Source organism: Rana temporaria, chromosome 3 (assembly GCF_905171775.1).
Source record: "Rana temporaria chromosome 3, aRanTem1.1, whole genome shotgun sequence".
Classification (NCBI taxonomy): domain Eukaryota; kingdom Metazoa; phylum Chordata; class Amphibia; order Anura; family Ranidae; genus Rana; species Rana temporaria.
The window spans coordinates 364,567,030-364,674,897 of record NC_053491.1 but is presented as its reverse complement, the minus strand read 5'-3'; the positions used below and the strand labels follow the sequence as shown (position 1 = coordinate 364,674,897).

General features: G+C 45.0%; 1 protein-coding gene across 1 annotated transcript; it reads left to right on the top strand.

Moving 5' to 3' along the window:
* Positions 1-8,890: 8,890 nt before the first annotated feature.
* LOC120930495 lies at positions 8,891-106,363 on the top strand. Its single transcript, XM_040341673.1, has 27 exons — positions 8,891-9,377; positions 17,027-17,162; positions 26,547-26,928; positions 31,004-32,128; positions 36,119-36,181; positions 36,891-37,014; positions 37,940-38,102; positions 38,637-38,757; positions 40,322-40,418; positions 41,163-41,274; positions 41,530-41,660; positions 42,766-42,917; positions 43,869-44,154; positions 53,194-53,740; positions 78,132-78,454; positions 79,331-79,466; positions 82,954-83,344; positions 89,402-90,865; positions 95,279-95,341; positions 95,511-95,634; positions 96,416-96,578; positions 97,355-97,475; positions 100,378-100,474; positions 100,996-101,098; positions 101,907-102,037; positions 105,699-105,853; positions 106,014-106,363. The coding sequence occupies exons 1-27, from the start codon at positions 9,085-9,087 to the stop codon at positions 106,301-106,303; spliced, it is 7,293 nt and encodes a 2,430-aa protein (XP_040197607.1). The 5' UTR covers positions 8,891-9,084; the 3' UTR covers positions 106,304-106,363.
* Positions 106,364-107,868: the final 1,505 nt, after the last annotated feature.

Here is a 107,868-nt window from a genome sequence, read left to right as displayed (position 1 = left end):
CTAGTATGCATAGCATACTAGCTCATTATGAGGCACTTACCTGAGATCGAAGCCCCTGCAGCGGCCCTCGTTCGCCTCCTCCGTCGCCGCCATTACACCCGAAGTGACTTCCTTGTATCGCAGGCTCCGGCGCTGTGATTGGCCAGAGCCGCGATGACATCATTCCCCCCACAGTTAGCGATCACTCCTAGGGACGCCATTTAACCCTTTGATCACCCCTGATGTTAATCCCTTTCCTGCCATTGTCATTAGTACAGAAAGAGTCGGTTCACACTTAGGCGGCACAACTTCGGGGGTGACTCCGCAAGGCGTCCTGAAGACGACTTCAGAGGCGATTAGCAAAATTACTTCTGTATAGAAGTCAATGCAAATCGCCCCGAGCCACCCCCGAAGTCGTACAAGAACCTTTTTCCAAGTCGGAGTGACTTGCGTCGCTCCTATTAGAACGGTTCTATTGCATAGAATGGGACGCGACTCGTCAGTCGCCCCAGTGTGAACCGGCTCTAACAGTGCATATTGTTTCGCACTGATCACTGTATTAGTGCCACTAGTCCCCAAAAAGTGTCAGTTAGGTGTCCGATTTGTCCACAGCAATATCGCAGTCGCTGATCGCCACCATTACTAGTAAAAAAATTTAATAAAAACATTCCATAGTTTGTAGAGGCTGTAACTTTTGTGCAAACCAATCAATATACACGTATTGGGATTTTTTTATTTATTTTTTACGAACAATATGTAGCAGAATACATATTGGCCTAAATTTATGAAGATTTTTTTTTTTCGGGAATGTTTTATAGCAGAAAGTAATCCAATTTTTTTTTTTTTCAAAATTGTCGGTATTTTTTTGTTTATAGCGCAAAAAATAAAAACCGCAGAGGTGAACAAATGCCACCAAAAGAAAGCTCTATTTGTGGGTAAAAAAGGACATACATATTTTTGGGTGCAGCGCCACACGCCATCGCAATTGTCAGTTAAAGTAACACAGTGCCGTATTGCAAAGAATGGCCTGGTCATGAAGGGGGGTAAACCTTCGGAGCTAAAGTGGTTAATCAGGGTATAAAAAAGAATCAAATATGTCTCACCACAAGTAACAAAACATTAAGGCCCAGATTCTCGTAGGAGATACGACGGCGTATCTCCAGATACGCCGTCGTATCTCTGAGTCAGAGCCGTCGTATCTTGGCGCCTGATTTAAAGAATCAGATATGCCAAAATTTCACTAAAATACGACCAGCCTAAGTCTCCTACGCCGTCGTATCTTAACTGCATATTTACGCTGGCCGCTAGGGGCGTGTACGCTGATTTACTCCTTGAAATATGTAAATGAGCTAGATACGCCAATTCACGAACGTACGCCCGGCTGACACAGTACAGATATGCCGTTTACGTTAGGCTTTTCCCGGCGTAAAGTTACCCCTGCTATATGAGGCGTAGATGAGGCGTACCAATGTTAAGTATGGACATCGGAACAGCGTCAAATTTTTCACGTTTTACGTAGTTTGCGTAAGTCGTTCGCAAATAGGGCTGTGCGTCATTTACATTCACGTCGAAAGCATTGGATTCTTGCGGGTTAATTTGGAGCATGCGCACTGGGATACTTTCACGGACGGCGAATGCGCCGTTCGTAAAAAGCATCATATACGTGGGGTCACATTAAATTTACATAACACACGCCCACATCTTCCACATTTGAATTAGGCGGGCTTACGCCGGCCTATTTAAGCTACGCCGCCGCAACTTTGGTTTGAGAATACTGCACTTGCCTGTCAAAGTTGCGGAGGCGTAACGTAAATAGGATACGTTACGCCCGCACAAAGATGCACGCTTCTACGTGAATCTGGGCCTAACAGCGCTGAAATGGAACATTAATTCACTAGAACAAAAAGTTCATGATCTGCTATGATGAATGGTCAGAAATATAAATCAAAACCCCATTCAAGTGACTCCTCTGAGTCTCTAAAAAGATGTATGTGGCAGCTTTAAAGTTCACTTCACTGATGTCAATGCTGGACAATAGTATGAACCATCCTAGGTGAAATCAGAGAATCCCGTCACTTGTGTGCCCCTTAGGTTATTCTACTTACCAGACCTCTGCTCAATATAGCAGTGAACACTCCTCTTGTCCAAAAGATCATCAGCCACTCGCCTCCAGATCCCTGCCCAATGCAGTGTAGATATTCCTTTTATTTAAAGGTCATCAGCCACTCTCCTCCCAATGTCTACCAGTTGAAAACAGTGGGTGCATGCATGCATCTTAGCAGTCATGGAAGTGAACAGAGAAACTCTATATATTGTAAAACACTTTTATTGTAAAACACACTCCCCCACATTCCACATATGCTTACAAGATATAAGACAAACAAGAGCGCATCACATGTAGAGATATCAGCTCACTCAGATAAGTGTTCCTCCGAACAGACTAGCAGTTGAGTGAGTCCCGAGTTGAAGCTCCCTCCTGTGTGCACGATACGTCACGTAGCCACGCCCTGGCGCGTTTCGTGATTGGTTCACGTCTTCAGAGGGCGTGTTAATCAGGGTAGTTGTATGCATTGGCTCAGGGCGGTTTAGGTTTCCCATTGATAAGTAACATTTACGTTTTTTACATTTTAGACTGGGGTGTCTCAATTTTTTGCATGCTTGTAAAGGGTTCTGTAACTGAGAAAACATTGAGAAACACTGCTCTAAAATGGTGCTAAGAGTTTCTAACACACCATATTTTACCCATTATAAAGGGCACAAACAGGACCATCACAAATTTTGGGGCCCCTTACACAGCTTTAGGCAGGGCCCCCCTGGAGCAGAGAACCGGGGGGGGGGGTCCTCCTCTCTCCTGCCATGAGATGATAAGTGGGGGGGGGTTGTGGTAACGAAAGTGTCATCTCTTCTCTTCTCTCTCCTGCCGCGAGATAAGCGGGACGGGGGGGGGGGGGGGGTTGGTGCTGACGAACACGAGTTGCTAATGGTGGTGGGGGTCAGAAAAAAAACAAAATAAAAATGTCATTAAAAAAAACAAACAGGGGGGGGTGGTCCCCTGCCCCGAGTTTATATAGATGGGGGGTGAAACGAAAAAAAAATTGGGTGGGGGGGCAGGCCCCTGGTATCCCCCTGATGGCGGCCCTGGCCACAAATACAGTCACAATTCTGCGCTGAAAACGTTTTCCCGCGCAATCAAAATCTCTTGTTACCAAGTTAAATTTTTTTAAATCTTCACAAGGTCACAGTTGAGAATCCAACATGTGGTGTACTTTGGTTATGAGTAAAATGTTAGCATGGGCTGTAGAACATCTTCATTACAGATATTCATCACTGAACTGCCTCATATTTATAAGACAGCTTTTACCGACCATTGAAAGTTAGTAGCTGGTGGTGATTCACTGGTGGTGCATTAAAGGGGTTGTAAACCATCATTTTTATTTTTTTTAAATAACAAACATGTTATACTTACCTCCACTGTGCAGTTCGTTTTGCACAGAGTGGACCCGATCACCGTCTTCTGGAGTCCCCCAACAGCGATCGCGGCTTCTCCCCGCATCGATAAACCCCCTAGGAGAAGCACTCTCCCTGAAGGTTACCTTGCGGGCGCGCTCCCGAGTCTGGAACCTTCCGACCGGCGCATACAGCGCGTCACGAGTTGCCGAAAGAAGCCGGACTGCAAGTCGGCTCTATACGGCGCCTGCGCACCGATGTCCGGCTTCTTTCGGCAACTCGTGATGCGCTGTATGCGCCAATCGGAAGGATATCAATAAATTAGGAACGCCCAGTGCCGCAGATTACATACCCGGAAGGGAAAATACGGTATGTACGGCACTGAAAAAAAACAAAACAGCCGATTGTCATTCTGACAACTCGGCTAAATGTAATGCTAAAAAAATTTTTTTCGGTGAACCCCCGCTTTAATTACCACGCTATAGCTGAAAGATGGCTACAGTACAGCGCTCTCATTCTGAGAGGGCATCCATGGATGTCCTCCCAGAACCCCCCACACTCTGTGATTGCTGTGTCCTTCGGACAGCTAATCACAGATTGTTGTAAAGGACCAATAACAGCTGCTCTTTATCATGTGATCAGCTATGTCCAGTCACAGCTGATCACATGTAAACAGACTTGCCACTTATCGGCATTCCTTTCCTCGAGCCAGTAATCAGCAAGTGTGATGGGATATTCACAGGGGCGGACTGACAACTCATGGGGCCCCCGGGCAATAGGAGATTATGGGGCCCCCGGGCAATAGGAGATTATGGGGCCCCCAGGCAACAGATTATGGGGCCACACAGTAAACACACACATACAGTATACATACACAGTATACACACACACACTATACACACACAGTATACATACACACAGAATACACATACACACACTGAAAAGGTACTGGAGAGGCGGGGCAGCTATAATCTTCAGATTTTTTTTTAAAAACACAGATTTTTACATACTGTCCCTGGTTTTACTGGGGCTGGTAACCCTGAAGGGGCCCCCTAGTGGCATGGGGCCTTCGGGCAGTGCCTGAGTGCCTGAATGGTCAGTCCGCCCCTGGATTTTCACACAAATAATCAGGGCATTGATCATCATCCTTGCTGCCTACCAATGCCCATCAGTGCTGCCTCATCAGTGCCCATCAGTGCAGCCTCATCAGTGCCCATCAGTGCAGCCTCATCAGCGCCCATCAGTGAAGGAGAAGAATCACTTAGGCCAGGTTCACACCTATGTGAATTGAGTGCGGCTTAAACCGCATCTAATTCGCAGGACATTTCAAAATACATTGTTTTCAATGAGGCTGGTTCACATATGTGCGATGCATCCGCACTGCGTATTGCCTCCAAACCGTGTGCGGTTTTTATGTCTTGCGGTGCGGCTCAGGTGCGAATTCAGTCCCATTATCTTCTATGGGTACGCAGCTGAATTCGCAGATGTGTTCATTTCTCTTCAGTATTTGTCTCATTCAGTTCAATACACTTCCCCCCTCCCCCTCCCCTCTCCCAGGTCTCCAAATTCGCACCTGATCTGCAGCTAAAACGCAGTTGATCTGCAGAACACCTTATAGAGAAATTCGCAAAGACAACGGAGCTCCAAAACGCAACGCACTAGTGTGATTCAGGCCTTAAAGTGGAGTTCCACCCAGAAATTGAACTTCCACTTATCAGGTTCCTCCCCCCCTCCGGTGTCGCATTTGGCACCTTTCGGGGGGAGGGGGGAGCAGATACCTGTCCAATACAGGCATTTGCTCCCATTTACAGCAAAGGAATGCTGCAGTTTTCGCGGCACATAGGTCCCAGAAGACAGCAGGGACCAGTCAGAATGTGCCATGCGACTCAAGCATGCGCAGTAGGGAAACGGCACCTCCTGGATCCAAGGGAAGGGTCAGCTTTGAGTCCATATATTAAAAGTCAGCAGCTGCAGTATTTGTAGCTGCTGACTTTTACATCTTTTTTTGCAGGCAGAACTCCGCTTTAATTGCAAAATGTTATAACAGAAACTAAGAGAATTTTTTTTTTCCACATTTTTGGTCTTTTTTTGTTTGTTTAGCAAAAAAATAAAAAACTGTGGTGATTAAATACCACGAAAAGAAAACTATTTGTGGGGAAAAAAATTATAAAAATTTCATATGGGAACAGTGTTGCACAACCGCACAATTGTCATTCAAAGTACGACAGCACTGAAAGCTGAAAATTGGCCTGTGCAGGAAGAGAGTGAAAGTACCAATTTTTTAAAGCGGAGCTCCACCAAAAAGAGCTCCTCTTGTTCGCACCCCCACCTAGTTTTGACAGGTACCCACCCCCACTTCAGGATAAGATCGATGCACGGCGGTCTACGATATATCCGGTCCCTCTTCCCTCCCCCAGCTGCCTTCTGGGACCTGTGTTTGTCCCAGAAGACTGCGGGACCATTCAGAAAGCGCAGCGTAATTCACACATGCGCAGTAGGAAACCGGCTGTAAAGCTTGTAGGCTTCACTGTTGGTTTCCCTTACTTAAAATGCCGGCGTCTGCACCCGAAGTCAATGGACGAATTGGGGTGCAGACGCCGGCATCCCTAAACATGTAAGTGTCCTTATATTATTATATTTTTTTATTTTTCAGATGGAGCTCCGCTTTAAATGGTGTAAATTGCATCTGCATGGGAAACTGCAACACATGTTGGTACCCAAAATTATCCATAGGTGACGTTTTAAAAATGATGTATAGCGTGTACAATCCGCGCTTCCCCCCAAAAGTGAAAGGTGCTACAAGTGCAAATACATATATAGATAAATATGTAAAACTATACACTATACACGTATATGAATACACGTGTGTGGATAAGTAGCATATGAGCCTTCAGACTGTCCATCATAGTGAGTGACCCTGACCGCTGGATTGTTAGTGGAGGAGTGAGACCAGCTGCCGCTGTTTGGAGTGATTCTTATATGCTGAGCTTGTTTTGATCTCTGTGATATAGATCCACCTTATCCGGTAAGCGGCCACTTTATACATCTCTAACTGCTTGTCATCTGTCCAGTGGAAATATCTGAGGAAGATTGTACATCTGACGTGCTTTTTCTGGTTACAGTGAAACGCTTGCACCTTACCTTTTTCACGGATACCTGTGCAATATGGACATTTTTGTAGTTTTGTTGTACCACATTCACTTTTGATATCTCAGTTTGTTTCATTTACAGCTGATTTCCATAAATTTTCATTTTATTTTTATTTGCACTTTGTTCTTGCATTTATATTTGGATGCGCACTATCTATTACTTTTTACAGACAATTTAAAAGCCCAGTTTTTAAAAGTCCCTGAGCTTCGTGACCACACCTGTGGGAGCCGCAGACCCGATCGCCGTGTCCCGCGATCGGGTCACAGAGCTGAAGAAAGGGGAGAGGTAAGTGAACAACAAACCTTTCCCCGTTCTTCCTAGTTGTAGTGTCACTCATCCTCTGTTCCCTGTCAGCGGAACAGACGATCAGTGACGTGTCACGCCAGGCCACACCCGCACACAAGAATCACTTCCTAAGAAACACTCAACCAACCCCTTCAGTGCCCCCTAGTGGTTAACCCCTTCACTGCCAGTGTAATTTTCACAGTAATCAGTGCATTTTTATAGCACTAATTACTGTGAAAATGACAATGGTCCCAAAATGGTGTCAAAAGTGTCCGATGTGTCCGCCATAATGTCGCAGTCACGATAAAAATTACTGATCGCCGCTATTACTAGTAAAAAAATATTAATACAAATGCCATAAAACTATCTCCTATTTTGTAGGCGCTATAACTTTTGCGCAAACCGATCAATAAACGCTTTTTACGATTTTTTTTATTGATTTTTTTTACCAAAAATATGTAGAAGAATACGTATCGGCCTAAACTGAGGAAAAAAAACGTTTTTTTAAATATTTTTGGGGGATATTTACTATAGCAACAATTAAAAATATTGCATTTTTAAAAAATTGTCGCTCTATTTTTGTTTATAGCGCAAAAAATGAAAAAAGGCAGAGGTGATCAAATACCACCAAAAGAAAGCTCTATTTGTGGGAAAAAAAGGACGCCAATTTTTGTTTGGGAGCCACGTCGCACGTCCACGCAATTGTCAGTTAAAGCGACGCAGTACCAAATCGCAAAAAGTGGCCTGGCCCTTTAGCTGCATAATGCATAAAGTGGTTAAATAATATGACTAACATTTTTTAACATCTTAAAGTTCAAAAATGTTAGTCATATTATGATTTATTTAAAAATAATTAATTCCACTGCGCCGGACTAATAGATGTCCATTAGCTCCGTCAATTTTTAACAAGCACTTGATTAGAGCCTTATGCCGCGTACACACGGTCGTTTTTCGTCATGAAAAAAAAAAATAGTTTTTCAGCATGTCCAAAAAACGAAGTTTTTCCAACTTCATCGTTAAAAACGATGTTGACCACACACCATTGATTTTGAATAATGATGAACAAAGCGCGGTGACGTACACCACTTAAGACGGTACTCTAAAGGGGAAGTTCTATTCGCCTTTGGGCTGCTTTTAGCTGATTCCTTGTTAGTAAAAGACGATTCGCACTTTTTGTCTGTTACAGCGTGATGAATGTGCTTACTCCATTATGAATGGTAGTTTTACCTGAACGAGTGCTCCGGTCTCATAACTTGCTTCTGGGAATGCGTGGATTTAAAACTTTGTTTTTGCCCACACACGATCATTTTTAACAACACAACACGTCATTTTAAAAAAAACGACGTAAAAAAATGCAGCATGTTCGAATTTTTTTTTTGGTCGTTTTTCAGAAGCCGAAAAACGATGTGAAGCCCACACACGATCATTTAAATTACGTTTTTAAAAACGTCGGGTTTTTTTCATGCCGAAAAATGACCGTGTGTACGCGGCATGAGGCTCTAATTGGCTTGTTTTACGTTGTCCTCGGGCCACAGAGCACTGCGCCCTAAATTCTCACACTTATGATTTTAGCGAATCAAAATTCGCCATTGATTCACTTCCTATTTATGGCTTCTCGTCCCGGCCAATCAGAAGGCTGAAGATTTGAAACACAGAAGCCACCCGGGTATCAGGGGAGCCGTGACAGCCCAGGCTGGAGGCTCCATTTGCAGGTAAGAACCCGGAGGGGTTTGTTTGCGCCCCTACCCTAAAAATGTTTCTCACCAGCTGCCATCACCATGTCGGTGGAAGCAAAGGGGTTAAAACACATGCATCAGAAAGATTTACTTGCAGTGAATGTAAGATTCATTGGGAAGAACATAGAGGAGATAAACGCAGTATTACTAATGGAAGGTGTACATTCCGCAGTCTGTTTGAGTCACCAGTGAAACTGTTGTGCAATGCTATGCTGGAGGTTGTCTCTGTGTCCCAGTTGTCAACACTGTTCAGTTTTCTCTGGGTGTCAGTCCACATCCACAATGTCAATACAGCTCAGATTACTGTGACGCTGTCTTGCTGTGCTGAGCAGTTTTAGTTTCTATTCTCTGTTGTGATGTGGATGAACCGCCCTCTGCTGTTTCCTTACCTCACTACAGAAATCTGAGACATATACAGAGGAGTAGGTCTTGCATCAGGCTATTACAAAGGCCTTAGACTTCAGGCTGTATCAGGAGCCCAGGGACCATGTCGGACCCCGCAGTCACCGCCTACCTGACCAAACTGTTGTGCTCACACGGTGGTCGGCTGGAGAGGGATCAGTTAAGAGAACTCCTTGATCTTCCAGCAGAGCAAATCGAGCAGATCCTGCAGGATGAGGTTCTCAGGTTCCCGCAGAGCTCCCAGATGGTCCTGGCCCAGAGTTCCCTGAGGATCTGTGATCGATACCTGTTTCCAAAGGGGGAAGAGGAGGATGAGAACTGCTCCAAATTGCACCTGTGCCGCCACTACCTGAGGGGCCAGTGTCCTCCCTACCGGAGGTAGGTAAAGGGAGTGCTAAGAGACAGAGGTGGATAATTGTTGGGGTATTGAGGCTAATTCTGAGGGAACTGGGATTTGAGGTACAGATATGTGGGGGATTGTGACATGAGGAAGATGAGTCTCAAATAATTGGTGAATGAGGAAATTAAGTTTGAAGGTTGTAGGGTTAGAAAATAGCACCCACGGTGCTACTGGCATAGGAGGTGAATGAGTTTTGGGCATATTGGGATAGGAAAAGAAAGGCAAGGTGGACTAGGGTAAGTGGGGGTAAGACGGAGTTATTGGAATAAAAGTATAATACCAAAGGGTACTGGGGTAACAAGGTAAGGTAAGGGAACTGGGGTTAGCGAGGTAAGTTGGAACTATAAGATAAGAAGAGAATGACAATGGGTGTTAAGGTACAAGGGTTGAGTTGGGCTATTGAAATAAGAAGATAATAATAATGGGTACTGGGGCTAGAGGGGTAAGCTAGACATTTTGGGATCAAAAGAGAATGACAAGGGGTGCTAAGGTACAAGGGGATGAGTTGGGGTATTTTGATAAAAAGAAAATGATAAGGGGTACAGGGGTTAGAGGAGTAAGTTGAGCATATTGGGGCAAGAAGAGCATAATAAGGGGTACTGTGGTACAAGTGGTGAGTTGTGATAAGAAGAAAATAATAAGGGCTACTTGGGGTTTCATAGTTAGGTTGGAAAAAACACAAATTCATCTAGTTCAACCAAATGGGTAAGGGGCTTTGAGGGGTAAGCTAGGCATAATGGGGGAAAGGGAGAATGGCGAGGGGTACTAAGGTAGGAGGCTTGAAACAAGTTGTACAAGGATATTGTAAAAGACCATGAACTGAAACACGTCTGAAAGAAGTGTCCACCAGCCTGCTGGAATCTGTCTAAAATAAGATTTCTCTCGTGATTTACTTGTGTTGTCCTGCTGAGTGGCATTAAATAAACACACGGGCCCAGATTCAAGTAGCAATTGCGCCTGTGTAAATTGAGATTTTCCTAGCTTGTGACGGAAAATATTAGTTATATGAAGACAGGAGGCGAGTATCTTATGCATTATCTTCCTTTAATAATGCGCACAGCAGAAATACAACTTTCAGTGAATTTCAATAATAAAAGAACTTTTTATAAACAAACTACAAGTCCCAGCAGTCCTCTGGGTATGCCGACCAATCACACGGCAGACCAGGTAGTATATAAGGGACTGTCTCTTTAAACACCTCCTCTTTCTTGGAGCGAAATCAGTAAGGACTTGAAACCGAACAAAACTTCCACCGCAACTAGTCTTCCGTCCGTCAGGAATCGGATCCGGCGAGTCGAACAGGTAAACGTCCCAACGGGGACAACCACGGAGAACACTCCGGAACTTCTCAGCCCATGGCTCGTGTATTTCGTTCATCAGTAGCCTGGAAAAACATGAGATAAAACCGTGATAGGGTTGGGTCGGGTGGGAAGATACTCGCCTCCTGTCTTCATATAACTAATATTTTCCGTCACAAGCTAGGAAAATCTCAATTTATATATCAGACAGGAGGCTCATATCTTATGCAAGTTCAAAGTCATACATGGATATACATACAGTGTTAAACTTGACTAGTCAAAATAATAATAATAACATCATCACAGAACTGTCATAGATACGTGGTCCTCCGGTCTAAAGTAAAATTGGCGAAAGGTGGTCTCAGAAGACCAGTCTGCCGCCATCAGAAGATCCGAAAGTGAGCCACCCGAGGTGATTACCTTGGTAGCCATGGCACCCCTTGAAGAATGGGCACCGAACAGAGAGACGTCAATCCCGGCCATGTCCATGGTGAATCTCACCCACCGGGCCAGCGTGGCCGATGACACCGGAAGATGTGGGCGTACGTAGGAGATGAGAAGTTGTGACAACGACGGGGATCGTAACGCCGCTGTTTGTAACTCATAAGCCTGTAAACAGCGAACCACACATAAGCGTGGGTGTGATGGAAAAGACGGATAGAAGACCGATTGTATTCTTGTTTTTGTACGACGTACAACCGAGAACTGAACGCCCCGGGGTGAAAATTGGCGCCTAGAAATGTCTAGGGCTTTGACATCAGATACTCGCTTGATGGAGATTAGACATAAAAGAACAGTAAGTTTAAAGGATAGTAGTTTTAGCGAGAGAGCGTCATTGTCCTCCCATGTAGAAAACATGTTCAACACTAATGCCACGTCCCAAGTGTTCTGATATCTGGGATGTGGTGGACGTTGGAACCTAATACCTCGTAAGAGGCGGCACACCAAAGGATGTTTACCAACCGGAAGGGAGTCTACCGGGCAATGGTACGCCGAAATGGCTGATCGATATACGTTGATGGAGCTATACGATCTCCCGGATTCATATGAATCCGCCAGATAGTTAACTACCACTGTTACAGGTGCGTGAACGGGATCAATTTGCCGTTGATCACACCAACGTACCCAGGTTCCCCAGGCTGATCGGTACGCCAATCTAGTCCCGGGGGCCCAGGCCAGGGCGAGGAGGTCCCTAGCCGTTCGTGAAAGGTTGCTACTCGAGTCTGGGACCCCGAGACCAACCAAGCGAGGAGATGAAGATCGTGACCCACTAGCAGGGGATGGGGTTCCCCTGTTGGGTTGGACAGGAGATGTGGAACCCGGGGAAGCAGCCTGGGGAGATCGACAGTCATTCCCAGGAGCAGGGGGAACCACGGTTGTGCTGGCCACCAGGGAGTGATCAACACGACTGAGGCTCCCAGGTTTGCCACATGTAGGAGAACCCTGAGGATCATAGAGAAGGGAGGAAACGCATAATGCGTCCCTTGTGGCCAAATCTGGCGAAGGGCGTCTATCGCTTGGGCCTCGGGGTCCGGTCTCCAGCTGAAAAAGTGCGGGAGTTGCCGGTTGAGGCGTGAGGCAAAGAGGTCCATGGAAAAGGGACCCCACAGTCGAAGCAGGGATAGGAATACCAAACGGTCCAGTCGCCAGTCGCTGGAATCGGTGAGATACCGAGAATTCCAGTCCGCCACCAAATTCGAGGTGCCTGGGATGTATTCTGCTAGGGGAACGATGTTGCGTTCCAGACAGAAGTGCCAAAACTCCTTTGCTAGAATTGCCAGGGTTCTGGATCTGGAGCCGCCTAGGCGGTTGACATATTGGACTGCGGTCACGTTGTCCATGCGTAGTAAGACACAGCAATTGGATACGTTCGGCAGGAGACTCCTGAGGGCGAAAAAGGCCGCCGTGAGTTCCAACGCATTGATGTGTAGTATAGACTCCTCTGCGGACCAGGTCCCTCCTGTGGTGGAAGGTCCGCAGCGAGCACCCCAGCCGTGTCGGCTCGCATCCGATTCTATAATGTAATCCGGATTGGAACTGAAAATGGTTTTCCCATTCCAATCGATGGCGTGTTTTAACCACCAGCGTAACTCTACTACCGCCTCCGCATCCAGTGGTATCTCGTCTGAGTAACGAAGGCCCTGGCGTAGGTGAAGCGCTTTGAGCCTCTGCAGGGCTCGATAATGAAGGGGTGCCGGAAAGATGGCCTGTACAGAGGCAGATAAGAGTCCTACTATTCGTGCTAATCCGCGTAGGGACACTCGTCGTTTGTACAATACGGAACGAATCTCTTTGCGGATAGTGGCCAGTTTGGTCTTGGGCAAGCGAAGGACAGCGTGATTGGTGTCCACTAAGAATCCCAAAAATTCCATCTCTTGAGATGGGGTCAGGATGGACTTTTCGCGGTTTATGACAATGCCTAGTTCCTGGAGTAAACTGACCGTCCAGGAGGCATGTATGTTTGCCAGGTGAATGGACCGAGCCATAATGAGTAGGTCGTCCAGGTAGATAATTAATCGTACACCTCTGCTCCGTAGGGCCGCCACCACTGGTTTCAGCAATTTGGTGAAGCACCATGGGGCGGAGGATAGGCCGAAGGGAAGGCAGGTGAATTGCCATACCTTGTCCCTCCAGGCGAAGCGTAGAAGGTGTTGGGAGGAAGGATGAATGGGGACTGTGAGGTAGGCGTCCTTCAAGTCCACCTTTACCAACCAGTCCCCGGGACGCAGGAGGTCCCTCAGATGATGAATCCCTTCCATTTTGAAGTGTCGATAAACGACGTGTTGGTTGAGGATTTTTAAATTTATAACAGGGCGGAATCCGCCATCCTTTTTCCTGACCAGAAAGAGGTTGCTGAGAAACCCTGGGGAGAGAGGGTCCACCTCTATGACGGCCTGTTTGGAATGAAGAGCTAGGAGCTCTTGGTCTATAAGTATCGAGTTTTGGTTTGAGAACCGGATGGGGTGAGGTATCACATTCAGTTCTGGTAGGGAATACAGTTCTATCTGATATCCCGTAACCGTGTTGAGTATCCAGGGGTCTGCCGAAATCGCAGACCAGGCGTGGATAAAATGTCTCAATCTTCCCCCTAGGAGGGTGTGAAAAGAATACTGGTGTATGGCACTCACCGGTAGCAGGTCTTGAGCGGGGGTAGCCTCTCCCTCCGCGTCCCCTCCAGGGACGTCCGCGTGGCGGAAAGAATGGTGCTGGTTGAGCCACCGGGATCGGATATGACTGTGGAGCCTGGCTGTACTGAGCGGGAGCTCTATAGTATTGCCTGTTTGCGGAGTAGCGACCGGCAGAACGGCCCCTGTTTCTGCCGGCCCTAGGAAAAATTTTTGCGGTCCCTGATTTCTTCAGTGAAGATTGGGCCTTGTCTAGACTTGTGTATAGTCCGACCATTTTATTAATATCTTTGATCAGGGAATCTCCAAAGAGCATCCCTTCGGCTGACGGGCCAGGTTCTGAGTCTGCGAGGTGGGATAGTTGAGGATCCAATCTCATTAAAATGGATCGGCGACGCTCCGTGGAGCAAATGGTATTTGCGCTGCCTAACAGGCAAACCGTTCTTTGTGCCCAACCTCTGAGTTGCTCCAAGTCCACCGGATTATCCGAGGAGGAAGCTTGCTCAGCAATGTTCAAAATTTTGGTGACAGGACCAAACAGGTCGAGGATGCGATCCTGGATGGAGCGAAAGGATCGCTCGATACCTTTTTTAGAATATTTGCCCTGCTTAGTAAGGTACCTGAGCAGTACCGGGTCCACCTCGGGGGTGCAAACCGCCTTTTTTGGGATGCATGGGCGAGGACACTCCGCTCTCAATTTGTTGCGGTTGTTTTTATCCACGGACCTGCGGGCCCAGTATTGGATATATTGGGCAACCTCCGGAAGAGGGGCCCATTCTCCAGAGCGTGGGTGAGAAATCCCTTCTGGGTCGAAGAAGGGTTCTCCCCTAGCGTCTAGAATTGTTTCGCCCTGGGTTACAGGGGTGGCGTTGTCAGTGGGCGCCATATGCCCACTACCCTCATAATTAATATCATCAACATCACCATCAGACTCGTAGGCGTCTGCCGCCTCAGATTCCGCGGACGAATCAGACGTGTCCACAAAGGAATCAGGTTTGGACCGTCTTGCGGACCTTTGCCCCTGCGTTTGCTGTTCCCCGAGGCTCAGGGGTCGGTGAGAGTCTGGGAGGGTAGTGGGTCGGCAGACCGGGTTGGGTGCTGCCTGGGGCACATTATTTACTTCCCCTGCCGGGGAGTCGCATGTGGGAACGTGTTTGCGCTTGTGAGTCGCCTTGCCCTTTTTTGTGGGCGGTTCACCACAGCCTGGGGGACCAGGCATGACCGGGGTAGCCCAGTGTGTCATAGGGGCTGAAGCCATGGCTACTTGTACTGATTGATTAATAAGTTCCTGGATCTGGGCAGCAGTCAGGAACATTGGGCTATGAAGAGAATGGTCACCTCCATTAGGGGTGACAGGGGATTCATTATGCTCTTCATCAGCCATGTTAATTCTAACTGAGAGTACAATCTGTTAACAGAGCTAATATAAATTTAGGGCCAAAGGGATAAGCAGGTGGGAAGATATTCTACCTCCTGATCACTGAATACCGTGACACTTGGAGTTTCCCAAAGTATATGTATATATAAATATATGCCCGCTTGATCTGGTCCCTATCTCTTATTAATATATATAGAATATAATTGATAATGCTTAAGGCCCTCAGGGACGTCCTACCCGTACAGCCGCTTCTCCACACTGGAGCAGCGGCGAACGGTAGGCGTGTCCCCGCTCAGGAGAGCGTAATCTCGCGAGATTACGCTTCCTGCGATGTGATAGGACGGCGCCGAGGTTCGCCGAGCCCGCCCCCCGCAGCGTGTGACGTGTTGCTTGGAGGAGCGCGGGAATGCTTCGCGACGCCCCCTCAGAGACGGGACGCTCTGAGGGAGAGCGCGCGGTGACTGAGCAAGTGACAGGAAGGCGCCAAGGTCTGTAAAATGGCGCCGCCTGACAATCGAATCCACCTCAGAGAAACCGAATCCTGTAGGCAGAAAAACGCTGTCGCTAAAGCGGCAGCTACAGGTACCAAATCATGTAACATTACCTGGTACCATCAGACTATAAAATAAGACATGTTATAATCTGCAAAAAAGAATATTATACAAATAATACAAATAATAATACACTGGGAACTATAATGGGAATAAATCCCAAACGAAGTCCCATAACAATATGAAAAGAATCTTTCTCAAATCACAAGACAAATATATCTGAGAATAAAATACTCATCTGATTTCATGCTGTGAGCAGAAAGAAAGAGGAGGTGTTTAAAGAGACAGTCCCTTATATACTACCTGGTCTGCCGTGTGATTGGTCGGCATACCCAGAGGACTGCTGGGACTTGTAGTTTGTTTATAAAAAGTTCTTTTATTATTGAAATTCACTGAAAGTTGTATTTCTGCTGTGCGCATTATTAAAGGAAGATAATGCATAAGATATGAGCCTCCTGTCTGATATATAACCATAGGTTACACAGCGCAATTGCTTACTTGCTCCGGCGTTATGAATGCTCCTGATTCAGGAACATCGTAACGCCGACTGCAGCCTAAAATCTGCGTGGCATAAGGCTCTTATGCCACGCATATTTTAGGCTGCATTCTTGCGATGACCGCTAGGGGGCGCTCCCATTGTGCTCAGTGTATAGCATGCAAATTGCATACTAACACCGATTCACAATGTTGCGCGAGCCCTGCGTACGCAAGTTACGTCGTTTACGTACGGCGTGTTTAGTGTAAGGCTGCCACTTCTAATGGTAGGGGCAGCCAATGCTAAAGGATACCCGTCGTTCCCGTGTCGCGATATTTGAATTTCACGTCGTTTGCGTAAGTGATTTGTGAATGGCGCTGGACGCCATTCACGTTCACTTGGAAGCAAATGACGTCCTTGCGACGTCATTTGCCGCAATGCACGTCGGGAAAGTTTCCCGACGGAGCATGCGCTCGACGCTCGGCGCTGGAGCGCGCCTAATTTAAATGATTCCCGCCCCCTACGGGATCATTTAAATTGCGTGCTCTAGCGCCGGGCAATTTTGCCGGCGCGCCCTCGCAATTTACAGAGCTACTGCTCCGTTAATCGAGGGCAGCAGAGCAAATTTGCGGGGGCGCAGGGCAAAATCGTTGCCCTGCGCCTCTGCAAAAAATGCGCAAATCTCTTTGAATCTGAGCCACTGTATATTTTACTTTTGCAACCCAGAAGTTTCAATTCATAATTGTCTATAAACTCCTTTCCACCCAGAATCTGAATTCACTGCTTTCTTCCCATTTCAGGCCTCGATGCAGATTCTCCCACGACGTCCTGTCTGACCACAACCGCGCCGTGCTAAAAGCCAATGACCTGAGCGGACTGAATGAGGATGAAATCACAGTTCTGCTGCTCCAGAATGACAACCTACTGCTGCCAGAGGTAAATCCAAGGTTATCGTACTGCCATTAATGATCACATGTGTCCCATGAAGTAGAAGAGACGAGTTATCTTGTTTTTCTGGATATACAAGGTCACAAATGATCAAAACATTCAGACAACAGTCAATGACTACATGACTGTGTATGTGTGTACAAAGATCAGGGCATGCTTTTAAAGTAGAACTATAGGCAAAACTTTAGAAGTTTAGAAACCCTGTCAGATTTCAGAGATTTCCCTTCACTTCCTGCCCCATAGTCAAACAGGAAGTGAGAGGAAATCAATGCAAATCAATGGAATTCATTTTGGACCACCAGGTCACTAGAACTAGTGTCCCCATTGGAAGATTTCCCCTCTATTACTTTTCTGGGGACAACCCAAAATTTGTGATTTTCTTTTACTTTCCCTTTCAATGATACAGGTAAACAGGACAAATAAGGCCCCTTTCACACGGGGCGGATCAGTAATGATCCGCCCCGTGAACCTCCGCTTGCTCAGCGGGGATTGCTCCGTTGATCCCCGCTGAGCCGGCGGATGACAGGGCGGTCCCCGCGCACTGTGCAGGGACCGCCCTGTCTTTTCTCCACTCTCCCCTATGGGGTGATCGGATGAACACGGACCGCCTGTCCGTGTTCACCCGATCCGATCCACCAGACGGATGGAAAAGTAGGTTTTTCCTCCGTCACACTTTGGCGGATCGGAGCGGGTCGGATGTCAGCGGGCATGTCACCGCTGACATCCGCGGCTCCATAGAGGAGCACGGAGCGCTCGTTAAGGTCCACCTGCCCATGTGAAAGAGCCCTAAAGAGGGTGAAACACCCTAACAGGGGGCACAGACAGCAATAAAAACCTGACAGGTATGATAATCCCTCTTCATTCTATCCAAAACTAAAAAAAAAAATGTTGCTTTTAGTTATACTTTAAATCAAAAGTTGATATAGTTAGCTAAATTTTATGGTTCATCATCTTTATAGGACATTTAACAGATCAGAAAAGAGGTTATCAAATGTGTCAGTATCTGCAGGTTGCTGGTGACTTGCACATTTTTTGCCTTTTGTGGATGTAGTGTGTAATGCCGCGTACACACGACCGTTTTTCGGGATGTAAAAAATTACGTTTTTTTTATGTCATTAAAAACGATCGTGTGTGGGCTCCAGAGCATTTTTCACAACGTAAAAAAATGGCTATTAAAAATTCAGAACATGCTCTAATTTTTCACGTCGTTTTTAACGTTGACATTTTTAACGTCATAAAAAATGGTCGTGTGTGGACTTTAACGACGTGACTCAGAAGCAAGTTATGAGACGGGAGCGCTCGTTCTGGTAAAACTAGCTTTAGTAATGGAGATAGCACATTCATCACAGACTGAAAAGCGCGAATCGTCTCTCACCAAAGTTTTACTAACACGAAATCAGCAAAAGCAGCCCCAAGGGTGGCGCCATCTGAACTGAACTTCCCCTTTATAGTGCCGTCGTACGTGTTGTATGTCACCGCGCTTTGCTAGAGCATTTTTTTTTCATGAACGTGTGTAGGCAAGGCCAGCTAAACAATAAAAAAAAAAAAAATAAGTTTTTTCCGTGTGTACGCGGCATAAGGGTTAGAACCCACTGGAAACATTGACCCTCTCTCTTTGTCCTGATGATCATTGTCATTGAGATCGAAAGTGATGGGAAGTCCAAAATTTCAGAGTTGTCATAGTAACAGGTGGTGAGGGGAAATCTTCCAATGGGGACACCTGCCCTTTGATATCGATATAAGAGGTGATTTCTCTTCAGAATGATGCCTTTTTACCATCTGTTGTGTCTCTGAAGCAGGAAGTACTTTTTCTCCAACATGACAAAAAAGCTTTGACTTTATATATAGTTTAATAAAAAAAATGCCACTAAAAATGGAATGTATATGAATTCTCTGTCATAATGGATCAGTGAATAGGCCTCTACATCATTAGTAAACTGTACCTGTGCCACCACTCCTCAAGGGACCAGTATACCCTCAACCAGAGTTAAGTAAAAGGAGTGAGAAACTGAGGCTCGGAGTGATAGAGAAGGGTCATTTTGTGGTATTGAGAAGTGAAGATTTTAACTCTAATGCCGCGTACGCACGATCATTTTTCCGCATGTAAAAAACAACGTTTTAAAAAAATGTAATTTAAAAGATCATGTGTGGGCTTCACATAATTTTTCGGGTTCTGAAGAACGAAAAAAAAAATTTGAACATGCTGCATTTTTTAACGACGTTTTAAACTATGTTGTTTTTCGGGTTGTAAAAAATGATCGTGTGTGGACTTAAACGACGTGAAAAACCCGCGCATGCTCAGAAGCAAGATAAGAGACGGGAGCGCTCGTTCTGGTAAAACTACTGTTCGTAATGGAGTAAGCACATTCATCACGCTGTAACAGACAGAAAAGCGTGAATCGTCTTTTACTAACACAAAATAAGCTAAAGCAGCCCAAAGGGTGGCGTCATCCGAATGGAACTTCCCCTTTATAGTGCCGTCATACGTGTTGTACGTCACCGCGCTTTGCTAGAGCATTTTTTTTAATGATCGTGTGTGGGCAACGTCGTTTTAATGATGAAGTTGGAAAAAACATTGTTTTTTCTAGAGGCTGAAAACGTCGTTTTTTTCAAGCTGAAAAATTATCGTGTGTACGCGGCATAAGGCTGCTGGGGTTTGATGTATGGAGAGTAGAAGTGTGGGTGCTTGTGGCAAGAGGAAGATGACTCTAGAGGTATTTGTGACAAAGTAAAATGATTTTGGGAGTTTTAGGACAAGAATTTGGTGAACCGTAGGTGTCTGGGGTAAGGAAAGTGTGAGTCGTGGTATTATAGGGGCAAAATGTGAATGGGCATAGGAGTATTGGGATAAGAAGAGAATGACAAGAGTACTGAAGTATGGGGGATGAGTTGGAGTATTGAAATAAGAAGAGAATGCCTAACGGTGAGAAGTGAGAAGGTGTCAGGAGGCAAGGCTATTGAGATAAGAAGAGAATTACAAGGGTACTAATGTAAGAGGGGTTGAGTTGGGGTATTGAAATAAGAAGAGAATGACTAGGGTACTGGGGTATAAGGGACTAAGTTGAGGTATTGAGATAAGATGAGAATGGCAAGGGTACTATAGGATGAAGGGTGAGTTGAGGAACTGAGATAAGAAGAGAATGATAATGGTACTAAGGTACGAGGGCGTGAGTTGGGGAATTGATATAAGAAGAGAATTACAAGGGTGCTGTTATGATGGGGCCGTTGAATTATTGAGAAATAAAGAGAATGACAAAAATGTAATAATACTAGGGTTACCATTAGAAATCATGGGACCACGTACAGCCTTCCTGATGGGGCCCCTCAACCCTGCCTACACCCCCCCTCTCCCAGGGTGTAGTGGAACAGCAGCACTGACTTTATCCACCTACGCCCCAAAAATGAAAAAAGACCCTCTTCAGTTCCCACCTCCTCAGCCCCTCTGTTGACATGATGGGGCCCAGGGAAAGGTAATTTAAAGGGGTTGTAAAGTTTTGTTTTTTATTTTCTAAATAGTTTCCTTTAACCACTTAATGACCGCCTAACGCCGATATACGTTGGCAGAATGGCAGGGCTGGGCACAGGCACTGTACGTCGCCTTTAAGAGCCCAGCCATGGGTCGCACGCATGCCGCCAGCGGCGCACTCGTGATCCGGTCCAAAGCTGCGGGACATGCGGACCTGATCTCCGCTGCTGTCCTGCAATTGGTCACAGGAGCTGAAGAACGGGGAGAGGTGTGTGTAAACACACCTTCCCCGTTCTTCTGTGTGGCAGTGTCACTGATCGTCTGTTCCCTGTTATAGGTAACGACGATCAGTGACGTCACACCTACAGCCACGCCCCCCTACAGTAAGAATCACTCCCTTAGGGCACACTTAACCCCTTAGCGCCCTCTAGTGGTTAACCCCTTCACTGTCATTGTCATTTTCACAGTAATCAGTGGCCCAGATTCAGGTAGATCCGTGCAATATTTGCGTGGGCACAGGGCAACGAGTTTTGCTCTGCGCCCACGCAAATATTTTGAAATGCCCGCGATTCACGGAGCAGTTGCTCCGTAAATTGCGCGGGCGATATGCTAAACAGCCGGGCGTAAGGCTGCCTAATGTAAATGATCCCGCCGGGGGCGGGAATCATTTAAATTAGGCACGCTCCCGCGCCGAGCGAACAGCGCATGCTCCGTCGGGAAACTTTCCCGACGTGCATTGCGGCAAATGACGTCGCAAGGACGTCATTTGCTTCTAAGTGAACGTGAATGGCGTCCAGCGCCATTCACGAATCACTTACGTAAACAACGTGAAATTCAAATTTCACGAGCGGGAAGCGCAGCTATACTTTAGCATAGGTTGCCCCTGCTATAGCAGGAGCAACCTTGCGCTAAAGTCGCCGTACGGAAACTCCGTACCTTGCTTGCGCAGGGCCCGCGCAACTTTTGTGAATCGGTGGTAGTATGCAATTTGCATACTATACGCCGATCACAATGGCCGCGCCCCCTAGCGGCCAACGCAAGAATGCAGCCTGGGATGTGAAGGCATAAGGAGGCTTATGTCTGTCAGATCCTAGGCTGCATTCGGTGTAACGAGGTTCCTGAATCAGGAGCACCCGTTACACTGGAGCAAGTAAGCACTTGCGCCGCGCAACCTATGGTTGCGCGGGCGCAAGTGCTTCTTGAATCTGGGCCAGTGCATTTTTATAGCACTTTTCGGTGTGAAAATGACAATGGTCCCAAAAATTTGTCAAAATTGTCTGATGTGTCCGGCATTATGACGCAGTCACGAAAAAAAAACGTTGATTGCCGCCATTAGTAATAAAATACAATTATTAATAAAAATGACATAAAACTATGCCCTATTTTGTAAACGCTATACATTTTGTAAACGCTATAAACAAGTTGTAATGCCCTATCAACGGCCCTGACAAGGGAGTGAATCGGGAAACTGAGATAAGAAGAGAATTACAAGAGTACTAATTTATGAGGGGGTGAGTTGGGGTATTGAGATAACTGAATAACAAGGATACTATAGTATAAGGAGTGGGTTGAGGAGTTGAGATAAGAAGACAATGACAAGGTACTAAGGTGCGAGGGGGTGAATTGGGGAGTTGAAACAGGAAGAGAGTTACAAGAGTACTACTGTATGAGGGCCATGACTAAGCGCTGAAGTACAGCGTGAAACGCGTCGGCCATTTCTGTACCTGTTGTTTGCGGTGAATGCATGTGCATTTGAAAATAAAAGACCAACTTTATTTTAAGTTATTTTGGAGTGTGGCTATCCAGAGTTTTTTCGTCCATGTGCTACTGTATGAGGGGTGAGTTGGGTAATTGAGATAAGAAAAGAATGACGTAAACGGAAAAGGGGAGGATCGGCCCCTAGGGGCCGCGGTCAATCTGTAGGGCACGCTTGGGGCTTACACGCCCCATTACGCTCTCAGGAGAACCTTTCCTAGGTGATTGTTTCAGTTACGAGCTGTGATGTACTATTATGTTTGTACTGTGGTCCATGTGGGCCGTTTCCTCTGTTATAAATAAAAAAAATTGAAAAAAAAAAGAAAAGAATGACAAGGGTACTAAGGTACGATGGAGTTATTTTGGGAGTGGAGACAAGAATAGAGTGACAATAATACTAAGGTACGAGGGGGTGAGCAAGGGTATTGAGATAAGACAAGATTGACAAGGGGGACTGAGGTACCAGTGGGTATGGGGTATTGATATAAAAACAGAATATATGGTCAGCTTAAAACCTGACTATGTTTCTGTTAGGGGTGTCTGGAATACAAGACTGGCAGAACAATAAAAAATTTGGTAGTTAAAACAGTTCCCATATATGTATTATACTTGTTTGTGTGTTTATTTGCCTGCCTGGTGTTCAGCCTTTAAGTATATGTAGAACCAAAACTGGTTCAGCAAGTGATAGAATTTTCTGACTTATCAACAGAACTGGAGGTGAGGGAACAGCTGCTCTAGAAACAGCTGTCTAAGAGGGGGATTTCCTGCAGTTTGGAAAAAGATTTCCTCTCACTTCCTGTTGTGTTTTTAGGACAGTAAGTGAAGTGAAATGTGCTCGACCTGGAAACCAAAATGTCACTTTTTATGTACTGTAGGCAGGCTATACTGTATATATTGGGGGCGGCAAACAAACCCTCTTGCCAGGTCCACACTCACCTCATCCACGTTCGCAGCTTCCTCAGCTTCTCCTCTCGGCTAATCCGGTCTTAAGATCCACCTCCTGTCCTGATTGGCGCCCCACATGGAAATTAGGGGGGGGGGGGTGCGCTCTTTATGAACTAACCACCATTGAGTAATCTTTCATTACAAAGGAGAAATGTGGCAGCAATTTGTTATACTAACTATGCAGAATTTACTTTTATATCATGACATTTTAAATTTTTCTATTTACATACTGTATGAGTCAGTGAATGAGAGCTTTTAATTGGAAGGGGCCTTGTTGCTCCCTCATTGCCTTGTCGCAAATGTGACCAATCAAACAGCTAGCTGTTTCTGTTCGGCAGGGCCGCCATCAGGGGGGTACAGGCATTACACCTGTAAGGGGCCCGGAGGTCCCCAGGGGCCCGGATGGCAACCCCCTTAAAAAAAAAAAAAAAAAAAAAAAAAAATGTTTTATTTTTTTTAGGGGCCAATTTTTTTTTTAGAGGTCCGGAGGTCCCCAGGGGCCCGGAGGCCCCAGATGGCAACCCCCCTTTTTTTATTTATTTTTTATAAAAAAAATATTTTATTTATATATTTTTATTTTATTTTTTAATAAAGGGAAATTTTTTTTTTTTTAGAGGTCCGGAGGTCCCCATATATATATAATATTATTATTATTATTATTAAAGGGCCCAGAGGTCCCCAGGGCCCCGGGTGGCAACCTCCCTTTTTTATAAAAAAAATTATATATTTTTTTTATATATATATATATATATATATATTTTTGTGTCTTTTTATATATTTTTTATAGGGCCCCGGATGGCAACCCCCCTTTTTTTATAAAATAAATTATATTTTTTTTATATATATATTTTTTTGTCTTTATATATATATATATATATATATATATATATATATATATATATATATATATATATATATTATTAAAGGGCTCAGAGGTCCCCAGGGCCCCATGTGTGGCAAATCCCCCCTTTTTTTTTATAAATGTTTATTTTTTTATTTTTGTTTATATATATATATATATATATATATATATATATATATTTTTTTTATTAAAGGGCCCTGAGGTCCCCAGATGGCAACCCCCCTTTTTTTTCATAAATGTTTATTTTAATTTTTATATATATATATATATATATATATATATATATATATATATATATATTTTATTATTATTATTAAAGGGCCCAGAGGTTTCTTTTTTTCATTTTTATTAAAGGGCCCCCGGATGGCAACCCCCCTTTTTTGTAATTTCTTTATATATATATATATATATATATATATATATATATACATACATACACACACACACATTTATATATATTATTAAAGGGCCCAGAGGTCCCCAGATGGCAACCCCCTTTTTAAAAAAAATATATATATTTTTTATATATCTTTTTTATTTTTATTAAAGGGCCCAGAGGTCCCCAGATGGCTACACCCTTTTTTTTTTATATATTTTTTTCTTTATTTCTTCTTTTTTGTGTAAAGGGCCCCCCCCGCTTCTCAATCTGCGGACCAGTTTCAGCAGACATGTTTGGCCGTGTGTAGGCCCGAGCGGACCATTTTTTCGGGCGGATCGGACAGGAAACCTGTCCGCCCGGACATGTACGGTCGTCTGTACAGACCTACCGTACATGTCCTGCCGCCCGCCATCCCTCGCATGCGTGGAATGACTTCGACGCATGCGTGGAAGCCTTTTAAAGGCAGGCCGCCCACGTCGCTGCGTCATTGTCGCGGCGACACCGCGTCATCGACGCGGCGACACCGCGGACACGCCCCGCGTATTGTTTACGCGCGGACCTCTGTTCGATGGTGTGTACGGCCATCGAACAGAAGTCCCCGGGCAGACATGTCCGATGAAAACGGTCCGCGGACCGGTTTCATCGGACATGTTTGATCGTGAGTACTCGGCCTTCCACTATTAATGCTGAATTCCAAGCAAAACAGCTAAATACTGAAATGAAATACATATATTGGGGCTGTTTTACCTGTCAAGAGATTTATATTTCTGTCCATCCTGTCAAGAGATTTATATTTCTGTCCATCCTGTCAAGAGATTTATATTTCTGTCCACCCTGTCAAGAGATTTACACAGCTCTGCCACACAGCCCTATGGTGCAGTACGATAGACTTGTTTTTTATCCAGTCTTATAGCCAGATTCAGAGACGCCGCCGCAACTTTAAGGCGGCGTAGCGTATCGTATTTACGCTACGCCGCTTTAAGTCAGACGGGGGCGTAGCGTAAATAGGGCCGGCGTAAGCGCGCCTAATTCAAATTAGGATGAGGGGGCGTGTTTTATGTTAATGGGGGGTGACACGACGTGATTGACGTTTTTTACGAACGGCGCATGCGCCGTCCGTGTACATATCCCAGTGTGCATTGCGCCAAAGTACGCCGCAAGGACGTATTGGTTTCGACGTGAACGTAAATTACGTCCAGCCCTATTCACGGACGACTTACGCAAATGATGTAACATTTTCAAATTTCGACGCGGCAACGACAGCCATACTTAACATTGACTAGTCCAGCTATTTGATGGAATAACTTTACGCCTGAAAACGCCTTACGTAAACGGCGTATCTTTACTGCGACGGGCGCACGTACGTTCGTGAATAGGCGTATCTAGTCATTTACATATTCTACGCCGAACTCAACGGAAGCGCCACCTAGCGGCCAGCCTAAATATTGCACGCTAAGATACGACGGCGCAGGCTGTCGTATCTTAGCTAGGTTTAAGTGTATCTCAGTTTGAGAATACACTTAAACTTAGGACGGCGCAGATTCCGAGTTCCGAGAATCCAGCTATTTGTCTTTGCCCCAACTTGTGACTGAACAGTGAAAGGAGAAGCAGCAGACTGCTTAGCTGATTTTTTTTGTCACTCTGCTGTTTCCTCCCTATCAGCATGTACCATATTAGCACAAGAGCACTGCAGTACAACTGAATATCTGCTTGTGCCGCTTCTTCCTCTCCCACTCTGAGGTCTACTGGACAGGAACTGCACGAGGCTAGTACCAGGTCAGGTACTTACACAGCTTACATTTAATAAAAAAAAAATGTATTGACATATTAAGGAATACAGAGTTACACTAAGTAAGTTGTGTCTTTTATATCTGTGTATTTGGTGTTAATAGAACAGTGACATCTGTCCAATATTTTTTTAACATAATTGCACTGCTTGTTACATTGTGATCCTTTTCCCTGCAGGACTGTTCAAAATACATGCACTTCTGTTGTGACAAAGGAGATGATTGTACGCGCCTCCACACGTGCAGATATTTTAGACTGGGAGAATGCAACTCACGCTTTTGTAAAAGATCGCACAATCTCCTGGAATCGAAAATTATACTCACCTGTGGCTGGCTGAGCCAGAAGACTGTTCAGAACTTTCAGATACTCTGTGACCTGAAGCACAACGAGAGACATCAGCAGCCATGGGAGCAGGCTAATTGTGAGGCCAGGAAGGCTCAATGGCCTGCAAGAGGGAGAGGGAGAGGGAGAGGAAGAGGAAGAGGAAGGCCAACACATAGAAAAAGAGATGGCTCCCTGGACTTGTTGGAGGGAAGGAGCAGAGAAAGAAAATTTGACGGTACCAGTATCCTGTTAATAAATGTTTGAAGTGAACCTGTCACAAACGTGGGCCGCTTAAACTGAGCCTATGTTGGGAAAATACATAAGCAGTCATTTTTTTGTGGAACTCTCCAAAAACCCTGAGATATAGCCAGTTGAATTCATTTCTAGCCTTTTCCTGTTAGGCCCCGTACTCACGACCAAACATGTCTGCTGAAACTGGTCCGCAGACCAGTTTCAGCAGACATGTTTGGCCGTGTGTTGGCCCGAGCGGACCATTTTGGGACGGATCGGACAGGTTTCCAGCGGACAACTGTTTCCCGGACTTGTTTTAAAACAGTCCGCTGGAAACCTGTCCGCCCGGACATGTACGGTCGTCTGTACAGACCTACCGTACATGTCCTGCCGCCCGCATCCCTCGCATGCGTCGAATGACTTCGACGCATGCGTGGAAGCATTTTTAAGGCGGCCCGCCCACGTCGCCGCGTCATTGTCGCGGCGACACCGCGTCATCGACGCGGCGACACCGCGGACACGCCCCGCGTAATGTTTACGCGCGGGCTTCTGTTCGATGGTGTGTATAGCCATCGAACAGAAGTCCCCGGGCAGTCCCCGGCCAGACATGTCCGATGGAAACGGTCTGCAGACCGTTTTCATCGGACATGTCCTGCCGTGAGTACTCGGCCTAAGAGACAGAATTTGCCCCACCCACTTTTGCCCCTCAAGACCCTCTTTTTATTTCCTTTATTATAAAGCCTGAGGCAGAGGGGTTTGGAGCCAAAGTTGACATTTATAGGAAAAGTCAAGATTTGCATGTCTTTGATGTGCAGGTTTTCACTTAGGCCTGGTACACACGATAGGATTGATCCGCGGATAAGGTCCGCCGGACCGTATCCGCGGATAAATCCTCTGGCGGATTTGGATCCGTTGGCATGTACTCACCATCGGATCCAAATCTGAGCGGAATTCAACCGCGGTGACGTGTCGCGCCGTCGCCGCGATGATGACGCGGCGACGTGCGCGACGCTGTCATATAAGGAAATCCACGCATTCGTCGAATCATTACGACGCATGCGAGGGACGGGTTCGGACGGATTGATCCGGTGAGTCTGTACAGACCACCGGACCGATCCGCTAGAGCCGATTCCAGCGGATAGATTTGTTAGCATGCTATCAAATTTTTATCTGCTGGAATTCGTAAATATCCGCTGGGTTGTACACACCAGGGGATCTATCCGCTGAAACCGATCCGCTGAGATTTTTCAGCGGATGGATCCTCTCGTGTGTACGGGGCCTTATGCTTTTGAAAAAAAAATCCTCTGATCCCATGATGCTAAATAAGTAATTGCTTTGCTGTTCAACTGCATGAGTAACTGAAAGGGACAGGGAACAGGCACAATGGGCACAATGGGCCAGATCCACATAGAAATGGATCGGCGCAGCGTATCAGAGATACGCTACGCCGCCGTATCTTACCTGGCTTTAAATCGAATACGCCGGCCGCTCGTACGTTCGTCGGAAATAGCTAATTTGCATACCCGACGCGGAAAACGACGCAAACTCCACCCAGCGGACGCCGAAGTATTGCATCTACGATCCGAAGGCGTACGAAGCCGTATGCCTGTCGGATCAAACCCAGATGCCGTCGTATCTTGGTTTGAGGATTCAAACTAAAGATACGACGCGGGAAATTTGAAAGTACGCCGGCGTATCAGTAGATACGCCGGCGTACTCTCACTGTGGATCTGGCCCAATGTTTTCAGGGTGCTGGGCCCTGGAAGGAGAATCATTCAATGGAGATGAGATAAGTGTGAAATGAGTGACGACCTAATCATTCTGTTGTTGCTCTTTCACTGTCCAATTAGCTGGCTATGGTGAATGGAGCTGAACACTGTATCCCTTATAGCAGAGGTAGGCAACCTCGGCCCTCCAGCTGTGGTGAAACTACAAATCCCATCATGCCTCTGTCTCTATTCTGACAACAGGACTCTGCTGCCAGAATACTGGGATCAGTGTTACAGTGCTAATCGTACAAACTTTTAAAGGGCAGCACTGATGTCATCACTTCAGCGGTTCTCAATCCATCATTGAGGGCTGCCTACAACTGAAAAAAGAGGCAAAGACAACCCTTCATGTCATATGGCCTGCCTTAGCATAAAGTATTTCAAACTTTAAGTGAAAATAAACCCTTATCAAGCAATTACATCACCATAAAGATGCCTCTTGAGTTTCTTGGATATCCCATTCCATAACTATAGGCATTAATATGTCCCCCCCCCCCCCCCCCCTCTCCACCTTTGTGGCTATACCAGCCCCTACTATCCTGGGAGGGTTTTACACAAGATTTTGGATTGTGACTTTGGGAAGTTATGCCCATTTGTGAGGTCAAGTACTGATGTTGAATGAGAAGTTTTGGCTTATAATCAGTGTTCCAATTCATCCCAAAGGTGTTCAGTGGGGTTGAGGATAGGACGTTGTGCAAGTCACTTGAGTTCCTCCACACCAAACTGGTCACACTATGTCTCTGTGGAACTGGATTTGTACATGCCGCACAGTCATGCCGAAACAGAAAAGTGCCTTCCCCAAACAAACGCAAGGTTGGAAGGGAAAAATAGTCTAAAATGGCTTAGTATGGTGTAGTATTAACAGTACAGTGGGAACACCTAATCTGCATCATTGCAAGGGGTATACCCTGTAAATTTGGCCTTATGGAGAGTAATTTAAAAATTAGTTTTTATAACATTCTAAAAGGATAACAAAACCTTATCTGGATAAGCAATGTATGTGTCTCCAGATGGCATGAAATTCTTTCCTTACTTTTAACTCTTTAACTTCTGTTAATTTTCAACTTTCAATTTTAAACAAGAACAATGCACATTAGTAAACCAGAGACAAAATTACTGACGAAACATCCTAACATTTTCTGTGCCCATCATACTATATGATTTTTATCTCTATAACATACTCATTATATATATATATATATATATATATATATATATATATATATATATATATATATATATATATTACCCTGATGAGAGGAACTTCTGTTTTGCAATCTGGCTCTTTTGTCTTTGTGCATACACTGCCCATTACCTGAATTCCTTGTATCTCACTAAACACTTCCTAACATTGGAATGGCAATATTTTTATCAATTTAAGAGTACTTCTCAGTAAATTTACAAGTCTGCAGGAATAAAGTCCTGACATGCCACTATATACAGGCATAATCTTTGCGAGCTCCACATTTGTCATTAAAAAAACGTCCTTCAACTCCAGTCACCTTGCTTATGGCCCGTACACACGACCCGAAAATCGGATGAAAAATACCGCTTTTGATGCGATTGTACGATAATCGGATCGTTAGTACAGAGCTTTCGAGAGCCAATCACGACAATATTATTCGATCGGACATGCACGAAAATTTTCCTCGTACAATACTAGATCGTACGATTTTCGTTTAGTCAGTACAGTTGTCGTCCGAAAATACAATACAAATACACTACAACACATTACATCACTTACGATTTTTTTTTTTTGCCATATGAGAACTTTCAGGACTTTAGTAACCTATTCAATCTCTACTTGCAACTAGTAAGCGAAAAAAGTTTTGGATCGTGTGTACGGGCCATTAGGCTGAGATGATGCCATCAATACAGTGATGCAACTTTGTAGCAAGTCACAAACTGAGAGGTTGCAGCAGGGGCAGTCAGACATTAGTGAACACATCCATGAACTGCAAAGACACCAGGATTCACATGATTGTGACATCTCTGAGTTGGTATCACAGTCTATCACATCCAGAATGATGCACAGACAATGATGGAGCCATCCTTCAGGAGGAAATGTACTATGGTATCTGTGCTTTTTACCTTCCCTCTTATCTAATCCAATACAAACATACCTATTGTCAGCTCAATTTGAATTGTTAGCCAGTGTATAGAGAATGATGGTAATTTAGGATAATAAACAAATTACATGACCCAATGTAAACATACTTTTAGCAATAACTGTGTGTCCTTCTTCCTTTGAAGATGTAAAACCAGATCTATCTCTCCTAACTTTTAAAATGTTTTTCCCACTTTCTTTAGGGGCCCGCTTTCCGTTTCGATCTACCAGTCGCCCATCATCTCAGTGCAGTAATGGTCAACTTTCTGGAGATGAAGTTAATGACAGCTCCAATGATAGTGATCATAGCACACATTCAGAAAAGAGCATTGACAACATAAAAAAACCTTGTCATATCACAATACCTCAGCCAAATCCATTTCGTGGATTTGGTAGACCACCAAGTCCTGCAGTGGCAGAAACCTCCAAAGTTCCAGCAACATCTTTAACAACACCAGTAACCTCTCCTATGGGGGCTTCACTTAAGGCTGAAACAAAACTAAGTACAGATAATGTTCCACCAAAACTTTCCACAGCTTTCAATGTAACAAAGGACTCTTCTCTAAAAAGTTCCTGTGTTCCTGACCAAAAACGTAATACAGAACTTGGTAAGATGGCGGGTTCTTTATTGCCTGGAACAAGCAATATTTCTCTGGCATCCTCATCGACATCAAAAACATCATTGTACTTTCCTGGAGAAATTTCATATGCTGCTCAGCCAAAACAAGTTAGTGTATCTGGTAGATCATTGAATCTGCCAGAAGCAGGAGCATCTAAGGTTCAAACAATACCTTCAACAACATTGAGAACCTCTTCTATGGGGACAGCAACAATGATTGGTACTGATAATTCTTCACTAAAGACTTTGGCAACTTCAAATATAACAGAAACATTGTCAACAAAAAGTTCATCTGTTCCTGACCAACAAATTAATAGGGAATTTGGTAAGATGGCAAGCTCTCCAGTGACTGGTCCAGCTAATGTTTTCAAAACTCCTTCACCAACACTACAAATGCCACCTACTAGAGAAGAGTCATATACTGCTCGACCAAAACCAATGACTTCTCCAGGTATTGTTCAGCTTATTTCACCTTCAAGTCCTTCACATCCTCTCAGTTCCTCTAGTGATTCATTCAGAACTGATACATATTCCAACAAACCGTATGCCAGTGTAGAACCAATGACAAAATCGAATCTATCAAGTGGCAACCAATATACTGTAACTAGTGGTGAAAATAAAGCTTTTAATCTGTCACCAAAATCCACCAACTCTACAGCTTCTCAACCTCAATCAGCCACTACTATTCCTTTGCCCGCTCCTAGTAAAGGTAAGCTGATGGGTTGGTAAATATAGAAAAGCAATTAGCCTTTTATAATGTAAAAGTTGACCCTTGTTAGAGATGGCCCTTTAGAGAAAATGTATGGTGACCTCACCAAGATTTCCTCCTCTTTGCTTGTCAGGAAAAGTCTAATTTGTGGCCTATCAGCAGACACTGTTACCTTGCCCTGATTGATCAAAGTGACAGGCTAAGCCATGGATTCTCAACTTGTGGTTCTCCAGTCCCATCATGCCTCCGCCTTTGGGAGTCTTGCTTGTAGCTGTCAGCCTTGCAATGCCTCATGTAATTTGTAGTTCCTCGACTGCTGGAGGGCCACAGGTTGAGCACCCATGGGTAAGCTAAAGTGACACTAAACAATAGCCTTATTTTTCAAAAATACTCCATACAAATTTAGGGCCAGATTCACAGAGCAAATGCGCCGGAGTATCTACTGATACTCCGGCGTATTTTCAAATTTGCCGCATCGTATCTTTATTTGTAATTCACAAAAAAGATACAACGGCTTTTTGCTAAGATCCGACAGGCATACGGCTTCGTACGCCTTCGGATCCTAGGTGTAATTTTCCGACGGCCGCTGGGTGTAGTTCGCTTCGTTTTCCAGCGTCGGGTATGCAAATTAGCTGATTACGGCGATCCACGAAGATACGCGTGTTCGTCGCAATCTCTTACGTCGTCGCTAGTCGGTTTTTCCCGTCGCAAACTTAGGCCTGCTTTTTCATGGCTTATCTTTAGAACATCCATGTTAAAGTATGGCCGTCGTTCCCGCGTCGAATTTTAAATTTTTTTTTTTTGCGTAAGACGTTCGGGAATACGAAATGACGTAACGCACGTCGCCGTTCAAACAATACGTCGGGGCGCCGTAATTTTCGCACAAAGCACGTCGGGAAATTTCCTAACGGAACATGCGCAGAACGTTCGGCGCGGGAACGCGCCTAATTTAAATGGTAAACGCCCCATTTGAATTAGGCGGGCTTGCGCCGGACGGCTTTACGTTACACCGCCGTAAGTTTACACGCAAGTGTTTGGTGAATCAGGCACTTGCGCTGAAAACTTGCGGCGGTGTAACGTAAAGGGGATACGTTACGCCGCCGCAGATAACTGTGAATCTGGCCCTTACTATTTAATGGCCCTGTTATCTATTTTTCAGCAAATCATTTCTTTCTGTGTTTTTCCGACTCCTTGTAACATAGTCCTTTATGAGCTCCCAAACTTCTTCTCCCTCTCAAGTCTGTTTTGAAACGAGCAGTGCACGTTAGCCATGGTAATGTGCATCGCTCTATTCACAGTACACATTCCATAGTTCATCTCAAAAGCAAGAGAGAAGGTAGCTATGCTCTTACTTTCAGCGGGACCACGGAAAACCAAAGTCATCCTCTAACATGAAGTTGGATCACAGCAACAAAAAAGAGAAGATGGGAGAAAGCGGATTTGAGGGAGGGGAGCAATAGAATGTACTTTTTTTCCAGTTAAGAATACATACTTGAATACAATATTATTTTTTAAATTAGAGTTAATACTAAATGTTGGGTACAGCAGCGTTCAGTAATACATTAAATGTATTTGCAATATATATGGAAAGCAGTAAAAACCTAACTGGGGGTTCTAACTCTTTCCCACTCTATCCCCAAAAAACTAAGTTTCAGCTGGGAATACACTTTACAACCCAACCTTATTAAGCAACAGCAGAGATTGCAGTACTTGTTGCCCAACAACCAACTGTGGCAAGTCCTTCATATGAGGAGCCCACTTAGTAGTTGGGTCATTTCTCATTTTGGCAATATAAAATTAGGGGAAAAATACCCCACCTCAAATGGGTAGGGGTTGAAAGGTGTGAGATCCCATATGTATCAGATGCTCAAATTTAGTTAGAGAATAGTGCAGACAGGGTACAGAACAATTCCTCAAAACCAGCAGCATGAGAAAGAAAAACATGGACTGTGATGCTGATGATTTTTGCCATAAAGGTTAAACCCAACGCCAGGCAAGTTTTATTTTTGAATTTGTGAATAAAAATATATTAGGACAGGAACTGAGTGAGTGAGTGAGAAACTTATATAGCGCAGCACATGCAAACTGAATCGCCTCTGGGCGCTTAGTTTTCATTCCCTGAGTAAACTTTTTTTGCCCTCAGAAGAGAAGAGTTTTGATTTTTCCTCTGAAGGCCAAGTAGTTCACCTCCAGTCGGATGCTGGTTGGTAGAGCGTTCCATAGTCTAGGTCCTTGGACTGCAAATCTACGTTCTCCTTTGGACTTGTATCTGGCTTTGGGTATCTGGAGTAGATTTTGGTTGGTGGATCGCAGAATACGATTGGGGTTGTGAGCTTTTAGTTTTTCGCATAGATATTGGGGGGCATTTCCTTGAACAGACTTATGCGTTAGACAGAGTGCCTTGAAAGTGATTCCGTCTTTTACTGGCAACAAATGAAGGGATCTCAGTGAAGGTGAGATTGATTTCCATGGTTTTTTCCCAGTCACAAGTCGAGCGGCCGTATTTTGAACGACTTGCAGATGAGTAATTTGGTATTTAGGGAGTCCGAGATAGAGGGCATTTGCATAGTCAAGTCTGGAGTAATTGTTCCCACCACGACTGCTATGTCTTCTTTTGGGATAAAGGGAGTGAGTCTACGTAGTAGGCGCAGCAGATGGTGCGATCCGCTGACTACTGACCCTATTTGTGCATCCATTGTCATGTAGGTGTCGAAAAAACTGATGAGCAAATCACCCAAATGGGGCCATGTAAAACAATGCGGCCTTACAGAGGCACTATACCTTCTCTGCTTTGTTCAAAAATAAGTTTTGGCTGGATTTGGATTTAATTTTAACCACTACCCGACCGCCGCACGACAATATACGTCGGCAGAATGGCAGGGGCAGGCAAATATGCGTACCTGTATGTCCCTTTGAATTTGCTGCCATGTGGGCACTCGCGTGCCTCGGGAGTGTGCTTGCGGGTCCCTAGAACTCGATGTTTGCCGGCGGTCCACGATCGTGAGACCGAGAGGCAGAACGGGGAGATGCCTATGTAAACAAGGCATTTCCCTGTTCTGCCTAGTGACATGTCAGGGATCTACTGCTCCCTGTGATCGGTAGCAGTGATCGCTGTCATGTCACTGGTAGCCCATCCCCCCACAGTTAGAACCACTCTCCCTAGGACACACTTAACCCCTTGATCTCCCTCTAGTGTTTAACCCCTTCCCTGCCAGTGAAATTTTTACATATATCAGTGCATTTTTATAGCACTGATCGCTGTATAAATAAATGCCAATGGTCCCAAAAATGTGTCAAAAGTGTCCGATGTGTCCTCCATAATGTCGCAGTACCGATAAAAAACACAGATCGTCGCCAATACTAGTAAAAAAAATAACAATAATATAAATGCTAAAAATCTACCCCTATTTTGCAGACACTATTTTGCGCAAACCAATCAATATACGCTTATTATGTTTTTTTTTTGCCAAAAATATGTAGAAGAATACATATTGACATAAACGGAGGGAAAAAATCTTTTTTTTTTTTTTAAATTGGGATATTTATTATAGCAAAAATACTAAATATTGTGTTTTTTTTATTTCAAAATTGTCACTCTTCTTTTGTTTATAGCGCAAAAAATATAAAACTGCAGAGGTGATCAAATACCACCAAAAGAAAGCTCTATTTGTGGGAAAAAAAGGATGTTAATTTTTTTTGGGTGCAACGTCGCAAAAAATGGCCCAGTCATTGGCCAGCCAATTCTTCTGGGGCTGAAGTGTTTAAAACTGTAACTAGAGGATTCTGTTACCTGTTGTTATGCACATTCAGGTGCTGGGGTACCAGCACAAGGTCAGGCAGTCAACAGGGCAACTAACTGTCAGACCACAGCCCCAAAGTTATCATTAGATACGTTCATTCTAAATGAGTAAAAAACCTGTCATAACTAAAACTACTATAAATTAACACCAGTTCTGCACATTTTTTTTTTTCATTTCTATTTAATTTTAGCATCGGCTGCCAAAACTCCAGAAATTTGTCTGTCGAATATTTGGAAGTTCTGCAAGCTTGGAGGTAAGTGTAATTCTGATTACATTGGGCCAGATTCACAGAGCAAGTACGCCGGCGTATCTACTGATACGCCGGCGTACTTTCAAATTTCCCGCGTCGTATCTTTAGTTTGAATCCTCAAACCAAGATACGACGGCATTTGGGTAAGATCCAACAGGCGCACGGCTTCGTACGCCTTCGGATCTTAGATGCAATACTTCGGCGCCCGCTGGGTGGAGTTTGCGTCGTTTTCCACGTCGGGTATGCAAATTAGTGATTTACGACGATCCACAAACGCGCGGCCATCGCATTTTCTAACGTCGTCTGTAGTCGGCTTTTTCCGGCGTATAGTTAAAGCTGGTATTTTGCGGCGTATAGATAGACTTGCCATGTTAAGTATGGCCGTCGTTCCAGCGTCGAAATTTGAATTTATTTATTTTTTTGCATAAGTCGTCCGTGAATAGGGATGGACGTAACTCACGTCTAAGTTGCGACGTCATTTCGCGCAAAGCACGGCGGGAAATTTCTTGACGACGCATGCGCAGTTCATTCGGCGTGGGGACGCGTTTCATTTAAATGAAACCCGCCCTCTGATCGCCGATTTAAATTCCGCTGCCAGAAATACACTACGCCGCCGTAACTTACGGCACGAAATCGTTGAGGATTCGAAATTCCGCCAGGTAAGGTACGGCGGCCCATTTATTTTAAATTACTGTTTTTTTTTGACTGACAGATAGGTGCTCCAATATGCACTACTACCTACCATACCGTTGGCAGGAATTTAATGGAACAGATTGGATGGACCTGCTAGATATGGAGTCCATAGAGAAGGCATATAGTGATCCAAACATTGTCGGGTAGGTGTTTTTCACGCCGGGGGTAAAAATAGAAACAAATTGCAGAATTTATCAGCTTACTTTAAAACTACAAAAAGTGCAAAACTAAACGGTGTACCACTTTATGTTGTTATACAGTGAAAGCATGACTAAGTTATTGGGAAATATAAATGGAATGATATGACGTTTGTTATTGTGGGCATGAATTGGTCCAGGGTGCTGCATTAGCTTTTCTATAGTTACAAGAGTCACTCATAAATCGGCAAAACAGTTATTGTTATTGCTGGTATATAGAAGACAAATGTATGATCCCTGACAAAAAACTCCAAGGAAACGTCACCATTGTGGGAGGAGCAGAGACACAGACTACTTCAGGGAAATTGTGCCGTTGTGGGGTCAGGGAGACAAACCTACTGCAGGGAAATCCCAACATTGCATGAGGGACAGAGACACAAACTGTTGCATTAAAAGCTCACCATTGTGGAAGTTATTTACAGCACTGGAGAGCTGAAGTTCATATCACACACAGCTGAATACATCAAAGCAGTGACTTTATTCTCCTCACTCCCCTCTCTACTTACAGTTTCAATTCTAGAGAGACAGTCTGAAAGGAAAAAGCATCTCTGTTGAAAAACCCTTTGATGTCATGGGAGCACTTTGTACTTAATTAGTAAAATAAAGAATTTATATAAATTACAAACAAATTAATATTTGAAATCATGTTAAAAATGTGTAAACTAAAAAAAGGAATAAAATAAAATTGACACAAAAGCATTATAGTTTTCCTTTATTGTATCAACTACTGCATTAATCAGTTCATAGTTCTTTACACAATTAATGCTGTCCATATCCAATGCAGCAGTAATTGTGGCAACACAATAATGTCTTTTGAAATTTCATGAACAATATATATTTATATATTTCCACTTCCTGCCTTGTCATTCAGGTACCAGTCGGTTCATTTCCAGACTATGAAAGCGGGAACCAGACGTGTCCGCAGACTCACCACCCTGTCATCTGTCACAAAGCCCTCTGAATACGTACTAACCACTGAGTGGATTTGGTACTGGAAGGATGAGTTTGACGCCTGGATCAAGTATGGCCAAATGGTAAGTGTAGTCTTCAAAATACATTTTATTATTAGATATAAAAGTTCAATTCAACCAAAACTGATATTATAGATATAGGTTGGTTCTGGCATGTGGCGTCGCTTGAAAGTCTACGCTATCTCTTGGAGAATCTTGGGGAGATCTTTGTGCTGAGTTCCCGCATCTTCTATGCATATTATGAGGGGCTCCCATCATCCCTGCTGGACTTTTAATATGCTTTGAATTGTGGCAAAGATTTTGAGTTACCAGAGGCTGTGGGGATCAGAGCCGAGAATTACAGTAGAAAGAGTTGGGCACCGGAGTCCACGTTTAGAAGTTGCTCCGTAACCTGTCTCTTTGTCACCCAACAATATTGCAGTATCATTTTTAAACCAATGTTGTTTGATAAAAAAAAAAAAATGTTTTTAATTAGTTGCAGTTGAATTATCTTGTGTCAGTTCTAGCTCACCTTAAAAAATAGCTACTTCTATGTTATGCTGAATTTAAAGTCATGTGGTAAACGATAATGAAACCCATGATGGCCTGTTGTTCTAGAACACAAAGAAAGTGAGTTCCTCCATTTGCTCATCAGACCTGGAGAACGTCTACCTCTCTGACCCGGCCGGGACCATTCAATTCACTGCTGGGGGGCAGAATTACATCATCAACTGCCAAGGTAAGCACCAACTTCATTTAATGGAAGATCCCTCAAGGTTCCTTTGGGGGGAGATCTCCCTTAACTTCCTACTCCAGAGACACAACAGAATCGAGAAGGTCGATCTCTCCATTTGTGTGCCCATTTCAAGATATCCCCTCTGATATTAATCAAAGGAATGCGCATGGCTTTATGTCATATTAATGCATGTAAATACTTTCTTGAATTGAGGTCTAGTGTTCTTTTTTTTCATGTGCTTTTGGACTTTGCAGTTTGGTGAATCCTGACCAATGTGCCACAGTACTCCTAGTCGTTTTCATAATGCACTCGCCAACTATGTGTTTCTGAACTCCAGCAAAGCTCCCCATACCAGAACCCAAACCTTCACCTCTTTTGCTCATCATAGTTAAAGTATAGCTAAAGGCAAAACATGCCCTTGTTAAGGGGATTCACCCTTTTTATTTGTCCTGTTTACCATTATCATTGAAAGTGAAGTTAAAGTAGAAGTCCACCCTCAGGCTGGGTTCACATTTTTGCGAATTGGATGCAGATTCCCCCGCCTAAAACTAAAATTCCTGCATCTATAGACATCCACGATCTAACACTAACCTATCTAGCCCTGTAAAGAGAAAAATCGGTATATAGACCTTTTTTTAAAGCCGATCCGACCCAATTCCATGCTGAGCTGTCAGACGTGGCTTCGCTGTGTAGGTGGGTGCAGAGGACATGTCCAACAACGGAAGCTCCATAGTAACTCTATGGGTGACGTCACTCCCCATTCATTTCACAGCCGTTGCCAGCTGTGTCCTCTGCAGAGCTTCCGCCGCTGAAGATCGGGTCGAAGCGACTTTAAAAAAGGTATGTATACTGATTTCTTCTTTACAGGGCTATATAGGTTAGTGTTAGATCGTGGATGTCTATGGATGCAGGAATTTTAGTGTGAAAGAGAATCTCATTTTTGGGTTGTTTACCGAAAAGTAGGGGAAATCTTCCCATGGGGACACTAGTTCTAGTGTCCTGGGGGTTCCCTTCATTTGTGGGGATTTGCTCTCACTTTCTGTTTGGATATGGGACAGGAAGTGAAGGGGAAATCTCCAAAATGGGACACAGATGGCGGAAAAAAATTGACAGGGGTTATAAACCTCGCTTTCGCTATCCAAAATGAAAGAAAGTTTTGCCTATAGTTCTACTTTAACCACTTGCTTACTGGGCACATAAACCCCCTTCGTGCCCAGGCGAAATTTCAGCTTCCGGCACTGCGTTGTGTGGTCGTGTGACGTGGCTCCCAAACAAAATTGACGTCCTTTTTTCCCCCACAAATAGAGCTTTCTTTTGGTGGTATTTGATTACCTCTGCGGTTTTTATTTTTTGCGCTATAAACAAAAAAAGAGCGACAATTTAAAAAAATATATATATATTTTTTACTTGTTGCTATAATAAATATCCCATTTTTTTTTTAAACTATTTTTTTGCAGGAAGTCCAGGGACGTCCACCCGACACTTGAGACACGCTGTGGATGTCTTTCGACCATAGCGCGGATCTCAAGTGGTTAAGCTTAGAAGTTTCTTATTTTTTTACCTCCAGAGATGAAGCAGAGAAACATTCATTATCAGACTGAGAAGGAAGTATGCCGCAGACCCAAGTTCCTGGATTTTGAGAAAGTGAAGATGTTGAAAGGAAGGTAATAAGAACTGAAATATCACACTGACTGTATGTAATAAGTGTCAAGATTCAAATTTCCGAAGTTCAATTTTTTTCTAACTTGAATTTTAAATGGCATTAAAGTCATTTTGGAACGCTGGAAAGTTTTTGATGGTCACTCTTGGCCCTTTGAGGGACTGGTAGATATTATGGGGATGATTTACTAAATGCAAATAGACTGTGCACTTTGCAAAGTACATTTGCACTCTGCAAGTGCAGTTACCCCAGAGCTTAGTAAATGAGCAGAAGCTCTGCTGACTTGTTTTTTTTTTTTTTTTGCATGTGATTGGGTATTCTTTGCAAAGTGAAGCTTTACTTCATTTAATAAAGCTCTCGAGCAACTGTAAACTGCACAGTCTATTTGCCTTTAGTAAATCATCCCATATGTCAACCAAATGGCATGAGAAGCCCCCAATGAATGTTCTATTGTTAGTGTTGAGACATTTAAGTCAATAGGTTTGAAAAATGTGTACAAATGGCATCTTGAGAAAGGGACAATGCACTGTGGGGGTTGTGGGGGGTAGTAGCTACCCTACCAGCCCTCAGAAGGGCAAAATACACATGAAAAATGGTCTTTCATTGACTTTATTAGCATTCAAGTTTGGAGATTTATTTTTCTGAATTTGGTCAAACTGAATTTTGCTCATCACCAGTGCTGAGACGATGGAGTAGTTATTGTTGTTGAGTAACCACTAGACTGGAATTTTTTGGTTTTATCTTGTAGCACCAAATCTGCTGCAGACAGTTTAAAGCAGAAGTCATCGAACCCCCTTCTCAAGACGGTAAATTACCCACCGCTTTGGTGCACAAAGTCCATGCCAGAGATCGGGTATCAGGTATGACAGAAAGAAAACTCTACAACTCATTTAACTAAAGACAAACTAATTGTATTATATAGGTTTTCAAATAATACTATAATACCACATTATCATGCCACAGTGATGTCACGTAGTGATAGGCTAAACCTAGTTTATGTCAAATGTTAACATGTTAAAATGTCTGCCACTGTCTACCATTGACAGGTGCTCTTCTGTAACCTCTGTGAAACAAATTAGTCTTACATTAAAAACATCCTCAATTTTGCTTTGCAGAAAGTCTTTGTACTGGAGAATTCTGGAGAGTTCTCAAACATTTTCAAAATGTTTAGCAAAACGGTCTCCGGGCATGTGGTGAAGAAACTGTGGCGTGTTCAGAACCCCTCCCTCTGGCAGGTCTATCAGTGGTATGTTGGCTACTGCTACAAAATAGCAATTTTTTGTCATGAGACTTCCTTCTTAAGTTACTGTTGCGATAATGTCCCTTCTTTTATAATCATGGACATTGCTGAGAAAGGAAAGCAGCAACAATCACTATGCTGTACTCAGTACTACCAAGCAGGAAGTCTTGCATATTTAATGACAAAATATGTCTGTCCCAATGTACATATATTTAAACTGATCACATTCACATAGATGGCTAAAAACAATGGGGTAGATTCGGGTATGTGCGCTTCTTCTTACGGCGGCGCAGCGTATCGTATTTACGCTACACCGCCGTAACTTACAGGAGCAAGTGCAGTATTCACAAAGCACTTGCTCCGTAAGTTGCGGCGGCGTATCGTAAATGGGGCCGGCGTAAGCGCGCGTAATTCAAATGTGTTTTATGTAAATGTATGATGACCTGACGTGTACATATCCCAGTGTACATTGCTTCCAAGTACGGCGCAACGACGTATTGGTTTCGACGTGAACGTAAATTCCGTCCAGCCCTATTCGCGAACAATTTACGCAAACGACGTAAAAAATTAAAATTTCGAAGCGGGAACGATGTCCATACTTAACATCCTAATAGCAGGAACAACCTTACGCCGAAAAAAGCCTAACGTCAACTACGTAAATAAATTGCACCGGGCATACGTACGTTTGTGAATCGGCGTATCTAGGTAATTAGCATATTCTACGCCGACAACAACGGAAGCGCCCCTAGCGGCCAGCGTCAGAATGCACCCTAAGATACAATGGCGTAAGGGACTTATGCCAGTCGTATCTTAGGCTAATGTCGGCGTATCTAGCTTTCTGAATACAGAAAGTATTTATGGATACGCCGGCGTAAATTCTCTCTGAATCCGGGCCAATAACTTTATAAAAACCCTATTTGTTAATCAATTGAGCTCCCTGGGTGTATAGGATACAACCTAAAAAACGTCAACAAAGTAACTTGGGCAGTGTGTATGTGTGTGTGTGTGTATATATATATATATATATATATCGTATATAGAGTTTAAGAATAACAAAAATAGCAATGGTAACACAGACAGGCCTGTTGACCTGTTGCTTATTTTGTCTTAGGCAGAAGGATCAGATGAAAAAGAAGAATTTGGATATCAATGTGGATGAACGGCAGTTGTTCCACGGAACGAACGGGGCCAATAATGAAGCCATTTGCAGGGATAACTTTGATTGGCGTGTCTGCGGCACTAATGGCACCGTGTATGGACAAGGTCAGTCATAAAAAATGCTCTTTCAAAAAGCAAGAACCAGTTCTGTAAAAAAAAAAAAAAAGGGGGGGCATTTATTGGGTCCCTGTAATGAAACCAATAGTTCGGAGGCTCAAACAAAGACAGACTGAGACTTAAAGTGAACTTGTCATCGCCAATTTTTTTTACAGTAAAGTGGTTCTAAAGTCAGAAGGTCTTTTACCCTAATGCATTAAGGTAAAACACAGTCTGTGTGCAGCAGCCCCCCCCCCCCCAATATTTACCCGAGCCCCATGTTGATCCAGCGATGTTGCAGGAGAGTCCCGGCTGGTCGTGACTCTGTGTCTTCATTGGCTGAGACAGCAGCGAAGCTCCATTGGCTTCCGCTGCTGTCAATCAATGTCAGTGAGCCAACGAGGAGAGAGAGGGTATGGGGCCTAGCCGTGGCTCTGTGTCTGAATAGACTAACTAGCTCATTACGAAATACTCATCTTAGATCGGAGCCCCGCACACTGGTCAGGTCAGCAACATTGCTCCTGGAGTTATCTCCGGGTAAACGGGCTCCAGTGCTGTGATTGGCCTGAGACGCAATGACGTCACTCCCGGAGCTGCAATGATGTCACTGAGGAGCCACCGCTAACGGCACGTCAGCTGAGGCAACGGCACGAACAAGCCTTTGCTTCAGTGCGCATGTGTCGATGACGTTGGCACATGCTGATACAGGGGATATCTCCTAAACCGTTTAGGAGATATCCAGGGGAGCTACAGGTAAGCCTTATTATAGGCTTACATGTAGTAAAAAGTGGATTGTAAGGGTTTACAACCACTTTAATTATAAAATGTGGTTCTCATCTTTTCCCACTCCATCAAAAAAAAAAAAAGTTTGCTCTAGATAGGCTTTAATAAGCTTTGTTCTCATAATGCAGTAGGACCCTCTTAATTTTTTTTATCGCAACAAATACTTTTTCCTAACAGGAAGTTATTTTGCAAGAGACGCATCCTACTCCCACAACTACTCAGTGCCCACCCCTACAGGAACACGAATCATGTTTGTAGCTCGTGTGCTGGTTGGTGACTTTGCCGTAGGAGATTCCAAGATGAGACGTCCACCTGAGAAACCCAACAAAACCCAGAGTTATGACTCCTGCGTTGACAACATCCATGCTCCGTCCATCTTCGTGGTGTTTGAGAAATTCCAAATCTACCCAGAGTACATCTTGGAGTATGAGGAAGAGAAGAAGTCTTCCTGTGTCATTAGCTGAGAGGGAGCCGTAACTTCAACTGACTATATAATTTCAAAGGAAAAACAGTCCCATGAGAATCTGTATCTCCATGGCCACCATTTTTTTTTAGCCATCTCTGAGTTACCAGGATCTTCTGTCTTACTTTATGTCTTTGTTAATTGAACTTTAACTTATTTAAGCGTACAAGGTTTTGACTGCTAAGGTGTTCAGGGTTTCATGTTACTTTTCAGCTAAATGAGCCCCCTGTTTGTTTTTTTTTGGCTTCCGGTGCTGGACCAATACATGAGCCTGACAGAATGACAGAACTGTTTAGAGCACAGCCTCCTTAAGCTTTTAAAGAGTTCTTACCATTGCTAGGTAGCAAAGTTACTCCATTCTTTTGGTTAATGGTCTGTGAGCATTCTCTATAGAGCATCTCTTGCTGCTGGACAAAAGAAGAAAATTGTGGCAGATTAAGTAGACAATGTGATCGATGAGTTTCTTGTGTATAATTTGTTATAACCCTTTCATACAGTGTATGGGGTTTTCTTCTATACTGTGAAAACATTTCATTTATGGGATTTCAATTTTTTTGTGTGGTTCTGGATGGAGTCGAGAAGGGTTATAACCTCAGGTTTTTCTTCTTCGCTTCTTGTCTGATCACTGGAAACCAAGAGGAGGTTTCTCCATAAATCAGAACCTGCAAATACTTTATAATGAGAAAATATGGCTGCTCCCATGTACAAATATAAATGACTACTGATTCTTTAAAAAAAAAAAAAAATTCTATTAACTAGTGGAGGACCTAAGTTCTGGTACAATATTTTTATTGACATAAAGAATAAACAATACAAAAAAAGGGAGAAACCAGATAACAAATTCCCACGCAGGGGATATGGGCATGGAGTATAAGACAGAAGATCACAGGTAGAGATATAAAATAAAAGCATAAAGTGTGTTGTAAAGGCATAAATTATAGACTAACACTGACTTGCAGTCCGAGGCTGGGGGCCTGTGCGATATGCCCGAGCATATAGGCCCAGGGGCTCGGGTAGGTAAGGGGGGGAATAGCCGCAATAACGGGGAGAAAATAAAAAAAAGGTCATAAAAAAGGGGAGGAGGGAAGGACACGAAAACAAACTCACACACAAACAATGGGGGGGAGGGAGGCGGGTAGGGGAGGGGAGAACAGAGCGGCGGGCAAGAGGCACAGAAATAGAACGAGTGAATTCGTTTGAGAGTCCCGGACTGGACCGATGCAAAGTGGGGTTTGCATAGGACCACCAAGGGGCCCATATTTTAAGGAATTTGGCACGGGAGTCGTTAAGGATACTGGACATTTTTTCATAAATCATGAGGGTCGTCAAGGTATTCTTAACCTCCAGAAATGAAACAGCCGGCTTTTTCCAGGCCCATGCTATTGTGCATTTAGCTGCGATAAATAGGTATGTGGCTAGTTTCTGTTGGTGAAAGAAGAGGCCTGGGATCGGGCAATGGAGCAATGCAAATTTGGGGTCCTTGCGAAAAGGTACGTGAAAGAGGGAGGATAGGAGACCGAAGACCCTTGACCAGAATCCCACAAGGGGTATGACCACCATATATGTATTGCATCGAGGACCTAAGTTCTGACCTAAATAAACTTCAAGTTCTATGGGTGTACTTCATATGCCCTGTTACTGTTTGATGTGAGCTCTAATGCTCCATTAATTTAGAGCATCTCTTGTTGCTTGACAGACCTGGGGCAGATTAGGAAGGCAGCAGCCAAGGTCTGAATGGGTCCTTGGTGTACTGTTTATGTTATATCCTCTTCATAATATGTTGGGAATTCACTTCCATGATGTCTTTATGAGAATGTGTGGGCAAAAGACAGATTCACAAAAAAAAAAAGCAAGAAAGATATCATGAATGAAGCACTTGGCTAATATGGAATCACTAACTAATTGTAGTGTAAACATTGACCAGGTATATAATAGACAATAGCTTGGGAAGAAGGGGCTTGTCTATAAGAATCTTCTTTGATGGCCATGGACAGTTTCCATTCCCATGATGCTAAGAAATATAAAAATACGTAGAGTGTGTTCAGCAGCACATAACTCACTGAGACTTATTTGAGTCAGTTCTTAAATTTGCTAATGGAGGTCTTGCATTGGCGTGTGCATGGGGTGTGTCGGGTGTGCCTGGGCACAACCTAATCACCCCATGTGCATTAGTGTAGGCGAGTCGGGTGCAACTCTCTGCATCTGGTGTGCAGATTTCTTCCACCCTGCCGCTGGAGCCAATGCATAGGCATGCGCTCAGGGTGTGTTGGGTGTGCCTGGGCACACTCTTTTTACCCCGCGCTTATTAGTGTAGTCAACCTGCCGCTGGAGCTGATGCTCTTCAGAGTGGCTATTGTGGGTTGTGTCAGGGCAGGTTGTGACAGGGGTGGGCCGTACCCCCTGTGGCTGTGTTATTGTTGAGCAGGCTGAGCTACGGTGTCTGCTCTCTCTTGCTCTTACCACTGCATAAGGGACACAGAGCGCAGCATGCATGTCTGCCGTCTCCTTCCATCTCTCTCCCGGCAGTGGCAGTGTTACATAGGGGAGAGAACAGAACATGGCGCTCCTCTCTCCCTCCTGGATGAAGTACTTCAAGGAATTAGGGGTAATGTAGTCCGAAGGAGAGGGATTGCAATGAAAATGAATGGAGCTTGTAATAGTCACAAGGAGGAGGGGAGACAGAACTTTTTGTGAATAATTCCACAAGAATACTAGAGGTAGTCTAAGGCGTTATTCACACTATCACGTAGTAGGAACGAGAGTTCCCATTTCACAATTTTGACAGAATTATTTTCAAAGTATTCTGCATGTTGCATAGGGTAGCCCATTCACTTTGGGGCTTTTCCTTTATTCCTGGTGTTTATGATCAGATTATATTTAAAAAAAAAAAAAAAAATGAAAAGAATTTGTTTTCCACTGGTTGGGTTCCTTTCCTGGTAACTTTATACTTTTAAAGCAAATTGTTCACTAAGTGCCTTATTTTATCAAGTGTATCCATCTAGCAGTGCAATACTGTGAATTCTGATACCTGTAAACCCGTAGGCAAAAATCCAGTTATAGGAGGAGTCCTATGGCCCAAGCTTCCTGCATATATCTCAGTGATGGCCAGGGGCGGACTGACAACTCATGGGGCCCCTGGGCAATAGAAGATTATGGGGCCCCTCTGGCTTACAGATGACCACCACGCCAGGAGGTAGTGCAGAGGCGGGCAGCTAAAATCTTGGTATATTCACATTAAAAGCATGTCATTTTCGGACATATCAGGGACAGATCTAAAAAAAACACAGATTTTTACATACTGTCCCTGGTTTTACTGAGCCTGGCAACCCGGATGGGGCCCCCTAGTGGCATGGGGCCCTCGGGCAGTGCCCGAGTGACTCAATGGTCAGTCCGCCCCTGGTGATGGCAAACCTTGGCACCCCAGATGTTTTGGAACTACATTTCCCATGACGCTCAATTACACTGCTGAGTGCATGAGCATCATGGGAAATGTAGTTCCAAAACATCTGGAGTACTAAGGCTCGCCATCACTGCCTAGGCACTCCAGTGAGATCTCCCTGACATAATTCTCATCTCTTCTGGTAGCCACCTGGGAGTATTGGATGTTCCATCAAATTTGGTGTATTTCAGCTTCTCCTGATACATTCTCCATGCTGAATTAAAATACTATGGAGAAAACGGGAGACCCACAAAATGTTTACAGAAGGGGAGCAAAAGTGTAGAGATTTCATAACAATGTAACTGAGAGATAGATGTGACTGTCAATGGTTTTAAAGAGACTAAATCATAAGTTTCTATGTGCATTTAATATATTTTATGCATGTTATCTAACCGTAAAAGCCTTGCTTGTGTAGACATCAATAAGCCCTGGGTGCCGCCATCTTGAATGTGATGTAAATAGCCCCAGCAGACTCCGAGCTGTTACTCAAGTGACACTCTGTAGTATTCCCCCTCGAGTCTCCCCTAGCAGCTACATAACAGGTAAGTCAGGGGGGTAAAGGGCAGAGGAACTGGGCCAGCACAGGCAACAATTAGACACTCCCAAAAGAGGAGAGAACTATGATATGTCAGGAGGGAGTGCTAAGTAAGTAATTGACCCTTTTTGGAATGGTCAGATTTTTTAGCAATTCAGAGGCGCAATTTTTATGTCTACACAAGCAAGGCTTTTGCTGCAAAATAATTAAATTGTTTATGGAAATAAAAAAAATACATTTAAAATACTTGATTTCTCTGTTATCTTTACTAGTTACATACACATAACAACAAAGAACACAAGGGCATCACTTTACTCTTTGCTTTAATCAGATTAGCATAAACCCCACCTATTCTCTGTGAATTTAGCCCCAACAACCTAGGTAATATGATTTCTATCCATGGGCAGATGCCTAGAGAGTATGCCACCCCACTGAAAGACAGAACAACTTTGTGTTAAGCATGGACATTGGTTATTGCAGAAAACACTCCAGGTTTTGGAACTACTCATCCTTTGAACATTGGCCAACAGCAGTTGTCCTTCTATGAATTGGCTCAATCTGGCTCCAGTGAATGGCCTCCCACTTCCCTACAATAGGGGTCAAACCTAGCTTTCTTATTAAAGTGGGGTTAATATTAACCACTTGAGCCCCGCGCTATTGACAAAAGACATCAACAGCGCGGTTCTCAGGTGCCAAGTGGACGTCTTTGGACGTCATTTGGAATGCATTACCCGCGCCTGCCACTGGGGGGCGCGCGGCGGGTAACCACTGTGCCGCCGCTTCGCTGGGGACCCGATGCGTGTACCTGGCGGCCGCGATGTCCGCCGGGTACACGCGATCGTCGGGAACACAGCCGGTAACAGCAGGGACGTGGAGCTCTGTGTGTAAACACAGAGCTCCACGTGCTGTTAAAGGAGAGGAGACCGATCTGTGTCTCTTGTACATAGAGACATAGCATCGGTCACCTCCCCCAGTCACCCCCCTCCCCCCACACAGTAAGAACACACCCAGGCTACACAGTTAACCCCTTCCTTACCCCCTAGTGTTAACCCCTTCCCTGCCAGTCACATTTATACAGTAATTGGTGCATTTTTATAGCACTGATCGCTGTATAAATGTGAATGGTCCCAAATTTGTGTCGAAAGTGTCTGATACGTCCGTCGCAATATTGCAGTCCCAATAAAAATCGCAGATCGCCGCCATTACTAGTAAAAAAAAAATAATGAAAAAAAATCATAATTCTGTTCCCCATTTTGTAGGCGCTATAACTTTTGCGCAAACCAGTCGCTTATTGCGATTTTTTTTTTTTTTTTTACAAAAATACGTAGAAAAATACGTATCGGCCTTAACTGAGAAAAAAAATTGTTTTTTTTTTTAAAAAATGGGAGATTTATTATAGCAACAAGTAAAAAAAAAATATATATTTTTTAAATTGACGCTTTTTTTTGTTTATAGCGCAAAAAATAAAAACCGCAAAGGTGATCAAATACCATTAAAATAAAGCTCTATTTGTGGGGAAAAAAGGACGTCAATTTTGTTTGGGAGCCACGTCGCACGATCGCGCAAATGTCAGTTAAATCGACGCAGTGCCGGAAGCTGAAATTTCGCCTGGGAACGAAGGGGGTTTATGTGCCCAGTAAGCAAGTGGTTAACTAACGGTTATTTTATTCAGTATATGTGGGTTTTTTTTGTTTTTTAGTATGACATTTGATAATAAAATGGCCAGTTCATCAGTCAAATCTAAAACATTTCTGTCTGCCTTAATTTACAGAACAATCTCCCTACAGTGCAGTATTGGCCTGTGGGGGGAAAAAAAATTATAAAACAACATAAAAAAACATAAAATGAAGGTGCTAAATCTCGCAAAACATAAATATTCACTGCATTTGTTAAATAAGGCATTTTTTTTTAATTGGAAAAATGGAAAGAAACTGCGCTAAAATATCAGAAAAAGAAGAGAGAAAAGAACCTGCAACATAGTCACAGTCTTTTCACTCCGAGAGCTGCGATTACCATGTAAACAATAGATACAAGAAAAAGATGTGAGAAGAATATAAATCGCGCTATCTCTAAAGCAGAAAACACTTATTGAAAACACAAAACTTCCAACACACCATTCAACTCCAGTTTGCCAAAGGAGAGGAGTACCAGAATAGGCCCGGTATGGAAGTGGTTAAAGGAAGATGAAAAAACAGATCTAATGGCAGGTTCAACAGGGTGGGCATTGATGCCAGTGAAATTACTTGTGAATGAGACCCATTAGGACTATATATGTCTGAACTGCGAGACTGGGAGTGACTACCTAATACATGCTGTTTATGATCCCCTGTCATAAGGGATCGTGGAAATCTGGTAAGGAGCCAATCCGTAGTCTGGTGGAGGATACATCACTGTTTTCTTTTGGACACGCTTTTCAACTAATCTGAAATGTGGCACAAATACACAGGTGTTTGACACCTAATCTGTTAAATATTTATGGACTTTTGTCACAATTTCTAAATTTTTATTATTATTATTTTTATTTAATTATATTTCTAACTATATTTTATTTTTAGTTATTGTATATATATGTTTCTTGATCGAAATGTAATATTTTTTTCTTCTTGTATTAGTCACCATTATATCACTTTTCTTCATTACTGAGGGTTTTTTGAGATTGCTGTATAGTGCATCCTAGTGGCCATCAAACTCCAATGTTTTTGAGTTCTATATATATCATCATATATCACCTATTTGTAAATGCATAATTTTGTGTTTTCAATAAGTGTTTTCTGCTTTAGAGGTAGCACAATTTATATTCTTCTCAAATTTTTTTTTTTTAATTGACTACTTTTGAGAAAAATGTAACCTAAATAATTTTAAGGCAAACTATGTTGTATTATTTCTGTAGCGCCTGTGTACTTTATGGTACCGGTGCTAGTTAAATTTAAGGGTAGATCAGAGTGTAGTTAAACTCTGATACAGATTGTTAAGTGCAAAACAGGGTCTCTGTTTCAGCTGGGCTGTGCTGTGGGCTATCCTGTTGCGCTGGGGTGTTATTTCCAGCCCCGGTGCTGCAGGTAGCAGCAGTGGAGTCAAGGTTTGGGTGCTCTTTCCCAGCAGCCAATCAGGAGGGTTTGACCTCGCTGTGCATGCTGGGGAGGGGTATTTATGAGGCAGACGCCATTGGTTCTGGGTCTTTTTCTGCCACCCACCCACCTTCAGGGTGACCACATCACGGCGCCCCGGCGTTATGGCCTACCTGGCCGGGGCGTGCATGCCACGCAGTGTTCCTGGTTTCGGGACCATGTTGGCCCGGAGCATCTGAACAGCGACGGGGACGCAGTGAGTGACTGGTTTCCCATCTTTGAGGGTCCCAAGCTGTATTGCTGTTCGGTGGGGAGTCCGTCTGAGGAGCGCCATTGAATGGCTGGCGATCCAAAAGGGCCTCGACAAACCATCGGGGATCAAGGTAGCCGGACACTGAGGGATTGATCACCTGTCAGTCGGTACCTGGGCGACAAGTTGAAGGAGATCCAGGCGTAATTCATCTAAGAAGGGATACCTCTGTGATTACAATCCAGAGAGGGCCTGTCACGTACCTTGAGGATGAGCCCGACGTGCAGGAAGTGGCAGCTGTTACTCCTCTGATCCCGGGACCCCTGGTAGAGTGGACAGGGGGAACGGGAGTGCAGAGTCGCACGAGCGCCAGGAGGGACGCTGATGCTGGGCCGGATGAAGCCTCTGCGGAGTCTGAGGAAGTCTCTTTAAGGCAGGTACTGGGTTGTAGGTGCAGACCGGATGCAGCAGCGCTGGAGTAGTGGACAACAGCCGGAAGAGCAGGTGTTCAGAGAATCAGGCAGCAAATAGTCCCAGAAGACCGAGCAGAGTCCCAGAAGACAGTGAGGTGCAGCATCAGCCGATCGGGCACAGGCAAAGCCCAGGTGGTAGAGTGGTCGTCAAGCCGGGTCGGCAACAGGCGGACAGCGTAGTACCAGGGTGTAACGGCTACCCAGCTAGGGAGAGGGTCTCAGCCGTTGGAGAAGTCCTTTTCCCTGGCAAGCTGCGATATGCAGGTACCGCCGGTATATCCCATCGAACGCCCTTTCAAGAACCGAGACGGGCTACGTTTGCAGAGTCAAGCAGGACTGACTTTTATTGCACATTTCACCTCACTTTTTATATGGTTACAAGCTTACATGAACAATGACACTCTCCGCCCCCCCCCCCCCCCTTCACACACATACTTTGAAATAATGACATTCCCTTGAATCAATCAGTCTCTAGACCATTTGGCTCCAATCTTATTTAACATGACTTGATCAGACAATAGAATTCAATTAACCTTTAAAACAATTAAACACTCACAGATCATTCCATTAGCATACACCTGGCAGGAGGCTGTTACTACACAAAGGAGAGTCCATTAGCTATGTAAAGGGAATATTAGCATTCAGCAGTGAAAAAGTCCCTTGTATAATTAACCCTTTGAGCTCAGAATACAATGTGGTAAATCCAATTGTAACGAGCCATGCAGTTCTTTGTAGACCTCACTGTAGGAGTATTATAGGATGTCCCGGCAGAATAGTTCATACGTCCGTTACACAGGGATAAGGCAAAGGGATGGTCAGAACAAGCCAAGGTCAGGGCAGGCGGCAGACAGGAACAACGGGAACAAGCCGGAGATCAGGAACTGGATCAGGCAGGGGTAACGGATACAGGTAGTCTCAGGAAACGCTGTAGACCGGACAGCAAGAGGCCAGTGACACAGGACACTCTAAATACCCCGTTTTGGCGCCAGATTGACGCCTGCACGTGCCCGCGCGCCGTTACCGCCGATGCGCGCGCCCGCCGCCGCACCGTGAACGCGCGCGCACGAGCGCCATTGCCGCGATTGCGCGCGCCGATGCGCCGCTAGCGCCATCTGGTGGCCGAGGTAGATTGTGACAGGGCCTGTGGCAGAGGTATCTTTCTGAGGCTCACCAAGGAGGGTCTGTGGCAGAGACTTATCCTACAATTGTCCGAGTGATACTCCAGCTACCAGGTCAGTGAGAGAGGCCTGTCCGGGTACGCTAAACCCACTCAGGCAGGAGCGGCGCGGTGAAGTGTTACGCTTGGAACCACCGACTGAGTCTCCCCGGGAGTACAAGGTGGACTGGATCACTGGGACTGTGACCGCGGAGGAGGAGGCCCCATGGCCGGAATCCTCCCCAACTACAGTAGTCGTTGATCCGGAGGTGGTGACCGTCTCATCCACATTGACCCTGCCATCGGCTGCTACCCCAACCGTGTCACCGGAGGTTAGCGATGTGGATGATAAAGAGTGTGTGCCCAGTGTGGAAGCAGATGCCGTACCGGAGACGGCACTAACCAATGTGGTCTCTGTGTGGCACACTATTGCTAAAATGGGCCCCGTTCAGGCCTCCCGCGGCTGTGGTCAAGGCCTGCCTGTGAGCAAGACTGATACAGCGGCAGCCAATATCTTTGCCGGAGGGCATACATGCCTGCCCGCTGAGGAGTATGACACATCGGACTTGGACTCTTTATCTGATGATGGGGATAATAAATGGTTCGAACCAGAGTTTCCCGAGTCACAGTGGGGTAAAGGCTCCCGAGCCAGCAAGTCCCTAGACGTAAGAAACACTCCAGGGATGCCGCACCACTTAAGGGTGTCCCACAGCTAACATGGGACATTGAAGTGCCAAGCGCTAGTGTCATTAACCCCATGCCTGCTCTTCTATCTGTACTGAATAGAGCTCCCGACGCTATCGTCCTGCAAGGATTTGGGAACCCCCGTACCCTGCCAAAGCTGGCCCACCTGAAGCGCATCTTTATGAGAAAGGTAGCCATGGATTACGGGTGGGAATATCCCTATGTGCCTCCAGCCCTCATGCTCGTAATTGAAGCGAAGAGGGAGGGCTGGTACCAGGACGCAATTAGGGAACGTTTCACTGTGCCCCGGGCTGCCCGTGGCACGGACTATACCTTAATTCACTTGAGCCATCGGTTCGATGACTGCTTGAGAGACTGGAGCCCTGGTCGGTACATTTTCAGTGACAGAGTGGTTCTTAAATGTCCTGGGAAAGTGGATCAAGTTTTCTCTGTTACCACTACAAATCAGCGAGGGGACATTATCACTCTGCCGGATCCAAGGTTTTACAAGTAGGCCCAATGCCTGCATTGTCACCTTTATTTGCTGTTTTAAAGAAGTTACGGACGGGAACTGGTGCCCCTTTCCAGTTTTTGTTTTCATTCCACCAGGTCCACACTTTGTTGTTTGTGCAGAACTTCGGGGGGGTTTGATAAGTTAGTAAGGATAGGGTCTTGCCGGCTTCTTCACAGCACCAGGAAAAAGAAAGAAGAGGAGGGAATAGTTTTTTTATATTTCTCTTTTTCTACTGATTGTTCTAAGTGAGCAATGGACTGCCTTATCCTGGTAGTACCAGCGCACTGGCCACTAGGGGCAGTGTTCTGCAACCTCTACCAGTGCAGAGAAACAAACTATTGTACATAACCATGTTTTCTTCCCTAGCCTTGCAGCAGAGAAAAAATAATAATAATATAAATATGATTATTGTCGTTTTATATACCTCAGCACTTATTGAATGTCTCTTTGGGAGGAAGGGAAATTTTGCCTTCTGACGAGAGGGTGCAGTTTCAGTTCCAACTTTAGTGACTGTATATGTACAGTTGTTTGGATGCGTCTCTCTGGGAGGAAAGGGGGTTTCACCTTAGTTGGCAGAGGTGCATCTCCAGTTCACCCCTCCGGGACCAAAAATGTATAATAGTTAATGTATATGTGTATATGTTTTTTTGGTTCTTCCAATTTTGTTTTTGCAGGTGGAGTGAGGGGCTATCAACAACTGTCGGAGAATGGGGCAGAATAGATAGTCAGGATTGTAAAATTTGCTATGTATCACTTCTTCTTCTACTATTCTTTTCAATTGTTATGCAGATTTAGGTCAGGTATTCAGGAGTGAATACCTTTTCTTAAAGACACTGAGGACAGTGTCTATTCAGGTGGGGGGAGTGTGTAGCGCCTGTGTACTTTATGGTACCGGTGCTAGTTAAATTTAAATCTAGATCAGAGTGTAGTTAAACTCTGATCCAGATTGTTAAGTGCAAAACAGGGTCTCTGTCTCAGCTGGGCTGTGCTGTGGGCTATCCTGTTGCGCTGGGGTGTTCTTCCAGCCCTGGTGCTGCAGGTGGCAGCAGTGAAGTCATGGTTTGGGTGCTCTTTCCCAGCAGCAAATCAGGAGGGTTTGAACTCGCTGTGCATGCTGGGGAAGGCACCCACCTTTAGAGTGACCACATCACGGCGCCCCGGCGTTATGGCCTACGTGGCCGGGACGTGCGTGCCACCCGGTGTTCCTGGTTCCGGGACCATGTTGGCCCGGAGCATCTGAACAGCGATGGGGACCCAGTGAGTGACTGGGTTCCCATCTTTGAGGATCCCAAGCTGTTTTGCTGTGCGGTGGGGAGTCCGTCTGAGGAGCGCCATTGAGAGGCTGGCGATCCGAAAGGGCCTCAACAAACCATGTGCCACCCAAAACAACCAGCAGCTCCTCCGGGGGTAGTGCTACATTTCTTAGTGGATTGACCCCTCGTTGTTCTTGTCATCAAAGCCCTAAGTACGCATGGTCACCTGTCTTAGATACAACAGCTTGGAGCTACTCCGTCTGCGTGTGTGTGGTAAATAGGGTTAAAGCACCTTGCAGTGGGAATGCAGATATGAGGAAGGCCTTTAAAGAGTTGTTGTGAGGAGCTCCTGTGTTGTGGGACAGGAAATTTGCTTTGTTCAAAGCTTAATCCAGTGCACAGAGCATCATGTAAGTGGAAAATGCCATTTAGCCATTTAGCTAGTGGACTTTTGCAAGTGGGACTACTTGCATTTCCCGGCGGAGAGGCAGGGACTCTGGGACACCCCTCTTTGCCTAGGTAGCGAGTCCAACTACATCTCTCATCTCATTAAAGGGTTTGTTAACTCACATGTCTAAAGGCCCGTACACACAATCAGATTTTCCAACGGGAATTGTGTGATGGCAGGGTTTTGTCGGAAAATCTGACCGTTTGTATGCTCCATCGGACAGTTGTCGGATTTTGTTCGATAGCATGCTTTCAAATTTTCCGTCAACAAATGTGTGATGAATCCAAAGTACAGACATGCTCATAAGCAATGCTAACCATAGCACAACATTAGCAGAAGTTGCCCAAAGGGTGGCGCTAAAGAGCTGAAAAACCACATATTTTCTTATTTGTTGGCTGACAAAGTTTTGCCGTCTGTATGCAGAACAAGTTCACGGCCCACGCCCTTTGGAAAAAAGTCCTATGCTTTGTCCCACGGAAATCTGATTATGTGTATGACACTTTACTTTATATAATCCGCTCGGTCTTCTAAGGATATGTCCCCCTGTCTGTGTTGTATAAAAAAAAAACCTGTATATACCTTATTTGTGAGGGCTGATGAGCAGTCACGTGACGCGCCACCTCTCTCCTCTACCCATCTGACAGAAGCAGCAGGAGGGCCCGAGATTTCCCCGCTGAAATCAGTCTGAAGGGGAGGAGGAAGAGAGATGTGACAGCTGATTAGCACTCACAAATAAGGTATATACAGCTTTTTTATATATGTAAGAAGGCTGGCCGCAGGCCAGCCTGTATTTGTGGGAGGAGTCTGAGGCTATTTAAGACTCCCTCCCTGTCAGGGCTGGGTCGCCGTAGATTTCTGGGGAGGAGGGGGGGCGTGTCATGTCAGCATCAGCAGATGCCATTCAGCGTCGGATTTGGAGGGGTCGTCCGCCTGCTCATGGCAGCTCCACGTGTGTGCTGACCCACTAGCTTCTCCCTGGGCGTCTACCAGGCGGTATGGGGGAGCGGGAGCCGCCTTCCACCCTGGGCTTAGGGGTTTTTGAGCGCTGTCATTCACTACACGAGGGGGGCCATCCAACCTCCCTCCCACTCCTCCGGGTTACATTGTTTGTGTGGCATTGTCATGGGGACCGAGCCATTTCCGGTTTCCATGTGAGCTACATGTCGGCAGCTGGGGGCTAATGGAGGTTCCCCTCACGCTGGCAGCATGGAGACCCGACGGCCGGCCGCTATTTCCGTCCGCACATGGTGTTTCAAGGGGAGGGGGGAGCCGCTCACGGTCCGGTTCTCACACCGGGTCCATAGGGGGGGGGCTCGGTGCTCAGATGAGGGGTTCCCGCATGTCTCCTGGTCCTTGCAGGTGTCCCCTCTTCCAACCCCCACTCACTTATCTCCTTCGGGTTCACACCGGCAGCTGCGGCATGGCTGCTCGTTGGTCCTCTCACTCCTCCTCCCGGGGCTCACGCTGGTTCAGGGGGGGGGGGAAGCAGCTTCCATCCATCCACCACGCTGGTTGCATGGGGGGGGGGGGGTCAGCTTCCATCCACTTCTCCCAGCGGCTTAGTTATGTTTCCAAGTGTCCTAATGTGTCTCTAGGCTACTACAATAGAGGTAATACAAACTGTTTGTTTCTCATACGAATATGGGTTCATGCGACTGTTTCTCATGCAACCGTGTTCTCATGCGACTGTTTCTCATGCGACTGTTTCTCATGCGACTGTTTCTCATGCGACTGTTTCTCATGCGACCGTGTTCTCATGCGACTGTTTCTCATGCGACTGTTTCTCATGTGACCGTGTGTCTCATGCGACCGTGTGTCTCATGCGACCGTGTTTCTCATGCGACCATGTTGCTCATGCAACTACGTTTTCTCATGCAATTGTTTCTCATGCGACTACGTGTTCTCATGCGACTGTTGCTCATGCGACTACGTGTTCTCATGCGACTATGTTGCTCATGCGACTATGTTGCTCATGCGACTGTTTCTCATGCGACTATGTTTCTCATGCGACTATGTTGCTCATGCGACTATGTTGCTCATGCGACTGTTTCTCATGCGACTACGTGTTCTCATGCGACTACGTGTTCTCATGCGACTATGTTGCTCATGCGGCTATGTTGTTCATGCGACTATGTTGCTCATGCGACTGTTTCTCATGCGACTATGTTTCTCATGCGAATATGTTTCTCATGCAACTACGTTTTCTCATGCGACTGTTGCTCATGCGACTGTTTTTCTCATGCGATTGTTTCTCATGCGACTATGTTTATGCGACTACGTTTTCTCATGCGATTGGTTCTCATGCGACTATGTTCTCATGCAACTACGTTTTCTCATGCGATTGTTCTCATGCGGCTATGTTCTCATGCGACTGTTGCTCATGCGACTACGTTTTTCTCATGCCACTACGTTTTCTCATGCGACTATGTTTCTCATGCGACATGTTTCTAATGCGACATGTTTCTCATGCGACTATGTTTCTCATGCGACTATGTTTCTCATGCGACTGTTGGTCATGCGACTACGTGTTCTCATGCGACTACGTGTTCTCATGCGACTACGTGTTCTCATGCGACTACGTGTTCTCATGCAACTATGTTTCTCATGCGACTATGTTTCTCATGCGACTGTTGGTCATGCGACTACGTGTTCTCATGCGACTATGTTTCTCATGCGACTATGTTTCTCATACGATTGTTTCTCATGCGACTATGTTCTCATGCGATTAGGTTTTCATGCGAATGTTTCTCATGCGACCATGTTTCACGACTGTTTTCTCATACGACCATGTGGCTCAGGCGACTACGTTGCTCATCATGCGACTACGTTGCTCATACTAGTTATGTTCAAGTGGTTACGTTTCTAGTACCATGCATGTTCTCATGCAATGTCGTTTCTCATGCATGTCGTTTCTCATGCGGTGAAGTGTTTCGGGGTTTTTCTCATGCGATGGCGTTTCTCATGCGATGGCGTTTCTCATGCGATGGCGTTTCTCATGGGTTTTCTCATGCGATGTCGTTTCTCATGGTGGTTGTATCTTGCAATGATGTTTCTCATGCTTTCACGTGGCTCATGGTATTTGTCCGCATACGTTACGTTTCTCATGGTAGTCGCTCAAATGTTACATAGCTATAGTATCATGAGTTTTTGGAGATTTTGCCTCAGCGTTCCAGGCTGGGGTTTCTGTCAGACCATTCTGCCTCAGGTTCTGTCGTTACGTCTGCCCCAGGTTCTCGGTCATAGGGTTTCTGCCCCAGGTTTTCGGTCGTAGGGTTTCTGCCCCAGGTTTTCGGTCATAGGGTTTCTGCCCCAGGTTTTCGGTCATAGGGTTTCTGCCCCAGGTTCTCGGTCATAGGGTTTCTGCCCCAGGTTTTCGGTCATAGGGTTTCTGCCCCAGGTTTTCGGTCATAGGGTTTCTGCCCCAGGTTTTCGGTCAAAGGGTTTCTGCCCCAGGTTTTCGGTCATAGGGTTTCTGCCCCAGGTTTTCGGTCATAGGGTTTCTGCCCCAGGTTTTCGGTCACAGGGTTTCTGCCCCAGGGTTTTTCGGTCATAGGGTTTCCGCCCCAGGTTCTCGGTCATAGGGTTTCTGCCCCAGGTTTTCGGTCGTAGGGTTTCTGCCCCAGGTTTTCGGTCATAGGGTTTCTGCCCCAGGTTTTCGGTCATAGGGTTTCTGCCCCAGGTTCTCGGTCATAGGGTTTCTGCCCCAGGTTTTCGGTCATAGGGTTTCTGCCCCAGGTTTTCGGTCATAGGGTTTCTGCCCCAGGTTTTCGGTCATAGGGTTTCTGCCCCAGGTTTTCGGTCATAGGGTTTCTGCCCCAGGTTTTCGGTCATAGGGTTTCTGCCCCAGGTTTTCGGTCACAGGGTTTCTGCCCTGGGGTTTTTCGGTCATAGGGTTTCCGCCCCAGGGTTCCGGTCATAGGGTTTCTGCCCCAGGATTGCTGTTATGGCGGTTATGCCCCAGGTTTACTATCATAGCGTCCCTGCCCCTGGTTTTCTGTCTTGGCCCTACGGCCCCCACGCTTTCTGTCTGGGCACGGCAGCCCCCCGCGCTGTTTGTTTGGGCACGGCGGCCACACATTTTCTGTTTGGGCACGGCGGCCCTCACGTTTTTCTGTCTGGGCACTACGTCCCCCACGTTTTGTCTTATTTCTGTCTGTCATTGTGTTTTCTGTCTCAGCATTTCAGGCTCAGTGTCGCTCTCATACCAGGTTTGCCCCAGGGTTTTGTTTTTATTTTTGTCCTATATATTTATGATTCAGTATTCAGGTTCAGCGGGTCTCCCGTACCATTTCTGCCCCAGGTTTTGCTAATAAATTTTCAGTCTCAGCATTACCGTTGCCCCCACGATTTCTGTTCCCCTTAATTTCTGTCATAGCATTTCTGCCCCCACGATTTCTGTGTTAGCGTTGCTGCCCCACGATTCCTGTCTGTGTTTGTTTGTCTTGGTGTTGTCATCTCCGTGGTGACCATGTCTCATTGTACGTTGTCCACGTTGCATCTGGGTTGATTAGCTAGTGCTCACATCTCAGGATCTGTCACGTCTTCAGATTCTTACGGGCTGAGGTTTTCGTTTTTAATTGATTGTTGACCACAATCTTCTCGCCTGTATACCATACGTCATACGTGCACGTTCATTCATACACCTATACGATTGCCCACCACCGTCCGTGGGTACACTAGCCTTGAGTGTTCACTTAAATTGCCTGTCTCTGCGCGGCAGGTTACTCAGGCTCACATGCCAGTCACACTGGGTTGGGGTGTCATCGGGTTTATTTATGCGCAGCGGTCTCGATGTTCTGATCATATATAGGTAGGCTCATTGGGTGTTGTGGTTGCATGTCTGTTTTCTGTCTTGTCTAGGTTGTGTCTGCGCACCACCAGTTCCTGCTCTTCCATTTCTGCCGGCCATGTCATCATCCCTTTGGGTCCGGGCTATCAGTCCTTTTAGTTATGTCTGAGCCATGGGTGTTCCTTGTCGGAGGTGGTGGTGGATTCTCTCATCTCAGATTCTCTGACGTCCCTTCGATGGGTACTTGCAGCCAAGTCTATCAGGTAGGAACGGGTTTCGTGTGTCGACATGGTTCCATGTTAGGTTGTGGCTGCGCAGCGCATGGGCCTCGTCCTTCTGCCCCGTCAACTTATCCATCAGGTATCCAGCACTTCCTGTCAGTTGTCAATTTTTGCTACTCACCCGCTCACTTTCCATATCAAGTATGGGTAGGTCAGGGGTTGGGGGGGTTTTCCTCACGGAGCTAAGTCTGGCTTCCGGTTGTAGTATTCATTGTTAGGCATGGTCGCAGGGGCGTCTCGGGCCAGTTCTGGTTCAGTTGCCCCCTAGTATCCTCGTATCATCAACGCTTCAGGCTTTCGGCTGGCTTGTCGCAGGCAGCAGGCTCGAATCAATCTTTCTCGGGGCATTGGTCGAGTTCAGGGGCTGCTTCACGCGTTCGGCAGGGGCTTCCTTCTTTCACAGGTCATGAGGCAGTAGCTTCTCCGGTCACAACGGCTTCTTATCAGGTATGCTTACGGTTGCCATCCGGGTGCGTGCTGCTTTACTTCTTGGTCGCTCATCTACCCCTCTCCACCTAAATATGGGTCTTTTGCCCACTTTCAGGCGTACCTACGGCGGGCCAAATGGGCACAATCCAGGCCATTGGTTATTAGGGTTATCGCATCCCTTACTCGAAGACTTGAAGACTCTGATCACAAGTAAGAAGGCTGGCCGCAGGCCAGCCTGTATTTGTGGGAGGAGTCTGAGGCTATTTAAGACTCCCTCCCTGTCAGGGCTGGGTCGCCGTAGATTTCTGGGTCCCACCCACCCATTCCCTCAGCTTTTTCATATTCTCATTTTACTTTTCTTATTCAGGGTATGCCCACTTTCAGGCGTACCTACGGCGGGCCAAATGGGCACAATCCAGGCCATTGGTTATTAGGGTTATCGCATCCCTTACTCGAAGACTTGAAGACTCTGATCACAAATACAACACACACACAGGGGGACATATCCTTAGAAGAAAGAATGGATTATTTAAAGTAAGACATGTTATTACAGCAGCAGCAGGAGTTGGGGCGGGGGGTGGGCCCTGACACAGGAGCCGACAGGCAGGGAGGGAGGAGGAGAGGCAGCAGGGCAGCGGATGATGGATAAATGTAAACTGACCACAGTGTCAGGGCTCAGAAGCCATGATACACTGTGGTCAGTTTACTGAGGGGAGGGCAGAAACAGCCAGGTTTTTTAGCTGATACAGTTGGTCAAATGACACAGCATAAGCACTTTGCTGTATAAAATGCTTTAAAAGAGCAGAATCCATTTTTTTTGGTTTAACAAACGCTTTAATCTCTCTCTGTTGCTGCACACCCTCTGTGATTTATTTCCAGACCTTAACCCATGTACTGCTGCCCTTTGGGAGGCTGAAGTGTTCTGTTCATCAATTTGAGTAGACGAGTACAAAGGAACTTGTGTGGGCTTTGTGTGGACTGCTTGCTGTTTCTAGTCTCAAGGGATCTTCTCTTGAGACAGCCCTATGCACTGGGGGTCACAGCAGGGTCTGTTGCTAGCAAGGCCAACAGCAGGTTTGAAGACGGCTGTATCCGGAGATCTGCCTGGCCTGATTGGAAATGCTTTATCCAAGCAATGTGTACCCCGCGCTGCCTGTGAGACTGTATCACATTGTGTCGATATTGGGGCTTGTAAGATCCCTCAGTGTGTGACACACACTTATGCATATTGTAACTGCATGCAGAGAGGGAGGAACTGTCAGAATTCAGCAGTGATGTTGGGGGTTGGCGGGACCGAGCAGCTATCGAACACTAGCCAATCAGCCAACCTTTCACCACAAGTTGTATTGTTTTTAACTGGCTGGGTAATAAAGAGCACAGAAAATAGGATTTTTGTACTCACCGTAAAATCCATTTCTCTAAATTCATAGATGGACACAGCAGCCTTTGACCTTAGGGTTATATCTGCTTCCTTCCAGGAGAGTTAGGCAGAAACAAAGCACTTTAAGTGTTAACAACACTTTCCTCAGTGCAGCTCCTCCCAGGTGATGTGGTTCCCCGGGTATAACCCACACCCTGCTCTAGCAGCTCCAGTTTGTAACAAGCAGTACAAACAAAAGGAGGGGTGGGTGCTGTGTCCGTCCATGAACTCAGAGAAATGGATTTTACGGTGAGTACAAAAATCCTATTTTCTCTTCTGTTCATGGACGGACACAGCAGCCTTTGACCTTAGGGACGTCCCCAAGCAGTGTCAAAAAATTCGAGGGGTGGGAAAAACAACACAGCAAACCAAGCTACACCCCAAACAAGGAAAAGTGATTGTCACCGGCGCAAAAATAAGTTCTAAATAATACTATATTGACCTGCTGCAGTGCTGTATAAACCTTCTATGAGGTTTAGGTGAAAAAATTAGAAAGGTGTTGGTACTGCGCTGGTATATTAATGTGATATCAAAAAAATTTATAAGAAAAAATATTTTTTGTTTACCCCAAAAAATTTCTTTTTTTCTATTTGACCCCTATAGTGATATAGTGTTAGATCCAGTATAGTGATGTACGTGATGGGTCACTATAGAAACAGCTCTTGTGAACATATGTACTAGCGTGATGCTATGTGCATATGCTGTGCCATCAAAAATAAATAAAAGAATAAATAAATAAATAAATATGGCTACCCCAAATGATGTGCTTGTGAAACAATATTCCAAAGTGCTATAAGTGAGTCTATAAACTATTATGAATATACATGCCCAAGTGTGCAAACATATAAATAATGAATAATATTATTAATATATACAAATAATAATAAAGTGCGTTGGTGCCAAAAATTAGTTGTTCACAATTCATGTGCATTCATGCTGCAACACGTCCCCAATTATGGGTGAGCGCCAGTTCACAAATTCCAGTCCAAACAGAAAGTGTTGCTGAGTTTAAATCCTGGTGCTATATTTCATGCATACAGGGTGCTGTCACTTCTTCCACCCGACAAAGATAAGTGCTACCACCACCAACTGCTGAAATGCAAACTCACCAGACCCCAGCTGGTAATGTGCCTCAAAAACGTATTCCGTTAAAGTTGGCGAGTCCTCTCAGGATGTTCCTCAATGCCTCAAAGAAACCAAGGGGCTCATCATGGTGAAATACGTTTAAAAATATATTTATTTAAAATTCATAATAAAAAACTACTCACAAGAGAGGTGCTTTAAAACCAGCACCTGGTGTCTTTGGCAGTGTCAGTCTTTTAGACAGCCGCTGACCAGCTTATCGTACGGGTGCGTTCCTGGCTCCTGCTGTACCTGTGGTCTCACTGGTTAAAATTACACTCCCCTTGCGCTGTCCACATAGCTTCTTACGCGTTTCGCAGTTTTGCGTCTTCAGAGCCCAGCTTGAACTGGCGCTCACCCATAATTGGGGACGTGTTGCAGCATGAATGCACATGAATTGTGAACAACTAATTTTTGGCACCAACGCACTTTATTATTATTTGTATATATTAATAATATTATTCATTATTTATATGTTTGCACACTTGGGCATGTATATTCATAATAGTTTATAGACTCACTTATAGCACTTTGGAATATTGTTTCACAAGCACATCATTTGGGGTAGCCATATTTATTTATTTATTTATTCTTTTATTTATTTTTGATGGCACAGCATATGCACATAGCATCACGCTAGTACATATGTTCACAAGAGCTGTTTCTATAGTGACCCATCACGTACATCACTATACTGGATCTAACACTATATCACTATAGGGGTCAAATAGAAAAAAGGAAATTTTTTTGGGTAAACAAAAATTTTTTTTTCTTTTTCTACATTTTTTTGATATCACATTAATATACCAGCACAGTACCAACACCTTTCTAATTTTTACACCCCAAACAAAACCGGAGTTACTCAACGGAGGAACTCCAACTTTAAACTGCCGCCTGTAACACCTTGCGGCCGAAGGAGGCATCAGAAGATGCACTCACATCCACCTTGTAAAACTTTGAAAAAGTGTGGACTGACGACCAGGTCGCTGCCTTACAAACCTGTAACACAGAGGCTTGATACCGGAAAGCCCAAGAGGCACCGATCGCCCTGGTCGAATGCGCCGTAACCCGAAAGGGAGGCGCCCGCCCCTTTAGGGCATAGGCCTGAAGCACAACCTGTCGTATCCACCTAGAAATGGTGGCCGACGAGACTGCAAGATTTTTTCTGGGACCAGCCACCGACACGAACAGTGAGTCCGACTTCCGGAACGGAGCCGTAGCAGATAAGTACACTCGTAGGGCCCGAACCACATCCAGGGAATGTGAAGTGGCCTCCTGTTTTTTCGGCTGAGGACATAAGGATGGAAGAACAATGTCCTCATTAATGTGGAAAGCCGAAACCACTTTCGGGAGAAAAGACGGCTGCGGCCGCAGCACTACCTTATCCTTAATAGGGAGCCTTGCAAGACAAGGCCGCCAGTTCAGATACTCGTCTCATCGAGGTAATTGCTACCAGAAAAACCACCTTTTGTGACAGAGTCAACAAAGGGATCTTTTGGATGTCCTCAAAGGGAGCATCCTTAAGCACCGAAAAGGACTAAATTCAAGTCCCATGGGGATAGTGGATGGCGCACCGGAGGAGCCACATGTCGGACCCCCTGTACAAACGTACGCACCAAGGAGTGCGCCGCCAAGGGTCGCTGAAAGTAAATGGCCAGAGCCGAAATCAAACTCTTAACCGTACTCAAGGCGAGAGCCTGATCCACTCCCCGCTGTAAAAAACAGCAGAATCCTAGACACCACATATGAACGAGGGTGCCACTTCATCTCCTCACACATAGAGATGTAGGCCTTCCACGTATGATAGTAAATCCTACGTGAGTTAGACTTCCGTGCACGCAGCATGGTAGAGACCACCGAGCCTGACAGGCCTCGGTCCTTCAGTACCTGGCTCTCAACAGCCACGCCGTTAAAGCCAGCGACTGTAAAGCAGGGTGGAAGATTGGACCCTGCGACAGAAGATCTTTTCTCAGAGGTAGACGCCAGGGGGCGTCTGCCACCAGACGCACCAGGTCCGCGTACCAGGAGCGGCGCGGCCAGTCTGGGGCGATCAGGATTGTTGGAATCCCTTTGGCTTCCACTCTGCGCAGCAGGCGAGGAAGAAGCTTCAGAGGAGGGAAGGCGTAAATCAGTCGATAGTGACCCCAAGGAGCCACCAACGCATCTGACAAGTCCGCCCATGGGTCCTTCGGCCTGGCCACGAACCGTGGCACCTTCCGGTTGAGACGGGACGCTAGAAAGTCCACTTCTGGAGTGCCCCACTTTTGGCACAGACTCCAAAACACCTCCAGGTGAAGTGACCATTCTCCTGGGTCCAGTGTTTGGCGACTTAGGTAGTCGACTTGCCAATTCTGAACACCCGGGATGTACACGGCCGATAGAGCCGGAACGGACCTTTCGGCCCACCGAAGGATGTGCGCTACTTCCAGTGCTGCAGCGGAGCTTCGTGTGCCTCCCTGATGATTGACGTATGCCACAGCCGTGGCGTTGTCGGACTGGATCCTGACTGGTTGGCCCTGCAGCTCCAGGGACCACCCGGCAAGGCACAGCTTGATTGCTTGGAGCTCCAGAACATTGATCGTCCAGCGCCCCTGGGCTGACTGGGTGCCCCAAATGCCCCCCCAGCCGGAGAGGCTGGCATCCGTCGTGACCACTGTCCAGTGACATGGCAGAAATGACTTCACGGCCTGAAGCACCGGAGACGTCAGCCACCACACCAGGGAAGACCAGTTGACTCAACTGAATATGGGAATCCAGAGAAGATGGGAACCTGTCCCAACGTGACAGAATCTCCTTCTGTAGTTCCCTGGTGTGGAATTGGGCATAAGGAACTGCCTCGAAAGAGGCCACCATCAGACCCAGAACCCTCATGCAGAATCGAAGAGACGACCACTTCTGGGTCAACAACTGCTGCACCGCAGATTGCAGAGTCTGAGGTTTTTCCGTTGGGAGAAAAACTCTCGCCTCTGCGGAAATCCAGGACTAGCCCTAGGTATTCCAGACGCAGAGACGGAACCAACACTGACTTCTGGATATTCAGAAGCCAGCCGAACTCTTGGAGAGTCTGACATGTGATAGACACGTCCTCTTCTAATTCTGAGCCTGAGGAAGCTCTCAGGAGAAAGTCGTCCAGATATCCCACGATAGCGATCCCTCGCTGTCTCAGCAGGGCCAGTATCGGGGCGAGCACCTTGGTGAAAACCCGTGGTGCCGAGGCCAGGCCGAACGGGAGGGCCACAAATTGAAAGTGGTCGTCCCCGATCGCAAAGCGCAGAAATCTCTGGTGCTTTGTGCATATGGGAACATGCAGATATGCGTCCATGATATCCAAGGATGCCATAAAGTCCCCCTGATGGAGCGCTGCTATTACCGAGCGAATCGACTCCATCCTGAATTTTTGCACTTTGACAAAGCAATTGAGGGTCTTGAGGTCCAGGATTGGACGGACCCCTCCTTTTTGGGGACTACAAACAGATTGGAGTAAAACCCCTGAAACCGTTCCATCGAGGGAACTGGCACAATCACTCCCCTGACCAGAAAATTCTGGACAGCCCCTGATAGAGCCTGCTGGCGAACCGGAGGAAACTGGAGGTTGGAAGGAAAAAATCTGTTTGGTGGACAAGAGAGAAACTCTATCTTGTACCCCGAGGAAACTACCTCACAAACCCAACGGTCAGAGAGGAAAGACCTCCACCGAGCTGCGAATTTGCGAACCTGGCCCCCCACCCGAGACCCAGGCGGGGGCAGACCTTCATGCGGAAGCAGGTTTGTCCGCAGGCTTGTTAGGCTTGCGGAACCAGGGGCGCTTCTGCCCTGCAGCGGGCGCCTTAGCACCTTGTAAACTTTTTCCTGCTGCACTTGGGCACACGAAAAAAATGCTTTGGGGTAGTAAAGGAAGGCCCTTACCTACGGCGAGGCTCCTTACCCTTCCCAGACTGTGGAAGCAGTGTGCTCTTACCACCTGTGGCATCCTTAATGATGTCATCCAGGGACGCCCCAAAAAGCCTCTCACCCTTAAAGGGCAAATCCACCAAGGCCTTCTTGGAGGATCGGTCCGCAGACCAGAATTTCAGCCACACAAGGCGGCGTAGTACCGCCACATAGGCGGAGGCTCTGGAAAGCAAGGGAAGCGTATCCAGGGCCGACTCACAGACAAATTTTAGACTCTGAACCAATTGTTCAGCCAGGTCATTGCAGGTCTCAGAAGCATCCAGCTCCTCCAGCTTCTGCAGCAACAACTTTGCCCGTTCAGTCAGTGTCTGCGACACCAGAGACCCGGCCACGACCGGTCTCACAGCCGAACCCACAACTGTGAACATAGAGCGGGCCACAGACTCCACTCTCCTATCAGTGGGGTCCGTAAAAGCAGGAGCCCCTACCACAGGAAATGTGGTGGCCTTACTCAGTCTGGACACAGGAGGGTCCACTGACGGAGGAGAGACCCACTTTTTTAAAAAGTCCTCCTCAAAGGGATAACGGACCACAACGTTTTTAGGAACAGCAAAAACTTTTTGTGGTGTGTCCCATTCCTTACATAGCAAATGCTCCAGATAAGGAATACAGGGAAATACTTTTTGCGGTGCTGGGCGGCTTGCGTAACCCAAAAGGGACCGGCACAACTGGTGCTCCCGCCAAATCCTCAAGTTTATGAGTATCACGCACCGCAGAAATAAGAGCTCCAACAAATTCCCTATCATTTACTGACCCTTAGGCAGAGTCAACCTCACAGTCCGTGTGGGTTAAGCCTGCATCATCTGACATTACAGAAGCAACAGCAGGCAATGAGTCTGTGTCAGAGACATCCCCAGAAGCAGGCTCAGGGAGGGGGTGCTTTTTACCCCCCTACTGGGCACCAGCTGCTTCAAACCTGGCAAGAAATGCCTCAAGTACAGCCGACATTGAGTCAACAGATGCGGCAGGAGCAGGGAGATCAAAGTATAACTCAGGCATTGCTGGGGCAGAAACATCAGGTTCAGGTTCCATATTGTCCCACCACTGTGTACTACAAGACAGAACAACCCACCGGTCACCTCCTGGCTGCAAAAATAGAAGCAGAGGCCTCCCAGAGACTCACCACCCCACCCAGCTGCAGAGAGAGCTGAAAATCTGAGGTGTGCTCTGATGTGCTGGCTGTGCTGTGTCTGTCACCTCAGGGAAGAATCACAGCATTTCACGGCCAAGAGATTTCCAAGATGGCCGTAGAGTGAGGTAAAAATCACCAGCGGGCTACAGGAAAATGGCCGCCGAGCTATGTAAATCGCGACCACGGCAAAATGGCGGCTGTGGCGCAGTTTAAAATCCCCAGTGACGCACCAAACACCTCATACAACACAGCAGCACACAGCAGCACCCCCCAGAGTAACAACACAGTCCCTCAACAACACACGGGCCCCGGTGGTAATAAAGAAAACCCAGGAGGCCCCCCTTCACAGCCGCTACCCAGTGAGGGGAAGGAGGGAGAGGAAGGGGAGAGAGGAAAGCAGGGCAGACCCTCAGTCGACCTCCCCAGGGAAAAACACCAGCCATACCACCTTGCCAGGGCAAGGCGCCACTACTTACCCTATCTGCGACTACCGGCTGGAGGCATCCCGGACAGAACCAACGTCCACTAACGGCATGGCTGTCGGCCAGACACACTGTGACAAGGCCATAGAGACTAGTCATATGTGTGTCCTGGAACATGTAGTTCTCCGGCCGCCCCTGGAGCAATGGGGCCTGTCGTGGACGACCCAGATCTGAGCTGAGGGCCGGCACATGCTCGATGGCCGAACATGGGGGGACTACAAGAGTCAAGACCCAGCCTGTCACCCAGTCGGCTGTTGATAGAAGAATCACAGGATTCAAAAATGCAGAAACAAAATAATAAAAAGCGAGAAAATCGCAAGAAAAAAATCTCCAGAGTACAGGACTCCAGAGTGCCTGTCCTCTCCTGACGTTAGGCAGAAAGAAACTGGAGCTGCTAGAGCAGGGTGGGGGTTATACCCAAGGAACCACGCCCCCTGGGAGGAGCTGCACTGAGGAAAGTGTTGTTAACACTTAAAGTGCTTTATTTCTGCCTAACTATCCAGGAAGTAGGGCTGCAACTAACGATTATTTTCATAGCCGATTAATCGATTAATCGGATAATAGCCTTAAAAAAATAATTTTTTTTTTTTTTGGGCCAATTTGTTGTTGGGCAGATTACAAAACACAAATTGCCGCAAAAACACATTCCATGCTTTTCTGCAGCTTCTCCATTGAAGTATATTGAACCAAAAAAAAAAATAGCACCGTTTTGTGTTAAAAAGTCCTTGCCCTTTCCAAATACGCAGTAGCTGAAAAAAAATCATGGGTGTGAAATTGTGTCCCATAGGAAAACATGTAAATGAACTGTAGTGCGTTTCTTCAAAAAGCACCAAAAAACAGAGGTGTGACCCCAGGCCTGAGATGTTTAGTAACATAATGGGGTTAAAAAATAAATAAAAAATAAGTACAAAAAGAGCAAATAATCGCTACTGTAAGGGGTTCATTTTTTTACTGTGGGTCAGTGAAAGTAATATTTATAGTAGTGATTTGCTTTTTTGTACTATAAAGGGCTAATTTTTTTTTTTTTTTAACTCCATTATGTTACTGGCCGATTAATCGATTATGAAAATTGTAATCGATTAATTTCATAATCGATTAGTTGTCGATTAATCGATTCGTTGTTTCGGCCCTACCTGGAAGGAAGCAGATATAACCCTAAGGTCAAAGGCTGCTGTGTCCGTCCATGAACGGAAGAGAAAAGACACCTGTCGTGGACATTCCGTTACTGCTAATTTCACCATACACCCCTAGACGGCGGAAGGAGCCATGAGGTAACATGCCACCCAAAACAAACCAGCAGCGCCTTCGGGGCTACACATATAAGTCTCTATTATAAGGTACTTCTAATACGTTTTACTATCCGTCAAGAGAAAAATGGGAGCGCGATATTGGTCCTATCTCTGACTATGTCTGGAATAGGATTCTTCAGGCTCTTCCTCTTGTATCTCTTTCACCCTCATTTAGACTAACACAGTTTTATATATTGCATAGGGCATGTAGGACCCCAGAATTTTTGTTCAAAATTTACCTAACAATTGACTTGGCTTGCTGTAGATGTGGCAATCTGGGGTCATTGATGCATGTTTTAATAGCAATGCTCGAAACTCCAGAGGTACTGGGCAGAGGTAGTGGGTATACTTAAAGGAGTTCTCTGACCTAAAAGTTTTAACCCCCGCTGTGCCCGGGCTGTAAAAAAATAGAAAATAAACTGTCACTTACCTGCCTACGATCCCCCGTTGTTCCGATATCGCCGTCCCGTTCTCCGGTCCCGGGCCCCTTCCGCTTCCTGTGTGTCGGTGACTCATAGTGCGCTCAGCCTATCAGCGGCCGCAGCAATGTCCCGTCGCGGCCACTGATAGGCTGAGCGCACTATGAGTCACCGACCCCCAGGAAGTGGAAGAGACCGGGACCGGAGAACAGGACGGCGATATCAGAACAACAGGGGATCGTAGGCAGGTAAGTGACAGTTTATTTTCTATTTTTTTACAGCCCGGGCACAGCGGGGGTTAAAACTTTTAGGTCAGAGAACTCCTTTAATGGGATTTTAGATCTGAATCTTTAAGTGGATCCCTTGATGTGTCTGCTGGGCTATCTTGATATCTTAGTGCTTAAACCACCAATGTGGTTTACTGTTGTAAGAGCGCTTTTTGTGGCACGAAGACAAATTGCCATTAGGTGGAGCTCCCCTCACCCGCCGACTATATCTGATTGAATATTTGATCTGAATAGATAAATTTCCTATGAGAGGCATTTTTTTTAGGAGTAATTTATTTAAGAGGTTTGATACTATCTGGAAACCGTGGCTTGACCACATGGATACGGGACTGAGATAGGAGGTGGGAAGGGGAAGGGGAAGGAAGGGAATACTTTCTTTTTTTTATGTTAAGAATATGTAAATTAGTTAATTTCAATGTTATTCAATTTTTGTTTATTTACTTTTCCTTTTCTCTTTGTTTTTGTTTATTTGTGTATATGTTATTGTGATATAAAAAAAAAAATGGAAAATGAAATCTGATAAAAAAAAAAGAGCTGTTTATCCCATCCTCCAGGTCGTTTATGAATAAATTTAATCGGATTGGTCCCAGGAAAGAACCCTGGGGGACCCAACTTTCCACCCCGGACTATTCCGAGTACTCCCCATGTATCGCTACCCTCTGAACTCGCCCCTGTAGCCAGTTTTCAATCCATGTATTCACCCTATGGTCCATGCCAACGGACCTTACTTTGTACAGTAAACGTTTATGGGGAACTTTATGAAATGCAGCTCACCTCCTCATAGAAGGTTAATAGATTGGTTTGGCAAGAACAATTCTTCATGAATCCATGCTGATTACTGCTAATGATACCGTTGTCATTACTAAAATCTTTTATATAGTCCCTTATCACCCCCCAAGAGCTTGCATACAATTGGTGTTAGGCTAACTGGTCTGTAATTCCCAGGGATGCCCTTTTTTAGAGTCAAATATGTGTTAATTGCTTTTCCACAGATTAATACAACACAGACAATTGTCAGATGTCCATAACATAAAATGATACACTGCAAGTCACGCTGTCCAAAAACTGTATGTAGCATGTCCAACGCAAATCCAAACAATTCGCCGCCTTTACTGGGCAGACAACGAAATGTTATACAGAAAAGCAGTGATGGTCAGTGAAATAAATACTATTAGCACGACATCTGTCTACTAAATGAGAAAAAATAGGTGGAAAGAGAAAAAGAGAAAGGAAGAAAGGGGGAAAGAAGAGTGAGGGGGAAGAGAAAGAGAAAGGTGGACCGAGCAGACCATGACACATCAACCTGAAAAATTGATGTAGGTAGAACCTCAGGGTTGGCGCTGAGGTGTTAGTAACGTCTTCAGGGAATCCGAGGTAGAGTAGTCGATCCATAACAGCCACAAGGTCTTGAATTTATCATAAGTGTCATTATCTAAGGCCAGCATTTCCTCCATGCGCATGATGTCATTGACCACAGAGACCCATAAGGACAGGGGGGAAGTAGTAGTTTTCCAGAATTGGGGGATAAGCTGCCTTGCAGCCGACAGGAAGAAGTGTAACAAGGTGCATTTCTGGAAAGCTATGGAGCCAGGTAGCATGGACAATAAAGCTATTTCCGGAGAGGGCGTCAGGAGCCGATCATAGAGCCTGCTGTAAATGGCAAAAACCTGAGACCAAAGGGGCTGAATGGTCGGACACTTGCACCAAATATGGAGGTAGCCACCGTTTGCCGAGCCGCACCTCCAACACAAGGGAGGTACAGACGGAAACATTTTATGTAAAGATTGAGGATCCCCCTTTTTTAAATATTGGTGCAACATTGGTTTTTCTCTAATCAGCTGGTACCATTCCAGTCAGTAGACTGTTTATAAAAATTAGGAACAATGGACTGACAATTACTTGACTGCCTTCCTTAACCACTTCCATACCAGGCACTTACGCACCTTCCTGCCCAAGCCAATTTTCAGCTTTCAGCGATGTTGCACTTTGAATGACAATTGCGCGGTCATGCTACACTGTACCCAAACATTTTTTTTATCATTTTGTTCCCACAAATAGAGCTTTCTTTTGGTCGTATTTTATCACCTCTGCAATTTTTATTTTTTACGAAACAACTAAAAAAAGACAGATTTTTTTTAAAAAAAAAAAAGTTTTTTTTTTCTGTAAATTTTTTGTAAATAAGTAAGTTTTCTTCAATTACGGGCACTGATATGGTGGCACTGATGGGCACCGATGAGGTGGCACTGATGGGCATTTATGGGAACTGATGAGGTGGCACTGATGGGCACTGATGAGGCGGCACTGATGGGCACTCATAGGCGGTGCTGGTATGTGGCACCGATGGGCACTCATAGGCAGCACTGATGGGCACTCATAGGCGGCACTGATGGGCAATCATAGGCGGCACTGGGCACTCAATGTCGGCACTGATGGGCACTCATAGGCGGCACTGATGGGCACTGATGGGTGGCACTGATGGGTAATTATGGTTGGCACAGATAGGCACTGATAGGTGGGCACTGGGAATGGATGGGCACTGAGAGGTGGCACTGATGGACACTGATTGGCATCTATTGTGCTCATTTTATTTTATTGTTTTTTTTAATTGTTGCCTATTATTGCGTCCTGGCGGCTTCCCTGGTAGTCCAGTGTGGGCATCCGAGGGGGGGCTGCGTTGATAAACAATCAGCGCAACCCCCCCTGTCAGGAGAGCCGGCGATCGGCTCTCCTCTACTCGCATCTGTCAGACGCGAGTGAGGAAGAGCCGTTCAATGGCTCTTCCTGTTTACAACGTGATCAGCCGTGATTGGACATGGCTGATCACTTGGTAAAGAGCCTCCGCCAGAGATGAAGCGTGTCAGACTGACACCCCGCATCACCGATCACCGATCACCGCGCTACGCCCCCCCACGGGCGTGCGCCGGCATGTTATCCTGCTGGACGTCAATAGACATCCAGTCAGGATAACACAACCACTTCCCGGACGTCAATATACTATTGACTGGGCGGGAAGTGGTTAAGGACCCTCGGGTGCAAGCCATCGGTCCTGGTGACTTGTTAATGTTAAGTTCTTCAGGTGTAATTCTATCTCTGTCCTCTGTTAGCGATGAGGATGCTTCCTGTGACATTTCATGAGGATAAACATTGCAGTTTTGGTTACTGAAGCCCCCTGATTCCCTCGTGAAGACTGAGGAGAAGAATAAATTCAATACCTTTGCCATCCTTAGTAACCAGATTCCCTTCATCATTCTTTATGGTACCAATATGATCTGACTTTCCTTTCTTACTATTTATGTACTTAAAGAATTTTTGGGGATTTTTTTTAACTCTTGTGCGCTATGTGCCTTTAGTGTTCTTTCTTAGCCACTCTGATTGCACCCTTACATTTCTTGTTGCATTCTTTGTAAAGTTGGAATGCTGATGATGATCCTTCAGCCTTGTATTTTTTGAATGCCTTCTCCTTTGCTTTAATATGCACTTATTTACGTTAAGTCACCCAGGACTTTTATTAGCTCTTTTAAATGTATTTCCCATTGGGATGCACTGGCTAATTTAATATGCTCTTAAAGCATGTCCATTTTTCCTCCATGTTCTTTGTTCCTAAGATTTTATCCCAATTATTATCTTCTAGCAAGGATCGTAGTTTAGGGAATTTGGCTCTTTTCAAATTCAGTGTCTTTGTATTCCCCTTATGTTTACTATTTGTGTGAATTGTACTAAAACGATTTGACCTGTGATCACTGTTTCCTAAATTGCCCTGTATTTCCACATCCGTGATCAGGTCTGTATTGTTGGTAATCAGTAGGTCTACTAACATTTTGTTTCTAGTTGGTGCATTTACCATCTGACCCATGAAATTGTCCTGCAAGACATTTAGGAACTGGGCCTTAGATGAATGCATGGTTCCTTCCACCCAGTCTATGTCTGGAAAATTAAGATCCCCCATTATAATGACACTTCCCATTCTTGCCACTAATCCAAATTATGATAGGAGGTCTGCCTCCGCCTCCTTCCTCTGGTTAGACTCTCCCAGTATTTCTTTCCCCTTAGTTTCCTCCCTTTGTAGCTCTACCTATAAGGATTCCACCTCCTCCCTTGCTCCCTTAGTGATGTCTTCTCTCACATTCACTTGTGCATAATTTTTGTTCTACAGGCATACCCCTCCCCCATTTTTACCCTCTCTATCCCTCAGATATAGGGAATACCCTTGAATGGCTGCCAGCCAATCACGAGAGCTGTCAAACCAAGTCTCTGTGATTCCTACAAAATCTAAATCATCTTTTATATTTTTCCAAAAATTGGGTATTATATTGTGTGACAAATATTGTGTGACATAAAAATATGTCCCAGAGTCACCCCTTTACATCAGGGTCCCCAGAGCCACCCTCCCTTACATCAGGGTCCCCAGAGCCCTTCCCCTTACATCAGTGTAACTGGAGCCACCTCCTTACCTCAGGGTCCGCAGAGTCACCCCCTTGCATCAGGATCCCCAGAGCCACCCCTCCATACATCAGAATCCCCAGACCCCCCTTACATAAGGGTCCCAAAAAAGTAACCCCTCTTGCATCAGGGTTCCCAGAGCTCCCCTCCTTACATCATGGTCCTAAGAGTCACCCCTTTTGAATCAGGGTTCCCAGAGCCGCAAGTTACCCCTTTTCATCAGGGACCCCAGTCTCCCCCAACTTCAGGGTCCCTAGAATCTCTCCCCTTACATCCGGGGCCCCAGGATTCCTCCTCTTTACTTCGGGGTCCCCACAGCCCTCAGCCTTTCACCAGAGTCTTCAGAGACACCCTCGTACATTAGGGTCCCTACAGTCACTCCCATAGAACAGGGACCCCCTTGTCCTCCCCAACATCAGGGTTCCCAAAGTAACCTTGGAAGAAAAATAAATCACGCTAACCTTGACACTAATTATAGTGACATATAATGTATAACACCAATAATCCGTTGATGAGAGTTAACCCATACATGATTTGATGAAAATTATTAAAAAATAAATATGATAGTGAGTCCACAAAATTGTTAAAAGTGCAAAAATTATTAAAAATCAAAAAAAAAAAACACATATGGATTATTACAATCAAAAATTATTGTCCATATATTTCTAAAACAAAAACCTAATGAATATGGTGAATGGGTCCACCACCAGCAGAAATAAACTCTTACCGACTAGCAATGATCCTCCATGACAGAGGATCAGAGAATGCGTATAATGAGCCACAGCTTGGCTCCAGGAAACAGCAGGCACAATCATGAATTCCCAGCAATCACCTCCAAATCAATCAAATCCACATGGTACAGAAAAAATAAAACGCTCCATATGGTGTAAAACCCTTTTCGATTTAAATAATAAAATGCACTATATTACACTTACAACTTCGCAGTTTAAAGATAGCCTGTAGTCTAATGTACCGGCTGGTACACAAAACAAACAACCCGTCCTTCTGGGTGTAGGGATGGAACACGGGGTGACGTCAGCGCATCGCTCCGCCCGACATACGTTTTATAATAACTCCCAGAGTAACCCCCTTATGCCAGGTTCCCCAGATTAACCCCCCTGGCATCAAGAACTCTAGAGCAACCCCCATTCTACATCCATGATCCCCCTTACATCAGGATTCCAAGAGTCTCCCCCTTTACATCAGTGTTCCTGGATCACCCCTTCTTACATCAAGGACCCCAGAGTCACCCCTTACATCAGGGTCCCCAGAGCTACCCCTTTTACATCAGGGTCCCCGGAGTCACCCCTCTTGCATCAGGGTTCTTAGAGCCCCCTTCTTACATCAGGATGCAAAGGGCCACTCCTCTTATATTAGGATTACCAGAGCCCCCCTCCTTACATCAGTGTTCTAATAGCCCCTTTCTTACATCAGGGTCCCCAGAGCTACCCCCTTACATCAGGGTCCCCAGAGCCACCCCCTTTATATCAGAGTTCCAAAAGATACCCCTCTTACACCTGGGTTCCCAGAGCCACCCCCCCTTTTACATTAGTGAATTCCCTTACATCAGGGTCCCCAAAGTCACTTTCCTTTTCGTCAGGGTTCCCAGAGTAACCCCCTTTTACATCAGGGCAACAAAGGATATTCCTTGGCTTTGGAGGGGCACAACTGAAATCGGGGGGGGGGGGGGGGGGATCTGGATCCGGCTATGCAACAAAGCGGTTAAAACACATGCACCAGGAAGATTCACATGCAGTGAAAGTTTGGTGAATGTCAGGATTATTGAAAACGACATACAGGAGATAAATGCAATATTACTGATAAAAGTTTTACAGTCTGTATGAGTCATCAGTAAAAGTGCTGTGCAATTTCTGTCCACACCCTCTTTGCTGAAGGTTGTCGCTATGTCCCAGTTGTCAATAATACACAGTTCTCTGAGTTTCAGTCCCCAAGGCCAGTACAGTACAAATCTCTGACTCTGCCTTTCTGTGCTGAGCAGTTAGTTTCTATTCTCAGTTATGATGTGGATGAACCACCCTCTGTTGCTTGCTTACCTCACTTCAGTAAACTTGGACATATAGTAGGACTTGGCATCAGACTATTACAAGGACCTTAGACTTCAAGCTGTATCAGGGGCCCAGGGACCATGTCGGACCCCGCAGTCACTGCCTACCTGACCAAACTGTTGTGCTCACATGGTGGTCGGCTGGAGAGGAATCAGTTGAGAGAACTCCTGGATCTTCCAGAGGAACAAATCGAGCAGATCCTGCAGGAAGAGGTTCTTAGGTTCCCGCAGAGCTCCCAGATAGTCCTAGCCCAGAGCCCCCTGAGGATCTGTGATCGATACCTGCTGCCAAATGACCCAGATGGGGAAAAGGAGGAGGAAGAGAAGTGCCCCAGATTGCACCTGTGCCGCTACTACCTGAGAGGACAGTGTAGGTAGGTAAAGGGGGTGGGTAAAGGGAGTTCTAAGATACAGGAGGGTAATTTTTGGGGTAGTAAGGCTAATTCTAAGGGGAACTGGGATCTGAGGTAGGAAAATGTGGGGGATGGTGGCAAAATATTGGTAAAAGAGGAAACTGAGTTTTTTAAACCGCAGTTTTCCTGTCGGGAAAACTGCTAAGGAGCATACACACGGTCGGTTTTCCCGGCCAAAGGAAAACACGGCAGTTTTCCCGACGGGAAAACCGATCGTGTGTACGAGGCATTATGCCTCGTACTCACGATCGAAATTTCCGATAGAATAAGTCAGATGGAATTTTTTCATTGGATATTCTGACCGTGTGTATGCCCCATCAGACTTTTTTCGTCTGAAATTCCGACGGAGTTAGAAAGGGGACATGTTCTCTTTTTTTCAGACGGAAAAAAATTATATCGGAAATTCCGTTCGTCTGTATGGAACTCCAACGAAGAAAAAAACACGTATGCTCGGAAACAATTCAACGCATGCTCGGAAGCATTGAACCTCATTTTTCTAGGCTTGTCGTAGTGTTGTACAACACCGCGTTTTTGACGGTCGGAATTTGGTGTGTCCGTGTGTATGCAAGACAGCTTGAACGGAATTCCGACGGAAACTCCGATCCTGTATACAGGGCATTAGATTGTAAAAGACCATGAATCAAGTGTCTAATGGCCTGCTGAAATCTATCCAAAATTAGATTTCTCTGTGTGAATGACAGTGCAGGTCAGGATGTGTTTCCTCACTGGATGGCACTTCCTGCATATTTTACTATTGCTACCCAGAAATTTAATTTCATAATTTTCTATAAACTCATCTCCTCCAGAATCAGAAATGACTGCTTTTTCTTATTCCAGGTTTCACTGCAGATTCTCCCATGATGTCTTTTCTGACCACAACCGTGCCGTGTTAAAAGCCAACGAGCTGAGTGGACTGGGTGAGGATGAGATCAAAGTACTGCTGTTACAGAATGACAACCAACTGCTGCCGGAGGTGAGTCTGAGGTTCACTTACTGCCACCAATGTCCAAATGGGTAAAGTCATCTTGTCATCTTGTCTGTCTGAGTAAATAGGTCACAAAGGATCATAAGATACAGATAATGAAAGCCAATGACTACATGACTGTGTGTGTGTGTGTGTGTGCGTGTGTGTGTGTGTGTGTGTGTGTGCAACAACCAGAGCCTTATTTTAAATCAAAGGTTAATACAATTGTAGAGGGCGCTATTCTAAATTAGGCCCAGACCTGTTGATTAACACAAATTTCCCTCTTTTCTGGCTGTGGTACTACTTGGTAGTTTCCCTTGTTGCCTGTGGGTGGCGTTACCATCTCGGCCTTATGTTGGAACGCAGGTGTACCATGGTGTATTGGGTGTCCTTTCTCGGCAGCGGTACAGTGGGAGTGGTGACCCCACTGTGCATGTTGGGGAGGGGTACTTAAGGGGCAGACACCATTTATCGGGGTCCTTCGCCTCGTGGCCCTCCTGGCGCGAGGTGCGTGTGTGTGAGCCCGACTTTGGTGCCACGTTGGCCGGGAGTTGTTTCGCTGTCTAGTAGGCATAGCTGGGGCCTGCAATTCTAAAAGGGGATCCCCAAGGTGTCTGTCCATAAGGGAGCAAGCTGTCTTGAGGTTATGATTGCGCAAGTGTAAGTGGAAAAATGAAAAACAAAAATCATGAAGAAACAAGCTGCTGGCAATTACACAACAGAACAAATTGTGTCAAAATACATATAAGTAATAATTGCCACGCTAAATACAAAAATAATAATATAACCTGTGAAATGAAAAAAAGTGACAGTAGTCAGTCCATAAGATTTCCATATAGGTCCATACAGAAATAAAGTGATATATTGTTGCAACACGTGTCCAAATGATAGTGAGTGACCGTACACCCAAGTGTGCCTTCCACCATATATATACAAGATGTGCCCTTACAAAATAGCTAAACTCTACATTATAGGGGGCAGATCCACAGAGATCTGCACCCGCGCAGCATATCAGAGATACGCTACGCCGCCGTACCTTACCTGGCTTTAAATCGAATCCTTAAAGATTTTGTGCCGTAAGTTACAGCGGCGTAGTCTATCTCTGGTGGCGGAATTCAAATCGGCGATTAGGGGGCGTGTTTCATTTAAATGAAGCGCGTCCCCGCGCCGAATGAACTGCGCATGCGCCGTCCCTAAATTTTCCACCGTGCATTGCGCTAAATGACGTCGCTAGGACGAAATTTTTTTTAACATAGACGTGAATTACGTCCATCTCGATTCACGGACGACTTCCGCAAAAAAAAAATCAAATTAAACGCGGGAACGACGGCCATACTTAACATGGCAAGTCTAACTACACGCCGCAAAACACCAGCTTTAACTATACGCCGGAAAAAGCCGACTAGAGACGACGTAAAAGAATGCGACGGCCGCGCGTTCGTTCGTGGATCATCGGAAATAGCTAATTTGCATACCCGACGCGGAAAACTACGCAAACTCCACCCAGCGGACGCCAAAGTATTGCATCTAAGATCCGAAGGCGTACGAAGCCGTACGCCTGTCGGATCTAACCCAGATGCCGTTGTATCTTGGTTTGAGGATTCAAACTAAAGATACAACGCAGGAAATTTGAAAGTACGCCGGCGTATCAGTAGATACGCCGGCGTACTCTCTCTGTGGATCTGCCCCTAGGAGTCTAATCACGCATGGAATCACACATCATAAAGGATCCATCCACTGGAAGTAGAGAAAGGTAGCGTCAAGGCCTTTGGTGCTGGTTAATCACTTTTTCTCATGGAGATTTATGTAGAAAAGGCAAAAACTCGCCACATATCGCAAAACCAAGGAGGTTTTATTGAAAAAATGCCATTAAAAATGACTACAGGTCCAATACAATATAACAAATGGATAAAAAGGTTCTCACATAAAAATCAGCAGATCAGAGTAGCGTAGGGTGACCACATTTCCAAACAGCATTCAGGGACACCCCTCAGCATGCACCTGTCGGTGTCACCAAAAGGGGGCGGTGCAACCATGTGACATCGCTGGGTGGCCCCGCCCCTTATCTATTTAAAGGGGTGGTTCCCCCTTAAAAACAACTTTTTTTTATTCCACTGGCCCCCCACATTACAATCGAATTAAGGCTATTATTTTTTTTTTGCTGCTGTACATACCTTGATACAGCATCTTCACCCGTGCATCCGGGTTGCGAGTCCCGCGGGAGTGGGCGTTCCTCACATGTGTTTGATTGACGTTTTTCGGAAAAACGAGCTCCCCCCTGTCGCGTAAGCCGCGTCACGGTTGGCGAAAGGAGCCGAACGGCGAGTCGGCGCTATACTGCGCATGCGCATCGCCGTTCGGCTCCTTTCGCCAATCGTGACGCGGCTTACGCGACGGGGGGAGAGCTCGTTTTTGGGAAAAACGTCAATCAAACACATGTGAGGAACGCCCACTCCCGCGGGACTCGCAACCCGGATGCACGGGTGAAGATGCTGTATCAAGGTATGTACAGCAGCAAAAAAAAAATAATAGCCTTAATTCGATTGTAATGTGGGGGGCCAGTGGAATAAAAAAAAGTTGTTTTTAAGGGGGAACCACCGCTTTAAGCATTTGTTTCATGTATGTTAGCCAAACATTGCAGGTGACCACTGAGAGTCACAGAGTGTAATTGTTCTTACAATGTTGGGCTAACATACATGAATCAAATGCTTTTTATATCCAAGGCACTAAGATTGTTTTTAAAACCCTGTACTTTACTTACGAAGGGAATACAAATAACCTGAGTTATCTGGAGTAAAAACTGGACATACACTGACCTACCTGTCCACTACACTGACCTACCTGATCCCTAGACTGGCCTACCTGATCCCTACACTGACCACTACACTAACCTACCTGATACCTACACTGACCAACCGGGGGCTTGTCACATCCTCAGCTCTGAGGGGCTCATGCTGGGACCTGTAGTCCTTCATTAGGAGGATGAGGTCAGTGGCAATGTTGGGGGTGGGGGGTTTATGAGTGGCAGTGCTTGAGGAGGGATCGGATAACTAACTTGGTGGGGGGGGGGGGTGTGAGGTTGAGAGAGATGGGGGAGGGGAGAGAGGGGTGGTGGTGGGGCGGTGTAAGAGAGCGAGTGTTTGATAGTTGTCCGATGGAGCATAAACACGGTCGGAATATCCGACCAAAAGCTCACATCGAACATTTGTTGTCGGAAATTCCGATTGTGTGTACGCGGCAATAGGCACATCCTGTTTGTGTTTTTCATGCAGTTCTACAACGTGTGTACTGCTTATACCCCCTGTGTGGGAATATTATGGTTGTAATTTCTCTTATATCTCAATAAAAAACATTTTATCAGAAAAAAAAAATGCCATTACATATTTATGAATACAGAGTTGCATTAAGTTGTGTCTGTTAATAGAAGAGTGTGACCTGTCCAATATTTTTTAACGCAATTGTACTGCTTGTTCTAATGTGATCCTTTTTCTTGCAGGATTGTTCAAGTTACAAGCAAGGCAGCTGTGACAAAGGAGATGATTGTACGCACCTCCACATGTGCAGATTTTTTACACGAGGAGCATGCAAATTCCGCTTATGTAAAAGATCGCACAATCTCCTGGAATCGAAAATAATACTCACCTGTGGCTGGCTGAACCAGACGACTGTTCAGAACTTCCAGATGCTCTGTGTACTGAAACACAATGAAAGACATCAGCAGCTACCAGAGGAGACTAATTGTGAAGAGGCCAGAAAGGCTCAATGCCCAGCAAAAGGCAGAGGAAGAGGAAGAGGGAGAGGAAGAGGGAGAGGAAGACCAAGACATAGAAAAAGAGATGGCTCCCAGGACTTGTTGGAGGGAAAGAACAGAGAAAGACATTTTGAGGGTACCTGTATCCTGTTAATAAGTGTTTGAAGTAAACCTGTCACAAACTTAGGCAGTTTAAACTGAGCCAGGGGTGGACTGACCATTGAGTCACTCGGGCACTGCCCGAGTGCCTCATGCCACTAGGGGACTCCATCAGGGATGCCAGGCTCAGTAAAACCAGGGACAGTATGTAAAAATCTATGTTTTTTTACATCTGTCCCTGATATGTCCGAAACCGACATGCTTTTGATGTGAAAATCCCACGATTTTAGCTGCCCCGCCTCTGCACTGCCTCCTGGCGTGGAGGCCATCTGTAAGCTCAGGGGCCCCATAATCTTCTATTGCCCGGGGGCCCCATGAGTTGTCAGTTTGCCCCTGAACTGAGCCTATAATGGAAAAATACATAAGCAAAGATCATCTTCATTGGAAACTACCAAAAATCCAGCTGAATTTATTTTTAGCCTTTACCTGTTAGGGCCCTTTCACACAGGGCCGTCTGTGTGCGGGCTCTGCTTTGCTCAGCGGGGATCGCTCTGTCGATCCCTGCTAAGCAGGCAGATGACAGGTCTGTCTCTGCACTTTGTGAGGCCTCGTACACACGACCGGATCTATCCGCTGGGATTGATCTGCGGATCAGTTCCAGCGGACAAATCCGGTCGTCTGTACGGCCTAGCGGATATTTATCCGCGGAGATTCGTCCGGCCGATCGATTTCAAGCGGATAGAAATTTCTTAGCATGCTAAGAAATCTAACCGCTTGAATCGTGTCCAGCGGATTGATCCGGTCGTCTGTACAGACTCACCGGATCAATCCGTCCGCTCCCCTCCCTCGCATGCGTCGTAATGATTCGATGCATGCGTGGAAGTACTTACCTTCCAGCGTCGCGCACGTCGCCGCGTCATCGTCCCGGCGACGACGCGACACGTCACCGCGGATGTATTCCGCGCGGATTTTGATCCGATGGTGTGTACAAGCCATCGGATCAAAATCCGGAGGAGGAATCTCCGCTGGAAACGCTCCGGCGGACCGTTTCCAGCAGAGATCCCCTCGTCTGTACGAGGCCTGAGGCCTCGTACACACGACCGAGTTTCTCGGCAAAAACCAGCAAGAAACTTGCTGGGAGATATTTTTTTGCAGAGGAAACCGGTCGTGTGTACATTTTCGTCGAGGAAACTGTCGAGAAACTCGACGAGAACAATATAACCTTTGAGGTTAACGGGCCATACCTCACAAACACCTAGGTAGTCTTGCATAAGATTAACACATCTAAGGGTCTTCTGTACCTTTGATATGTTAGAATTCAGCTGGCTTGGACAGTTTAACTGAATTCCTGGTCAATACGGTAATGCAATACAATATATTGTGCCATACATACCTACACATATATATTCAAATTACAACAAGGTCCTGCCATCAAATCAGAATTCCCCCACCATGTCGGAGTCACCCCTTCATGACAGAGGCCCCCCATCAAATCAGAAGTCTTCCATCAAGTCGGAGGTCTCGCATCATCTCAGGAGGTCCCCCATCACACCAAAGAGAGAGAAAGTTCTTTATTTCCTTGACGGGAATGGAGAAAATTGGCTTGTCGAGTTCCTCGACAGCCTAACAAGAAACTTGACGAGGAAAACGATGTGTTTCGCCCATCGAGCTCCTCGGTCGTGTGTACGAGGCTTCAGCGGGCCGCTCTCCCCTATGGGGAAAAGGATGACGACGGACCATAAAGTCACCCGATCCAATCCGCCAGACGGAAGGAAAAATAGGGTTTTTCTCCGTCACACTTTGGCGGATCAGAGCGGGCATCCGTGGTGCCATAGAAAGAGCACAGAGCGCCCGTTTAGGTCCACCTAAAAAACTGGCAGGCGTATCTAAACGGTCTGCCCATGTGAAAGGGCCCTAAGAGTCAGAATTTTCCCCCACCACTTCTACCTCTCAAGACTCCCTGTTGGTCCCTAATGACACCCATTATATTACAGTATAAAGCCAATACTCCAATTATAAGGCAGATGGGGGAGGAGCCAAAATTGACATTTATAGGAAAAGTCATAATTTGCATGTCTTTGATGTACCAGTTTTCACTGAGGATTATCTCTTCTTATGTATATGAAAAATCCTCTGATCCCATGATGCAATTGAAGTTATGTTTTCTATAAGCTGTGCTGTTCAACTGCATGAGTAAAGGACAGGGAACAGACACAACATTTTCATTGCGCTGGGTCCTGAAAGGCAAATCATTGAATACAGATAAGATAAAAGTGTAAACTGTGGGCCAAATCCTCAAAAGAGATACGACGGAGTAACTGCTGTTACTCCGTCGTATCCCTGGTCCTAACTATGGAACTGATCCACAGAATCAGTTTTCCATAGTTAGGGAGAAGATCCGGCATGTGTAAGGGACTTACACTGCCGGATCTTAGGATGCAGTACCGCAGCCGCCGCTGGGGGCATTTTGTGTCGAAATGCCGCCTCGGGTATGCAAATTAGCACTTACGGAGATCCACGAAGCTTTTCTGCTTCGTTTTTTCTCTGTAAGTATTAAGTTGCATACGCAAAATTAGGGCTGCTTTTACATGGTGTAAAGTTAGTACACCATGTAAAAGCAGACCCTTCTGTCTAGCGACGCGTTTTTTTTTCTAATTTGAATTTTTTTTCGCGCCGTATCTTTTTTTTTCCCGACGCAACTTTATTGACCCGTCGCAATCCACAAAGCCCGACGTAACGTAATTTCGCGCTATGCACGTCGGGAAAATTACATCACGAGCATGCGCAGTACGGCCGGTGCGGGAGCGCGCCTCATTTAAATGGGAATCGCCCCCATGAAATGAGGAACGCCTTGCGCCGGCGGAATTTAAGTTACACGCCCAGAAATTTCTAGGTAAGTGCTTTGTGGATCGGGCACTTAGGTAGAAATTTTAAGGCAGTGTAACTTAAATTAGAATTTCGCCGTTACGCCGGGTCTTTGTGGATTTGGCCCTGTGATCTTTGTGATAACCTAATCGTTTTTTTGTTTCTCTTTAACTGATCTGATCAGGTTCACCTGTCAGTTGGACCTGATCGGATGGTCCATGCATCCCTATGGACAGGCAGGTGTAATGGACCAGTCTGATCCGCTATAAAAAAATGAATGGTATTCGTCTTCTTCTGCGAGCTGATCCTCTGCTGATCAGAACAGAATCTGCTGCGCCTGAAAAGGGCCTTATAGTCTAAAGTTGGGCATTCAGTACATGGGTCCGTTTTTTTTCAATCAGCCAGGGGGCCGATTGAAACAACTTAATGGCTTCCTCCATCCACACAAAGAGGTGGATGGAGGAATTCTACCCATCATGTCATTGTATTCTGTCAGCAGGGACTCCTCTGTCAGAATACATGGATCAGTGTCTCAGCTGATTGGCTGCAGCGCAAATTGAACAATTATTTTCTAACAAGTCAGTTTGTGTGAAGTCGATCATTCTCAAAAGTTGGCTGGTGCCAGTTGAATTGCAGTCTATCTATGGCTAGCTTTATTCTGGTCTCTTAAAAAGTTTGAAAATAAAACTAACATCTAACTTCAATAGTGAACTATTTTGTCACTGTCCCTCACAGTATCTATTTTCCACCACTAGATGTCCTCAATCTTCTGTCTGTTTTGAATGGCCAGCATCATTCATTCTGGAAGACTCATGCCGCGTAGACACGGTCGTTTTTTGTCTTGTAAAAAAATGTTGTTTTTTCTCATGAAAAAATACATAGTTTTTCAAACTTCATTTTAAAAAACGACGTTGCCTACACACCATCGTTTTTTCAAAATGCTCTAGCAAAGCGCACTTACGTTCAGCACGTACGGCGGCACTCTGTTCCATTCAAGCTCGCGTCATAACTTGCTTCTGAGCATGCGCGGGTTTAAAAACGTTGTTTTAAACGTCGTTTTAGCCCACACACGATCATTTTTTATGACACAAAAAACGACGTTTTGAAAAACGACATACAAAATTTAAGCATGTTCGAATTTTTTTTTGTCGTTTTTCAGAAGACATAAAACAATGTTTTCCCCACACACGGTCATTTTAAATGACGTTTTTAAAAATGTTTTTTTTTTCATCACAAAAAACGACCATGTGTACGCGGCATAAGGCCTCGTACACACGATAGGTTAACCAGAGGACAACGGTCTGATGGACCGTTTTCATCTGTCAAAACCGATCGTGTGTGGGCCCCATAGGTTATTTAACCATCGGTTAAAAAAAAGCCAACTTGCTTTAAATTTAACCGATGGATTCCTAACCGATGGGAAAAAAACGATCGTTAGTAGGCACAACCATCGGTTAAAGATCCACGCATGCTCAGAATCAAGTCGACGCATGCTTGGAAGCATTGAACTTCGTTTTTTTCAGCACGTCGTTGTGTTTTACGTCATTGCGTTCTGACACGATCAGTTTTTTAACCGATGGTGTGTAGGCGCGACGGACCATCAGTCAGCTTCATCGGTTAACCGATGAAAACGGTCCATCGGTCCGTTCTCATCGGATGGACTGATTGTGTGTACGAGGCTTAAGAAGATCTTGTGAATGCAGCAGAATGGACCTGCCCGCTGCGGGGAGAAAGAAAATCCCCTCACATATGGGACTTTAAAGGCTCTAAGAAATGTACAAAACACTGAAATAATATAGAATGTTTATGCCTTGGAGGAGGCGGGATGAGCGCCATACACACACACAGAATTTCCTGTTTACGGGTGGCTGCTGTAATAGGAAGTCCCGTCTCCGGAGCTGTCATTGGATGACTGTTCTGTCCATCAAAGGAGGCAGGACTTTCTATTAAAGAGGCCGCTGTGTAAACAGGAGATTCTCCTGTATGTAATTTTTTGCCCTCATGAGTGCATTCCTGTCAATGGTGGGTGCTGCATTCCTGGCAATAGTGGGTGCTGCATTCCTGGCAATGGTGGGTGCTGCATTTCTGGCAATGGTGGGTGCTGTATTCCTGGCAATGGTGGGTGCTGTATTCCTGGCAATGTTGAGGCTACATTCATGGCAATGGTGGGTCTGCAGGTGGGCACTTGTGAGGCTTTTGGGCACTGACCCTTATTTTGCTTCACAGTTCTTTATTTAAAATTACATTTATTTTCCTGACACTTCGCTCTTAAAGTGAAGTTACGTGTTATACGCCAATAAATACGGTATATCCAAGAAATATGCCCAAGCTCGTCTCTTTACTCACACTAAGCCATAAAGGCAAGAGAATTATTGTTGGGCAGTCTATTAGTTGCTCAAACGAACCCACTTAGACCGAATTTTAATGGTTCAAAGAATGTCAGGCAAAATGGTCGGCCCTCACGCATGTTCACTTCATCAAATCTGGCCCTCTTTGAAAAAAGTTTGGACACCGCTGCTCTAAGTGCAGTAAGACAGTGTATTTTTTTTAGACCCCTACAACAGAGCTACTTACAAATGACTGAGCAAGCATCCTAACATTTTCTGTGTCAATTATACTTATGTTATGATTTTAAATAAATTACATGACCCAATATAAACATGAGTTTAGCAATAACTGCGTGTATTTTAGGCCTCATACACACTGGATGTTTTTTCTACTGCTTTTAAGAGGCATCTAGCCTTTTTTTTTTTTCTCTAAACACCCCTGTACCTGTGTCCATTCACACACAGGCTTTTAGAGGAGTTCATAGGCAGAGACTTTTAGAGGCAGAAAAAACCCCACTGCCAGTGTATCCAGGAGCAGTGGCATTTTGGCAGAAAAAATGTTTGACGTGCCTAAACGCAGGTACACGTGTCTGAACATGTGTTAATTCTAGGCGTGTTCAACGCTTGAGCCTTAAATAATTTCAATGGCCAGAGTAAATTATTATTCCGGGTAATTAAATGAATCACTGCCCAATCGCTTGACACAGCTAGTTGTGGCTAAATACATTAAACATGTTTTCAAGTGTCAAGCATGCCAAAAACACTTCTGACAGTAGGAAATGCGTCTAGGAGAGTTATAAAAATATCCAGTGTGCATGAGGCCTTACTATGTCTTTGTAGATGTAAAACCAGGTCTGCCCTCCCTATTTTTAAAATGTATATGTTTTTTCCATTTTTTTTAGGGCCCCGCTTACCATTTCAATCTACCAGTCGCCCATCCTCTCAGTGCAGTAATGGTCAACTTTCTGGAGATGAAGATAATGATGACAGCTCCAGTGATAGTGATCATGTCACACATTCAGAAAAGAGCAATGACAACATAAAAAAAACTAAAAAAAGGCATTCGAGGCCAACTAGTAAAAAGACATGCCCAACAACCACTCAAATAAGGCCTCAGCCAAAACCAGTTATTGGATCTGGTAGACAACCGAGTCCTTCAGTGGCAGGACCATCCAACGTTCCAGGAACAACTTCAACAACACCTGTAACCTCACCTATGGGGGCTTCACTTAAGGCTGAAACAACACTTAGTACAGATAATGTGCCACCAAAACTTTCAGCAGCCTCCAACGTAACAGAGAACTCTTCTGTAAAAAGTTCAATAATCCCTGACCAAAATCGTAATATGGAACTTGGTAAGATGACAAGTCCTTTATTGCCTGGACCAGGCAATGCTTCTCCAGGTTATTTATCAATATCAAAAACATCATTGTATTTTACTGGAGAAATTTCATATGCTGCTCAACCAAAACAAGTTAGTGTATCTGGCAGACCATTTAACCCTCCAGAGGCAGGAGGATCCAAGGTTGCATCAACACCTTCAATAACACCAGTAACCTCAACTATGGGGACTTCACTTAGGGCTGAAACAAGGCTTAGTACAGATAATGTTTCACCAAAACTTTCAACAGCTTCCAACGTGACAGGGAACTCTTCTGTAAAAAGTTCATTTATTCCTTACCAAAAATTGGTAACGTCTCCTATGGGGGCCTCACCTAAGGCTGAAACAAGTACTATTAGTACTGATAATGCTTCACCAAAACTTTCAGCAGCTTCCAACGTGACAGGGAACTCTTCTGTAAAAAGTTCATTTATTCCTTACCAAAAATTGGTAACCTCTCCTATGGGGGCCTCACCTAAGGCTGAAACAAGTACTATTAGTACTGATAATGCTTCACCAAAAACCTCAGCATCTTCCAATATGACAGAGAATTCATCAACAAAAAGTTCATCTATTCCTGACCAAAAACTGATTATAGAATTTGGTAAAATGACAAGCTCTTCAATGACTGGCCCAAGTAAAGTTTTCCAAACATCTTCACCAACACTACAAACATCACCTACTAGAGAAGATTTATATACTGCTCGACCAAAACCAGTTAGTTCTACAGTTACTGTTCAGCGTAATTCACCTTCAAGTCCATCAAATCCTCCCAGTTCCTCTAGTGGCTCTTTCAGAACTGATGCATCTTCCAACAAACCGTATGCCAGTGTAGAACCAATGACAAAATCTACTCTACCAAGTCGCAACCAATATACCATAATTAGTAGTGAAAATAAAGCTTTTAACCTGCCAAAGTCCACCAACTCTACAACTTCTCAACCTCCAACAGCCACCACTTTCTCTTTGCCAGCGCCTAGGAAAGGTAAGCAGAGGGGACTGGTAACTATAAAAAAGCAATTGTCATTTTTAAAGTGGTTGTAAACCCTTGTCCAGTAAAGTGACTGGCCTTAAAGTAATGCCCAGAGATTAAACAAATCCTCCTACATAAGTTGTACCTGTTAATTTGCAACCATTTGTCCTGTATGTCTTTAAAAAACATAGCGATGAAAACGATTTTTCACAGCCTTACAAAGCAGGGGGCGTTGAGCTGCAATTATACACTGTACAAGAGCAATGAGAGCTGAGTGGAGGACACACCGCCAACACATATTTACAAAGCCAAGGGCTGTCAATCACAGTCTGTGTACTGGAGCCCTTTGAATCATAATGAACTATGAACTAGACAGCATAGATAAATCACACATAGTGCTTTAAAGAGAAGAAAGTAAACATTATAAAAAATATATGCTTTGTTCAGATTTCATGTTTGGGGTATACAACTATGTTAATGTAAAAGTGGACAGTTAATGGAGATGGTGCTATAGATAAAATGTATGGTGACCTCAGCAAGATTTCTTTCTCTATATTTGTCAGGAAGAGTCTGCGTTGTGGCCTAGCATTGAGGCTGCATTTACACCTGAGCATTTTGTTTTCAGGCAGAAAGTCACGTGATTTTATCACAATTTTGCTGCTGTTTTTACCGTGTTTTTCGCCACAATTTTGATCAGGTCAAAAGGTCAACAATGTAAAAAGCAGAAAAATGCCCTAATCTGCCTGAATTGAGCTACAAGAAAAGCTCCAGAACTTTTTTGAGCTTCAGTTGTGAACCATCTCTATAGAGAATAATAGATTTTTTCTCCTCCAGCGTTTTGGAGCTTCAGGCTTCAAGCTAGAAAACGGTGTGAATGGGGCCTAAGACTAAAAGGTGGGTACAGTAGCTGTCAGTAATGCATTGGGGTTGATTTACTAAAACTAGAGAAGTCAAAATCTGTTGCAGCTGTGCATTTTAACCAATCAGCTTTTAACTTCAGCTTGTTCAATTAAGCTTTGACAAAACACAAACCTGAGGCCGGGTTCACACTATACTACACGACTTTCATCCTTCTTTGCTCTGCTCCTACACTGATACTACATTGGTCCTACATTTATCCTATATTGGTCCTACATCCATCCGACTTTCATGAACAAGATACTACTTTGATCCGACTTTGCCCTGGACTTGAAGTCCGACTTTCAATGAGCGGGGATCCGACTTGGATCCCTGCCAATATCAGGCACTGTTTGATATGAATCTTGAGGGGGAACTCCACGCCAAATTTTAACAACAAAACCAGCATGGGTTCCCCTCCAAGAGCATACCAGGCCCATGGGTCTGGTGCGGATTTAAAGGGGAACCCCCTACGCCGAAAAAACGGCGTGGGGGTCCCCCCAAAATCCATACCAGACCCGTATCCGAGCAGCAGCCCGGCCGGTCAGGAAGGGGGGTGGGGACGAGCGAGCGCCCCCCTCCTTAACCGTGCCAGGCCGCATGCCCTCAACATGGGGAGGTAGGTGCTATGGGGCAGGGGGGCACACTGCGGCCCCACCACCCCACAGCACCCTGCCCCCATGTTGATGAGGACAGGGCCTCTTCTCGACAACCCTGGCCGTTGGTTGTCGGGGTCTGCAGGCGGGGGGCTTATCGGAATCTGGAAGCCCCCTTTAACAAGGGGGCCCCCAGATACCCTCCCCCTGCCCACCATAGGTGAATGAGTATGGGGTACATCGTACCCCTACCCATTCACCTGGAAGTAAAGTGTTAAAAGAAAATAAACACGCTACACAGGTTTTTAAAATATTTCATTAGTCAGCTCCGGGGCCCCCCTCTGTTCTATAGCTCTTTTACGAGGGGGGGCTTGCTTCTTCCGACGTCTTCTGGGGGGTCCCAGTCTTCACCGCCATCTGGTTCTTTTCCGTTGGGTGGGGGCCGCTTTCTTCTTTAGCTCTTTCACAGCGCCCCCCTCCCGGTCTTCCTCCGATGTCTTCGGCAGGGGGGGGATGGTGCCCGGGCTTCTGTCGCCTTCTGCCTTCTCCTTCTGCCTTCTGCCTTCTTCTTCTTCTTCGCTGTTGACACAACGCTTCCTCCCGCTGTAATGCAGTGTGCGGCGGCTCGCACCGACTTATATAGGTCTCTTATGACGTCACAGTCCCATCATGCTCCGGGTGCACGGAGCATGATGGGACTGTGACGTCATAAGAGACCTATATAAGTCGGTGCGAGCCGCTGCACACTGCATTACAGCGGGAGGAAGCGACGTGTCAACAGCGAATTAGAAGGCAGAAGAAGAAGGAGAAGGGAGAATGCAGAAGGAGAAGGCAGAAGGCGACAGAAGCCCGGGCACCCCCCCCCCCCGCCGAAGACATCGGAGGAAGACCGGGAGGGGGCCGCTGTGAAAGAGCTAAAGAAGAAAGCGGCCCCCACCTGGCGGATGAGAACCATACCCCATACTCATTCACCTAGGGTGGGGGGCCGGTATCTGGGGGCCCCCTTGTTAAAGGGGGCTCCCAGATTCCGATAAGCTCATCGACCCCGCCCGCAGACCCCGACAACCAACGGCCAGGGTTGTCGGGAAGAGGCCCTGTCCTCATCAACATGGGGGCAGGGTGCTGTGGGGTGGGGGAGCACGTCATGCTACATGAGCTCCCAATGTCGGAACCCGTGTGAACCCGGCCAAGCTGATTGGTTTCTATGAAGAGCTGCACCAGATTTTGTACTCTGCAGTTTTAGTAAATTAACCTCATTGGATACATTTAAAATATATATGGAAAGCAATATAAACCTGACAGGGGGTTCTAGCTTTTTCCACTCTATTCAAATCTAGAAAAAAAAAAAAAAAAAAGTTTCAGCTGGGAATACACTTTTAAACTTTTAAATCTAAACATGCAATAGCAGAGACTTTCAGCACTCTGCCTAACAACCAACCACAGCAAGACCTATATGAGAGGAGGCCACTAACAGTTGAGTCATTTCTATCCCTACCTCAAATTGTGATAGGTGGTAAGAGACAGTTACAGCAGAACTAAACCTTCCTCTCTTATAAGATGGCCATACATGGATCAAAATTCAGCCGGTTCAGTAATGATCCATGTATGGGCTTGGTGGTTGTACACAAGTCGATCTATTGATCGACTTGTGTACAACTAGCCTGTTGGGTTTTTCTGAATGATCGGTGCTGTCAGCTATAGCCAGCAACACTGATCATAGTGTTCTGGCAGTGTCGAAGGCTCCCCACCAGGCAGAATACAATAGCGCAGTGGCAGTCGCAGTCAAAGGTGTGGATGGGGGCAATAGGTTCATTATTTTTCATTCAACCTGCTTGTTGAACGAAAAAAGGGAATCATGTATGGCCAGTATATATTATCAGTTATGATACCAATCGTTTGATTGTTTCACAGTTCGGTCGTGGGCGTAAAGCCACTGACAGTTAAAATTCATGGCATGCCTTGAATGTAACTGTTGTGGAAAACCATTAAATCATTGGGTTTAGTCTCGCTTTAATGATGGATGAAGGGCTGCTTCCATGGTTGTGTGGTAGAGGATAATCACATCAGGCCTCGTACACACGACCGAGTTTCTCGGCAAAAACCAGCAAGCATTTTTTTGCCGAGGAAACCGGTCGTGTGTACATTTTCGTCTAGGAAACTGTTAAGAAACTCGACGAGCCAAAAAGAAAGCATGTTCTCTATTTCCTTGACGGGAATGGAGAAAATTGGCTTGTCGAGTTTCTCAACGGCTTCACAAGGAACTCGACGAGCAAAACGATGTGTTTCGCTTGTCGAGTTTCTCGGGCGTGTGTACGAGGCCTCAGAGATACTTTCACTGTTAAAGGTGTGAGATCCCATGATGGATCAGACCGGGCCAACTGGTTGCAAAAAAATTCTTCAGAATCAGCAGCATGATGAGGAGATAGAGAAGAGTGTGGAATGTGTGACTTTGATGACTTTTGCCAAGACAGAATTAAAAAAACAATGACCAACCTTTTTTTTTTTAGGATAAAAATATATCAGTACATGAACTGATGGGTAAGTCCCCTTAGGGGCACAGAAAGCACGACATCCTTACAGAGGTTCTAACCATTTTCTGCTTTGTTCAAAATTAAGCTTGGCCAGATTTGGGCTTTACGCTAATACAGTAACTGGGGAAATCTATTATCTGCAATTGTTATGCACATTCAGGCACTGGGGTACAGCTTATGTCACCAGCACAAGGTCAGGAAATTAACAGGGCAATTAACTTGTCAGACCTCAGCTCCAAAGTTATCCTTAGATACAGTCATTCTAAATTAGGTACAAAACGTGTCATAACTAAACCTACTATAAGTTAATACCAGTCATCTTAATACTTAGTTAAAATAATTAATAGTGGAAAACCACAAGTTCTGCACATGATTTTTTTTTCTGTTCCCTTTCAATTTAGCATCGGTGGACATAACACCAGAAATTTGCCTGTCTAATATTTGGAAGTTCTGCAGGCTTGGAGGTAAATGTGCACCACATTCTGATGAGATTTATTTTAAACTCCTTAGTTAATTCAGAGACATAACATTTTCATTTATTTTTACTAACAGGTAGGTGCACAAAATGAATCTAATAAGATGAGATTTGAGAATATTATTGCACCAAACATAAGTTTTTTTCTTGACTGACAGGTTTATGCCCCAAAATGCACTTCTACCTACCATACCGCTGGCAGGAGTTCAATAGAACAGATTGGGAGGACCTGCCAAATATGGAATTAATAGAGAAGGCATATTGTGATCCAAACATGCTCAGGTAGGTGCCTCTCACCATAACAAAAACAAATTGCAGAATATGCCATTTTACTTTGAAACTGTACAAAACTACAGGATGTAACATTTTATATTGTATACAGTGAGAAATGGGAATATTAAATAAACAAAAAAAAAACATACTCACCTAGATGGCTACAGCTCTGATCCCAGCTGCAGCTGTCCCCTACCAGCTGTCCCCAAGAACTGAGCAATTTAACACCACCAATTGCTCACTTCTCCTCTCCGCTCTGGCTCTAAGCAGAGAGTAGTGACTTTCAGTCACCGGCTCTCTGCTCCTCCAGTGCTCACTGGAGTGCTGGGCTGTGGAGGTGGCCAGAGGGCCTGGCCCAAGCTTTCAGAGGCATGCTGAGAGGCTGAGCCAGCTGCCAGTCTGGACATCTGGCAAGCCGACCTGATGTTGGCTAAAAATGGGTCACAGGAGTGCAGAACAAACTGCACTCCTGTGATCCATAAAAGAAGTGTAGCAAAAATAGCTTTCAATATACTTCTCCTTAAATTTTGATATAAAGAAGTTATATAAAATAACAAACAAAATTATATGCAACATTGGTTTAAAAAGTTGTAAACTAAAAAAAATAATTATTCTAGTTTTCCTTTAATATATCAACTACTGCATTATTCAGTTCATAGCTCTTTACACGGTTAACGCTTTCCATAACCATTTCAGTAGTAATTGTAGTAATACAATGATGTCCTTGAAATTTAAGGCTGGTATCCTGAAAAATAAATGATGTATTTCCACCTCCTGCCTTGTACTGCAGGTACCAGTCAGTTGATTTCCAAACTATGAAAGCAGGTACCAAACGTGTCCGCAGACTCACCACCCCGTCATCTGTCACAAAACCCTCTGAGTACGTACTAACCACTGAGTGGATTTGGTACTGGAAGGATGAGTTTGGCACCTGGACCAAGTATGGCCAAATGGTAAGTGAAGGCTCCAGAATGAATTGTATTATTAGATATAAAGGTTCAGTTGAACCAAAACTGATATTTCAGACAAAGGTTTGTTCTGGCATGCTGCATTCCTTAACAATCTCTCAGGCCTCGTACACACGACCGAGTTTCTCGGCAAAAAACAGCAAGAAACTTGCTGGGAGATATTTTTTTGCCGAGGAAACCAGTTGTGTGTACATTTTCGTTGAGGAAACTGTCGAGAAACTCGACGAGCCAAAAAGAGAGCATGTTCTCTATTTCCTTGACGGGAATGGAGAAAATTGGCTTGTCGAGTTCCTCGACAGCCTAACAAGGAACTCGACGAGGAAAACTATGTGTTTCGCCCGTCGAGTTCCTCAGTCGTGTGTACGAGGCTTCAGGGACTGTGTTGGTGAGATCTTTGTGCTGAGTTCCCACATCTTCTATGCATATTATGAAGGGCTCCCTCCCTACTCAACTTTTCATATACTTTGAATTGTGGCAAAGGTTTCTGAGATACCAGAGGCTGTAGGGACCAGAGCAGAAAACTACAGTAGAAAAATTTGGACACCAGAGTCCCTGTTCAACATAAGAGGTTGCTGGATGACCTAACTCTTCATAACCCACCATTATTGCAGTATCATTTTTGAGCCAATGTTTAATTAGTTGCAGCTGAATTATCTTATGTCAGTTCTAGCTCACCTTACAAAATAAATACTTCTACGTTATACTAAATTTGAGGTCATGCAATAAAACATAATAAAAACCATGATGGTCTGTTGTTCTAGAACATAAAGAAAGTGAGTTCCTCCATTTGCTCATCAAACCTGGAGATCGTCTACCTCTCTGACCCGGCCGGGACCATTCAGTTCACTGCTGGAGGCCAGAATTATATCATCAACTGCCAAGGTAAGCACCAACTTCATTAGACCAGAGCAACAACAATAGAAAGAAAGGCCCATATTCTCTCTAAAAATCCGCGGGCTGCGCTTAAGGCACTTACACTCCGCTGTCCCAACTTACAGGAGCAAGTGTTGTATTCCCCAAACACTTGCTCCGTAAGTTGGGATGGCGGAGTGTAAATGCCCCGACGTAGCCTGGCGGATCTCCAAGGGGGCGGCTTGTATTCAAATTAAGCGCGTCCCCGATTCTAATGAACTGCGCATGCGCCGGGCTTCAAAAAGCCCAGTGCGCATGCTCCAGTTCTCGGCGGAAAATGACGCCGACGTGTGCGTCATTGACGTAAAGTCGTATTCAAGAACGACTTACGGAAACGACGTACCCGACGAAAAAACACGACGCGGACCCGACGCCATCCGTAACATGGCCTACGTGGGACTTGCGGAAACTTACTCCTCATATAGCAGGAGTAAGTTTCCGCTTACACAAACGATGTTAGCGACGGTTACGCTACGCGAACTCGTTCGGGAATCGGCGTAGAAGGATCATTTGCATACGCAAATGAGTCCTTCACGTAAATGCCATCTAGCGGCGGCCGGCGTCATTACATTTAGGATCCGCCAGTGTAAGTGACTTACACATGGCGGATCTTAAGTGTATCTATGCGAAAATGATTCTAAGAATCAGTCGCATAGATACACGGGCCAAAAAAGGGAGATACGATGGAGTATCCTGAGATACTCCATCGTAACTTCTATGAGAATATGGCCCAAAGAACCGCCGCTCCAGATGATGTACCTCAGTGGTGAATAGAATAGCCCAAAATCCAGTGGGTGCAGGCAATGCACAGAGCATAAATGGGAGAAAATAAATTTTGGACAGCCGCACTCCAATAAAAGGTAAAAAGGTAGTGCCTTTTATTCTGGTAAAAAAATACTACCAAAGCAAGAAAAAAACAGCAAACAGTGGGGTAATAGAGCTAATAGTAGCTATGACTAAGCATTGGTTATCAATGTGAAACTAGTTAGCTCTATTACCCCACTGTTTGCTTTTTTTTTTCTTGCTTTTGTAGTATTTTTTTACCAGAATAAAAGGCACTACCTTTTTACCTTTTATTGGAGTGCGGCTGTCCAAAATGTATTTTCTCCCAGAGCAACAACAATGTACCCATGTGTTGAACAGAAAATAATATCTTAGGGACATTAATTAAATTGTGTGGTCACCTAGAGACTGCTGAATTAAAACCTCATAGCTATAGATTAATAGAGCCATTCATATTCACAGGTCCATTGATGTAGACCAAATTTTGTTTATTTGTCTTAAAGGGGTTGTAAAGGTTCGTCTTTTATTTTCTAGATTGGTTCCTTTAAGCTAGTGCATTGTTGGTTCACTTACCTTTTGCTTCGATTTCCCTTCTAAATATTTGCTTTCTTTGTTTGAATTTCTCACTTCCTGTTTCTTCTTTCCACCATCATTCGAGCGGTGGAAAGTCATTTTGAACAGCTTACTGAACACCTTACTGAGGAGGAACAGAACGTGAGAAATTCACACAAAGAAAACCAAGAAAAAAACATTTAGAAGGGAAATCGAAGGAAAAGGTAAGTGAACCAACAATGCACTAGCTTAAAGTGGAGGTTCACCCGGGAAATAACATTTTTTAACCTTAGATTCCTGCTCATTTTGTCTAGGGGAATCGGCTAGTTGTTTTAAAATCGAAGCTGTACTTACCATTGTAGAGATCGATCTTCTCCGCCGCTTCCGGGTATGGGCTGCGGGACTGGGCGTTCCTATTTTGATTGACAGTCTTCCAACGGTCGCATCCATCACGTCACGATTTTCCGAAAGTAGCCAAACGTCAGTGCGCAGGCGCAGTATAGAGCCGCACCGACGTTCGGCTTCTTTCGGCTACTCGTGACGCGATGGATGCGACCGTCGGAAGCCTGTCGGAAGATTGTCAATCAAAATAGGAACGCCCAGTCCCGAAGGCCATACCCGGAAGCGGCGGAGAAGATCGCTCGCTACAACGGTAAGTACAGCTTCGATTTTAAAACAACTAGCCGATTCCCCTAGACAAAATGAGCATCAATCTAAGGGTAACAATTTTTTTATGGGTGAACTCCCGCTTTAAGATAACCTATTTAGAAAATAATAAAACAAACCTTTACAACCCCTTTAATACCAGGTCTTTTTTGACCTGTTTTCGCATGCTAACTTTTTTCAGGAAACTTTCAGCACTCTGAAGACATTATTGGTGAATTTGGGGTTGCGGGCATGGTCACGGAGCATGCGGCAGGGGCACACACGGCGGCTAATTCAAAGCAACGTACCGTAAGTTGCTTTGCACAGCCGTGCCATTCTGCCGACGTATATCTACAGGAGGCGGTCGGCAAGCAGTTAAAATGTATGTAAAGCCAAAATAAAATGTTATCTTTTAGTTAAGGAAATGGTAAAGACCCTGTCATTTTTTTTTCTTTTCTTTTTTTATTGTCTGTGTCACTGAAGGGTGATATCTCCCTTCACTTCCTGATACAGAGACACAACAAAAGTAAAGGAGATCTCTCCAAAGTAAGGGGCTATCCCTATAAAGACATTTATTACCAGAACATTTCCCCTTACCCCTGCATGGGAAAATATTCATCAGAGGAACATGCATGACTTTATGTCATACCATCTCATGTACAAACTTTCTTAAATTAATGTTTAGCAATTTTTTTCAATGTGCAAACTTTTGGAATTTGCAATTTGGTGTATCAAGGTCAATGTGCCACAGTATTCCTCTTCCTGTTCCTCTTCATAGTGCACTTCACCACTAATGTGTTGCTGAGCTTTAGCAAAGCTTCCCCTATCAGTCTCCAAACCTCATTTCCTTTATTGTAATTGAGCTTAGAAGTTTCTTATTTTTTACTTCCAGAGATGAGGCAAAGGAATGTTCATTATCAGACTGAGAAGGAAGTGTGCCGCAGACCCAAGTTTCTGGATTTTGAGAAAGTCAAGATGTTGAAAGGAAGGTAATAGGACCAAAGACGTGTTCAAAGTGTGTACAAAGAAGTGTTCAAATTTACATTTCCAGAGATCAAAATTTTCTTACTGGAATTTTGAACAGAAAAATGTTTAATGGTCACTCTTGGCCCTTTGAAGGGCCAATAGACATTCTGTAACCTGCTGGCATGGGGAGCCCGCAATGAATGTTCAAGTGTTAGGTATAGTTTTTATTTACTTTTAGGTAATACGTTTTTTCAGCCAATAAGTTTGAAATGGTATTAAAATAGCACTTTGAGAAAGAGAGTGTGTGTGTTTTCCATTCCATTGGGCTGATAATAGCTTTCCTAGCAGCCCACCAAATGGCATAAGAAGCATGAACATGAAAAATTATCTTTAGTTTTATTTGATTTAGGAAATTTAAATAATACATTTAAAGAATTTGGTTAAACTAAAATTTGTTAATCACCAGTGCTGAGATGATATAGTGAGTAGTTATTGTTGTTGCGTAACCAAACGGTCAGTTTTTTCTTTGGTTTTTATATTGTAGCACCAAATCTGCTGCAGACAATTTAATACAGAACCCCCTTCTCAAGACGGTAAATTACCCAACGCATTGGTGCATGAAGTCCTTGCCAGAGGTCGGGTATCAGGTATGACAGAAAAAAATTCTACAACTCATTTAACCGCTTAAGGACCGCCCACTGTATATATACGTCGGCAGAATGGCACAGACAGGCTTAATCACGTACCTGTACGTGGCCCTTTAAATGGCTGCCATGTGGTCGCGAGTGTGCCCCGGCGGCGCGTTTGCGACCCTACCGCCTTTCCGGTGATTCGGACCGCAGGTCCCGGAGGTATAGAGCAGGCAGATGCTTGTGTAAAAAAAAATGTAGAAAAAGCAAATATATGTAGAAGAATACGTATCGGCCTAAACTGAGGAAAACATTTTTTTTATATATTTTTTGGGGATATTTATTATGGTAAAAGGTTAAAAATATTGCATTTTTTTTCAAAATTTTCGCTCTATTTTTGTTAGTGCAAAAAATAAAATAAAAAAATAAAAAACCACAAGGGTGATCAAATACCACCAAAAGAAATCTCTATTTGTGGGGGGGGGAAAAAAGGACGTAAATTTTGTTTGGGAGCCACGTCGCATGACCGCGCAATTGTCAGTTAAAGCGACGCAGTGCCAAATCTCAAAAAATGGCCTGGTCTTTGACCACCCAAATGGTCTGGGGCTGAAGTGGTTACTAAAGACACGCTATATGTATGTAACATTTTTCAGATAATACTGTGTAACCACATTATCATGCTACAGTGATGTCAGATAGTAGTAGGCTAAACCTAGTTTATGTTTACAAAATGTCTGACACTATTTACCAATGACAGGTACACTTCTGTAACTTCTGTAAAGTATGTTTGCCTTACATTAAAAGCATCCTCATTTTTGCTTTGCAGAAAGTCCTTGTACTGGAGAACTCTGGAGAGTTCTCAAACATTGTCAAAATGTTTACCACAACAGTCTCCGGGCATGTGGTGAAGAAACTGTGGCGTGTTCAGAACCCCTCTCTCTGGCAGGTCTATCAGTGGTACGTTGGCTACTGCTACAAAATAGTGAAACAAAGACTTAAAAGTTTTACATTTATCGATTGGCTGCATTTTTTAGATGTTATAAGCATCTCACACTGTTGAAATAATGTCTCTGCCTTATAATGTCTCTGTGTGCTGTTTTCAGTAAGTTACACTTGACTCACAGTCATTGCTGAGAGAGAGGAGCAATAATAATAATCACTGTGTTGTACTCAGCACTACCAGGGGTACCTTTACTGGATTAATTATGCATAGAAAGTTACAGCGTTGGTAAAGGAAACATAAAAAAAATAAAATAACATGTTATATTTACCTGGCCACAGAGTGGCTACAAACCTCCTCTTCTGTGGTCCCCCGCAGGCGCTCTTGGCTCCTCCTTTTCTTTGTGTGCCCCAATGGCAAGCCATCTGCTATGGGGGCATACCTGTTGGCTCGCTCCAAAGTGGGGCTGATCCCTCCTCACAGGCTTTGATTGCCAATGGCCATCTGCTAACACTGCAGCCTCTGAGGAGAGGAACACAGACAAGAACCACTGCAGATGGCCACATCACTGGATCAAGATAGGAAAGCATAAGGGGGATGAGGGCTGATAAAACTACTAGGACTTTTTTGTCTTAATGCAGAGAATGCATTAGAGTAAAACATGATTAGCCTTTAGAACAGCTTTAAACTGTTTTAAAGCCACAGAGAAAACCAGTAATGCTCCTGAAATGTTTTAAGTAAAGTTCTTGAACAGTTCTTTAGGTTGGTCTGAAGATATTCAAGGGGTGCATGGTAGTATATGGCGTATCGGAAGAACAGGGACTGTAAAGCACATAGGGTATGAAAGCAAGGCCACTACAAAGGTTAACTCAGCAGGAGAGTTGGAGGATGAGAGCCGTTGCCATGAGTAACCAAGAACTGGTGGGAAGCAAAAAAAAAGCCGGTCAATAAGGGTGGTACCTGGCAAAAGTGACAGGTCTTCCGTTAGTGAGGGGGTCGGTATTCTGTATCTCTCCCTACCAGTCGGCTCCCCCAAGAGTAACTGAGACCAAATCTGCAGTACAGAGACCCCATGTATCCAGTCACATGGTGCGGAAGAGAGAAGGAGTTAAAGTGGAGTTCCACCCATTTTTTTATGTTTGTCTGTGCTGCATGCCCTAATCTCATAGTGTTCAGAATGGACAATTTTTATTTATTTTGTTGCTTGTAAATACCTTTATTTTGTAGTCCTTTATTACTTCCTCCTCCTTATTAGCCTAGGCTATTAAGTCACAAGGCTATTCGCAAGGGTTTCTGGGATAGGCATCATGTATCCCAGTAGTCCTTGCAAATAGCCTATTTGCATGGAGAAGGGGCGGCAACTTCCTCTGACACTCCCGTTGCTATGGAAACCTGACTGAAACCTATTACATTGCTTGTGCAGCATTGAGCATGTACGAAATCTGCAAGGCTGAAATCCTGGAAGTCATACAGTCTGGCTTCATGACGCCCACACTTAAGATGGCCACAGTCTATTTCTAGATTATAAACTAACTAAATGCTCTAACAACCTAACAAAACGGACCTTAGTTTACAGCAGTGGTCTCAAAGTACCGGCCCGCGGGCCATTTGCGGCCCGCGGACCAGTTATAAATGGCCCGCAGGCAGGGTGGAAGTGAGGGGAGCAAAAAAAAAAAAAAATTTTTTTTTTTTTTTTTAGCTGGCGCCATCTGGTGGTGAGCCGTTGGTATTACAAGTTATTACCACCAGATGTGAGCTGGCGCCATCTGGTGGTGGCCGTTGGTATTACAAGTTAAGCATTACAAGTTAAACAGCAATTCTAATGTCATTTTACACTATTTTCACTGCCATATTCTTCCCTCTAATTAGAACCCCCAAACATTATATATATTTTTTATCCTAACACCCTAGAGAATAAAATAGCGATCGTTGCAATACTTTCTGTTACGCCGTATTTGCGCAGCGGTCTTACAAGCGCACTTTTTTGGGAAAAAATTTCACTTTTTTTAATTAAAAAATAAGACCACAGTAAAGTTATCCCCATTATGTTACGCCGAGTAAATTCATACCCAACATGTCACGCTTCAAAATTGTGTCCGCTTGTGGAATGCCGACAAACTTTTTTACCCTTTAAAATCTTCATAGGCGACGTTTAAAAAAATCTACAGGTTGCATGTTTTAAGTTACAGAGGAGCTAGAATTATTGCTCTCACTCTACCAATCGCGGCGATACCTCACGTGTGTGGTTTGAACACCGTTTACATATGCGTGCGCTGCTCACGTATGTGTTCGCTTCTGCGCGCAAGCTCGTCGGGACGGGGTGCGTTTTCTGGCTCCTAACTTTTTTAGCTGGCTCCTAGATTCCAAGCAAATTTGTCAAACCCTGACTTACACCAGTGCTGGTGGTAATAATGTGTTCGCTGACACCAGTACTGTTGTTTTTGAAGTTTGAAAGTTTGCATGCGGCCCCCCATGGCATATGAAAACTTGTCTTGTGGCCCTCAGGTAATTTGAGTTTGAGACCCCTGGTTTACAGACTAACTTTACTAGACTACATTAAGCTTGTGTATTACAGGGGTATTTATATTTAAAAAGTGAAATTGTGGGTGGAACTTCCCTTTAAGGAAGTGCATGCATGAGGTCCACGCTAGTGCACAGTGGGACCCTATTGTAGTGATATCATATCCAACACAGAAGCATAAGATCCAATATTTAGGTATTAGTATGATTACTATAAATTATGTTCCGCAGCAACACCCCAGGTTCTCCAGAGAGTGCATTTATTTGACTTCCAATACAGAACAAAGTCCAAATTCCACAGATGATACAAATCCAACAGAGTATATAATTCAGAATCCCATCTTTTCCTAGACCTGTGCCTTCATATTCAGAGAATATACAGAGAATATTCTGAGTGACAAGACTGACCTCCAGAATTATATAGCCTATCCACTGAATGGCTGAGCAATTTGATTGGCCGTCTTTGATCTACATCCTGTCTTTCAGAGTGACAGATAATGACCCCAGCCGGAGATATGCCCTAATTTGCATTCTAACAAGTCTCCCCTGATATGTGTAATTAGATTACAGATACAAAGGTGGCCTGAGCACATCAGAGTCATTATCTGTCCCTTTTGATATGTGTAGTAAATCTTGTTTGGCCACTAACCCCTTTGGTCAGCAAACACCCTTTGATGTGTAATCTTGAATGCCTGTATGTAACACATATATTGTGCCATACATATAACACAATATATATATATATATATAATATCTACACATATATATTAATATTACAACACCTATTCTGTCACTGGGGGTGAGGTGGAGACCGGAGGTCAATGCTAGTGCAAGTTGGAACCCCATTCTGTCACTGGGAGTGAGCTGGATCGGTGGAGAGGGCACAGCAGTGTCCCTCCTAAATGCAACATACATTGAACAGGGTGTGTGGTAACATGAGCAGCATCTTTTACAGAGGAACGTTTTACAAAGCCCTGTACGGCTCATCTATAAGTCTGGGTACCACCATAATGTTGACTTTCACATGAACGCAGTCCCAGCTGGTCCCGGGCATTGATGAACGCACACACATGAAAAAGGTACCCCTGCGTGCAGGATGAGTAAGCCCCGCGCCCATACTTTTCTGTAACTCAGACCTTGTTGCATTTTTCTTCTTAGGCAGAAGGATCAGATGAAGAAGAAGAAGAATTCAGGTATCAACGTGGATGAACGGCAGTTGTTCCACGGAACGGACAGAGCCAATGTCGAAGCCATTTGCAGGGACAACATTGATTGGCGTGTCTGCGGCACTAATGGAACCGTGTATGGACAAGGTCAGTCATAAAAATGCAATTTTTAGAAAACACAAGAACCAGTTCTGTAAAAAAAAAAAAAATTGCTCTAGATAGACTTAAGTAAGTTTTGTTCTCATAATTCGGTACGAGCCTCTCCTAGTTTGTAAACACATATAACTGGTAAACTTTTTCCCAACAGGAAGTTACTTTGCAAGAAACGCATCCTACTCCCACAACTACTCTGTGCCCACCCCTGCAGGAACACGAACCATGTTTGTGGCTCTTGTGCTGGTCGGTGACTTTGTTGTAGGGGATTCCAAGATGAGACGTCCGCCTCAGAAATACAACAAAACCGAGAGTTATGACTCCTGCGTAGACAATACCCACTCTCCTTCCATCTTCGTGGTGTTCGAGAAATTCCAGGTCTACCCAGAATACATCTTGGAGTATGAGGAAGAGAAGAAAAAATCTGCCTGTGTCATTAGCTGAGAGGGAACCGTATCTTCACAAAGTTCCAGTTCCAAAGTAAAATCAATCCAATTTACTGTGTTTCCCTTTGCCCACTTATTTTATTTTATTTTAGACGTCTCTAAGTTAACAGGATTTTCTGTTCTACTGTATGACTTTGTCAACTCCATCCTGAACTTCAGAACATGTAAGTGTAAAAGGCTTTGGTTGTTAAGGTGTTCAGGTTTTCATGTTATTTTTCAGCTAAATGAACCGCCAGCTTTTTCTTATGGCTTCCAGTGCTGGACCAATAGATGAGCCTGACACATAATAGAAGGCGGCTGTTTAGATCACCATCTCCTTCAGCTTCCAATGAGTTTTTACAGTTGCTTGGAAACAAATTACTCCTTTTGCTTGGTTATTGCTATGTGAGCTCTTTCCCAAGTTTAGAGCATATCTTGCTGCTGGACAAAAGGAGAAACTTGGGGTAGATTAAGAAGGCATTGGGATGGATGGGTTACTGGTATATCATTTGTTATATCCCTTTCGTACAATGTATGGGGTTTGGGTCTGCGCTGTGAAAATATTTAATTTATGGGAATGCACATTCACTTTAAGGGGGATATCTATTTTTTGTGATTTTGGCTTAAGTGGAGAAGGCTTATCTTCTCAGGTATTTATTTTTTGCTACCTGTGTGATCATCGGAAACCGAGAGGAGGTTTTCTCACACAGCAGAATCTGCATATGAGAAAATATGGATGCCCCCATGTATAAATATAAAAGACTACTGACCTTTTCTAAAGAAAAAAAACATTTATGAAGCAGCCGAGTACCTAAAGTACGACCTACAAAAAAACTTCTGCTGTGAGCGCTAATGCTCCATTAAATTAGAGCAGTGGTCTTCAAACTGCAGCCCTCTGTTTGCTTTTATCCAGCCCATGAAGCATTGTTCCTGCCACTGACACCAACTATGGGGCACTCTTTCCTTCACTGACAACAAAAACAGGGTAATGCCGCGTACACACGGTCGGAATGTCCATCGGACATTTGCTGTCGGAATTTCCGACAACAAATGTTTGAGAGCTGGTTCTCAATTTTTCCGACAACAAAAATTGTTGCTCGGAAATTTCGATCGTGTGTTGCCAATTCTGACGCACAAAAATCCTATGCATGCTCGGAATCAATTTGACGCATGCTCGGAATTATTGAACTTAATTTTTCTCGCTTGTTGTAGTGTTGTACGTCACGCGTTCTTGGCGATCGGAATTTCCGACAACATTTGTGTGACCGTGTGTATGCAAGACAAGTTTGATCGAACATCCTTTGGAAAAAAATCCACGGTTTTGTTGTCTAAATGTCCGATCGTGTGTACGCGGCATAACTGTTCCTCCCACTGACACCAACTATTTCTCCCCCTAATACCAAAGATTGGGCATTGTTTACTCCCACTGGGCACAGTCCGACCCCCCAAAAGCCTGAAGGGCAGTAAACTGATCCTTTCTTTAGAAAGTTTGGAGACCCCTGATTTAGAGCATCCCCTGCTGCTGGATAGAAGAGGCAACTTGGGGCAGATAAGGAATGCAGCAGCCAAGGACTGCATGGGTCC

Excerpts from the sequence above, each read along its gene's own strand:
- LOC120930495 (XM_040341673.1), top strand. The coding sequence starts at position 9,085 with ATGTCGGACCCCGCAGTCACCGCCTACCTGACCAAACTGTTGTGCTCA. Across the intron at positions 9,378-17,026 it reads CAGTGTCCTCCCTACCGGAG|GCCTCGATGCAGATTCTCCC; the intron begins GTAGGTAAAGGG and ends TTCCCATTTCAG. Across the intron at positions 90,866-95,278 it reads TTTGCCAGCGCCTAGGAAAG|CATCGGTGGACATAACACCA; the intron begins GTAAGCAGAGGG and ends CTTTCAATTTAG.